The sequence below is a fragment of the Colius striatus genome, chromosome 18 (assembly GCF_028858725.1).
Source record: "Colius striatus isolate bColStr4 chromosome 18, bColStr4.1.hap1, whole genome shotgun sequence".
NCBI lineage: Eukaryota > Metazoa > Chordata > Aves > Coliiformes > Coliidae > Colius > Colius striatus.
The window spans coordinates 834421-970356 of record NC_084776.1 but is presented as its reverse complement, the minus strand read 5'-3'; the positions used below and the strand labels follow the sequence as shown (position 1 = coordinate 970356).

At 54.2% G+C, this 135936-nt stretch overlaps 8 protein-coding genes across 26 annotated transcripts in view; 3 read left to right on the top strand and 5 right to left on the bottom strand.

Moving 5' to 3' along the window:
• The window catches only part of NPTX1 (neuronal pentraxin 1), a 3756-nt gene extending 1863 nt beyond the window's left edge, over nucleotides 1–1893 (top strand). Inside the window, exon 5 of the mRNA XM_062010732.1 lies at nucleotides 1–1893. This exon is cut by the window's left edge and continues 44 nt beyond it. Coding sequence (XP_061866716.1) covers nucleotides 1–178 — 178 coding nt within the window. The 3' untranslated portion in view covers nucleotides 179–1893.
• A 12445-nt stretch (nucleotides 1894–14338) lies between these two features.
• ENDOV (endonuclease V) lies at nucleotides 14339–24627 on the bottom strand. The gene is given in 9 exon segments (XM_010205769.2): nucleotides 14339–15345; nucleotides 16404–16480; nucleotides 21354–21482; nucleotides 22095–22163; nucleotides 22275–22387; nucleotides 22467–22506; nucleotides 22935–23069; nucleotides 23781–23952; nucleotides 24572–24627. Coding segments are annotated over 9 exon segments (984 nt in total). The 3' UTR covers nucleotides 14339–15152.
• Nucleotides 24628–24748: 121 nt separating this feature from the next.
• Nucleotides 24749–73759, bottom strand: RNF213 (ring finger protein 213). Of its 6 annotated transcripts, none has more exons than XM_062010859.1 (67): nucleotides 73677–73759; nucleotides 71429–71559; nucleotides 70358–70674; nucleotides 69145–69825; nucleotides 68503–68696; nucleotides 67691–67849; nucleotides 67262–67455; nucleotides 66807–67078; nucleotides 65472–65752; nucleotides 64336–64524; nucleotides 63652–63850; nucleotides 62948–63000; nucleotides 62580–62730; nucleotides 61963–62115; nucleotides 61213–61311; nucleotides 60300–60422; nucleotides 59723–59903; nucleotides 59004–59177; nucleotides 58566–58724; nucleotides 57688–58280; nucleotides 57247–57412; nucleotides 56444–56661; nucleotides 55766–55906; nucleotides 55401–55562; nucleotides 53855–54995; nucleotides 53042–53235; nucleotides 52527–52679; nucleotides 48424–52014; nucleotides 47516–47652; nucleotides 47098–47193; nucleotides 46564–46682; nucleotides 45932–46054; nucleotides 45412–45482; nucleotides 44558–44705; nucleotides 44084–44219; nucleotides 43465–43653; nucleotides 42890–43029; nucleotides 42294–42448; nucleotides 41779–41985; nucleotides 41211–41392; nucleotides 40393–40513; nucleotides 40184–40284; nucleotides 39774–39953; nucleotides 39103–39269; nucleotides 38907–39009; nucleotides 38264–38378; nucleotides 37231–37441; nucleotides 36071–36261; nucleotides 35650–35778; nucleotides 34765–34875; nucleotides 34278–34520; nucleotides 33586–33667; nucleotides 32945–32979; nucleotides 32505–32599; nucleotides 31646–31805; nucleotides 31149–31329; nucleotides 30449–30543; nucleotides 29587–29838; nucleotides 29151–29283; nucleotides 28428–28511; nucleotides 27888–28068; nucleotides 27564–27765; nucleotides 27339–27416; nucleotides 26851–27048; nucleotides 25978–26067; nucleotides 25687–25865; nucleotides 24749–25451 (listed from the first exon to the last, which is right to left on the bottom strand). In XM_062010859.1, the coding sequence occupies exons 2-67, from the start codon at nucleotides 71529–71531 to the stop codon at nucleotides 25298–25300; spliced, it is 15615 nt and encodes a 5204-aa protein (XP_061866843.1). In that variant the 5' UTR covers nucleotides 71532–71559; nucleotides 73677–73759; the 3' UTR covers nucleotides 24749–25297. The 6 variants fall into 6 exon arrangements, with proteins under 6 accessions (XP_061866843.1, XP_061866842.1, XP_061866845.1 ...); XM_062010858.1 differs by lacking the exon at nucleotides 73677–73759 and adding an exon at nucleotides 72479–72570; XM_062010861.1 differs by lacking the exon at nucleotides 71429–71559 and having other exon boundaries at nucleotides 73677–73735.
• A 28-nt stretch (nucleotides 73760–73787) lies between these two features.
• On the bottom strand, nucleotides 73788–82182 carry SLC26A11 (solute carrier family 26 member 11). Of its 7 annotated transcripts, none has more exons than XM_062010869.1 (16): nucleotides 81938–82182; nucleotides 81501–81693; nucleotides 81231–81316; nucleotides 80344–80423; nucleotides 79400–79542; nucleotides 78975–79150; nucleotides 78775–78847; nucleotides 78375–78425; nucleotides 77966–78026; nucleotides 77611–77666; nucleotides 77375–77515; nucleotides 77142–77269; nucleotides 76636–76735; nucleotides 76256–76392; nucleotides 75866–75938; nucleotides 73788–73838 (listed from the first exon to the last, which is right to left on the bottom strand). In XM_062010869.1, the coding sequence occupies exons 1-16, from the start codon at nucleotides 82115–82117 to the stop codon at nucleotides 73828–73830; spliced, it is 1689 nt and encodes a 562-aa protein (XP_061866853.1). In that variant the 5' UTR covers nucleotides 82118–82182; the 3' UTR covers nucleotides 73788–73827. The 7 variants fall into 7 exon arrangements, with proteins under 7 accessions (XP_061866853.1, XP_061866849.1, XP_061866850.1 ...); XM_062010865.1 differs by lacking the exon at nucleotides 73788–73838 and adding an exon at nucleotides 74216–75127 and having other exon boundaries at nucleotides 81938–82180; XM_062010866.1 differs by lacking the exon at nucleotides 73788–73838 and adding an exon at nucleotides 74216–75127 and having other exon boundaries at nucleotides 76256–76389; nucleotides 81938–82179.
• Nucleotides 82183–82467: 285 nt separating this feature from the next.
• SGSH (N-sulfoglucosamine sulfohydrolase) lies at nucleotides 82468–86155 on the top strand. The gene is made up of 8 exons (XM_062010873.1): nucleotides 82468–82693; nucleotides 82945–83105; nucleotides 83313–83418; nucleotides 83954–84104; nucleotides 84372–84528; nucleotides 84715–84796; nucleotides 84881–85084; nucleotides 85426–86155. The coding sequence occupies exons 1-8, from the start codon at nucleotides 82612–82614 to the stop codon at nucleotides 85983–85985; spliced, it is 1503 nt and encodes a 500-aa protein (XP_061866857.1). The 5' UTR covers nucleotides 82468–82611; the 3' UTR covers nucleotides 85986–86155.
• Nucleotides 86156–86584: 429 nt separating this feature from the next.
• GAA (alpha glucosidase) lies at nucleotides 86585–93217 on the bottom strand. The gene is made up of 19 exons (XM_062011165.1): nucleotides 92852–93217; nucleotides 92628–92773; nucleotides 91994–92159; nucleotides 91532–91628; nucleotides 91329–91448; nucleotides 91062–91180; nucleotides 90825–90956; nucleotides 90612–90722; nucleotides 90347–90460; nucleotides 90145–90229; nucleotides 89933–90050; nucleotides 89421–89554; nucleotides 89148–89299; nucleotides 88805–88953; nucleotides 88579–88720; nucleotides 88283–88381; nucleotides 87941–88105; nucleotides 87390–87542; nucleotides 86585–87002 (listed from the first exon to the last, which is right to left on the bottom strand). Exons 1-19 carry the CDS (start codon nucleotides 93215–93217, stop codon nucleotides 86943–86945), a joined length of 2628 nt encoding a protein of 875 aa, XP_061867149.1. The 3' UTR covers nucleotides 86585–86942.
• A 274-nt stretch (nucleotides 93218–93491) lies between these two features.
• On the bottom strand, nucleotides 93492–105179 carry CCDC40 (coiled-coil domain 40 molecular ruler complex subunit). Of its 2 annotated transcripts, none has more exons than XM_062010884.1 (18): nucleotides 105058–105179; nucleotides 103477–103639; nucleotides 103141–103322; nucleotides 102543–102626; nucleotides 102235–102454; nucleotides 101422–101579; nucleotides 100482–100604; nucleotides 100007–100128; nucleotides 99044–99287; nucleotides 98754–98936; nucleotides 98239–98484; nucleotides 97342–97555; nucleotides 96643–96812; nucleotides 96428–96519; nucleotides 95760–95880; nucleotides 94925–95113; nucleotides 94528–94686; nucleotides 93492–93814 (listed from the first exon to the last, which is right to left on the bottom strand). In XM_062010884.1, the coding sequence occupies exons 1-18, from the start codon at nucleotides 105154–105156 to the stop codon at nucleotides 93569–93571; spliced, it is 3015 nt and encodes a 1004-aa protein (XP_061866868.1). In that variant the 5' UTR covers nucleotides 105157–105179; the 3' UTR covers nucleotides 93492–93568. The 2 variants fall into 2 exon arrangements, with proteins under 2 accessions (XP_061866868.1, XP_061866869.1); XM_062010885.1 differs by lacking the exon at nucleotides 105058–105179 and adding an exon at nucleotides 104016–104079.
• A 333-nt stretch (nucleotides 105180–105512) lies between these two features.
• Nucleotides 105513–134443, top strand: TBC1D16 (TBC1 domain family member 16). Of its 7 annotated transcripts, XM_062010928.1 has the most exons (14): nucleotides 105750–105887; nucleotides 110429–110581; nucleotides 112262–112497; nucleotides 113528–113942; nucleotides 114108–114158; nucleotides 127016–127213; nucleotides 128025–128172; nucleotides 129177–129344; nucleotides 130036–130184; nucleotides 130941–131075; nucleotides 131437–131623; nucleotides 132459–132638; nucleotides 133081–133227; nucleotides 133627–134443. In XM_062010928.1, exons 3-14 carry the CDS (start codon nucleotides 112320–112322, stop codon nucleotides 133870–133872), a joined length of 2202 nt encoding a protein of 733 aa, XP_061866912.1. In that variant the 5' UTR covers nucleotides 105750–105887; nucleotides 110429–110581; nucleotides 112262–112319; the 3' UTR covers nucleotides 133873–134443. The 7 variants fall into 7 exon arrangements, with proteins under 7 accessions (XP_061866910.1, XP_061866912.1, XP_061866911.1 ...); XM_062010927.1 differs by having other exon boundaries at nucleotides 113528–114158; nucleotides 129180–129344; XM_062010921.1 differs by having other exon boundaries at nucleotides 113528–114158.
• The last annotated feature ends 1493 nt before the right edge of the window (nucleotides 134444–135936 follow it).

Below are 135936 nucleotides of genomic sequence, written 5' to 3'. Positions count from 1 at the left end.
GGAGCTGGCCCACTTCAACGTGTGGGACCGGCGGCTGAGCCTCGGGGAGGTGTACAGCCTGGCCACCTGCAGCACCAAGGCGCTCGCGGGCAACGTCATCGCCTGGGCCGAGGCCAACATCGACATCTACGGTGGGGCTACCAAGTGGACTTTCGAGGCCTGTCGCCAGCTCAACTAGAGCCAGGGACAAGCCGCACAAACCCCCTCATCGGGTTCTTTTTCTTTCTCCTCCTTTTTTTTTTGTGCGCAAAACCAACCGAGAGCGAAGCCGCCCGTCCCGTCCCGTCCCGTCCCCAGGAGCGGGGCTGCCCCGGCAGGGGGCTCCCCCCGGCCCCGCCACCCTCCGGTTTCCGTCTTGCCAACGTCCTTCAACGCCTGCGTGCCTTGGCCTGGCGCGGCTGCGCCCCCTCCCTGCCGCCCCCCGACTTCCCCGGGCCCGGCCCCCGCTTTGCTGCCGCCTCCCTGCACGGGGGGGGGGGTCCCGCTGTCCCCGGGCACCGGCGCCTTAAAGGGCTGCGGGCCCCGGAAGGGACCCCCCACATGGGCTCCTCTTCACCCCCCAGCCTGAAGCCCCCCCGGGAGGGCGAACGCCCCCAGAGCCGGGGAGGGTCGCAAACTGCAAACATCGGCCCCTCCTCGGTTGTTTTCCCTCCCGGGGATACGGCAGCGACCGGGACTCTGAGGAGGGGACAGACCCCCCCGTTTCCCACCCTCGGGTAACCCGGGAGCCCCCCTTTGCCCCCTTCCCCGGCCGGCGCCGCTCCCCAGCAGCACAGCCATAGCCCCGGGCTGCGGCGGGCACCGCGACGGCCCCGCGCCGGCCTCGCTCCCCGACCTGCCGCACTCAGGTACGTGTCCCGCTCCCCTGCCCCCGCCTCCTGCAGCCCCCCGAGGCCTCCTCCACGCCGTAGCTGGTGAAAAAGAGCCTTTACCCTCCCCGGGAAGTTTAGCTCCCACTGAAGAGTCTGAAGCCTTTCTGCTTTTGATAACACTGTTGTTTCTCTTACTGTAAAGGGAATTTATTACCAATTGAAAAAAAAAAGGGTATTTTTATGAAGATAAAAAAATATATATAGAATCAAGCAGTGCTCCCTGAGGAAAGAAAAACAAAGTACTTTCAGATTCTGCAGGAAAAAAAAGAGATAAAGAAGCGTATTTTGAGATACTAGATGCATTTTGTATGGTTTCCTTTTCTAAACTCCTGGTTTGTACTACAGATTGCAGAAATCACCCCCAGCCCCCCCCCTCCCTCCCCCCAACTGACCCCCGAGGGCTGCCCTGAGGATGAGGCAGAGAATTCACCCAGGGCTCCAGAGCATCCCCCTCCCACCGCCTCCAACGCCGTGGCAGAGCCGTGCCGGGAGCTGCGGGGAGCCGGGACGGGCGCAGCCCCGGCCGGGAGCGCAGAGCTGCGGGGAGCCAGCGCCCAGAGCAGCACAGGCACCGACCCCCTTCCCCCCCGCCCGAGGTCCCTCCCTCCCAACCGTGGCTCAGGGCAGCGTCTTTTAAACTGTGCTCTTTTTAAGAAGCCAACCGCGGCGAGTTAACGCCGGCTCCTCCCCAGAGCCCGTCCCCAGCAGCGGAGCAACAAGCACAAGGCGCCGGGCAGCTGCCCCCTGCCCCGGCTGAGCCGCAGCCCCACGCGCGCCGCGTTTGCCAAAAACAACAGCGAAGGGTGTGATGTCGACACGGTGTACATAGTGTATCATAGGGGTGAGAGTCACCTTCTCTTGGTTTGTCATTCTTTCGCTAACCAAAGCTGTACATGGTCCCTGTCCCCTGCTGTCCGTCCCCTCGGGGTTTGGAATGGGTTCCGCTGTCCCGCATCCGCAGGTCTGAAATGCACTGTTTCTACTCATGCTTTTGCCATTTTACTGCCGAGATTACATGAATTGTTGACTTTATTTTTACACAATAAAGAGTGAAGAAAGACAGTGGCTTCTCTGCAGTGTATTGGGTTCCCTGTGCAGCCAGGGAGCCAACCTCTCCACCAGGCAGGAGTTAGAGCCAGGATCCCAGCCTCCACCCTGCCCGCTTCTCCTGCAGCGTTACGCCACATCTTTCCCTGGTTTATGCAACACCAGCATGTAAAATGACTTATTGCTTTTCCCCCAAGATGCAGCCTGGCAGCTCAGCTCCCTCAGGAGGGCAAGGACAGGGACAGTGCCACCAGCAGCCCCCACAGCCTGATGCCAGTCAGCTCTCTGCAGCCAACAGCCACCGAGCAGAAAGAACCCCGTGGCTCCTGCTCCCTGCAGGCAGGAGCTGCACCTGGAGCATCTCACCGAGCCTTTGGGGAGCCAGGCTGGGCTCTGAGAGACATTCAGCCTTCAGGGAGCTGGGCTGGGCCCTGACAGAGTTCCTGGAAGGCATCACTCCAGAGGGCAGATCTGAGCCCTGGGGCGATGCTCAGGCACGTGGCTCTGTGGGCATGGTGGCAGAAGCCACAGGGGCTCAGGAGGCAGCTTACACCATTCCTAAGGAGTTACTGCACATTCCCACTTGTTACACATTTGCTGCAGAACAGACCTGCCAGATAAATTGCCTTTAGCCTCAAAGATACAAGTAGGAAACCCATTATTTACTCCTTATAACCAGCCAGAAACAATTCACACACACACACACCTGTAACTGCCCCCATCCCACTGCAGCCAGGTCCAGTTCAGAACCTCTGCCTTGGGCACCACACAGCCCTTGGTGGCACCAGTACTTCCTTTGCCCAGTCACTATCCAGCTGCCAGAGAACAGCCATCCTGGGGCTTGTCTCCTTCACCCTGCACCAGCCACTCTACACAGCCTCTTTGCCTTGGGAGGGTTTGTTCCTCTCACCACCCCACCTCCTTTTCAGAATGCCTCAAGTTGTAACCACTGCAACACAGCCAACAGCAGCCAGGGTGACAGAGAGAGGGAGGATGTGCCTCAAACCAAACTGAAGGGCCGAGGTCTGGGGCCCTGGTCTGTTCTCCAGTGCTGCAGCCACTGACAGCAGCAGAATTACAAGCGCTGGGTCCCCCTGGCAGGGGACAGACAGCATCAGCGATCCTCTGGGGCCACGAGGTAAAATGAGCCATGAAAACTGATTTAGGACAATTTACAGAGCTCTACAGGGGCCTGGCTGAGCATGTAAGATGCCACTCGCTCCTTGGCCACTTCTGCAGGTGACCAGAGAGAGGGTGCAGTGGGCTGCCCAGGGAGCCCCTGCCGCGGCCGGCGGGTGGGCAGGATGAGGCCAGCACAGGCACAGCAGCACACGCAGGGCAGCGACGCCAGAGGATGCAGAACGGGCACTGATGAGAATGGTACAACCTTGGCCTCCCTCTCCCTGATTCCCCAGATGCCCCCCAGGGTGTAGAAGGGATTTAGATCAGCATCCTGACAGCCTCAGAGAGGCACCCAGCAAGAAATTCCCACCACACTCCCCCTGCCCCCTGGCTGCGCTTCCCCCCAGCCCTTGGAGCAGAGCTCAGCCCTCCCTGGCGATGCAGATACCATCCCCTTCCCCCCTGCCCCCGAAAAGCAGCTGCTCCAAGGACAGGCTGTTTGGTTTCATGTCACTGGGAACAGCCTACATCTTTCCAAGGGGAGTGCTATTTTTACCCAGGAAACGGGTGGCAGCTCCTGTATCGTCCTTGGCCGCTGCCAGCCCCTCCAGCCCTGCCCTGCCCCTGGCACAGGGGCCTCCCCACTGCCCTCACCCACCCAGGGGAAACCATCCCCTCAGCTGGAGGCTCAAGCTGTGCTGCCATTTAAACTGCAGTAAGAAGTGACCCTAACAGGCATTTTCATTGTGCTTTTTTCCTGCTGGTAGCTGGAGGATGGCACTGAGCTTACAGTGGGGCTGCCTCGCTCCCTGAGGTGGGCAGCCAGGGCACTGCAGGGCCAGAGAGGGTGGGGGGCTGAAGGTGAGAGCAAAGAGAGATGTGGGTGACGGCTGAGAGGGCTGGAGCTGGAGGAGCTAAGATTCCTGCACCCAGAGAGGGGCAACAAACCTCCCCAGGACTGCTGGGGGACCCTGCAGCTGCCTCACAGCCCCACAACAACCTGTGGGTGTGGGACCCACCACGTGTAGTGTCCTGCACAGAGCCACACGGGCAGCAAGAGGGGCTGAACAGCCCCAGGGCCAACCCTGCCCATCCCTCCCCCCTTTGCCTGTCCCTCCTGCCACTGCTCAGGGTCTCAGCGCTGCCCAGGGGGAGGGAGGGAGGATCCTGCCAGAGGGGCTGAGCAGCACAGACCCATGGATAGGACACAGATCCTGGCACCTCACCCTGCAACCACAAGCTGCTGCTTTGGGCTGAAAGCAGTTCAGTGGCCCTGGCTCAGCCTCTGTGAGCGCAGGGGTGAGGGAGAGCCTTCCCTGCACCAGCGCTGAGAGCACTAAATCCAGGAGGCTTTTAGCGCAGCGGAGCAGATGGAGATCTTGGGCTGCGTGAGGACAGGCCCCACGACTCAGGAGATGGCTCAGAAATACCGACGGGGGCGAGGGAGAGTTCTTAAGGGCAGGATACAGCTGGGATTTACAGCTCTGATCCGACTTCTCGCTGGCCACTCACACACAGGAGAAACCACTCTGCACAGAGGCATTTTGCACCCCGCCGCCCATCCTTGTCTGCCCACTCCTCAGGCACAGGCCAACTCCACCAAAGGCTCTCAAGAGCTGAGAGGAGGTGATGGGCAAGAGGAAAACCCAAATAGTCCGTGTTTGATAGCAAAACACCCGGGAAAGCCAGAGAGACGGCACGTCCCGGGGTGGCCTCTGCAGCATCCCTGCTCTGCCCGGGGACACACACACCCCCTGCCCCGGGGCGCAGCGGCCGCCTGCAGGCAAAGCTGCAGCACCGCGGCCAGGAACATCCCACGGCATCATTATTATGCAGTGCCAAAGGCACGCCAGGCACTTAATAACACGCAGTTAGATTAATTAGTAGCGAGCGAGTGCCGCTGCAGGCCCGGCCCGCGCCGGCGGCTCCCGCAGCCCCGCATTCATATGCATGAGACGGGGAGCGGCGCCCCCGGGGGCTGCGGGGGGCTCGGCTCCCAGCCTCGCACGGCTGCCTCGGGCAAGTGATAGAAACGATGGCACATGTCTATAGAAAACACTCTTTGTCTCCATTTCCCAGCAATGAGCGATGTGGGGGGGTAAGAGGCGTCCCTCCCCAGTACAGTCCCTGGAGGGGCTTCGGAGAGCCGGCCCATCCTTCCCATGGCCAGGAAGCCCCGGGGGCTCCGGCAGCAGCTCCGACCTGCTCGTAAGCACCCTGAGCAGGGGGGCTCGGAGCTCGGCTGGCTCCCGGCTGCGGGGGCTGCCCCGGGAGCCGAGCCCCGAGCTGCGCGGCAGGAGCAAGAGCGGCGGGGGGCAGAGCCGAGCACGGAGCCTCGGGGCACCCGGCAGCACCGGGACGACTCCCCGACTGCATCGGTCCCCCTTTCCCCAGGTCGCCTCACGGTGACCGGGCAGGAGGAGCAGCAGAGCCACGGAGCCACAGAGCAGCCGGGGCTGCGGGTGGCACAGCCAAGCCCTGCCACTGCTGCGGGAGCGCCGGGACCGGCTGGGGCACCGCAGGCAGCTGGACGCGACCCCGGGCACGAAGTCAAGGCCGACAGACCGTTCCGGTCACAGGCATGAGTCACGGCTGCGACACAGCGTCCCTCAAATGCCACTCGGGAGCCTTTGCTGGCAGAGCACCGTCTCCCCACACCTCCGCACCGCGGCCGCGGCGCTGCCCGGGCATCCTTTCCAGGCACAGCCAAGGAAGGGGCTTCCTCGAGCCTTTCCAGGCACAGCCAAGGAAGGGGCTTCCTCGAGCCTTTCCAGGCACAGCCAAGGAAGGGGCTTCCTCAAGCCTTTCATCCCCCAGGAAACCCGGCCAGACCTTGCCAGGGCTCTGCTGAAGCAGAGTCAGAGATGTCAGAAGCAGAGCACAGCCCCGGCCCATCCTTCCCACACCACGGGGCTGGAGGAATGTGAAATCTGTTTAGCAGAGACAAGCCTCTGCCCAGACATCCTCTGCTTCCAGCACCTCGCAGGGACTGTTCCTACAGCACAAGTAACGAGTCTGTAAGAGCACAACAGCCCCAGATCCCTGAGCTAACCACAGCTGCCAGCCACGGCAGCTCAGCCCCCAGCCAGGCTGCAAATCCTCCCTGAGGTCTCCAAATGCCCAGGCTGGGAGCTCCTGCCACAGCTGGGGTCTCACCCCCAACCCCTCAGGACTGCAGCCCATCCCCACGGCCACCCCTCCCCCAGTGGCACTGGAAGCGCAAACACCGTTCCACACTGCTCAGCCAGTCACACCGGGAGCAGCAGCAGCCGGGAGCAGCGGGTGCCTGACAAGCACCAGCCCTTCGCAGCCTCCTCGCAGGGAAAACTGGGTCAGTAGAGGCAGGGGAGAACAACAGGAGCTCTCTCTGCTCCCCGGGGCTTTGGGGGGAAGGGAGCAAGTGAGTTGTGGGGAAAGGCTCCCTCTGGCAACCCACATTCTGCAGTTTGCATCCATGCCAAGGAGATGTCACCACCCCCAGTACCACACGGGTGCTTCCCATTCTCCTGCCTCCTCCACGGCCTCCCGGGCAGCTCAGGTGTGCTGGGGCTGTCCCCAGTAGCTCCCTGGCAGCACACGCTGGGGACTGAACCATCCCCATCCAACAGCGACCAACCAAGCTGTGGGTGCTGCCAACCCTACCGCACCCACCCAGGGTCTCACAGGTTCACCCCCCAGCCAGTCTCTCTGCAGCCTTTCAGCTACTTAAATGGTGTATTTACCCTTCAGTCCCGTTGGCTGAGGACAAGAGAATGTCCTTGTCCCCTCAGCCACAGCACTGGCCTGCAGCAGGAGGAGAGGAGCTGTGTGGAGGGATGAGCTGCAGGCAGCCCCCAGCCCAGGGAAGGATCAGTCCTTCACAGCAGCAGCTCCCTGCCAGCCCTGCTGCATCCCACCCCAGGGGGGAGGCTGAAAGCAATTGTGGAAGAATCTCCATAATTCTGGCTCTTTCCAAGCTGCTGCCTCCCTGCTGCCAGCTGCAGGAGAGCTCTGCTCTCTGGGGTACCACGAATGTTCCCCCCTTAAGCATCACTTTTGGCCACGTGTGTCACAGCCCGCAGGGCTGAGCAGCCCCACAGCAGCAGTAGCCACACACTCACTTGAAATGGCACTTTGCACCTCTCTACTGACTGTTGCAGAGCACAGTTTGCTTTTTGCACCCCAAAGCTTTCTCTGAAGCAACCCTTCCCCTGCCAGGGCTGGCTCCAGGCATCCCCCAGCAGCAGGGAGACCCCACCCCCAGCTCTGGGGGCCGCTGGGGAAGTGGGGCTGTCCCCCCCAGCTCATCTGCTCAGAATATTTTTGCAACCTTTTCCCAGGCTCCTCCTCCCGTGATTTTCCCAGCTGCTGCTGAACACAACCTTGACAGATCTGAGCTGATTCCCTCCACCCTTTCCACCCATCCCCATGGATGACAGAGGGGCTGAGATCTCAGTGGGAGCTCTCTCTCCACCAAGGAGTTTGGGGGGGCTGCTCCTCTGCCCGGGGGTCCCAGCCTCATCCCAGGGGCACAGAGGGGAACAGCAACTAATTTCCCACCGGAGGGTCCCCGACTAAGCACTGCTCCATCATGGGAGAGGCTGCCAGTGAGCACAGAGCAGAAGGAAGAATCTATCTTCCAAAGCTGATTAAAAATAGATGCAGCATCTCGCTAATTATGCTGTGCAATTAGCATTTGTTTTCTGTTTAGCAGAAATCTGCAGGGAGCAAAGCTGAGCTGGACCTCAAGTATTTTGTTGGCCCCAGCTTGGGCACAGGAGGCTCATCTCATGGAGAGATGGGCTGCAGCAGGGTCACAGCCCACTCTGTGCTGCCCCAGTGCCCCCAACCCCAGGGGGTGCAAGTCCCTGTGTGCCCAGGGCTGGGGGTACTAGGGCAGCCCAGCCCGGGGGTCCCCACACACCCCTTCCCACACTTAGCTCCCTGTCAGCCCATCTGCACCCAAGCTGTAAGCAACAGATGACAAGATCCACAGCGATGCTGGAAATTAGGTCAGCGATAGCCTGCAGCAGATTCGGAACATTTATCATCCTGGCAGGGCTCTTATGCAAGTCCCAGACAGCCCAGGGCAGCCCCACGCCAGCAGCCGCCCCCGGCCCGGCCCGTGGAGGGCACAGGGGGGCTGTGGAGGCCCGGACCCCCGCTCCCAGGCCGGGGGGAAGGGATGCCCAAGCCCCATCACGCCGCCAACTCGGTGCTTGCGACAGCCAGGGACCCGCAGCTCCCCCGGGCAGCCGCACGCCCAGCCGGGATGGGGGAGGGGACACAAACCACCAACGGGATGCAGTTTGGCTCATTTTTTCCCTCCCGAGGGAATAAATTCCCTCCTGACTGTGCCCGGCCCCAGCTCACAGCAGCTTGTCTCTCCAGCCCCCCTCCCACGACGGCCAGACACCGGGTGGGCTTCTTGCACCAACGTCCAGCAGCAGGAGAGCTCTCCCAGCCCTTCCTCGCTGTGCCGGGCCCCCTGCTGCAGGTCCTCAGCCCGATGCTGCAGCCTCAGCCCATCCTTGCCACAGGCTCCATCCAGGACCCTTCCCCAGGGCACACGCTCCCGCTGCAGCTCTGTCCTTTCCCCAACTGCTCACGGGGCACAGGGAGCAGCTTTTGCACCCGCGGCCGCTTCCCCCGGTCCAGCCCTGCGAGCGCACAGCCCAAGCGCAGCCCGGCAGATGCCGGCGAGGGACGCAGGAACCAGCGGCGGAGGCGGTTTGCAGCACAATGAAATTCATCTGCTTCAGTGGGAAGGGGAGAGGAGGCTCCGGCCGGCTGCGGGGACGGGGACTCTGCTCAGGAGAGGCTGCGAGGTTTATCTGCAGGGGCTGGGGCTTCGAGGCTGGCTGCTCAGAGCTATCAGCCACCAGCAACAACCACAGCACGTTAACTGGGTACCAGTTGACTGCAAACAAAGAGAACCCGGGTGATATTTACCCACCAGATTAACTGATATCCAAGTAATTTGTCGGAGCAACCCCGCTCCACACCAGCTGGATTTCCCAAACCCTCCCAGCCCTGCTCACTACAAACAAGGGCTGTGTGTTGATCAGAGAGCTTTAATCACATCGCTCCCCGCCGCGGTTCTGAGCGAGTTAAAGCTCCCAGATTCATCACAGGCTCTCAGATCCTAAACACTCTCTCAAGAATCCGTTTGATATCTTTTTAGCGGGCACCACTGCCCCTTGTGAGGAAGGACATTCCTCTTCCAAGCGACGGCACAGGAGCAGCGCTGCCTCGCAGCACCACCTCTCCTCCCTTTCATCCCCTTCCCGCGTGTCAGCTCATCGCGCAGCCCTCCCTCCACACATCCTGCTTCAGCACATCCCCATCAGCACACGAACGGGAGCTGCTTCCACACAGGAGAGGCAGCTCCAGTCAAAACATCAGGCGGGAGACGCCCGTGTGCGCCCCGGCACAGCCACCCACGGCCGCGGGGCGCTCCCCGGGGCTCCGGGGCAGGAGCTTCACAGGAGGGCTCAATAAATATAACATTAAAAAGCAATAAATAAATCAATTCACAAGCTCGTGAGCAGCAGCAGCGGGGTGTGAGCAGCTGGGGGGCTGCAGGCAGAGCACAACAAGCCAAGCAGCCAATCCAAGCAAACCGAGGAAAAGCACGTTCCTAAGGAAACATTCTGCATCCAGCCCTTGAGTTGGGAACTGACCCAAGAATTAATTACAGGCTGGTTTCCTGGCTTTTATTTTGTGTTTTTAAGGCTGATCAGGCCTCCAGAACGGTGACTGAGGTGCTCTGAGCGTGCTCCTGCAGGACACAGGGCTCAGGGCTGCTCCGGCAGCCGGCTCTGCTTCACTTGCTTTGCCCTCCATCCTCCTCCTGGAGCCAGGGTGCCACAGGAGGAGGGTCACTGCCCAGGCTGCTCAGCAACAACGGCTCCTTGGCCCCCAGTAAACGCAGTCAGCAGCTCAAGAGATGGAGCAGGCACCTTCCTGCACCCCAGCTCCTGGCCCTGGCGTTCTCCCACGCCGGGCAGCCGGGATCTGCCTGCGCGAGGCTGTGCCTCTGCCCACCGGGACACACAGCCCCTGCTGCCTGCAGATACTCTTGGAGGACAGGAGGTACCACAAAGAAATTGGGTCTTTTCTCTCAACTGGCCAAGAGCTGAGGCATACCCTGCCTCCCACCCCCTCCCTCCCAGCTCCCCCTCCCCAGTGCCTCTTGGGGACACGGCCCCAGCTCTGCCCAGGCTCAGCTCCAGCCTCTGAAAAGCAGAGACCTACGTGTGTGCCTTTTGGGCTGAGGCCTCTGCAAGCTGCTCCATCACCCTAACGACACAGCTCATCATTATCTCATTTGCTATTAATTTGGATGTCAAGAGAAACTCTGCTCATTTGCTTTTAATTAATATGGCCTTAAAATAAAGCCAGGGGGCTGGCAGGACTCCAGCAAGAGGTGCCTGCCTCAGATTAGAGGATCGCCCAAGACCGAGAAAGGGCAGAGTGGCTGGTGTGGAGAACTGTTTATAGGACAAAAGGAGACAATGGCAAGGGGACAGCAATGCTTCCCAACCCCACCAGTGCCCTCTGCACACACAGGCTGTCTGCTACCACTAGAAAAGCCTGTCTGCAGCCAGAGATTGGGGTCCAAAGCTGAGGAACAGCCTTCCCTGCTCCAAGCAGAGCAGGGACAGAGCCAAGGCACACAGCTGCCTCAACCAGCTCTGCACGAGCCAAACGCACTGGAAATGTGATGGGGGAAGGAAGCTCAGCTGCAGCTCTGCAGCTCTGCAGACAATGGCCTGACCCAGCAGCCTCCACATGCACCTCGTCTGGGGAAGGAATTGCCCCTCCTCCACCTGACCAGCACAAGAAGGGAAGAGGAATGAGACCTGGGGGCAGGGAGGGGGGGAATCCCAACAAAACCACTTTTGCTGTTCTCAGCATGAGTGTCCCAAAATACAAAGCCTGAGTCACCAGAGCTCAGTCCTTGCATCCAAACTGCACAGGCAGCACTGAGCCTACCACGAGCTCCAGACACGGAGGTGGGAATTCATCTCACCCAGCTTTAGACATCTGTGACTGAGTTACTCATCCAGACTCCCTCTATAATGAGAGAAGAAACAGACTTGCATCCTAAAGCATCTTCTCTCCCATAGCAAATGTCCCCAGATAAGCAGCACACAGGCAGGGATCTTCCTTCCTGACCTCCAGGTGTCTACAGAAACCATACAGGAGGCAGATTCAGAGAATCTGTGGCAGAACAAACCATTTGTTATGTGTCTGACACAAATCCTCCATCTCCCTTCATATCCTCCAAGGGCAAACAAGGCTGTCAAAGGAGCTCTCAGGCCATACAAGCTCTCAGGAAGCAGGTGAGAAGCTCCTGCCTGGAAGAGGCCAACAATACAAGGCTCAGCAGGGGAGTGGGTTTGTTTCCTTATGCCAGCCCAGGTTTGCACAGGGAAGCTCTTAAGCAGCCTGTGCTCTGCCTCTAACTGTGCAGGGCAGAGTTCTGCAGAAGCCAAGTCTGCAGGGAGGAGGGCTCGGGTTTAAGGAAGCCAGCACAGGCTGTGTGTGCTGGTGAGCCTGAGGCAGGGCAGCCAGAAGAGGCCCCAGCCTGTGCAGCTCAGCAGGGCCAGTGACTTCCCACCCATGAAGCCAAGAACTGGCTCCTGCTCTAATTCCCAGCGTGCTGGGGGCAGGGGCTGGCTGCAGGGCTGTGCTGAGCCCCAGCCTCACACAGCCCTCACCTGGCTGTCGAGGCTCAGAGCCACCTGGCCACGTGCCCACAGGGATGCCACACAGAGGCTGCACAGCTCAGGCAGGTGTGTGAAGCTTCCTTCTCCCCCAGCCCCACTGCAGCAGGAATCGTTCTGCAGAGCTGAGTGACACATCTCTTACGGCCAGCACAGCAGGGAGTCAGGAAATCCAGACCCACACAGCTTATCCCCACAGCCCAGGAGCCCGGGGCAGAGCCGGCGGATGCCAGCGCTGCCATCCAGCTCCACCTGGCCACACGGGCTAAATAAGGCACCAGAGGTGGTACTTCACTTTAATCACAGGTAGTCAGCCTTAATCCACCCTCCAGGCACGCAGCAGAGGGGCAAGGCTTGAGTTACAGCACACTATTTGACTGGTGAGAAGCTAAAGAACAATCTCAACCACCTTCTTTTTACAGAGCCCCCATCACAGGCTCAAGAGACGATTCAGTCTCCTTTCTCTCCTCTCCCTCCCCCTTGGTTTACTCTGCCCTGTTCTGGAGCAGTTTCCAAGCAATGTGACCTGGTCAGAGGCTCTTCAACAGTCACAGCCAGGAACGTGACACACAAAAGTTCCCTTGGTGACAACAAGAGGTGGGGATTTGTAACAAGTCAGCAATAAGTTGCTGGGAACAGGACAACAAATATTTAACACCATGAAAAGTTGATTTCCAGCAGACAGAGGGTTAAAAAGAAAGATGTGTCTGAGTTTAGCTGGAAGGACACTGGGCTCCAGTCTCCCAGCTTCCATTAGGCAGAGGTTTCATGCTTTACAAAGCGATTTTCCCTCCCCTCGTTTATAAGCCCATTAGATACAGACCAACTTAATCCCTTATTGTGCTCAGAGAGCCCCAGGCACACACCAAACACGGAGATTAGCCCTTTGCCTCCCAGCCTCCGGGTCCCCAGACACAGCATCACCCAGCTGGGTGAACACACACCCCGGCAGGATGGGACCACAGCTCCCACAGCTCTGCAGAGGGGCTGCGAGGCCCCAGGCCAGGGCAACCCGTCCTCCCCCTACACCCTGCAGAGGGGGCTGTAATGCCAAGCCATGGGAGCTCAGGAGTTCAGCTGCACTCAGCAGTGCAGAGAGGGTCTGTCTGAGCAAAGGGACGCAGCAGCAGGGCCTGAGGGGAGCAGTGCCCAGAGATGCTTTTTCAGACTCCTTTTTACACTCTTTTCCCCTGATCCCTGCAGCCAGGCAGGCTGCAGTGCACAGGCTCCACACACACCAAACAGCCTGCTGGCAGGAGGCAACCGCCAGCTGCAGCCCCACAACCATGTGAGCCTCATGTTCCTGTTGAGAAACCGGGCTCAAGGCTGCCCAGCTCACACCTTCCACTGCAGAGCCTCCCCTGACCCACACCCCCCAACCCTCTCGTGGTCAAACACCAGCCAGAAGCACACAACATCACCCATAGATCAGAAGAGCTTAAAACTGGGGGCACTTACCTGCTCCAGCTGCACAGCCAGGTCAGGAGGAGCCCCAGTCCCCTCTGCTGAGGAAAGCCCTTTCCTCACAGGACAATCCCCCAGCATGAGCTGCTCTCCCAGAGCCTCCTCACACAGCTGGGCCAAATGAGGCAAACCTGCAGCAGGAAGGGCCTAAGCAACTCCCACAAAGTGATGGATTTCTCTGCTGTCCTGCCTGTGGGCTGTAAGAAACAGCCAGCCCCTGGCCATAGAGGCACTTTCACCTGAATTCGTGCCAGGCTTTAGAAGACCCTGTTCCTGTGTTTTGGGGAAGTTCCTGCTTCAGCTGTGGTTGGAATGAGAACTGGATGAACTGTTTGCTGCTGACAGTGGCCTCGTGGCTCTTGGGAAATGCTGGGAAAGCTTCTGGACCAGTTCTTCCCAGTAAGAAGTGCTCACTTAATGCCCTTGCCCCCACCAGTACAGGGGGTCCTGTGGGTTCAAACAGGAATAGAGAGTGTGTTCAGAGCTGAAGGCACCAGCCAGGGGCTGAGGTGAGGGGTGCAGGAGGTGGTCTCAGCGGGTGTGGGGGGTTCCAACCAACCCCTGCCCACCAGCCCCTGCATGCCCATCCCTGCCAAAGGCAGCATCAGACACACCAAAGGCTTCCCCTGCCCTGCGGGGCAGCCCCTCTGATCCCACTCACATCACTGGGATCAAAGGAGCAGCTTCCACTGCCATTTTTTCATTCCCAGTCTCTGTCCACCCACATAACAAACTCCCATGTGAAAATGGCTTTGAGGCTTCCCAGGAGGCTGCAGCCTCCTTCTCGGGGCTCCAAAACTGCAGCTGCTTCTGGCTTGTTCAAAACAGATCAATCAGTGAGGGGGTTTTGGGAAGCACCTTGGCAGCACCTCTGCCCCTCTTCAACACTCCCAAGGAACAGCCCTCCAAAGCTCCCCAGACATGCCTGGTAGAGCCAGTTCACTGCTTCCTCACATTTCCCCCCAGGTTTCAGGCTGTAGCACTGAAGGAGGAACCAGCTCCAACTCTCATCTACCTGGTACCACAGAGACACAGGGAAGAAGCCCCACATGCTCTCTACCAGAACAGCACCGAGACTCAGGTGGCAGCGAGAAAAAGGAGCAACGAAAGGTGTTGGGTAAACATATGCAAAAGTACCTGGCAGCATTGAAACCAGAGCACAGGGCCCTGACTCCAAGCAGCCCTCTCCAAGCCCAGGACAACATCCTGACTGATTTGTGTCTCAGGACCTCCCTCCCCAGTCCTTGGTGGGGAATTCCTTCCCCTGAGATGATCTTTCCTTCAGGTAGAGCTGGTCTGCACCACGAATGCCCTGGGAGCCACTGCACAGAGCGAGACAGGAACAGCAACACAGTCTGGTACAGTGTCCTTCCACCCAAACTGGGCTCCAGCAGCCACACAGAGCAAGTGCCCACTGGGACCAGCAACCCCACAGCACTGTGTGTCCAGCGCAGACATGACTCACTGAGGCTGGGCTGCTGCCGTCTGTCCCAGAGGCACACAGCAGCCACAGACACTCAACAGACAGAGAGCTCCTCAGGTAACAGCACAGGCCTCTAAGCCTCTTCCAAACTCCACAGCAGGCTGTTGGTTTCATCCTCTCCCTCTGAGTCACACACACACCTGGAACAGCATCCTCTGTCTGGCGGGCCCAGGCGGGGCTGCGGCTGCGCTGGCTCCTGCTCCCACCGTGAGCACACGGGCTGTGGGTCCAAAGGCGAGGAGAAGGGCAGTCTCTGTGCCACACAGGTGCTGTGGGAGCCAAAGGCCAGCTCTGCAGTTTGTTTAGAAGTGCCTCAGCATCTCTTTGTAAATCACCTCCTAAAACTGCCTGAGTACTCAAGGAAGTTGCAGCAAACTTACAAGTGCCCCTTCACTTACAGAAACTTTGCTTTACAGTGCTCAAAAAACAACTATAAGAAACGTGTCCTAAACGTTATCCTGGAAGAGGAGCTGCTGGGCCATGGGCCAGAGCAGTGTAGTGGCTGCTGGTCCTGTCTGATGTGGCCTTGTGCTGCTCTCCCTGCACCCAGCAGGACCACAGGCTGGTGGAGGGGAGGATCCAGTGAAGAGGAGCCCGGTAGTTTCTTCTGGCATCAGACTAACCATCCAGCTCAGCCTCCTTTCTTCTGTTAGGGAAAAAGACCAACAAACTGTCAGACTTCAGAAGTAGAAACGAAGCAGAACAAATAACTGTGTCACTTGGTGGATAAGGGGCTGAGACAGACAGGTTTTGAGATACATGGTCATAACTGGAATGAGTTTGGGTTTTCTGTTGCAGACCTCCAGACTAGCTACCCTTTGTGTGAGCATCAGCATCTCCCACAGCAGGGAGGTGTGAGAGGCGCTGGAGATGAAGCTCCAGCACAAGCAGGGCCACCCAGGCTGGGACTGCACAGGGCTGCCCCAAGGCCTGGCCACACTGAGTGACTGCAAATGAACAGAAAGACCCTTCTTCTGGTTGTATGAGCTAAAACATAGAGGAACTGAGCAGAGCCTGATGGGTTGCAGTATCTGAGGGTCCTAAGGGATCTGTGAGAGCTGCCTCAGCGTAAGGAACCCCTGACAGCCACCTTGGCATCCTTCACTCCTCTGGTCTGTCGGGACCCTCAGAGCAGGGTGAACTTTGGGTCCTGGCAGACTCATTCAGTCCCAGCAGCTCTTCAGCCAGGGCTACCTGCTGTCTGTCCAGCCTGGCACTGGTGTGGGCCTGAGGGAACCCAGTAACACTCATGGACTCTGCTGCAGAGGCAACGCAGCCACAGCACAAGGAGCTCCTACACCTCAGTGGATGTGCTATGGATTTACAGAGAGAGCAGCCCCTGGCCTACGTTATCTAAGGCAGTGTGGCCCTCCCCTGCTTTCTGGGGGCAGAGAGCAGCTCCCTGTGGGTTATTTCTGCTCAGCCCATGTCACACCTGTGGGCGTGAGCGCTTTGCTTATCGCCAGAAACAGCCCAAATCCCCAGCGACCTTCCCCGGCCTCGGACACGGTACTCCGCAGAGGAAACGTGTGAAGGAGCATGGCTACAACCACCAGAAATCACCCTTTACGGAGCCAGCATATGTCCTGCTGTCACTTGAGCTCACCTTGTTACCCTGTCTGTCCCTTTAATGCCATTACTGAAGATCATTACATGAGCAGATGCCCCTGGAGAGGCAGCTCCTCGGGCTGCCCACACACTCACCTCTCTGGCTCAGAAGACGCGACCTCCAGAGGTGACCACAGCTGCTTCCGAATGTACTCCCTCGATCTGATGTCAGCCTGGAATTCAGGAGCAAAATGAGTGAAAATGGCCTCCTCAGCCTGGCTGGTGCCTCCTCTTTGTCACCCCAGGGTGTCCCTGCACACCTCGATGTCAGCGCATCACAAAGCTCTTGTAGGACTGTGCTGCCAAGAGGAACCTGTGTGTTTCCACCCTTGTTTGGTTTCTGTGCCTCACTGAAAGCTGCTTGGGAGGATCAAGACTTAAAATGAAGAAATGGAGGGCCTTGGACAGAACAGCCCTACAGCAGCACAGTCCATTTCAGAAGCAGAAATGACAGTTGCTGAGCTCTCACTGTCTGCCCCTTTACCTCTCAGGGCAGTAGGGAAGTGGGACGGGCACAGACAAGCTGTGTCCCAGGACTGTGTGCAAGCAGGCACAGGTCACAACACTCCAAGATCAGCCATGGTCTTTCCAGCTGTGGCACTGTGATGTTCCCAAAGAATGAGCTTTTCTGGGAACTCATCAGCAGAGAGATGGATCTCTGCGCTCCACAGGACTCTGGAAATTGAGAGAGGGAACAAGGCCATGGAGAGGGCTGTGGAGAGTCAGGGGACATGGCAACCTGGCAGGTGAATTCTCCAGAGGACACAGGATGGGATGGAAACAGAGAAGCTGCAATTGTCCCTTCTTGTACCCATCCCTTTCCTTCCTCTGCTGGTGCAGCAACAGATGGAGAAACACACGACTTGTCTGCTGCTTATCCTTTCCCTAGGCAATAGCTTGGCTCATCCTGCCGTGTGCCTGCTGGACTGGCTGTGTGATGGCAATGATGCAGATAAGCAGGTGAAAACATCCCCTAAAAGCAAAGGGGGACAAGGCACGAGCACATCCTTGGCTCTACAGCTTCTTGGCAGCAGCTGCAAGTAACTGACATACCTTTCACATGGTCCTGCCTCATGAGGTTCAAGGCACAGCTAAGGCCAGGTCACATCCAGGCTCTGGTCAGTACCAGAGCACAGTCAGCACCAAAATCAAAAGGAGTAATATTCAGATTGTACCAAATTCGTGGTTTACTGTCCTCCTCATTTGAAATTAAGCTTGGAGCCACCAGCAAGCCTCATCAAACCCATTCTCAGGCAAGTGTCCTGCTCCTCCCTTCCCCTCTGATACACTCTCCTGTGACATGAGCCCTCCTGAGCTCACCAGGAGAACTTGTCTCAGCAATGCAGGACAGCACATGGGCAGAGTGGGACAAGGAGAACACCAAGGGAAACCTCAAGAGCTGTAAGAAAGTATTGCTGGACATTTAGTGGATGTTCTTGCCCCCAAGAAGTGTTACTGTTCAGCTTTCCAGTGCTGCACCATAATAGCAGAGGACTCTCAGATGCTACCTCAAGCACACAGGTCCTGGGCACCTTTGGTATCTGCCAGTTGATTTTTACATTCCCTCAAAGTTTTCTTCTTTTTCAGAAACTTCTTTTCTCAAACACACTGCTACACCATGACATTTCAGAGCAGCTGCTATGCCCCACCTCAAAAGCAGAGTATTTCTCCTCACTTAAAAGGCAATAAGTGACCTTCCCAGCTGGAGCAGCTTCACAGCAGCTGATGATGCTAATAAAGTGGGTTAACGCAGCCCCAGGGGCTGTCCTTGAAGCACTTGCTACTCTCACAGTTGTTCTACTTCTGAGGAGCCTCTCCTGAAGCTCCAGAAGCTCCCCAGCACCCCTGCAGCCCCCTGGCAAGCTCTGTGGTGGAGGCTCTGCTCACTGCTGGAAACAGCTCCACAACTGCTTAACAATTTTGCAAGCCTGAGAAAGAAAAAAGAGTTACATAAGGGGTGGTTTGTTTGGGAGATTTTTTTCCCCCCTTCTCTCTATAATTGGACAGTTTCATAACTGAACTGACAAATAACTTCGATCACTCTTCAGGGTAAGAGATTACGTGATGTATTTTATAACCAGGGAAGGAGGCTGTTCCACAGAGTCCCTGCTGGGAGCCCACAGGAGCAAGAGTCACATCCACAAACTATTTTTCCAGGGTAGAAAAACCCAAACTACATTCTGCTGATAACATAAGCTAAATGCATGATTAGGTGGCAAGTTACTGGGCAGCCTCACTCCTCACACACTGCTGAGAGACAGCTTAACCCAGGGCATTAACCAAGGGGCTAATCAATAAGATGGATAACTGTCCCGTAATAATCCTCACAGAGTGTTGCTATTTTCAGAGGGGACTAGTGCTGGCATTAGGGTGTGGAACTGTTGCCTGTCTTCTGAGGGGCAGGGGGTATCCCTGGGTAAGTGGCAAGCTTGCAGTGAGGACACATCTGAAGGGACTTGGAGTTTTGGGATATCAGCTACTGCTTTCCCTGATGGGCAGCAGGAGCTATTCACGTGGTGCAGAGGGATGACGGGTTTCTTCTCAGCTCTCCTAAGGGAAGTGTTGAATATTTCACAGGAAGCAACTCACAGAAATTCCCAGCTCTGGGCAGGCCTACTTCTGTCCTTCTTGGTGGGCTGGAGCAACATCAGGCTGCCCCATCAGCTGCACCCTGAGCCAGCAGGAACCAGCTGGGCAAGGTGCCAGCTGGAGCTAAAAGGATCATGGAGTGAGCTGGAGGCTGATGTGCAGCCAGCCAGGAACCCGAAACAGCCAGAGCAGAGGAATCGGTCCCAGTGCCATCCCCATCAGCTGGAGAGTGCTAAAAGTTTCTGTTTCCCCTGTGCTGTGCATGGGGATCCTGGGTGTGAGCAGGCTTGGAGTGTGGGCAAGCACTGGAGAAGGGTTTTGACCTGGGCCAGAAGCAGTTGCTCTCAGAGGAGCTTGGTGTTGTTCCAGTGCCACTCAGTTTGAATGCTCTGCTTATTATTCTGGGATGACAGCTCCTGCCTACCTCAGTCCCCATCTGGGCAGCTCCAAATGACCAAATCTCTGCAGAAGAACCTCAAAACCTCACAAGCTGGCTAGGCAGAGAGACCACCCCCATAGAAGCAAAATTCTGCCAGGTCAGCCTCACACATGGACCAAAGGCCAAGCGGGGTGGAAATCCTGATTGTAGGTGGTAATGAACTTCCCTCTGCTTGCTCTGAAAGATCACTGCTCTCAGCTGCATCACAGCCACACTTTGGCAGTACAACCATACTGTAGGCTGAAGGCAAATCAAACAGTTTCTGATCACTGCCTCGATAGTGCTGCATGGCCAGGAAGCACAGCACACCCTGTGCAGGCTGTGCCTCGAGGAAGGCAGAAGGTTTAAGCTCCCACAAGAGCCACCCAGCACTACCCATGCTGCCATCCTCACACAAGCCATAAACACAGCCTTGAGGCACAGGCAGCTGAGTTCTCTTCAGAGCACTGTACTTCCAGGGCTACTAGAACTTACAAAGGGAGTTAATGATCCAGAAGTCTTTCACAACACTGGGAAAGCCAAAGCACATCACCCATCAGGTCTGCAAGCTTGTTCTGGGAACACACTACAGCAAAAAGGCCAAGGCAGCCATCCACAGCAGGATTCTCCACAGCCTCTCACCTCCTAATTCCAGGTGCTCAAGAGCTGAGGCTTCCAGCACTGCCCTGTGTCAAGATCTGTGACAGTTATCACACAAGATCTGTGACAGCTACAATACAGAGAAACTCAGACAGGGAAAGGTTTAAGTGTCCTTATCTCCTGCCATCCCTCTACCTCTACAGTAAACACACTCCCTTTGTTGTCACTTTCCTTACAGAGATTTTTTAGTCTCTTTGTAAGGAAAGTAACAACAATTTATTCCATCACTTTATATAAAGGTCACAAAGAACTGGAAGAGTTTCAGAACACAGACAAACACTGGAGATAGTCAGAAATGAAACGAGGGGGGTGAAAAGCTCCAAGACACCCGTTTGTTTCCACGGGGAATGCTTTTCCCCTTTCCTCTGAAGACGCCCAACTGCAGAGCTCTGCGGAGGCATTGTCCCTTGCAGGAAGAGATTACATAAGGAGATCCATCAGCCTACTCCCGTCTGGCAGTAGTAGTTTCTGAGATCAGAAACTCTCCTTCTGTTCTGGACACTTCAAGGCTTGTTTTTCTCTAATGTGTTAAGATTTTTGTCTGGCTTATAACTATAACTCAAGGCTCTGTTTTCAGCAAGCACTGCAGTGGCAACGAGGAGCTCCTGTGTGCAGGGGCTGCATGCCAGCCCTCGGCAGGATCCCCTCCGTGCTGCTCAGAGGAGCTGCAGAGCAGATGTGGGCAGACATTGGACTGCACAGTGGGGCAGCAGCTCCAGGGCAACCTTATGGCCATGGGCCCTGCTCCCGGGCTGTCACTGGGTCTGGCCTGCCCGAGCCACCCACAACACTGTCACCCTGAGAGAGGGGAAGTGTTTCTCAGGCTTTACAGTCCCAGAGGCTTTACACTTCTCCAGATCCTTTCCTCAAACCCTGCTGCGATTTAATCAGCCTGAAGCTGAGCCTCGGTGGCAGCTGCGGCTCGCTGAGGGCGATCCAGTGCTGTCACCTACCGGCTGCTGCCCCCAGAGCTGCAGCTCCTTGCAGAGTGCAGTAGCAAGGAAAAGCCCGGAGGAGCAGCACTGCGGTCTGTGCTCGGCCCAAAGAGCCCTGGAACACTGCACTTTCAGCTCCTCTCTACTAACATCTGCATCACTAAAGTTGCCTGCAGAGAGGAACCAAGCCATCAGTCAGGCTGTGTCTGCAGTAAGGGCTGTGTGTGCTCCGGGCACTGCGTCAGGACAGCGAGCAGGGAAGAGGGGAGGATCAGTGAACCACCACACAAACCACCCTGCAACAGGCCGGGGCGAGCAGGCCCATCAGCAGGGCGCCAGCTGCAGAGCTGCCCATTGCAGAGGTGTGGCAAACTGAGGCTCTGAAGCATGGCCATGGGCTTGGCACCCCCAGCCCCCTCCTCGCCCCAGCCCCCCGTGCTGTACCTGGCGGATGGGCTCCGGGATGCGGTACCTGCAGCAGGACCTGACCAGCCCCACGGCTGTCTGCAGGCACACCCGGTGACCCACGGACACGTACAGGGGCTTGGAGCTCTTGTTGTGGCTGCGCAGCACCTGGCATTCAGAAACAACAAAGGTCACATCCCTAAGAGGTGATTTTAACAAATGCAGAGGGGCAGATGAATTATAAGGTAGCTACTTGTCCTTAGAAAGTGGGATGGTGACTCTGTATATGGCAACTCTCAGCCTGCTTGAACCTCTTCTCACAGGGACTGTTTGTCCTTTCGGGCCCCTGTGACCCCCAAACGCCCCACCCTGCCCTGGGAAGCAGAGAGACTTGCTAACACTAACTCACTTGCTAACAACAGACTATGGTGAAACAACACCAGAGTCAGGAAGTTTCTTGCATGTGCCCGTTTGCCCCACTGCCATCTACGTCCTGGTGAGCTGCTACAGAACTGGCACCTCTTCTTGACCATGCGTCACACACAGGGATGTTGGAGCATGGCCCTCAGAGGCCACAGCTATGGACATGAATCCGAGCTGTCCACCCCTACAAATGCCTGAGCTCACAGAAAAGGGGAAGCAGTGTCACTGGTCCCCTGCTGACACCATTGTCCTGAACTAACATTGCTGAGACTGTCCTACTATCAGAACAACATCCTCCAGTGCTCTCAGCTACATAAAGCTGATGGCCAAGTGAGCAGGAAATTCCCCACAGCTTACCATGCCCAGGACTCTCCCTGAGGTGCCTGTGAGTGGGAAAGTATCTCCTCCCTTCTGCAAGGAACGAATCTAGGGACAAACATACAGAGGGAGTTGGTTAGGAAGTACTTGTATGCATGCAGCTACCCCAGGTCTCTTGGGATATGAAAGAGTGGAAATGGATTCCCAGCCTGGCCTAACCTGCTCTTTGTGCAGCTCATCCTTAGCCAAACCATCCACCTGGAGGAGGTTCTTGGCCACTCCAATGCACGGGAGATCCGTCAAGACTCCGAGGTGACAGGCCACTCCAAATCCTGCCAACAACGAGTCAGTGTAACCGCAGGGCACCAGAGACCTGGAATCTCAAGCAGCAGCACAGGGATAGAGTCCTACCTCTGGGATGGAGCAGGCCATTGCCATCCACAAGAAGCACCTGAAAAGGCCACAAAAGAAATGCTATTTCCTGTGCACTGCACTCCACTCAACCAGGCAAACAGAGGTACTGCCCCTCTGAGTAAAGACAATTCTTTGTCCTTTTACTTCTGTCTGTAAAGGTTTTCCTGCAATGCTGCCCACATCTGACTAAATGAGCAGCACCAGCTCGGGGTGGTTGGCAGCACTCTTCACTGCTGCCACACACAGCATGGGGCTCCTGCTGCCAAGGGAAGCCTGACTGTCCCCAACTTCACATCCCTGGCCCCTGAGGAAAGGGCAACAGATACTTCAGTGCAACTAGACACAGCACTTTCTGCCCTGGCAGTGGAAGAGCCAGCCAGCGTGGTCTCAGGAGAGGGAGGAACACCTTGAAGCAGTACTCTGCTCTCACGATGTCTCAACTCGGGACAAAGAAATACGTCACACCTGAGGTTTGAGTCTGGGCTGCTCCTGCTGAAGTCTCTGAACAGCTTCCACCAGGAAAGGGACCTCACGGAAGGCCAAGAACCCGGCCACGTACGGGGCGCTCACGGCCACCATCCGGCAGTCCTCATACAGCACCTGGGAGCAGTGGGACAGGCAGAGACAATGGCCTCCAGGACTCTGCTGCTTGGTTACTGCCCGTTTCAGAGGCATCTCCTCTGGTTTATGTCCCCTAATCTCATCTTCTTAAAAGTACTCTGCTTCACTGGGTTGTGCCAGTGTCATGGTCTTTGCCAGTTTGTTAGAGAAGGGGATGGACAGCAGCCTTCTGACAGGGCTGGACATCACCTACCACACCACAAGAGTGAAGCCCTTGAAACAGAATTAGGAGAGCTACTCAAATACACAGTGAGGGACCTCCAAGTTCCCCCAGGGAGAGGATTACCAAAGCTTGACTCTCGCTCTGTGTGCACAGGCCAGAAGAAACTGTCCAAGGCAGGACAAAAACCCAGTGGTGTAGAGCCAGTCAAGAATGAAGGCAGGATTTGAAATCCAGGTCATAAAAATCCCAGCGACCAGCATCCAGCTTTATTCCTCTGCTTGTTATGGGTTTTAGGGTGAAAGATAATGTTTTTAATCATTTTGAAAGCTAGGAATGAGACCCAAAAGTCTTTCTCAACTCCAGTAAAACTGTGGGATGTGCAGTTCTCGTGGTTGTGATGAAGCTTTTATATGTTACATCCCATATTATTGGGTGATAATAGCCTTTGTGATAAGTTTTCTCTAACACTCTCATGTTATTGCACACCGGGACACAACCCTGGGAGTGAAGTTGCTCCCTTGCCTTACCTCAAGAGCCGGGTAGCTGAGGATGACCAGGGAAGCACAGGCTCTGCTGTCATCTCCTTTGATATAGGATAAGTCCACACCTCCCACTCTCTCCAGTCCTGCAAAGCTCGGATCTTTCTGCCACTCCTCAGTGTCCTGCTCCACCACGCTGGCTTGCAGCTGGGCCTGCTCTCTGGCGACAGACCGCACAGCCCCGTGAAGCGCCTGCCCCTTCCCCACAGCTCCAGGCCCCGCCACACCAGCCCCTCCCCACGCAGGCCCGTGGCAGGGGGAGCCCCCAGACCCTGCCACGCGAGCAGAGCAGCTCCTCGTTCATGGGCACAGGGGAACCCTCCTGCTGCCTCCATGAGGGGAACGGGCAGACACGACTCGCCCCGCTTTGCGCTCGTCCTCCTGAGGGCTGCGGGTGCGCGGGGGCAGGCGGCACACGGGCTCCAAGGGAACGGGACAGGGTCCCGAGGGCAGGTGGAGAGAAGGTGGAGAGGAGGATGAGAGCCGGCGGGCACTGCATGCCATGGCTGGCCCATCCCCTCACAGGCTGCCACAGTTACGGCCTTGCACGCCGTGGCGGGTCCATCGCCTCACGAATTGCTATGGCGGGCCCATTGCCTCACGGATGGCCGTGGTTACCAGCCCACGGGTTGCCATGGCGGGCCCATCACCTCACGGATCACCGTGGTGGGCCCATCGCCTCACGGGTCGCCGTGGTTACCGCCCCACGGGTCGCCATGGCGGGCCCACCGCCTCACGGGTCGCCGTGGTTACCGCCCCGTCCGCGCGTGCGCCGTTACCGTTCCCAGCGGCGGAGGGTGGCGGCCGGGGGCGCCTCAGCCGCCCGCCCCGCCATGGCGCCGACACGGAAGCGCCCGTCAGCCGCGGCGCTGCCCGCGCCGGCCCCTCCCCGCCGGGAACGCGAGCCCCGAGCGGCCGTTCCGAGCACGGCGGAGGCGGCGAGAGGCAGAGGCAGCTTGACTGGGCTTTATTGAACAGCGGCGGGCCGGGGGGAGGCCGGGAGAGGGGCCCTGCCCCGGGGAACAGCGGGGAGCCGAGGCCGCGGCTCAGGCAGCGAAGGAGCAGCGCCCGGCCCCGGGCAGCGGCACTGCCTCCTCCCCGGGCAAAGGGAGCCAAGGCTGCGGCTCTGGGACCAGCTCGTGTCAAAAGAAAAGCACGCTGAAAAAATCCAACCCCAAACCCCCCAGGAAAGCGCCTTTCCCAGCACGGGAGGAGGCGGCTTTGTTAAAAAAATCCTTCATCTTCATCCCAGGGCGGGTGGGATTTTCCATTCTACGTTGAAGAGCCGGCTGGCTGCAGGCCGCCCCCTGCCCTGGCCTGCCCCGGCGGCAGGAACGCGGCTCAGGGCCCCACAACACGCCTGCCACGCACTCTAGTGAAAAACAGATCACGGCAGTACGCAAAACCCACCCCAACCCCACACGGATGTTTGTGCTCCTAAAACTGCCCGTGCATGAGGAAGCTCAGAGGGAGAGGTGGTCCCGGACAGAGGGGTGGTCCCGGTCCTAGCGGTCCCTGCGCTCTCTTTTGAACTGAGCCGTTGCTTTCCAGGTCTCAGTAGCGTGAGAGAGAAGGATCTCCTCTGGGAACAGCTCCTGTAGCTCTGTAGCTATCTCAGACTGTTTCTCATCGAGGTAGGGAATGAGCACTTCCTTCAGACTGGAAAACAGCAGGAGCAGTATTAGATGGTGTACAGCAAACTACAAATGCCACAACAGTTTGGGAGCCATCCCCCTTGGTCCTGTCACTACATGTCCTTGTAAAAGTCCCTCTAGCTTTATCAACGCCTTTGGGCACTGTAAGGCTGCTCTAAGGTCACCCCAGAACCTTCTCTTCAGCCCCATCTCTCTCAGCCTGCAACAACTCTGTGTTGCTGGGGGCTGTGTTAACTTACCTCCATGTGGGTCTGAGTTCATCCACAGCTTTGACACGTCCAAGCTTCAGGACAATCATTTCATGGAGCTCCTGCAGAAAGGTTTCCAGCCTTGAGTGGACAAGGTAGGTGTTGAGGAGCTTGGCAATCTCTGGACTGAGCTCAGCTTTGTAGACTGCACTGACATCTACAAAAGGATCCTACAAATGCAGCAAGGGGGAAAAAAACAACCAACCATAGACATTTGAGCAACTTTCATTAGAGAACTTCATTTAGAGGCAGTTAGGCACTGGAGGCACCGGTGTCCCTTACCCTTCTGAGGCGCAGCAGCTGCTCAGATTTGTGGGTAGACAGAAGCTGCCACAGGGCTATGTTGTGCTTTAGGTGGCATCGTCTAAGGGCCTGAAAGAAAAACATCCACGGAGTGAACCTGAGTGTAAGGGGTGTTTTAGGAACCTGTCCATGCCCTGCCCATGCAGGAGCACAAGCAGAGAGCGCTCATTGAGGCCTTTTAACCCAGGTGCAGCAGCTCATCTGCAACAGGCTTCTCTCTCCCTCATCCTCATTTTGCCTTCAATAATCAATCTTTTTGGTTCATGAAAGGCAGTGGGGAAGTGACAGGGCTATTTCACACGTGCTTGTCATAACAGTGTCTTTGCCTCTCTCTCAGTGAAAGGCTCTTTTCATGCATCATTAGGAGATAAAACCTTCCCCTGTCACCAATTCTGAGAGGTGAAGGCATATTTTCAATCCTGCTCAGCACCAGACAAGCCACTGTCAGTGCAAGCTGACTCATCATTGAAAGTTCTCCCTTTTCTCAGTTTTAGCATTGCAACTAATTATGCTGACACTCAACTGGGAATTCTCCTTCCTGGTGCTGACAGAGGAGCTTGGATGTGCAGAGAAGAGCTGGATCTTCTGCTCATCCTACACCTCACCTTTCTGTAGGGTTTTGCAAGAAGCCACTGGGCATCACAAGCTGTTAACTGCTCCCACTTTGCAAACTGGGTGCAGGGGATGTGAACATTTTTTCCCCTAATTGTTGGATATGATGAGGAGGGAATTCTAGCACACACCTTTTCAAGCTGAACTTTTGCTGGGCTTTGAGATCAGAGTGGCTGGATTTAGTACAAACCTGTGCAGATTTTATCCTGTAAGAATGAGAGGTTTGCTCTCAGGACTCACCTGCAGTACAAGAGGGTTTGTCTGATCACCCATCTGCAGGATGTTTTCTATGTAGTCAGTCAGAAGCATTTCAGCATTCTCTCCAGCCATAGCCAGGAATCCCAAGGTGATTTCAGTGACAGACAGAGCATCACAGACATCACTGTAGGACTGTAGTTCCCCACTGATCATGTTCATCACAGAACTGGGGAGCGCACTCTGAAAACCATCAAGTCAAACCATGAGTTTGGAGCCACTCCTCACTGCTGCCCAGGTTGCAGAAGGCACAGACCATGGCAGAGCCCCAGATGTGAACTGAAAATGCTGGACTGTGTCCCTTTCCTTCATACATCCCGACTGACAGAAGGCAGCCTGTTGGCACATACTCGAGGCACGCCAAGAGATCGGCAGAGAAATCATCAGATGAACAGGACAAGTGACAGAAGACAAACCTAACACTTCTTGGGATGTCACATGCCTGCCTTGTTTCCTCCCATGCAGAGACCCACCTGATCCACCTTATCCCTGACATCGTTAAACAGTTGCTCGTAGTTCCGATCCTCTCTGTACACCAGCGTAGGTATTCCCTGTCAGGAGACAAACCCACGGCCATGGAGCTTTGGCACCAGTGCTTACCCTGCTGCAGTGCATGCCTGGCAGCAGCAAACACTGCAGGGCTCCAGCATCAGCCAGGCAGCTGTCTGCAGAAAACACAGCAAGCTGCCTTGTCCTACCTTTAGGGTGATGAGTGGTTTCCCCTGCAGGAACTTGCTGATGACTTGCTGCTGGATCCTCTCCAGATCAAAGTCCTGCAATGTCTCCCCTCCCTTCTCCATGCTGTACTGGCAGTTGGACAAGATCAGAGGAATCAGGTCTCTCTCAACCTCATAACTGATCAAGTGCAGGTCAGCCACTTCTGACAGGCTGATCATGTACCTGCAGAAGGAAAACGGTCTCCATTTAGAGCGAGGAGCCTTTATGAAGCAGGGAAAGCTGATTGTGTGGCAGCAGGTAATAGAGCAGAACCCCCCAAATGCCAGGCTGCAATAGCAACATACCTATCATCTTCCTTGATGTGTTTGTTCACGGAGTGGATAAAGTCGTTGTGCAGACTAATGAGATAACTGGCCAAGGCTGTGGAGCAGAGGCCCAGCCCCTGCCGACGTGGCAGAAGGATCTCAAGCTTGCTGTCCAGAGTCAGATCAGCATCACAGTAACCTTTAGGAAGCTTAATTTCCCCTGAAATAAAAGGCAGAGAAGGATGCTTGAGATGGCCCAGAGCCAGCCCACGATGGACAAGCCTCTCCTGAGCTGACCCAGGTCAGGATAGAAAGGCAGCACCCTTTCCATTATGTATCAGCACTGAAGGGAGCAAGTTCAGGTCAGAATATTACACAAGAGGGAAACAAATTCTCCCATTTGCATCTAGGTCTTCTTAAGCCTTTAGTGGCCAAGGTCAGTTTCGAAGATACACAGAATCATCACTGATGGGAGGAACCTGAACTGTGGGAGGGCAGTAGTAGAGGAGCATTGTCTGACAGCTGCAAGCTCTTGCTTCCATCACTCTCAAAACACTGCTGGAGAAGAAGGGCACTCACCATTGGTGTCCAGCGAGCTTCTCAGCTTGTTCCAGACAGACAGAAACACATCCACTCTCCTCTGCAACAGGTCCCTCATCACATCTGAGGAATAACAGAAAAACCCTTGAAACACCTTTTGCTGGCAACACTCATAAAAGAACTTCCAGAGCACATCATCAGCTGTAGGCAGCTGCTCAAACAGACCAAAAGAGACCAAACAGACCTTAAACAGTTTTGAAACATTATGGAGTCATTTGTTCTGTTTGTTTCTATTCTTCCCTTATTGCCCACCCCTGGCCCAGGATACACAGCTGGATGGCTCCTTGGCCTGATTCTGCAGAAGTGCTTTTCCACAAGCACTAAAACCAAGTAGCTGTATCTAAATACAACTGAAAGTGTCTGTGTGCTGCTCGTGAATGGAAGGGAAGGATGTCTAGTCCACCTTAGGCAGCCCCTACTTTAGGGCAGAGCTTAGAAATTCAAGGTAAACCCCTGAATGTAGCAGTGGGTATCTTCCCTGCCTCTGAGCAGAGTCCTCACCCTTTGTGAACAATCTTTATAGTCACCTGATGACATTTCTGACCCTGACTCGAGGGTTAAAGTCTCAAATTGGTTTGGATGGGAGTGAAAAGGAAATAGGAGTGCTTAAAGATTGCAAACTCAAGGAAAGCTTTTGCCTTCCTTTTCAACTACCCAGTGGCATTTGTTTCACTAACTACAGTTTTGGCAGAGTCTTCTCACCCGAGAGGGGCTCACTGAGGAATTCTCTGATGGAGCAGTGCTTGCCATCAGTCGTGTTCTGAAATCGCTTCACCAAGTCTCTCTGCAGAGCCAGAATCTCTGGCAAGAATTTCACCAGCCTCAGTTCTGCTTCCTGGAAGAGGGAAGGAGCCTGTGAGTAAGGTTGTTCTGGGACAAACCAGTTTTGAACACTTTTATGGAATTACTTTTTAAATGCTTAAAATGACCAATGTTTTACATTTGTCTGAAGATTACAGAAAGTTCAGAGAATGACAACACTGGATCCTCAAACAGCAGTTTTGTCCCAGACAATGGGCTCTGGGCACACCATTGGACCAGAGGATCTCCAGTCCCTCAGTCCCTCTCCAGCCTCAACCAGTCTGACTCTGAACTGAGCTCTGAACGCTGCAGTCTCTCATCCCCCTGTCAGACCCACCTTCTGCAGGAACTTCCAGAGGAGAGGGACAGTGTCCATGGCATTCTTTTGCTGGACCACGTGGCCCAGGTTCTCCACTGAAATCCTCTTCCGGCAGCTCCACATCTTGGAATGATGGATGTGACTGTCCTTTGGCAGGTGGGGCAGGAACATGGCTGGGTCACCATACACCATCTTCACTAGTGGATTGGAAAAAATTCTCTCATCCTCCTGTATTTGTCTGTTTAACAGCAGAATTTTTTTATCCAAGTCCTGCATTAAAAAACAAAGTAATGAGAACTGGCAACGTGCTGCCAGGGCTGAACCTCCTCTGGAGGCTGTTTCCCTAATAGCTGGGTGAGCAATTGACACACAAATATGTCAGAGAAGGAGGTGAACTTGCTAGGGAAGGCATGTAAAACACACACTGCAAGGCATGTAAAACACACACTGCAAGGCATGTAAAACACACACTGCAAGGCAGCTCTCTATGCAATAGTTATTCTTTGTTCCTCAGCCTGTGCAACTCACAGCTCTTCCATTCTGGAGGTGCTGTATATGGGGGAAAAGAGGCAGACAGGATTCATTTGGGGAGCCCTATGCTCACTTGGACAGATAGCTTCAACTGAGCTAAGCCATTTCTGCTTTTCAGCTACACAAAATCATCATAGCACAACTCTAGTCTCAGCTACTCATTTCCACAGGTAGAATAAAGTTGGCTGACCCTTACAAGTTAAAGCTAACCTGCAGTTGTCAGAGAGGGCTTGGCTTTAAGGAATAGCTAGGTGAAAAGTACAGCACAGATATTAGAGCAGGTCAGATTTCCAAATCAGTGGATTTTGAACTGCTCAGCTACTGAAATTTTATACAGCAAGTTTCTCACCTCCAGTTCAGGAACAATAACTGTTTTTGCAACAACTTCCTCCCATTTGTTCCTGTTCTCCTTGGTGGAGAGCACATCATCAAACTGGACTGGGCCTGCAACAGGAGCATTTAATCTCTTACATTTGCACTACTTCAGTTAAAAGAGGTTTTAACCCAGAGAGGACAAACACATTCTCCAAGGTCAGATCAATGACAGACCAAAGTACACAGCTTGGAAAAGAACAGCTTGGAATACTGATTTGTGCTGTCACACACCAAGTGTGGCTGTTACATGTAAAGCCCTCTATGATGCAGTGACTCGTGTCAACTTGAACTCCAGATCCTACCATGAATTATACCCTGCCATCCCTCTTCTACCAAATAGCTTCTTGGTTGCCATTTGGAGGGCATTGTAGTACTAGGTTATATAGAGCATGAGCTACTGTGCTTTGAGTGGTACCTCTGCTTGTGAGCTCAAACCTCCCAACAATTCCCTCTCAGAGTTATGCACCAAACCTCACAAACCCCCTCTACTCAGACAAAAGAGAAGAGCCAAAAATTCTTCACTCCCTACAGGGAGAAACAAGCCTCAAGCTTGTGAGTCTTCCTCACCAGCTCAGCTTTGGCCTGTTGGAAACAGTCTGTTAGCAAAGACACTAAAGAGCTGCCGCCCTTAAGATGCTGCACTGCCTGCAGATGTGGCAAGTAGTGTTCCTTACACTGGCCTGGCTGCTGCTGGGCATCCTCAAGGAGGCTGATGAGGACAAGATGAAGGATGTTGACAGTGTCATCCACACTCTTCCCCAAAATTTTTGTCAGGTGTGCCAAGTCCTTCTGAATGTGCCGCTGCAGGAAACTCACGGGGTTGGGCACTGGTGGCTTGATAATCTTTTGCAATGACTGAAGAGCAACAAAAGGCAAGAATGAGCATAGCCAATACATCCAGTTCAAGCACGAGGTGTGCAGAGCTACAGACATAACAAAGTCAGCTCCATCCTACAGGATTCCTACCACTTGAACAAATGACGTGTGACTGTGCCTGTGGGCAAGTGCATGTGGGAGCCAAAATCACTCCTGGGCAAGAAAGGAAGGGAACGTGGGTCTTCCATCTTGAAAGACTCCCCTGGTTACTTGGCAAGATGATGAAAAGGACCAGCATGATACAGAGGTTTCACTACATTTTGTGTGGCCACTAGGAAGTAGTGTTGGAAGATACCTGAGGGTCTTTTGTGGCTCCCAGCAACATCGTCAGATGCGTGAGCAAGCGAATGAGGATGAAGACGAGTGGGGACAGGGCTCGATCACACACTCCCATTGTGTTCCTGTTCTGTGCATCTCCAAGAATGTGGCCAGTCTGAGTCCTGTCTTCATGACTCCTGTAGGAAAGTGTGCACAATATATAGCATTTGTTTGCCTTGACAAGAAACACACAAGAGATGCCTTTGACACCCCGTAATGTCATTTTGACACACAAGTTCTTTAAGTGGCATAAAAGCACTACAGGGGAGTGAAGCCTTCTGGTAAGTTTTGTACACAAATACGCCCATTTTTTGGTTTTGATGGCAGATTGCTCTTCCTTCCTTGGACATTTCTTTCTGTTTCCTATGAGAGAGAATGTCCAGTCTTGTAGGGCAACATCAGCCACCTCCACGCTGGGCAGGCGAGAAGCCACTGCTGCTAGAATGAATCACAGAATCATAGAAGGGCTGTTAAGTGCTAATCCAGAGAACCAAGGAGCACAAGTCACGGTTACCAGAGCTCTGGCAGGAGCTCATCAGTCACACTGATCCATTTAACAAAGTGTTGCCTGTTACTACATGTTGGCAAAGAACCACATGACCTGTATCAGCCTGGACCAGCGGGCAGATGAAAATCCCCAAACCAGCAGCCTGACAAGATCTTATGTTAAGGAGTTTTTGCAATCAGAATGATACCAGCAGACCTAAGAGCTGAGCCTCTTCCCCCTCAGAGGCCAATGTCCAAGCTAATGGGAAATCCCACGTGGCTGGGCACCTTTCACGTGAGGCAGGAACAGCCTCATTCAGTGCTGAGAAGGTTGATGACTCAAAGCCTACCTGAATTCCTGAAAGCCATGTAGTGGTTTGTGCTGCTTCCCTCCAATTTGGGCACCACAGTCAACACACTGGCTCGTTTCCATGGGGCGGCCACACTAGTTAAAATCAAAATGAGAACACTGAATTCCAGAGTAAGAACCTCTCCAGCAGAGAAAGAAAATGAAACTAAACCACCAAGCTGTTAACTGGCTAATTAAGAAACTGCTCTGAGCTGGGAAAAGACTTCTGCCTCTTGTTTCCAGGATTTATGGTATAAGCTGTGTTACAGCTATTCCAAATTCATTTCTAAACTCTATATTATTAATCATTTTACCATTGTAATGTACTAGAGTTTAGAAACAAACCACTGTGCAACAGAACTCAAAACCAGTAATCAAACTAAACCAGTTCATTGCTGAAAACACTGTCTGCTTAAAAACCCCCCAGCCCCCAGTTCTTACCTCTCCTACAGTGCAGGGGTGGCCATTTGGACATGCTGTCAAGAGAGAGAAACAATCAGGAGTGTATTACAAGACAGACATTTATAAAGCCCCTGTTATTTCCTTCCATAGGACCATCATCTTGGAGCAAGAAATATGCTTTAAGGTCTAACCCAAAGCACTGACTACACCAAAGCTCAAAGGAGTAGAAGGCTCATGTAGGAATCCAAGGAATTTTTCAGTGCTTCTCTCCTTGAGAAACAAGGAATGGAAGCCTGAGAGATCCTGCTCCCAAGCACCAAGTGGGCTGCCAAGTATGAATGTTTCAACCCCTACATTCCCACTCTGAAGTAAGATACTACTTTGGAATGCAAAGAACTCAGAGTTGGCCAGGAAGGTGGCCAAGTGCTCCTCTTTGGCTCAGACCACTTCAACTCTGCCAGAAGTAACAGAACAGGTCATTCTGCACTCTCAAACCTTGTAAACAGCTTAAAAGTGAACAGAAGCTCAATGCACTTTGGTGCATTACCCACAAATCTTCATTTACAAAGGATAACTCATGCTGAGAAGAGGAGAGTGTCTGTCCTCACACTTGGAACAGTCTCATTCAAAACCTAAGGATCACCCTTCAGCTTCTTTCAGAGCCTCTCAGGAGCACTTACTGTACCAGCGCAGAGTGGCCATCCCCTCCCAGGCCCTCGCCTGAGCCACCATATCCTCTGGCATTGTGGGCAGAAAAGAGTGCTATGGAGGAAAAAAGGGGACAAATGAACATATGAAGCAGTTCCTTCCTGTAGCTCACTTGTTGTTTGTTCATGGTGGGGATGGCAGCTGAAAGCAGAGGTCATGCACGTGATGCACATGCACCTTTTCAAGCTCTGCCTTTGAAAACCCACTCAAGAGCTGTTCACTCTCTGGGCATTTTGGGTCCCTCTGGGGGTGACCTGATGGACCCTGGTTTGTACCAGCATGGTTCCTGACACCTTGGACAGACAGGAGAGCAGCAGATCCCTGCACATTGACTCAGCCTAGGGCTCCATGGCTCATTCTAGGTCATGCAAGTCTCCCCAGTGTGACCTGCCAACTGCTTTCAGACTTGTTTACTCAAATACCAGCAAAAGCATTTGCCTGATACTGCTCAGGATGCAGTGGGACCTTGAAAAGGTACCAGTCCAGAGCTTGTTGTTGTGCTAATAAACCCCAACATCCCTGAAATAATCACACATTGGTAATGCACAGCTAAACAGTAACTTGATGCTTTTGATCCTAAGAAATGTGAGGTTAGAGAGGATCCAGCACCTACAGGAAAGAACTAGCAACATGCTAAACTGCCATCTGAGTTAAATGCCTTTACCTCCATGGTATGTGGATGGAATGCCAGATTCCTCAGGGGCTGCAGGATGGGGTTCTGCCCACAGAGCAGGACAGCAGCAGCGTGAACAGCCATTTCAATTAGTGCTCCACTGTGGCTGAAGCTTTGAGGGTCCACTGTCAGAGATGGCAGTGTGTTTGTCACAAGACAAGTTGCAAAGTGCTGCAGGTCTGGAGAATTCAGGACTTGGGAGTTCTGGATGAACTCAGCCATAGCATCTGTTTGCTGAAAGCACATATTTAAAAGAAGTAAAAATCAGCATGATCTTGCCCACCAAAGGGAAAAGGACAGTCAGCTGCTTCCCATGCTGCATTGCCTCTGCTTTGAAAACATCCCCAGTCTGCTCAGATGAGGACATAACTGTATCTGGGGCAGGAGAACAAAAGGCTCTTCCAGCAATGATTCAAATCTCATTCATCATTATCAATGCAGCATGTTTGTCACAAGCTTCCAAAGGGAAGGGTCTTACCTGCTGTTTGGGATGAAGACTTGAATCACTGGCTCCATACAGGGCAGTGACCTCTCTGAAAACAGCCAGGAGCAGATGGACAGATTGTACAGCTGAGGAGCTGCTAGATGCCTAGAAAAGAAGAACTGATGGTATGGCAGAGAACAGGCTAGAGCTGTCACAGCTAAAGTTAGTGGATGCACAGGCTTCAGCAGGCCTGGAAAGGTAAAGCTCTCCCCATAAGGGAAGGAGGATAGCACAGAAATGGCTGCTCAAGCCATAAATGAGTAATCTGACAGCACTCAAGCTGATTGAGGGTTTTACATCAGAAACCTCTCAAGTAATTATTCTTCTAAGGTGCAGTTGGAAGTGTGATCTCAGCAGGCAGCAAGCTGTGCAGCCTGCCTGCAAACCAACACGGCAGGGAGCAGAAAAGCCACAGCCAGGAGCTAATAGATGGCACTGAGACACTCAAAGAGGCAGTGCTTGCAAACCCTTTCCTGACCATTTTCATCCACAAAACACACATTGCAAAAAGGCTGCAAGGACACAGAAATCACCTGTTTGACTTTCGCATGGCAAGACAAGGACAGGCAGACATGGGCAGGCAGGGAGGGGGCATAAAGCTGCTTTGGTGACCTGCCTCCTCTCCTGCCAGCTGGCTACAAGGTGCCTGTATTGCTTACTGCAAAACAAGGGGAGAAGAGCAAGGATGGGGCAAATAGGGAAATAACCTCAGAGTTACATAAGGTAGCACACAGGTGAGAAAGAAAAGCAAACACACATCTGTCTGCCAGCATGAGCCATGGTAACCTCCAGCAAAGGCAAGCCAGGCATCTCCACTAGAAGAGACACTGTCAATACAAACACACAGAACAGGACTGTGGTGAGGAGGACATGCCCTACCTTCTCTGCCTTTAGAAGATCCTCAGTCTCACACTGGATCATGGCTTTCCCCACAGCATCACGCAGGGCTCGGTAATCCTCGCCACACACCAGGTAACGGTCGATGTGCTTTGACTGGCTGTTCTGTAGCTGCAAGAGAAAAGCCAGTGGTGAGCACTGGGAACATTAACCAGCCCTTGGATGAGGCAGAATCTCCTCTTCCTCCCAAGAACTGTGGTATTTCAGCCTTTGCAAAGAGACAGCAGGCAGGCAGGGCAACCCAAGGGGCTTCTCACTGCCACAGGCTCCGTTCAGTAGTGAGTGAGGGCAAGGCATCTCCACAACCACTTCCACTGTGCAGCAGTAGAAACACCCCAAAGCAGCACAAACTGAAGACTAAGAGGAGAGCAGAGCCCTCTCCAAGGAGACAGCTCTTCTTTACCTGTTGCAGAATCTCCACTGGGAACACCCAGTTAAAGTCTGCCTCTGCCACCAGCTTCTGAGCAAACTCCATCCCATGCTGGCTGGCAACTCTCCGCACCAGGTAAACACGGTGCCAGTCGTTCTTGCTGAGGCTACAGAAGTCCCTCACATTTGCCAGGTAATGCTGCTTCTCCTCTGCCTGCTCTTGTTCTGGAGAGGAAACCAGAAAAAAAAGAGAGGTGAAATCACATCCTACCTTGTGAAACCTTTCTGTGAGCACTGGCTGTGGCACCAAGCCCCTTTCACTTGCACTAATTACACAGGAGAACTTCAGCAGCTGAGGAAGAGAGGGCTCTCATCTGGAGTGTTTCCTCAGCTGGATTCCAGACAATGATTCATTTCCTTGACAGAGGATGACATACTCTTCCATTTCCTTCCCTCAAGGACAAGTTTTCCCATTAACTGGTAGTTCATTCTCAAGAGTTCTTCCATCTGGCTCAATAATGGCTCTCCATTGTCTCAACTGCCAAGCTGAGGATTCTCCCTCAGAACACTCTGTGCTGGGATGCACTTTGCCAGCCTGACATCCTCCATGCAAGGGCTGGACAAAGTCCCTTGCAATGACTTACATTACCACACTCTGATGCTTTAGGAACTGTAAGTGTCTGAGACTCTCCACATACTGTTCTCTGTTGGGTCAGCAAGTCACCTCAAACCTTCTTTTACTGTTTTTTTTGAAGTATCTCTTCATCCCTGGGAGCTGCACAGAGCTCTCACTCACACAGAGCAGCCAGGGACCTGCAGCATCCTTTCTGCTTTATTCCTTTATTCATTAAAGTTCAATTTATCTGGCTCTAAATAAAATTTCATTGTCAGCATCTGGAGGATAAAACAAATCACCTTCCAAAGGTGCAATTGCTGTGTAACTACACCCTAGGGGTCACTGGTACAGCCTTACTGCTAGTTATAGAGCAGTTGTAATACACAGTGAAGAGGACAGATGATGATTGACACTCCCAGCGACAGAGCAGAGATGGAAGCTGATGCTCTCGCTCCTGGACATGCACCAAAACACATTCCAGCACAGCACAGGTGCAGTGGCTGCCTCCAACCCTTCTCCCATGATGACTTTGCTCTGTACACAGCACTTCCATTTGAGAGCAGAGCAATTAGACTTACCTCTGGGCTGATGCAAGTCAAAGAGCAGCTCTGCAGCCTTACTCAGGCACAGGCGGACCTTGGCCACAGCCTGCAGGTACTCCACAGAGGACTCCTGGGGAGTCTCTTGATCGTTCTTTGGCAGATAGTTCTCTGGAAAGACTCTGTCTCTAGGCAGATAGTTGACATGCTCATATCCAAGGCCATCCTCAGACTTTTCACACATGGAATCCTAAAGATGGGTGAGTGCCAGAAGGACCTACATCAGCTGCCCCGGGCTTTGGTGCTTTCTATCTCCAATGCAGTAAGCACATGATCCTGTCACACCTCATAGCACCCTCCACCCCAATCCCCAATGGCATTAGCTCCTCCCTCTCATCCTAAACCTCTGCCACATTACCAAACACCTTCAGCAATGTCCCCAAGCTCTCTCCTGCATTGCCCAATCCTGTGGCTGAGCAAGAGCCCTGCACATGCTGAAGTACACACCACGTGCTCCAAGGCACCAAGCTCTCCTGTCTTCCCTTCAGCAACAGCACAAGTTTCAATCTTATCTACAAAGTCACCATTTTAATGAAAACTACAAGAAATGGAACCTCTACCCTGCTGTCAAGCTTGTTCAAAGTTGCCCAAAGCATTAAAAAGTTACACAAGGAGAGGAAAGGGAACAATCCCAACAGCATAACAACCTACAGCTCTTCACAGACTTGTGTGTGAGTAAGAAAGTAGTCCAGCAGTGGACTGCTGCAGCTGGAAACCCCCCTGCTTGCTGCACTGCTGTGTTGCAGCCTCACAACACTCAGACACCTCTCCAAGGTGCCCTAGAGAATGAAGGATTTGTGTAATGCTGCAAATACATACAAGCCCTGCCACAGAAAGCAAGGCCAGGTTCTGAGCAGGTGGTTTGATATAAAGCTCCTTTTGGGCTCTCTAGCTCGGCAGCTAGTTGTGTGCACAAGAAACTTGCCTAACATTGCAGACACATTTCTACTCTTGGCTTCTTTACTCCTGCAACAGTTTTACTGCCTTGCTCTTATCTACCCAGCACCCTTACCTCCAAGCAGTTGACAAAGAGCAAGTAGAGCTCTTTCTTATCATTTTTCTCCAGGATCTTGTTGTGCTCGACCCGGGACAGGTAGTGCTGCACATCATTTTTCACTTCATTGAAGCTATAGGAGAGAGAAACACAACCCTTCTCATAACTGCAATGCTGATGGCTACTACTGGTGCTCTGAATCATGATGGAACTACAAGTGATGGCTGTGCATCAGGTGGGGTCACTCTGGATCTCTCCAGAAGATGGAAAAGCAACTGGGGCATCTTTTGCCAGGTGTCACCTGGCTTCACAGCCTGGGATAGGCTTCTATCACCAGCACTTCTATCACCCCATGAAGTGGCTGAGGATGCTCATCTAGAGCACATCGAGTCAGCTGTCTTTAGGTTACCTAAGCCATCCCTGTCCAGCACAGCTTTAGGCTGAGAACAGCAGGTAAGCCTTGGCACAGAGCGGTCAGATACCTCAGCACAAGCTACAGGCAACCCAGCCAAGCTGTTTAACACACAGGCACTGTAAGGATTCCTGTTCAATGGAGAGTACAGAAGTGAGGAGAACAAGCAGACTGGTTTGATGAGGTCATGAAAAGCAAAGCTGAACTACTCCCTCGTGTAACATCTATCAGCTGCCTGACTGTGCTCACCTGTACTTCAAGAGGAGCTTCAGCATTACGGAGCGGATGATGGGAGTTTCATCCACTTCATCGTTAAATGGGGACAGAAACTTTGTGTAGATGGCAGGGTGACCTGCAGAGACCAGAAAAAGACAAGTCTGGCAGATGAGAGGGTGGCAAGAGAATCAGCTCCATGAGGCTCAGCACCAGGATGAAGGGAGCTCACCTGAACCATTCCTCGAGAGGCTTCTGTGAACAAAGAGCAGATTAAGGAGCTCTTGGATCACCTCTGCCTCAGGGGGCTCATTGTCCTTGAAGCACATGGTGGTGACCACATCTATGAAGAAATTATTGCACCTCTGGCGGAACAGGGCGTTTCTTGCTATGGCGTCTCTGGGGGAAGGGCAAAGGGCATCAGGACAACGTTCAAACACAGAACTGCTGAAAGAGTGGACGAGGCACAGCAGACACAGCAAAAGTCACCACGGTGAGACACCTTCCCAGCTTTCCAAAGGGCTGCATTTGTGCACTTCAGTAGTGTTGTCAGCACAGGCTGGATCCCATTGGCAACTCAGATCACAAGAGGCAAGGTGACGCCAGGCAGATTTACTGAGAGGATTTGCTAAGCTATTGCAAAGCAATGCAAGGTGACAGGCAGCTCCCTGCACTGGCACTGCTTTAGTTACAGGGCTCTGTACCTGCAGTTTCCTTACAGGGACCAAGGCAACTTCCTTTTTTCTTTTGAAACAAAACACAGGAGGCAGACAGGACCTGCAGCAGCTCCAGGAAGAGCAGAGCAGAGCTCCCCCCACACGTTCTGCTCCTGTTGGCCACTTGAGTAGCAAATCAGAATTCCCCCCCTGCAGTGTTTTCACCTTGGGGAGGGTGGATGGGTACCTGAGCTCCACAGAGACATTGCAATCATCATTCTCCACAGCAACTCTGCAGTATGGACAATGCATCTGTGCTGGTACAAGCCACATTCTGATGCACTTCTGGCAGAACACGTGGCAGCAGGGCAGGCAGACCGGGTCCTTTGGCTCGTGTAGGCAGATTGGACATGACTTCAGACCATATCTGTAATTCAGAAACAGCAATGAAGGATGTTCATCTGCAACTTGACCAAGAGGAGACAACTTAAGTCCCCTTGGCTAACTGCATAGCTTCAGGATGCAAGATGGAAGTTATTGCTCTTCCTTTGGCTTTCATTACATCGTATGCAGCAGCACTTGATACCCAGAAACACACTGGTGACACAGGCAATGCTCCTACTGGACCATGAGACTCATCTCAACATCATTCTCTACCTGCAGAGCCTGTTGCTGACTTCTTCCTTGCACTGGCACAGTACTTTCATTACTGAAACAAAAGTTGGATGAGTCTTCATGTCTGAATCATCCTGAAAACACTGCAGAGGAAAAGGACAAAGTGAAATGACTCAGCTCTAATATGCGAGAAAAAATCCCCTGATCAGCAGAAGCAGACAGGGGAGAGGTGAAAGCCCATCTCTGCTTACCTCTGCAAGAAGCAAAGTGTATTTTTTGACTAAACTCTCCAATTCTGGCATCAGAGTGTCGATGCCAAACAACACGTGTTCTACAAACAGAGACATGGAGAAAACCCGGTTCCAGTAGACTCTGGGAAAGGCAAAAGTACAATCCTGAGCTGAGAGCATGAACAGAACTTGCAGTATCAGGCCATCCTGATGATCTCACTGCTTTTCATGCCAGCATTTGTGCACTTCCCATGCAACATTTTGCTTTGTCCTTCAGCCACCAGCCCTGGCTTTGTGTCAAGGACAAAACACATAACAGCACTAGCACAGCAGAGGAGCCTGTCCTGGCACAGCACAGCTGGGACCACTGCAAAGGCTTCTTACACCTCTAAAGGCCCTCACAATTAGCTACACATCCTTCACTTCAGTTAAACTAAACAAGGTCTGTAAGAAACTGGGGTAGCTCTGGGCTTGTCTTTCAAAAGACAAGACTCCATCTCAGATGCTGTGAAGTTGCCCATCTCACAGTCTTTATCACAGGGGATGAAGTGAGGAGACACTGCTGGTTAACAGGACCCCAAGGAGACTGTTAAACAATCCCTGAACCCAGCTGGAATGCACTGGATGACATGGTCAGAGTGAGAACCTATGTGAGATGAGGAAAAAACCCATGGCTCCTGATGCTTGGTATGTAATTGAGCCCGGAAAGGTTTGCAAAGGCTTTGCCTGAGAAAAGCAGCACCAGAGCAGCTCTCTGTCTAGTAACAGTCTCATAATAAAGTACTAATATCCTTATTAACAGTAGGGCAAAAGACTGTGAGCAGATCTGTGGTACATACCTGAGTGCTTTTAGCAGCTGATGGCACTGAATCCCACTCCTCTGTGAATCCTTCTCTTTACAGATGAATTCAATGGGCATCCGAAGGTTCTTCACTTTCTGCAGCCAGACCTCTGGGTGCATGGTCTGCACTTGGCTCTCCAGCTCTTCAGCACACACGATTGCAGCCAACACATCCAAAACCTGGCACACACAGGTGTGAGTGGGACACTGCAGTTGGACTCTAGAGCGCTTTTTGAACCTCAGGCTCTGAATCTGGTTTGCTACAGCATATGTTCTACTGCATGTGTTCCACTTGATTATCTTAAGCTCTGGAATTCTCATGCTCATGGCTCAGATCATTAGCACATCCTATTAACTGATGCAAAAGCGGGGCAAACTGGCTTAAAACCTGCTAGTAACAATGGTAACAGAGCAGATTATCCCCCACACTGAGCCTCTGGACTGAGCTTGTGCTTCCCACTCTACTGTTCCTGAAGTCTAAGGGAGACAGGACACAAGCTCATCCAGTGAAGACAGAGCTCTCTGCTAGGGCTGAGGATCACAAAACACCTGGGTAGTGACTCTACCATCTCTGAAGGTGGCATTTCATAGCCTCCCTGGTGAAGGTGGCCAACCACAGCAGGGTGTACAGCCAGGATCCTCGACAGGTTCTGCAGGCGGCTCTTGAACCGGTCGTAGCTCAGGTGGACCCACGGCAGAGACGGCAGCGTCTCCTCCCTGGCAGCCGTGGCCTTCCATTCCTCTATGCAGGAGAAGAAGGCCACTTGCAGGCACTGCAAGTTCAGAAAAGAGTGTTACAAGTCAAAAATAACCCCAACAACTTTTATCATTAGCTTTTGTACTGGAAATCCTGGCAAAAATTCTCAGCCTGAACCGGTGTGTCAGGAGTTACAGGGGCTGCTATGGAACAGCTTTCTGAGCGACTGCAGCAGCCACTCCGTGTCAAATGCATCTGCTCTGGGGCTACCCTGCTATTACTGTGTCAGGGAGGGAACTGTGTCTGAGAAGGCAAGACTGATACACATGCACCATGCTCTTCCCTTTGTCCAAAGGGTTTCCAGCTCTTGCTCCAGCCACTGACCTTCAGCTCCTCTGGGGAGGATGCACCAACGGTCAAGACAATGAAGTCCACAGCGTAGCTCTGGAAGAGCATCTGCCTGTCTTCCTCATTCAGGGCAGAGATAAATTTCCCCAGTGCAGTTTTCTGGAAGATATCCACAAACTTCTCAGCCTGGTCTGGAAAAGGAGAACACAGAGAAAAGCTGAAAGGAAGGAGGAGGCTGGGTGTGACACGGCTTCCATCCCAAAGAGGCTGACACCTAATTAATCACTGATGCATGCAGCACTCCCCTCATGCAGAGCACTAACAAGGGACTTGAGGCCAGGCCCTCTCAGCCCAGGCACCAGTGCTCTGTTTGTGGAACCTCCCCCTGCAATGGGCTCTTGGCATTTCCACAGCATTTTGAATACAAAGGCACAGAACATGGGAGAAAGACTGAGAGTGTGGGGCACGAAGAAGAGCTAGTTGCACAAAGCTCTGCTGGCTCATATGAGCACAGAGGGGTTGAAGATGACTCCAGGGTGACAGAAAGGCAGAGGAATGGTAGTGACAAAGCACAGCTTATGGGGCAGGTGGATGGAGATGCTCTGTGCCACAAGCTCGAGCCAGTGTCTCACCTTCAGTGTTTTGGATGTATTGAGCTTTCAACCACATCTCATCCAAGTACTCCTTTATCCTCCAGCTGAAGGGCACCTTATTCCCAGCATCAGCAGGCACCATCATGTTGTTCTGCACCAGAATTATCTCTGGCTGGGAGCTAGGAGATTAAAAGGTCATTGATGCACTGGGCTTTTGTCTGGGAAAGACATTCAGACGAGAGGCAGGGAGCTGCAGAAAGCAAGAAATTAGTCCCAGAAGGATATGGTGGCAGAGGAAAGAACTGAAGGACTCAGTGCAGTCCATTCTGCCAACTGGGTAGCGTGAGGACTCACTCAGTAGGTGTTCCACAGCAAAAAGGCTGCCATGGCAGGATGTGTGGGCTTGGGGGCTAGGTAAGAAATGTGAGCATGCCAAGAGCTGGAGAGCAAAGCCCAGGAGTTCTGGGGTTAAAGGTAGAAAGAACAGACCTCAAGCCCCCGAGACCTGGCCTGCTGCCCTCAGCACAGCACAGGGGAGCGAGCAGCAGTGGCAGTCCAAGGGCAGCCTGGCCTGGGTGCTGCCAGCCAGGGCCTCCTGCTGCTCCAGGGCTCACCTGCTCTTCCCCACACCGTAAGGGACAGTCAGAAGTTTTGTGTCACTGAAGATGAACATCCAGAGCTTTGTCACCCACTCAGCTGGAGGCCTGGCCAGCAGCTCCAGATTGCCATTTCTGTCTATGGCAGCAATCAGGAGAGCCAGGAACGGAGTGATCACCTTCTGCACTCGCTTCCACAAGGCATGCCTTTGGGGCAGAAAGACACCAAGAAACCCAGGGGGAAGGTGAACAACATCAGCAAATCAGGAGGTGGCTGTCCTGAACTACTTCTGACAAGTGCATGTGAGAAAATCCTCACCTTGCACTTAAGGGGGAAAACCACCAGCAGCAGAGCCCTACACTTCTCTCACTGGTGGCTCACCTGTAGTTCCACTGCTCCACTCAAACACTTGTGTGTTCATGCACTCCCGCCCCAGCACAGCCCATACAGCTGCAAGCCACCCTCCCTCAGGAGCCAGGAGAGGACAAAACTGCCCTCAGAGAGTTTCCAGCACAGACTGGAGACTGACACTGCAGATACTCAGATTACACAAAACTGCTGCCTCTGCTGCCCACTTGCCATTGTCAGACTTTCCCTGCAAGCCTGCAGGTTACAAGATATTGCTGCTGGCCTCACCTGAAGGTGCCTGCCTCCTGGAGAGCACTGAGGTTGGAAGCCTCCCGAAGCACCCAGTTTTTGGGGTGAAAGGATCTTTCTTCTTGCTTCTTCAGAAGGCTGGCGAGACGATCCTTCGTTACCTTCAGGAAAGAGGCTGGAAAACAACAGGGAACTTGCATTTTCTCTTCTGTTTTCATTAGATCCAAACCCCAAAGCCACACCATTTTACAACTGTTTCAATAATTAGCCAACCAGGAAAAAAAAACCCCAGTCACCAGAGCCTGCACAGCCAGAGACAAAAACCCACAACCTGAATCAAGGAAAAGCCCTACAGCCATCAGAGGAACAGACACACACACTCCTGGGAGGCTGCCAGGGAGACCACACCTTGCCTACACCACAGCAATGCCCACTGGCCTTTGGGTCCCCAGGGAATTAACTCAGATGTTTTGGTGGTCCCCATAGTGCTGCATGCAGCCAGGCAGCACATACCTTTCAAGCCATCCTCTCTGGACAGAAGGCCGAGGAGAATCTCAATTCGCTTCCTGCTTCGGCTGAGATCTTGATTTTGGTCCCAGAGCATCCCAACAGCACTTTGTACACAGGTCCTCAGGAGCACAGTGGTGTTCAGGATTTCACCCTGCCCAGGAACAGCACAGAAATGAGGGCATTACTGCCCCCAGCATCACCATCCCACCTCCCAGGCTGCCTCTCCTCTCAGGCTGCTTAACTAAGTTCTTTTGTTATCAAGTACATGAAGCAACTTCTGTGGCCCTGGCAAACTGGCAACACAGTGTTGGTACTAAGATGAGACTCCTATAGAGGGAAAATTCAGCAGTTCAGGGAAAAAGGGGGAAAGAGTAAACATGGGTAGGGAAAACAAGCCCTCCCTGAGAGGTGCTTAAGCATGAGAGAGGTAAAAGCCACCTGCAATCAACCTCACGAGCCAGCCTCACCGTGCCTGCAGCACAGCAAAGCCCACACCAGCTTCCAACACCCCCCTCCATCAGAAGGCACTGACAGATGGAGTGGCAGGCTCTGAATCACAGTTCTCAGCTTCAGGGTGTGGAAACACAACAGAAGCTTTTAAAAGCGATTTTCAATAATTAGGAGTATGAAGTAACTCAGGAATTAACTGAAGGGTCCTTAGGAGTGGGTTCCTCCTTTGGTGAAGCTCATTTTGACTGGCCAGTGGGGGGAGGAATTTGTGCCTGATCATTAACACTCATGATGCAAACAACATTCCTCATTTCAGTGGGGATGCAAAAGGTGTGTTTCTCCTCCAGGTGCCAAAGAGCAGAGCCACATTGACAGCTGAGAAGCAAACAAATGTATTCTGAACTGACCTCACGGTGCACTGGTGTTCCAACCTCCATCTCGTTTTCCTCCTGTTCTCCAGTCACAGGCAAAGCTGCAGCTGAGGTGGAGAATTTGTATCAGAAAGCAGCAGTACACCTCTGCACCAGTCAGGGGTGAGTTTCTTCAGCAACTTCAGCCCAGAGCATAGAACATCTGTCAGAGATCCACTATCACCTGCATGAGCAGCTGCAATCCCCCCTCTCTAAACACAGCTGCTGGGGCTGCCAAGCTTCGTGCAGCAAGAGCTCAGGGTGCTGAGCAGTGCAAATACAACACTTTTGCCACAAGAAAAACTACCAAATGGACTTACCCCCTGAGCCCAGGTTGCAGTAATGAACTCAATACAAACACAAGTTGGTAGCCCTGTCATCACCCCCCCAAAAAACCCACAGAGGCTGAGCAGGGAAGATCATGATGCGTTGACAGGATCAGCTCCACCAGCACTGGCCGTGGGACCACATCTCCCCTTCTCCCCACTGGCACACCAACAGGCAGCATGCAGCTCACCTTTGGTGTCACCTGAATCCTCACAGAACATCTGGCTGATGGAGAGGTTCTGCAGGACAGTCATATCAGAGATCATGTCCCTGGATCTGCGGAGATCATCGATGTGCACCGACTGCCACAGTCCTACAGACAGAAACCCATCGTTTGGTGCCTGCAGCACGCTCTTCTGCATGAGCTTCCCAAGAGTTACCTCCCAGCACCTGTGTGCTTGCACTTCGTATCTGCAATTCACTTACTCTTGACGTGGAAAGGGGAAGGAACAACTGACTCTGTGCTGATGCACGTTACCCTGACTGATGGGGCTGGGAGGCTCGTGGAACACCCTACTCACAGTGGGAACCTTGCTGCTGAAGGCAGAATATGTACACAGGAGCCTCCTGCACTTAGCATTGCATCTGTCTGCTGCTCTCCAGCAGAGCAGGAAGAGGACTTGCCAGTGGGCAAGGCAAGAGACTCTCCCAAGGAGACCAGGGGCAGCCCTTGTGAGTAAGGGAAGCAGCTCTGACAACCCCCAGGCCACACTGGTTCCAGATTTTAAGCATTAAAAAGGAAGGTGAACAAGGGGGATGTTGCTCTGATGTGTTTGCCTGAAGCCAGTTGAAGAGTGGAGAGCAGCAGACGGCCAGACCCACCTCCATGGAAGCCCACGTAGGACGTTTCCCTTTCCACTCGGGAGAGCTTCATGATGAAGTAAACAAAGACAGAGGCTTCTCCCAGGTCCACCTTGTTGATTTCATTAACAACAGTGTATCTGCAACAGAGGGGGAATGCTGTTGGCAGATCAAAAGACAGAAGTTCACAGCCACAAGCCTTTGCACTGCAAGAGGGCACTTTCTTTCCTCAGCCAGCCCAACTTGCCTCTTCCCCCCAGCCGGCTGCTGCCTCCAGCAACACCCCTGACCCTCAAAACCCTCCAGGACTTGTGCAGACAATGGCAAGGAGTCACATTCCCGAGGGGATGCTCTGGTAATCTGACCCAGCTTAGTCTGTTTTGAGCTTGGGCTATGAATTGCTATTCATAACACCATCAGTGCTTCCGGATTCTCTCCGCTACAGAATAAACACGAGATTACACACTCCTGACCCTGAAATCCCCAAACCAGCCCCAACCAAACAGTGGTGAGGAGCAGGACAGCCAGCTGGGAACCACTTCACACTTGACTTACTTGGCTGAGGCAATGAGCTGGGCACTTTGAGAGCCATCTTCAAAGTCTGTCTGAATAATAAGGACTTTATTTCCTGATGTGGCATCAAGGAAATCTCTGAAGAGTGAAAGGGGATTTAAAAGAAGTCACCAAGTGTAAAAACAAAACATTAAAGACTGGAGAAGCAGTCACTCCACATTAGCTTTGCTGCTGCAGGCAGCAGAGATTAAAACACCCACCCTGTAGTAATGGTGTAACTTGAAAAACCCCATCTCAGCATGCTGGAGCCAACAAAGTCTGCACCACGCCAGCCCCTTGTTCAGCACAGCACGGCCTCTTGCCTCCCTTTCCCATCTGCCTTACTCCAAATGCTCTGCCCACACACCTTCCACCCAGCTGGCAGCCAGTGCAAAGCAGCATCATGCCAACCCAGACTCACCGGATGCTCTTCAGGAAGGAGTACTCTGTGTCAAACTGCTGCAGGAACAGGATCCGAGGCCTCTGTGCTTTACCCTGCACCTCCCTCTCCAGGCAAGCAGCGTCAGCACTGGTGAGCAGCCTCGAGAAGGTGGTCACCTGGGAGTGCAAGATGTGCTGAGGGGGTCAGTAGGTGCATCCATGCTCCCGCAAGCTGCCAGCAAGCTGCAGAGCTGCACTGCACCCCAAACAGCCATTTATTTGGTCTGCCAGTCGCAAAGGGCCAACGAGGGCTGTTCCACCAGCCCAGGGTCACTGCTGGGTAGCCAGATGCAGTGACTGGTGCTGCCAGAGATGGGGCAGTGGGGCAGCTAAACCTTTGAGAAGCTTCCCATGAACCCCTGTCCTGTGCACTCCTGCAGCACTCAGGCAGCAGCAAGTCCAGCCCCAACAGAAAGCACCTTGTCTCCATGTGAGGCAGGAGAGGGAGGAATTCCCCAGTCAATCTCAGCTGAAGTTCTTTAGCTTTAGTGCTAGACCAAACTAAACCAGAGGCATTCCCATTAAAGGCCCATGAGATCTGACTTAAGACAGGTTAAAACCTTTAACACCAGAGGCAGACACAAAGAAATGAGGGTTCAACCTTTTCTGCAGCCAGTATCCAGTTGTGCTGGCTGGGTACACGAAGTCAGAGCTACTTGCAAAGTAGAGAGCTGCATCGGTTAAAACCCTTTTTGTTGTCAGGGAGCATCGAATCCTGCTTCACACACAGCAGAGGTATTGCAACAGCACACCTGCAGAAACTCCCAGCCCTGCACATCAGAGCACTCTGCAGCAAGGCTGCTCCCAACTTTGCTCGGGTGCAGCCCACCCTGCAGCCTCAACTGCAAACCTCAGTGCAGGCTTAGGAGGGTTCTGTGAGACACTCACCTCTGTAAAGATGGTTTGGCAGCTGGGCCCAGCGTGGACGTGAGCTCGGAGGAAGTCTGCGAACGCCGTGTGCTGCTGCTGCCTGAAGTAGGTATTGGCCAGAGAATTCGCCATGAAGAAAACCATCGAGTTGCAGAGGCGGATGACAGAGTCCGGGGTGGCACAGCTCAGCAGAGCCAGCTGGGCCTCTCTCTTCACTCTGGGCACGAGCTCATGGGGAGCACACAGGGGCTTCAGCCTTTCCGTGGTCTGCAGGACCACCGAGGCGCAGGTGTTGGCGTGGTAGCCCACGAACACGTCCGAGGGGCTGTACCTCTGCTTGCTGACGAAGGGCTCTTCTGCATTGGCCGCAGTGAACTCGTGCACCCACCTCTTCAGCTCTTCCACGGTTTCCCTTTGGCCCTTGTCCAGGACAGTACCGATGTCCAGGTAGTGCTTCTCCAGCCTGTTGATGAGCGGGATGGGGAAGTGCTTGTGCACCACCTCCTTCTCCTCGATGACGATCAGACGGAACTTGGGGTGCACTCGGCACTTCACCCGGTGGGTGCCCAGTCCCAGATCCACGTACTTCTGGTCAGCAAGGTACACGTAGTACTGGTTGAGGGCATCGTAGAGGCTTTCATAGAGGTTTTGCAAGTTGAGGAGCACGACCATTTGGCCAGTCTCCATGCAGACCTTCACGCGGTTGATGTTCCTGCATATCTGGGTGTACTCTTGGTCCTTGGGGAAGCTGGAGCCAAAGATAATCTCTGGCTGGTGCCGGGCGGTGAAGAAAGCTTGCTGCAGGATCTGCAGCGCCGCGTAGTTCTCAGTCAAAACCAGCAGGTACCTGCAGTCGCCATCCTCGCCGCTGCTGTAGATGTTCTGCCGCACCAGGTCAATCCTGCTGATGTCGTGGGCTCGTATCTCTCCTCTTTCCGGCAGCTGTGAGGTGAATATTCCCAAGGCATCGACGTCATCTTTGCCACCAAAGTTACGAAGAACAACTGCAGCGATGTCTTGGGGCGTTGGCTCGCTCCTGGAGCTCTTGGCTGAGGCAAAGAACATCTTTATGAGGCTGTAGTAGTCCCGGAGACCAAAGAACTCCCTGTCCTGGGCCTGGCAAATGTTCTCATACGCGTCTGCGAAGTGGCAGAAGTAGCGTTCGACCTTCTGCAGAGCCCCTCGCGAGGAGCAGCAGATGCCCCTGGCGCTCTCGATGAGCTCCTCCCTGCTGGGGTCACCCCGCGACACGAAGATGCCGCGGTTCATTTTAGCGGGGTCCAGAGCCCAGTTGGAAATCCCGATGAAGCCGACCTTCTTGTGAGGGAGAGGGACGTCGTCTATGCAGCCATCTTCCAAAAGTGGATGCAAAGTCTTCAAGGGCATTTTGGGAGAGTCTTCTGCCAGCCCAATCTCATCCAAAACCACCACTGAGACATACTCCTTCAAGTTCTTCCCTTTCTGGAAGCGAGCACATTGCTTGAAAGTGCCTATGATTCCCTCTGGAGTGGAGAGAGGGCTGCACTGAAAAGACACTAAATGGATCTGCTTCAGTCTCTTGAAGAGGTTTGAATGAGCAGCTTGGCCCTGCATAGCATTGGCCACAATGGTTTTCGCAAGGGATTTGGAGCTCCCAGGCTTCCCAACGAGAAAAAGAGGGATTTTCAGCTCGATGCAGATGACCATCATAAAGACGTTTTCCTTCAAGGCCAAGTTCCTTGCTATGGTATCTCGCAGGTGCACACCACTCAGGAACAGGTCCTGCATCAGCGAGATTTCTTCCAAAATCTTTTTCTGGGTGTTGTAGGGTTCTGGAAGGACCTGGCTGATCACACTCCTATAGACCTCCTTCTTTTCCAAGGACGCGTGATAGCAGACCCCAACCGCCAGCACTAGGGACCAGATGACGCTGTTTCTCTCCTCAGTGCTCTCTGGAGCTCTCTTCTCAGCAAGGAACTTGTGCAGCTCCCTCAGCAGCAGTTTGCTGTGCTTGTGAAACCACTTGAAAACTTCCATGCAGCGCTCCACGTCCCGCAGGCTGACGAAGCAGCACTCGTCCCCCCTCTGCCTCATGTACTGCTGGGAAGCAAAGAGCACCTCTGTAATGACCTGTGCCTCAGGCTGCCTCAGCGACACGTGCTCAGCCACCCTCTGCACTATCTGCTGGATGTACATTTTCTCGGTGAAGTTGTTGAGCTGCCCGAAGTCCCACACGAGGGGGATCATGCTGGGCGGGAGCGCGTGCACGCGGTACACGAGCTGCCTCAGGGGAATGGATCCCAGCTTCTCCTTCGTCTCATCTGCCGCGACGCGGTAGCCCAAGCCAGCCAGCTCCAGGCGCTGGATCATCCCTGGGGTGTGCTTACGGTAAGGGTTGCAGGCTGCGATGATCTGCAGGCCGGAGCAGGGGTCCAGGGGCTTCCCCCGCACCGTGCGGTCACACAGCACCTCCTTGATGCTGCTGATGGCCTCCGTCGTGTTGGCTTCGTCGAAGAAGAGGACGGTGTCCAACCCGTGCTCCTTCTTAATGGTTTTGGCAAGGGCTTCTGCCTCCTGGACCCTGGCATAAATCATCTCTGCAGTGGTACCTCCATGGACTTTTACAAGCCTCATGTTCTCCACCTCCACGTGGCTCCTGCGTAACCTGCACAGGAACTTGATCAGCCGGGTCTTCCCGCAGCCCGTCTCGCCCATGATGACCACGGGGATGTTGCACCTGAAGCGCATCTCAATAGCCAAGATCTTCAGCACGTTGTCCATCGTGAGCTCGTACGTCTCGTCGGGGTCTATCACCCAAGGGATCCCCAAAACCATGCACAGCCTCTCCAGCTTCTCGTGGCGGGGCAACTGGTCAAATGCAACGTTGAAGGGAACTCGCTGGAGCATCAAGCCCCTGTAGAGCTGGGAAGTCATCACACTCCTCTTGATCACGGCGCCATTCAGAGGGCTGACGGCGTCCACGCCGCCGGCGCCCGGCTGGAAGTGGAAGCCGATGAAGGTCATGGACACGCGGTCCGAGTTGAAGAACAGGTAGGGGTGAGGCTCGGCCTCCCACCTCTTGCGGACGCGGAACGGGAGGAGATCCTCTTCTGCCACGTCCTCCAGGCTGCAGGGCTGCCTTCCAGAGCTCTGGTCAGAGATGTTTAGGGAGGGGGTCGCAAAGTCCCTCGCCATTAGAATCATGAAGCCGACGACAAAGCCTCTGAAGCCCTGCAAGGTGTCCTGGACAAAGGCAGGGTTGCAGAAGACAGAAGCCTCGCAGTCTCTCAGCTGGACGTTGAGGAACCAGGTGAAGTTGCGGAGCTCTGACCAGGAGGGATCCGTGATCCCGCAGTGCAGCAGGAACTGCTGCAGGCACTCTGCTGGGCTCCCTTCCACTGACAGCTCTTCGTAACAGAACGTGTCCAGGTTGTGCCCCTGGTCAAACCTCTTCAGGTACTGGAAAGGCCTCTGGAAAGCCTCACTGCAAAACTCCTCCATGTCCATTCCTGGGTCTGAAGCATCCCCACACTGCTTCCCAAGTGTCTCCATTTCTAGCACTTCCTTGGGGGACTTGCACATTACTTTAGGGAACACATCCAGGAAATTGTACCTCTGGCTTGCTGACATCTGGAGTAGAGAAAGAGGAACTCTGTCATCACAAAGCTGCAGCCCTAACCCTCCTCAGTTTGTTTAACCTGTTCCCAACAGCATTCTTGCCCCCAGCTCCTTCTTGGTGCTACCTCCAGGAAAACTCAACCCAAGAAACTGTTGTTGTTTATCCCAGTCACCTCTACACTCTGTTCTAGAGCTGCATAGAGACAGGCTGGTCCTTTCAAACACACCAAGGAACACGAGGATGATTAGGTTCCATGTTATGTTCCCCATAAATGTTCCAGTGAGGCCAGCAAGGCTGAGTGACAGGCCTTCAGAAACTCCCAGCCCAAGGAAACCACAACATGTATGATTTACTGTCTGGTTTCAACATGCCTTTGCACAAGACCAGGGGCACCCCTGTGGAGCAGAGATGCACAGCACACCCTGATCCCAACAGGGAATCCCTGTGCCATGTTTACAGTGATGGTCCCTGCATGCAAAGTGACTGAGAGACACAAAGGAATCAAGTGTTGCCATGTACAAACCTGCCTTGCTGCTCTGTTTGGCACTGGCAGCACCTCAAGGATCTCAATGATGTACAAATGGCACTGCTGTCGTAGCCACATATTGCCATTATTATCTGTCAGATGCTGCAAAACCAACAGCTTGAACAGGAACTCTGGGATTCCTCTTCGTACCTACCACAGGGGGAGACAAAGGCATTTCCTCTTTACTCATGAGAACTTCACAGAGTCACAGACCAGAAGAGGGTGGGAAGGATCTGGGGAGATCATCTCATTGAACTCAAAGCAGGCTCAGCTCCAGCAGGTTGCCCAAGGCCACCTCCAGTCAGGTTTGTGGTATCTCCCCCACTGGAGACTCCAGAGCTGTTCTGGGCAACCTGCTTCAGAGCTCAACCATCCTGATGGAGAAAAGTTCTTTATATTATTTGCTGACACAATCAGAAAACACATCCTAGTGAAATGGCTTCCCAAGAAACACCCCCTGCAAGGATCCACACAGAACTCGGAGAAGGCAGCTGTGGGACGGGGGGACTTACTGAAGAGGTGATGTCAAAATGGAATATCATGGGCTTTGTCTGGTGATCTCTCTTCAGAAAAGGCAGAAGAGATTTCAGCACTTCATCTTCATCCACTTCTGGTTCAATTAGCCTGATGGTTTGCAGAAGTTCTGTACAGCCAGGCTGCTCTTCTTGCAGTCTCTCATGCAGCCTCTTCACATACAGAGACTTCCCTGTCATCACCAAAGAACACCAAAGAATTAAAGCCACCAATACTGAATTCATCATATTAAGGTCATGACAGAAAGAAGGAATCCAAGTGTTTGAGTACCCTGTCCCTGTGTAATGCTTGAATGTTTGAAAGCCATTCCAGCAGATGAAAGCCTCAGTCTGGCCAGAGCAGCTGCAGTCTGGCATCAAAAAGAGCCACATTCTGTTTGCTTCTCAGCCTGCCAAGTAGTTTTACCTACTGTCCTCCAGCTTTCTGCATTAAGAGACAACCAACAATCATCTCCTATGCAAGAAAAACAAGCAGACTTTATACCTCTTCTCCCATCTCCCACACAGGTGTATTTTAACCTCCAGAAGTCAGATTCTTCTCACCCAGCATTAACTACCTAGCTTATGTCAACGACCTGAGCCAGTGGGAAGAGCCAGATGTCAGATTAGCAAGATGAACCACCTCTAGGGATGCTTGTCTCAGGACAAGACAAGCTGTCCCTAGAGCTTTCACCTCACTCCACTGACTGCAGCCTGAACCATTCTCTTTGACTTGGACACAAGAGCCAGCAAGGTGAACCCCACTCTGGTTTCTAACACCCAGCAGCCCCCACTTTGCATGGGACACCTTACCTACACCAGCTCTTTGGGAGGCCACGATCCCAACACACATATTGTCCTTGAACACGGAGGCAGCTGAGCGTGAAGGCTGAGCCACTCTGTAGTGGTGCTGCAGGTACTGCTGGATTTCAGCCAGTGGCCTCTGGGGTATCATGTGCACTTTGTACTGGCTGAAGGCAGAAGGGATGTAGCTGTGCTCCCTCTCGCAGCTGCACAGGATGACGAGGCGGTAGGTGCTGTGGCAGTGCTGCAGGCGCTGGAACAGCTCCTCTGCTCTGCAGCTCACGTCGTAGCTCAGCTCCTCTGCGTACAGCATGCTGTAAACTCTCTGTCCTGTGCTGCAGGGGATGAGGCACCTCCTGAGGAACAGCCCCACCTGCTCTGCAGTGGTCTGAGGAGTGCACAGCAGAACTTCATCAAAAGTGGGAAGGGGCTGGTTGGGGCTGTTCATGTAAATGGCCAGAGCAGCTGTGAGCAGCTCGGAGCGAGGGCAGGTGATGAGGTTGGGCTGCCCGACACACAGCAGGTCGCGGGGGAAGGCTCGTGTGACCCGCCGCCCGTCCCAGCGGGCCAGGCGCTCCAGCCAGCTCCCCAGCGTGTCCATGTCCAGGCAGCCCGGCAGGAAGGAGCCCATGTCGCTCATGTAGCACCCCCAGATGCGCTGCAGCTGTGCACTCAGGGTCTGCTCTCCAGCCAGCAGCACCTGCAGGTCAGCAACAGCCCTCCTCGAGCTGGAAGGCGCCTTGCTCTCGGAGGCTCTCAGGACATCCTCCTCAGTGCAGTTGTGTTTTAGGAAGGAAAGCATCATGAGGGCAGCCTGGCTGGGCCTGCCCTGCCCCAGTTCCCTGCACAGATACACCAGCTGCTCAGCAGTGTAGTAGTTCAGGTAGAAGTGCTCGAACCGTTTTGCACACATGAAGCTTTTCCAGCTCTCCAGGAAGCCCTCCATGGTCTTGCAGAGGTCTGGGAGCACAGCTGCCATTTCTCCCTGCCCTTCCAGCACTGGGATCAGGCCCAAAGAGAAGTCTATAAGAACACACGGTTCTCTTTTGGGTGAACAATACACATGGGCAAGCCAGGAGCGGAAAAGCATGTTCCCAGCTGAATAAAGGTCTATAAAGGCCTGTGCCAGTCTCTGGATGTTGGAAAAGACCTGTGTGAGGACAGAGGGGAAAAAATAACCAAGCTGATTTAGCCAGGTGAGTCCCAGCTGTGAAGCCACAGGAAAGACTCTCCATGAAACCCACTGGTCCCGCTCCAGCTGTGTCAGGCCTCGTGAAGCAACAGAAGACTCTGTGTAGCTCTAACAGCAGCATCCCCAAGAAGCCAGTAAGGAATCCCCAGCTTGCCACAAAAGCACAGCAACCCTCCCAGGCCAGGAGCATCCCCAGTGCAGCCAGGGGATGAGGGCACCAGTCCACCGTCCAGCCTTAGCTCAACCTTAAGAGAGAACTAAAGAAGGAGGAACACCCATCTGCCTGCACCATTCACCCCCAGCAGCTCAGCTGTATCCAACCCCAGCCTCACCATCAGTAACCCACTGGGTTTGAAATCTGACCTCAGAGAACTTCTCCACCTCCAGGGCTTGCTCTCCCTTTGCTGACATGAGCATCAGTTTGTTCTGCAGTTCCCGCAGCTCTGCCAGCGAGTATTTCCGTGACGCCTCATCACCCTCTGAGCTCCCCAGGAGGGTGAAGTGCAGGACATTGTCCAGAGAAATCTGCCAGAGTGCAAGTTGTTAGCAGTGCACTGAGGCTCCACTCTTGAGGCAGTGCTATGCCCAGCAAGGGGAGCATTTAGGAGCCAGCAGCCCCCAAAAAGGACCAGTGCAGAGTGGGCGAAGAGCTACAGCACATTTCTGACAGTCATCAGCACAGCAGCAGTGCTGTCTGCAGGAGGGGAGAGAAAGCCAAGCAGCCTCACCTTTTGGCCATCAGCTGGTGCTTTGAGAACATAGATTCCTCTGCTGTTGATGGCAGCTGCCAGTGACAGGGAGGACAGCTCCACAGACCCGTGGCTCTCCTTCACTGTCTTCAGCCACTCCAAGTGCAGAGCTGAGGCATGCTGTGGGGAGAGAGGACACAGCACTGCCCTAATGCCTCTGGCTTGGCACTTCCAGAACTACATCTGTGTTCAGGACAAACAGCTTTGGCTGGCATAAGAGGGAAGGAAGAAAGGAATGACTGCTGGCCATAGCCTGATCTTTCTGCATAGCTGTTCTTTACCAGCACCATTGGAGGCCAAACAGAGCCCATGGTGCTTCAATGCCTCTTGCTGTAGAAGGATGCCCTGCTGCAAAGAAGACAGAATTCCCAGCCACCTGCCTTCCCTCTTTTGCATCACCATTCAAACCCTTGCAAGAGCAAAGCTACACCATGTCACACTCAAAGCCTCAGCAGGGCTCTGGGAAAACCCCATGCTACACCAGTTACAGTTGCTGCAGGGAATGTTTGTGCCACAGAAGCATATTGTCCTTCCAATAAGAGCTGCTGTGACATCCCCCCACAAGTGCAGTTTGTCCTGTGCAGTCCCTCTCCCAGCCATCCTTGAAAGGCAGAAGCACGAGAGGCTGCAGAGCAGACCAGCTCCAGCAGGACTCACCAGTTTCTCAGGAAGGCTCTTGTCACTGTCCAGGGCTCGCCACAGCTTCGACAGGCAGCACAAGAAGTGCTCAAAGCCTGAGTCCTGCCTGAGCTCATAGAGCAGAGAGGAGTAGCCATGCACAGCATCGTGGAAACAGGCCACACGGCCCACGTCCATGTCGTTCTCCCCAGCAGAGATGGACGCCAAGTCTACAAATACCTTCAGCTCATTCATATCTTAAATGAGAGAAAGCAGTGAGTGAACAACAAAGGAGGCAGATTTAATGCCATTGCAGATGCAGAAAGCCTCCCTCTGAACATCATCTGCCGTGTGGCTTCCCTCCACCCCTCCTGCAGCGCCTCTCCTGGCTGATCCATCCACATTCATGACACCCTTGGCCCTGCTTTTCCCCACATTGCCACCAGCAGCAGCTTCACAGCCAGGACAAGGGAGTGCAAAGGGAGTGTCTCTGTGCATGGAAGCGTGGCAGAGACACAGCTCAGCAGACACTGCCATCCTCTTAAACACAGGACTTCTGCTCTCCTGAATAAGCAGCCTGAACTGAAGAGTAGCAGCTTTTGCAGCCCCTCAGAGCGAGCCCAGCTCTTGGGCAGGGCAGCCACTGTGTGCTGCAGGAGGCTCCAGAGGCACAGGCATGTTTCAAGGGACTACTGCCCCTAAGAGAGGCGTGTGACGATCGATACCAGAAGCTGTGAAGGCATGAAGCAGATGGGTCTGGGATATGGCATTCCTTCTACCCCCACACAAGCTGGCATCCCTTCTAGTGCTGTCTGTCTGGTTCCTGGGTGAGCTGTACATACCTTTCAGTGCCTCTCTGACCCAGGAAACAAACTCCTTCTGCTGGGCCAGCTCCCTCAGACACTCACGCCGCTTCACAGTGATCCCCTGCAGCTTTCTCTTGGCATGCATAAGCTCAGGGCTGATGGAATCCAGCTTTTGGGTCTTGTATGATTCGAGCTTTTCTGTCTACAAGGCAAGTGGTGGAAACAAACATTCAGTCTGGAAATGGGAAACAGAACCTGTTCTCCAGCGGGGAAAAGAAAGCTGTGTGCAAAGGCACAGGCCAGAAAGGGCAATGACACAGAGGTTACACAAAGGCACTTTGGTCTGATGCTGAATTTCTACCTCAAGTAAGCATTTTGGGACAGGCAATGGCTCTTGACAGACTGAGACAGACCTGTGGGAAGGTTCCGATTCACCCAACCCCCTGGCAGTGTGGAGGTGAAGAAGTGGATACTCACTATGTCCAGCAAGTTTTCCAGGATACTGAAGTCACCAGCGAGGTTTAAGCTCTCTTTGACACTGGCAATGATCTTTGCAGCCTCAAAAGCTAAATGCAATTCATGGTACTGCTGGATCTGCTGAAACCGCTGCTCGACCCAGTCTCTGTCCTGCCCAGGCCTGAGCTCACACATGACATTCAGTTCAGTTTTGATGTCTTCAGGGTGATTGGTGAATTCCTTAAAGATTCTGTCAACTGCAGAAAGTTTGAGACTCCCAGACCTGAGATCATCATACAACGTTCCATAGCTCACAAAGCAAGGGCTGATTAGACTGCTGAAAACATTATCAAGGTCCAGTGCAGGAACAACATTGTCTCCCTCCTGCTCCTCTGAGCTCCCACAGCACTCTCCTGCCTCCTGTGCTGCCTCCTCCCAGAACTGCTGGAAGATCAGGCTGTCCTTCAGACAGTGCATTTTCAGGGCAAACTCCTTCAGATTGGGGCTCATGCTGTAGTAGGTCTGGATGGGTCTCTTTCCCACACTCACAACTGTTTTCAGTCTTTTTGAGCCAAGATCTTCCAAATGTTGAGATTCCACTTCGCCTACATCCACTTTAAAAGAGACAGACAGACAGGTCAGCTCAGAGGTCCCACCTGCATTCAGCTTTACTTCATCTAACCCACCAAACAACTGGGCAAGGGGCCTCCTACAAACACCATTTGATGCAGGAGCACTCACTCAGTTACTCACATGCTGCAGGTTTACTTTACACTTCCTTCCCACCCCTCCTCATCCTTGCTGAACTTTAAAACAAAACCTGGTTACAAAGCCACATTTCCACCAAAAACCATATTTTCTGGAGTTGCCTCTTTCAAGTTGCTCCCGCAGAACACTACCTCTCACAGATGCCTGCACCCTTCTGCACATGCTCAGAAAGGTTCCTATTGCTTTCTGCTCTCTTCTGAGCAGTGTCACTTCTTCCAGCCTCCTCTGCAGCAATTCCTTCAGCTCTCTCTGGAGTGGTTCTTTTTCTTCATGCAACAGCTGCTGGTGCTCTGAAAGAAAAGCCCTCTGTAATCACAAAGGGAGCCTTTTCCCCCTCCCTGCACCCATAACTCAGGTTTGGATTTACAGTCACCAACACCACAGTGAGATGCAGACAGCACAGCTGGGAGCCCCATATAAAGGCCAATGACAAGGGCAGCACTGCTAACTGCTGAAGGGCCCAATTAGCATCACTAATCTCTGAGGCAGGTTAACAGAGCAGGCCATCCATCACAATGGCCACTACACATGTCTAAGCTAAAAACATCCCCTTTGCACAGTGCTCTTACTTATCTGCCAGATACAGATGAACTGCTGCTCATGCTGGAAAACCTCTTCCAGATGTTTCACAAGGACACATCCCTTCTGGATGTCATCGATGACACTCACAAACACAGAGTCTGCTGTGGCCATCACATTCTTTGCTTCATCTGTAAGTTCTTTCAGGAGCTTTGTGTTTGTTCCTGTTCCAGAAACAAAGCATGCAAAACCTAGATCAGCCCTGCTCCAGGAGAACCAGGCAGAATCAACAACTCAATGCCACGCAGAGTGCTTCCATCTCCCATCCTAATCTCTCATCACACCCCCCTCCAAAACAGAGCAGAAACAGCCAGGATCTCAGGAGAGCATTCAGAAGCCTTCCCATGGAGAGCCCACACCCCAAACCTGTGGAGAAAACACAAGCCATTTTGACCCATTCATATGACCATTCCTATTGCATTTCTGTGTTGCAGCAACTCAACAGAACTGCTCAGAGAAAGGAGGTTTTTCTTCTACAAATCCTCTTTATCTACAAGCCCAGTACAAATCCTGCAGTGGCTGCAGAGGAATACTGGCTTCCCCTCCCTTAGCCTCTCCAAAACCAGGCTGAACACCTTGAGCTTTGAGATGGGGAATAAAACAAAGGCAGGATAGTTTTTGTACGTGGATTTTCTGCTTTGCAAAGTGGGATCAGTGAGGCAAAGAGCAGCTTTTTATAGACTCCTACAAACACAGCTAACAGATTTACCACTGAAGCTGAAGATCTGCTTGATGTCAGGCCACGTGAGCAAGTGGTGCAAAATCCCACCAAAATCACTCTTGGACTGCCCAGTCCCAGCAGGCCACGACTTCACAATGATAGTGGATACAAGCTGGCTGAAATGGCCCATGTTGTAGGAAGAGATCTTCTCCAGGAGATTGCTCTGAGTCTGCACAGCACATAGGGAAGGAATGAGCCAGTGTTTCGGATCCCACTGTGTCCATCTCTGGGGGTCAGCTGCTGATCCCCACAACTCTCGTCTCTGCTGCTGAGGCATATTCCAAAGAAAACCATTTGATGTGAGTGACCCCAGAGGCCAGGATGCCAAAAGCACCACGAGCACCTTCACAGACCCTGTGTGAGTGGATCCCCCATTTCCTGACTTCTCATCAATGGGGTTTTTTGGTGGTTTAACAAACTTGCACAACCCACAGCAACTCACCCAGTGAGAGCAGCGTGCAGCCCTCCTCCCACACCACCACACATCCCTGCACCATGCAACAGCATTTCTGTGCAACAGGAAACTGCACTGTTCCTTTTTCTACCTTGAAGGAAAATACACCACCTGGCAAGCTGCAGTTACAGCCTCTGTGGCACAATTACAGAAACACCAGGCGATGGACGAGTCAAGCTGGGTAAACTGGTGGTGACGACAGCAGTAGGCCAAGATCTGGTGAACTGGAAGCTCCTATAGGGCAAAAGGAAGATTTCTTATCAGCTTAAAGCCTCCAAGGTGTTTCTTCTGAAAGCATGAAGGGCTGCTGCTCTGCAGACAATAAAAGGCACTAAGCTGAAGCTTTCAGCTTCCTCCTGGAGCCAAGCACCAGCCCATCTGTCAGGGTCTGGAGGAGAGATGAAACACAAACACTTGGGAAACCTGTTGGATTGTTTCAGTCTAAAATGTGTGATTATTCAACAAGCATCTCTCCAAGCTAAGCTTGCACCAGGAGATGTCTGTTTCCTGATTGTACCATAGAGAGCCATGGCTTAAAGAATTCTGCAGCTGACACAGAAAGGAGATACACAAGCTCAACTCAGAAAGGACCTGCCCAGTGGGTGCATTTGGGAGCCTGAACAACACAACTTCTGCATAATGAATGAAAAGAGACAAGCACCAACTTTGCTTCTGTAAGTCCTTGGGTGCTTACTTGACACACACTGTCTCTTAGAACTACAAAGGGTGGTAATTGCTGAAAATGTGCAATTTCCTTTAACGTATCAGGACATCAGTCACTGCTAGAAACAGCAGCACTGCAGTCAGGCTGACTGGAGTCTAACACCAAGAACAGCACATTTTCATGTCCAGCTCTGGAGCCCCCAGGACAAGGTTTGTAACAGCAATGGCAATTTTTATGACCAAAGCCACAGTGTTTTCCATGCCAATTCAGGCTCTGGAAGCTTTTCTCTAAGCACAGCAGAAGACTGTTGCTCTGGACCTGGCCCAGCAGCACACAGTGACTGCCTCCAGTCCTCCTCACCTCCTGAATTCTTCTCTCCAGATCTGCAAGTAAAGTCTTCTTCCACCTCGCAGTGAACTGCTCATCTGGGAAGCTGATCTTCACAAATTCATTCCAGGCCTGCAGATGGGAAGCAAACAAGGCCAGAACTGCTGAGACTGAACATTCAAATACAGAAACTAAAGGAACGATGCAGAGAAGTGGCCTCACACTCCTCAGACAGCCTGCAGCTCTTTCAGATGTTCCCATCCAGAAGGAAGCATCCCCCGAGCTGCAAGAGGCAGCTTTTGAGTCCAAACAGTGTCAAAATGTCCCAGCTGCTGAAGGACACCTTTGGATGAACCACTTCCACCTTGATGCTGGAAACTGACTTGCTCTGCTGCCAGCCTTCCTTGGGCCAAACTGTAAAAGCTGCTCTGTGCTGTGCCTGTTGGAAGGCTGAAAAGGGCTGAAGGACAGCCAGGGTGAGCGAGACAGCAGCTTCAGCTCACAAGGGGCAGCTCCTCAGCCCAGCAATGCCTCTTAGAACAGCCCAGAAAAAGGAGAACTAGGATGAGCTGAGCAGCATCAATTATAGTCCTTTGCTTTTCAGCACAATAGTGTTTAGAACCAACACAGCTTCTCAGCTTGCAGCCTTGCTGCCTGTCCTCATCTCAGTCCTCACTCTGCCACGGCAGCTACAACTCCCAGCAAAGAGCCATTAGACTCAAGACTATTCAGTTAAGCTACAGCCAAACACCTTTTTGTTTATGTAACTAGAAGATGACAAACCCGAAGTTCCCAGGGAAAAGAGAACGTCACACAGTCCAGGTGTTCTTTCAGTAACTTCTGGTTTAAAACATTCCTGAACCAGGTCCGAGCGTGTCTCAGAGCTTCACTGAATACATCTCCCACTGCATCTTCCTGCACAGCAGCTCCTGGAACCTGGCACACACAAAGGACACAACAAATGGCAACAGCTCAGGCAGGAGAGCAGTGTACAACTGATTTAAATATTTAATGCATCCAAAGCACAAAATGCCCAGCAGAGACCCACCACGACTTGAGCACAGCGTGGAGGGAGGCTGGGAAAACACAAGCAGTTCTTGCTTAAGAACAGCTATTCCAGGAGGTAAAGACAATGTATGTGTCAGGGGAAAACAACCCCAAACATAAACCAAAGCCCCATGCCAGACAACCTGGGCATTTGCCGTTATTTTCAGTGAGAAGAATCAAAGTCATCAAATTATATCATCACTTCTTGAAAGCACCACAAAGGTGGGTGATTTACAGTACTGAGCTTTCCAAATCGAGACCAGGGATGACAAAACCCAGCCTCTCGTGCCATTCCTGTAACACTGCTAGATATCTCGTTCATATCAGCTCCCAGATGGTTCTGTGCTACTCACTGCTGGGGGCTGAAGCTCAGCAATCTTGGAAATGACTGTGGCAGAAGTGACAGGGTCCATGAACCACAGCCCCTTTGCAGACTTGCAGACCACCTGGTGCAGCTGAAGGCAACATGTCAAGCAGAACTTCCAAGAGTGAGCATCCAGAGCTCTGAAGGGCAGGAAGGAAGAGAAAGAAGTTACTTTGTGCTCAGAGGAAGAAACCCAAACCAACCAAAACACCCACCACCAAGTTCAACAGCGTGTGGCAAGTAGCCACCCCTCAGATGGACCCTACAAAACATTGCTGACAGAACCAGGGGGCTCCTTTATTCAATGCACACACTCCAGCTACAAACAACCCAAACCCAAAAGCACACTCCAGTTACCTGGCCTGTCTCTCATCCATGGCACACAGCAGTGTCTCCAGAAGCCTGGTTACCTGAGAAAGATTGAAATGTTAAACTGTGGAAGAAACGTTACAGTCTGGTTTCTCCCCAGCTGAGAGGATGCAGGGACAGAGACCAGTACTTCTCCTACAATGCCTCCTACAACACTTCTACCCATACACTACAAAACTGCACAGCTCACTGGATGGCAGGGTAAACATAAGGGTGGCTATTTCTGTACAAACAAAACCTGCATCTCTTACAATCTAGGGAGTTCAAGTTTATCATTGCCTGCTTGTGTTATTACTCATTACATTACTGTTATTAAAATGTATTGTTACTTGTGCAGCTCTTGCTGTGCTCATACAAACACAACTGTTTGCAGAACTGGCAGGAGAAATACCTCAAAGGAAAGCAGCACCTTGCCCAAAGCCCCAGAGATCTCAGGATATTTGCCATCAGTGACTAAGAGCAAACCCAGAGAGAACTCTGTCAGGCACAGTTTGTGCTGCAGATACACCCTCTCATCTCCTCTCAGGAGTTTCCTACTTCAAAGCAACTCTATTGGCTTTTAGCTGACTGTGAAGCTCTTTGTGCTCTGACCTACCACGCTCCCTTCAGTGACAGTCAGCCCTGCTACAGGCACACTACAGCCCAGCTTCAGCCTTCATCCCTTAGCTGGGTAAAGCTGCCAGAAGACAAACCTTAGGACTGTTGCACAGAGGGACAATGTTCTCAAGTCTGTAAGAAACACCTCGAAGAGTAACTAACAAATCATGGGAGAAGTGTTCTATGAATTCAGGCAGGCTCTCCAGGGGCACAACAGAGATCCAGGACTTGACCAGAGTCTCATCAAATTCCATCAAGTATTTCTTCTCTTTCATTAGCTGCAGTAGAGTCTCCCTGGAGACAAGACAAACCAAAGCCTTCAAGGTTGAGGTACAGAAGGATAAGAGCTGCTTCAGCCCATGGAGGACTCTTATTCTCACTCCTGTGCTTTTTGCATTTGCATCTGAAGATCAGTGGAAGACTCCAAGCCCCAGAGATCACAGAGCAGAGGCACAAAGAACATTATCTCCACATCTCACTGAGATTCCACACGACACACATCATGAACTGCTTGATCTCACACCAGGCAGCCCCAAGCATGCAACCTGCTCCAAGGCCTGCAGAACTAAGGGCTGTTTGTGTCTGAAAGGTAATTTACTGCCCAGCTTTGCCATACACCATCATCTCTGAGCAATCAATGTATCTGTGCTGCTGTGTCCCAAATATCATCAACACTCCACAACTCTTATCTCTAAAAACAAGGGGAAAAAAAATCATGTGGCCACCACCAACTCCTGTGTCATGGCACTGGATATAACCAGTACTTCTGGAAAACTCACTTTTCTTGCTGCTTCCTTGTTGCAGCAAATGAAAGCCCTTCCAGCCCTGCCCAGACATCTTCTTCCATCAGCTTGTGGTCACACTGCACAGGAGGATCAAAGAAATGCAGAAGAGGAAGAATCCACACCCAGTGGTCCACTTGGTTATCAATGCACCTCTGGCACAAGCTTTTCAGGGAAGTTTTCAAACTGAAAAAGCAACACCAAAACACACACAGTAAAAGACTTTTACAGGACTCAATAATGTCTGGGGCAGGGGAGGGAGCTACATCTCAATCTGTACCTTCACATAACTTCTGGTCATTATTTTAGCTCAATCTTGTCTTCATTGAAGAGTACAGATGGCAAAAGTTTAAGACTCAAAGCTGCAATCTGACCTAAATCTCTCTGTATAAACCCTACTAATGGAACACTAAGAAGTGCCAATAGTTTAGCTAAAGTTTCCACATGAGCCCCCCCCAGGTCTCAGCCAGGGCTCAGGTGACACAGACACCCAGAGCCAGGCATTCCAGGGACAGTTCTCAGCCTCCTTGGCTGGGCTGAAAGACTACAGAGGTCTCCAAAAGGAAAGAACCACTGTTGTCGTTGTGCCAGTGAAGAACAAGAAACTCAAGTGCCAGATAAGCAGTTAGAGAACAGTCCTATAAACAGACACTCAGAGGAAAAGTCAACAAAACCCATGGGTAATGATGCACAGCAGAGGAGACAAGGATCCAAACAGTGAGCACGAGCAGCAAGTGGGTAAGAAGCCAGACAGTGCCTGACAGAAGAGGGTGAAAAATAAGAGCTTTAGATGTAAATTCAAGACAATAGTTTTAACTCCATCTGCTACCCTGGCAACAGCCACAAGGTGCAACAAAGGAAATCCTGTTGGGTCAAAAGTAAAACAAGGTTCAGATCAAGAAAGGTATGTGACTGTAAGAAGGGCTGGGAGAGGCTCTGCACTCTTCATCCCTGGAGCTTTCCAGAACTCGACTGCGACCTTCCCTGGACACCAGCCCTGCTTTGAGCAGGAGCCTGGAACAGGGACCTCCACAGATATCTTCAAATCAGGTTTTTTCTGATCCTCTGACACTAGACAGATGAATTCCTTATCACAGGGTGCTACACTTGCAGCAAACCCAGCTGTTAGTTACCATGCAAGTCCTCCAGGAACTGCTGCAAAAGCCTCTTTGATGTGCCGAATCTCATCCAGTATGGCTGGCTGTGACACCTGATCCAAGCACAAGAGGCTGCACAGGTCAGCCAGATCACTCTGGAGTGGCTGCAGCCAGAAGGACTCAACTACTGTGAGAATGGTGAACCCCAGGGTCAGTTTGCTCTTTATCACTTTGTCCTCCTGTGAGGCTTGTGTGCCTCTGACTGCAAAGAAAGGAAGAGCGATCTTCTTCAGGTATTTCAGGAGCAGAACATTCACCTGGGATAAAGAAGGAACAAAACAAACCAATCACAACGTTGGTCCCCCAACAAGTCTCTTTCTCCTGTAGTTACAGAGAGGTCACTTGACAGCCCTGTGAATCCCACAGTGGCACTGGGAGCTGGGCACACGTGGGATCGGCTCCCAGCAGAGCACCAGCCTGGCACTCCAGTACCTGTAACTGGGATGCTGCCCCTGTCCTTGCCACCAGCTCCTACCACTCAGCTACAGCTGCACTCTCCCACCCCCAGCAGAGCTGGGGAGTCTGAAGGGACTGGGGCAGATCTTGGGAGGGGAACTGGTGCGATGTGCAGCTGTACACAAGGTCACCATCAGAGCTCATAAGGGAACTCCAGCTCCCCAGGGCACTCGGGCTTAGTCGGGAGTCAAGAGAAAGATTTCTGTCCTTCAACCACCTCCAGGGGTCCTGATACCAAAAGGACCCTTCAGAAAGGCAGCAGCAAGCTGCAAGGCGGCAGGCGCTGCAGAGCTGGGCAGGTAATGCCATCTTGTGGCCTCTCCCACATCACCAGGAGGAGGGAGGCTGCAGGGAGTTACAGACACAGCCCTGACACCAGCCCCAGACCCCCCAAAAGACAAGGTGACATTTCCACCACATCTCACAATTATGCCAGATGAGAATTTAAGACTCCAGAAGCCTTTGTCTGCATCCCTGCTGAGAAATGGACCAGGAGGAGCTCGGCTCACATAAAAGACAGGTTTGGGGTCAGACAAGCACAGAGAGGATGGTGACAGAGTGACTGGCAGCAAAACTAAAGGGCCAGGCTTAGGAAACTAATAACCAGACACAAAACCCACACAAGCAAGAAGCCACCCCATCACAGCTCTGCTGCTGACCAATCTGGCAGCACCTGACTGCAAAGGTGTGACTGAAGCTCAAGGCAGATGGTGGCCAAGAGGATCCCGACTGGTTCTGTCACACCTGAGCTTTGACTGGAAAAGGAAAATTAACCCAAGGTCAAGCACAAAATTAAAGTTTTGTGTTTGGTAACTGACTGTCTGCTTTCAGTGTCTGCCACAGGAGCCAGGGTACCTGCAGCGTGCCAAAGTTCAACTCTGTCCATGGCGTTTTCTTGCCGTCGTGCACCAGCGGCTCCACTGTAACAGCGTAAAACTGCCTCAGCTGGAAGAGGAAGTTTCTCAGGTTGCCAGGACTCCAGGTTTCGAGAATGCTGAAGATATTTTCCAACATAACGTTTGCAGCTATTATCTTCCCTTCCACCACGTCTTTGGTTTTATCACGAGGAATCATCCTCCAAATTATAGACGGCTCCACACACACGATGTCATCGTACTGGTGCCACTCTGCAACGGGCAGCGCGGGTCAGAGGGGGAAAGCCATCACTTCACAACAAAACACATACTTGCACACGCTTTTGCTCTTTCAGTTGTCCACAGAAACACCCCCACTGACCCATTAAGCTGCCAGCTTCAGACAGCGCTGCCTAACAAGTCCCTCTGAAGCTGGGCACAGCCAGCAGGGCTCACCTCCATTGTTCAGCAAGCTGCTTCTTATCAGTAAGCAGCGATTCACGTAGCTCCCCAGCACTGGACGCTTGTAGATATATTCATACATCCCTTGGCCACAGGAAACCCAGTATTTGTAAGGAATGCATCTATCTATGTGTTCTTTTGCCAGTGTTGCAGTGCCTTGGATGAGGAATCCGTGTTCTCCCAGATGCCTGGGAAACAAACCACAGAGGATGTGTGAGCTGATCTACAGACTTCATTTTTCACTAGGAATGGTGATCATTCTTTCCAGATGGAAGTTTTAGTTACCTCCACTACAAAACCCCTTTGTAGCAATACCCACCTACAGACACACAGCTAGTCACACACTACATGAGGTAGCACATTGTGTCCTGTTCCCCAGAGGCAAAACACTCCCGTGTCCCAGAGACCCCAGAGGGCACTTACTTGGTGCAGTTCATCTCACAAATATTGTCCTCCCAGTCTGCATAGGGAGAGATGCCCTCAGCCCTGATGAACACTTTATGCACCTCAGGGTTCAGTTTGAAGTCTTTGGATAGAATTGCATGGAAATAGACCATGACACCATCGCTTCGGCTCACGGGGCTGCACAGAGGGATTAGAGGGAAGAGAGAAAGAATCTCAACTGCTGCAAAATCATTACAAGCAACAAATAAGACTTGAGTCACTAGCTTACTGGTTGCAAGACTTATAAGCTCTGTCAGCAGCTTGTTCAAAGTGATGCTACCCAGCAGGCTTGGTGTAAAGCCTTGTGCAAAGGGAAAAAGGGTTCTAAAAGGCAGCATGAAACGCTCCAGCCATCTGCATCTGGGTCACTCCCCTGGCAAGCCAGGACAAACACCTCATCCAGCAGGCACATGAAATGGCTTCATCCCTTTTCCAGCTCACACACATTAAGCAAACCAAGTTACACTCATCAAAACAGCTCCTCACATCATTAAGAAGTTACACAGGTGAAGCTCATTTTGCTTGTAAGAGTAAGAACACAGCAGTCTCCAAGTACCAAGTGAGCCACGTTACCCCGTCCATGACCTGTGCTGTGCCTCACAGGTAAATGTTGGCTCTTTTGCATGAACAGTTTAGCTCAATTTTAAGACAATTCTGTTTCCCCATACCCAATATACATGCAGACCCAACCTCAGCCCTTCAATCCCCTGCCTCAGCGCAGCGTTCTCTAGCCCTCCACACACCAAACTCTGCACATGAAGAGTGCTGGGGAGCAGCAGGGGTGCTCTCACCTTTCTTTAATTATATTCACATTTCTGGTTCTGGTTTCTGGTTTCTGGTTGTTTTGCTGCTTCTTGTCCTTGGAACTGCCTGCTACAACTGAAGCATAATCCTTTCTAGCAACCTCAGGTCCTTTGCTCTGATTTGCCCTCTCAGTGATTTTCTCACTTGGGGTCGTCTTCTTTTTCTCCTTTTGGTCTTCATTCTGCAGTGAGAAGACAGACAATGCCCAGTGAAACAGGAGGCTCTGGAAGTACAATGTCCTCAGACATACCCAACATCTCTTCAGGCAGCTGGAGACACCCAGAAATCACAGCACAGCATTCACACTCATCCCCCACTGAGGGAAGCTACTGCTTAAGGGATATATTGCATGGATTGCAAGAGAACTCCAATCTACCAACACTGTCAAGGACTCGGGTCAATAAGCCACAGGTTCCCAGGGGGGTAACTGAGCAGCTGCTCGGTGAGAGAGCTGTGCTGGAACTAACACACAGGAGAGCAAAACTCGAGAGAAGCACTTCCTAGTGCTCCTGCTTTCTCCCCATACCCCCAGCCTTGTGGCCTTCAGCTTTACTGACAGCACAAGCAAGTCATGAAAGGAAACTCTGCCCAACTCAGCCAAAGAGCAGGGTGTTTCCTCACACATTTACCTTGGAAGCAGAACTGTTTGTTTTCTGCCTGGTGTCTTCTTTATCCTTCCCAGCCTGAGATCCTTTGACCACAGCTGGAGCCTTTGTGCCTTGACTTTGATGTTCAGCAGGTGGAGTCGTTGCAGGCTTACTTGTAGGTGCTTTCTTGCCAGGAGACATCCCTGAGGAAACACTTGCTCTCTCTCCTGTTGAGGCCAAGTTCTTGCTGCTGCCTGAGGACTGGGGATCTGGTCTGGTTCCTCGAAGCTGGCCAGCAGCTGGGGCACGGACACCCCCTTCCACATTACTCCTGACCATTCCTTCACTCTGTGTGGTACTTCCACCCCCCACCTTCTCCTTTGAGGCTGCAGAGCTGGGAGATGGGGCAGCCACATTATCCCCATTGCTCTGCTTTGGTGGGGCCATCACATCTGTGCTCCTGTGACAGCCTTTTGCAGATGCTTCCAGACTTCCAGCTTCCTTTCCCAAGTGACTCAACACCTTGTCACTTTCACGTGCACCTCCACTGTCACCAGCGAGTACATCAGCACCCACTTTGGCTCCTTCACTGACAGAGGTTTGGATCTCTTTTGGAGTAACAGGCAATTCTGTGGTTTGAGCTGGTGCTGCCCTTGGAGGAGGCAGAGAGTCCTGCTCCCCAGAGCTGGAAGGATCCTTCTTTGCTTTATTACTCTTCTTTTTCTATTTAAAGAAAAAAAAAAGGAACACAGTGTCCCCTTGGTTATTGCTGAAGGTAAGTTCTTTGCCACCTCCTCCACTTCAGCCAGTACTAACATCTCCCTGCTACACTGGGCTAATGGAGAAGAATCAGGAAGAGTAGGGACAAGACCAGTTACCACCTTCTATAGTAGGTGAAGCACAAACATCACTTGACAATTCTGTAGTTTTAATACTCAGCGACTTTCTCAGCAGGAACGTCGAGCAAGGCTGAGCATGATGCTCACTAACAAGCTCAGACCAATTACTAAGCTGAACTCTCTCCTGTCCCTCTCAATGCAGCAAAGGTGCTGTTTGAGGAGCTGTACCCCTCAGCACATTGGCTGTCACCCCACACGACACCCAGTGTAAACAAATTCATCTACACTCTGCCCAGGAACACAGGCAGCAGCAGCCAGATGCAGGCCAAAGGGGCTCCTGGTGGTGCAGCACAGCCTCGTTGCTGTGAGAGAGCAACAAGTTACCAGCTGCTCCTGCTCCTCAGCACGGGCCTTACCTTCTTCTGAGAGGAACCACCAGCCTTGCGCCGAGGTGCAGCCTCTGAGCTGTCACTTGGAGCTGTTACACCCTCCAGCAGCGACGCTCCCTCCTCCTGCTGCTGCCTTTCAGTGGAGGAAGGAGGCTCATCTGCACTGCCTCCAGGTGTGGCCCCTGAGGTACTGATCAGAGCTCTCACATTCTCCACCACTGATCCTCCTTCTGCCTCCTTTGTTTCCGTGGTGGAAGGAGACACAGCAGCAGCTTCTGCCTTCACCTCTCCTCCAGGCTCTGCTCCCGCATCAGGGACTGGAGTGAGCATCACCTCTCTTCCTTCTGCAGTGGAGGCAAGCTTCATAGTTAGAGAGTCACAAAACCCCCTCAGTTCTCAGCTGGTGGTGAGCAAGCAGGGCCTGCTGCTGAGATGACTTGGATGCCTTTTGTACAGCATCCAGCAGCTGGAGATGCTGGGTTTGTTACCAGATTGCAGAGGGATTTGCTAACAATTGACCTTGTCAGGACTACAGCAGGCTGGTTCTGATTCAGTGTATTCTTCGAGCATCCTATTTCTCCATATCAACAAAACAAAAGCAATTCTGGTGGCCCAGATCATTCTCTCTCTTAGAAAGCAAAGAATTAGGAAATATTTCCCCCAGTATAACTACACTCACTGTGTGCTTGCTTCTGGTACTGTTCATAAAGGCAGAACTAGTGTGCTGTCAAACTCAGGGAGGGAACTGTGAACCTAACAGTAAGCAGAAGATAGGAAACTCTGGTTTGAGAGGGACTAGACTGGTCTCTGTGTCACAGTATTCCCTACAAACAGCACCAGTTCCTTGGCAAAACAGGAACTAGTTCTGTGCTGGAGCTCTGAGCACGGAGAACACGTGTAGGAGGTGCCAGCAACTGACTCTCGTCACTTTCCATCCCTCACCAGCCACTGTAAAGTGAGGAAAACTCCACCTATGGCCCGTGATTCAAGTTTCTGATGAGAGCAGCATGTAATGACCAGGCTGGAGCACAGCAACACGAGCACCTGCGCTCACCCCTGGTCCCCTGGCAGCCCTCCCTCACCCCACGCTGCTCCTACCTGCATCCTTGTCCCCGGTGCCAGGAACTGGCCGTGCCCCACACTTGCTGCAGGAACCGGGAGAATCATCCCCAGAAACACCGTGACACACGGGGCACTTCATGTTTCCCAGCCACAAAGCGTGGTCAGCACTTTCGGAGGCACAAGGGGGAAGAGAAAAGGAAGGAGCAGAGAGAGAGGCGAGTGTTACTGTGCGGCGTTGGTCACCCGCCCGGCTCCGGCTCTGCTGGGCACGAACACACGGTGACATCGCAGCACACGGCCCTCAGCAGGGGAGCCCGAGCCCTGGGGGGACCCGCAGCCGCCTGGGACGCCGAACAGCTACAACCCAGCGCTGTGCCCGGCGCCGAGCCCTGGGACAACCGAACCCAGGCGCGAACGCAGCGGGGCACGACCAGGGCGGCGGGGCCGGGGTCGAGCCGTACCCGGCCACTCGGGCGGCCCCAGGGGCAGGCCTGGCTCCCCGGCAGCGCGGGGCCCTGCGGGGGCTGCGGCCGCCGAGCAGCCCCGACCCGCGGCTCCGGCTCCAGCCCCGCTCCCGGCTCCGCTCCCGCGGGCGGCGGCCGCAGCCGCGACCCCACCGAGCCGCGGGGAGGGGCCGGCCAGGGGGCGGAGCCTGTATGCAAATCAGGCGCCGCTCCTTTCCCGCGATAGGCGGCAGGGTCGAAGCTCCCCGGGTAAATATGCAAATGACCCGTGCGGATGGACCAATGGCGTGGCGAAGGTCCGGAAGAATGCAAATGAGGCCCGTTATGTGAGCGCCGGCGGGGGGGGCGGGGCTGCCGGCGGCTCCCAGCGCGCGCGGGGCTCCGGGGGGCTCCGGGGGGCTCCGGGGGGGTCGGTACGGCCGGTGCGGTCACCGACCGCGGTCACCGACCCTGCGGCGCCCGACCCTGCGGCGTCCCGGGCGCACGGCGGCCAGGGAGCGACTGCGCGGGGGATGGACGGACGCACTGGGGCGGTTGGAGTGAGAACCTTCTGCGCCATCCGCAGCCCGCCCGCAAGCCCGCGCCCGGTGCCCCCGCACAGCCCCCGCACATCGCAACTCACCCCCGGCCCGGGCCTGGGCACTGCTCGCCTGGCCGACCTGTCTCTTCCCGCCCGACAAAGTTTCGCTTTTCCGCCGAGCCGCCCCAAGTTTCGTTTCTGGGACGTCACCGGCGATGCCGCCCCCCGCACGGCCCCGCCCCGCACGGCCCGGCCCCATCCGCACCGACACCGGGCGGCTCTGGCTGTCCCGCGTCCTGCCCCATCCGCACCGACACCGGGCGGCTCTCCCCGCGTCCCGCCCCGCACGGCCCGGCCCCATCCGCACCGACACCGGGCGGCTCTGGCTGTCCCGCGTCCCGCCCCATCCGCACCGACACCGGGCGGCTCTCCCCGCGTCCCGCCCCGCACGGCCCGATCCCGCCGACACCGGCACCGGGCGGCTCTGGCTCTCCCGGCGTCCCGCCCCACCGACGCCGGCACCGGGCGGCTGTCCCTACATCCCGCCCCGCCGGAGCCGCTGCTGGAGCCGGGCGGGGGTCCCCCCTCGCCCCCGCGGTGTCTGGAGCCGGCAGCGGTACCCGAGGCGGGTCGGGCCCCTGGGCATCCCCCGGGCACCGGAGGAACCCGGCGGGAGGGAGCGGGCGCTCTGCTCTCCCCGAGATGCCCAAACCTCGCCTGGTACTGCTACACCAAAAGCTTTCCGAGGGGCCTTTCAGTGATCTGGTGGCCAGTTCCAGCCCAGGGCTGGTTGCCCACTGAGGCTCAGTCCCTCTTCCTTCCGAGCCCAGATTCGGCAGCTCCCTGATCTCTGTGCTCAGCTTTGGGCTGGTGAGGTGCAGAGGTACCAACCCCCCACCACTGCCTGGTGGGAAACGTCCCTCAGGCCACAATCCATTGATTGCTTCTTGCTCCCGTCAGACCTCTGAGCTGCTGCGGTAACACAGGCAGCAAATGGGCACAAACAGGCTGCTGGGGCTGGAGCAGGGCTGGCCATGGGGTTTCACCCTTCTCTTAAATGCACGTGGCTCCCAGATCCAACAGATAAAACTGTGGCCATCTGTTACCCCATCCCTGGGTCCAACCAGGGCCGAGATGAAGACAGGCTTTCAGCAGACCCGATCTCCACTGGTGCTCACACACTCATTTGCACAGACATGTCCAAGTGTACACACTATTTACCCGTGAACAGCCCTTTTTACTTCTTACCCCTCTCTTCTCCCACTCGTGCTCCTCCCAGCATCCCCAGGCAGGGGGTTACCTGAGTCCTGTCCTGATGCCGTCTCGCTGAGCTCCTCTCCGGGTGCGTGGAGCAGCTTCCCGAGCAGCACAACCTCAGGCAGCCCCAGGCTGCAGCCAGAGGCCACACAACATGCAGACAAACAAGTGGAATCTGCTCTGTCTCTGCATGGTCACTCCTTGTCTGGGGACAGACAGATGGACAGGAAGAGAGGGCACATGTTCCCTTCCAGTTCTGCAAGTGCTTATCTGCTGCCCAGCACTGCCCTGCTCCAGAATCAAACCCTCCTCCAGGCTCCAGCACCGGGATCTGTGGGTCCTGGAAGTTTTGTGGCCGCCAGGCAGCTTTGCTGACCCAGTAAAACCTGCAAAAGCCTTGGAAGGAGGAGCCGTGCTGGGCGGTTCCTTCAGGCCGGGAACACAAAGCAGCTTCAGCTTAGTTTCAGTTTCTTTTCCTCCTTCTTCACAGCAGTGCCCAGAAATTAATTTCTCCTTCCCACACAAAGTGCAAATGCTTTCCCTGAAGGAAGGCAAAGACCACACTGACTCTTTTCCAATCACTGCTTTATTATACCCTCCATAAAAGGGTGTCAGACAAGGGTAGATTACAGAAGCTGCTCCCTCCTGAAACCTGTCCCCACCAACCTGATAGCACCATTGCTTTTTGCACCCATTTCCCAGCAAGGCGAGCACCAGCTGGTGTCAGGGTGCCCATCTCCTCGGATGCCAGGCAGGAGAGAGGTGGGGGGGCTGCACCCAGCGTTTGAGGGATCAGCAAGGAGCAAGATCACTGATGATTTTCATCTCCCAGCAGCCTGAGGTTGAGATCTGCAGCACACCCTTGGGCTCACAGGGCAGTGCCAGCATCCTTCCAACACCCATTGCCAAGAGGTTTGGAATGTCCCAGGATAAGAAAAGTCTCCAGAATTAAAACAGGTGATTTAAAAAGCCCAGCTCTGAGGATGGGGAAGGCACAGAGGAGGGATGGCTCCTTCCCAATGACCATCTTACCCCACTAATCCTTTTCACAGCTCACCTCTCCTCAGCCTGCAGAGGTGGTGAGGTGCCAGAGCTCCAGTGGGGCTGGGGAGCCCGTGTGGGACCAGCCAGACCCCTGCTCCCAGCGCGGGGCTGTGCTGGTGCTGCTCTGCCAGGGGCTATGGGGACAGACCCTGACAGACAACCCCCAGCTGCCTGAGCAGCAGGGCAGGGGCCAGCAGCTCCTGGGGAGGGGGTTGGTCGGATGTCACGGGGGTTGCAGCCCCTGCTCTGCGCGGCACACAACATGGCACAATGTGGCACAATGTGGCACACAGCGCTGGAGGTGAGGAGCTGGCGAGGCCAAGCTGCTCTCAGGGCTCCCAGGCGGCTCCTGGGCTCACTGGAGGAGCCCCGAGGGCAGCAGCGAGCTCTGGCTGCTGCTGCTGAAGGTGGCTGCCTCGCTGCTCCCCGGCTCTGCTCCTCCACACCACTCTGAGCCAGGAAGGGACAGAAGCAAGACAGAGAGTTAAGCCAAGGCTCCTGCTTTCAGCTGGGATAAGAGTTGATTTTCTTCCCACTAGTTAGTCCAGTGCTGTGCTGTGGGTTTAGGAAGAGTCTGTTGATAACACAGGGGTGTTTTAGTTGTTGCCAAGCAGTGCTTACGCTAAGCCAAGGACTCTTCAACTTCTCACACCCCCTTGCCAAGCGAGGCCATGGGGCACAAGAAGCTGGAGGGGACACAGCCAGGGCACAGCTGACCTGAGCTGGCCAAGGGGATGTTCCAGCACACAGGACATCACACTGAACAAAACTGGCTGGGCAAGGGTCAGCAGGTCGTGAGTGATGCATGTGGATCACTTGGCTTGTACAGTCCATGATCGTTATTATTGTATCCCCTTCCTTTTCTGTCCTGTTAAACTGCCTTTATCTCAAACCACCAGTTTTGCCTTTTTTTCCCCTGATTCTCTTCTCCATCACGCTGAGGGGAGTGAGGGAAGGGCTGTGTGGTGTTTGGATGGGTGAAACCACAACAGCTCACCACGAATCCCCAGGGCCAGGCTGACTCTGCTCTCTGGCAGGGCTCCTGCTTGCCTTCCCCACAGCCCACACACTGCAGCTTTGGACCTTGACAAAGGTCAGATTCTCAGGTTCACCTTTCAGAGCCCCACTCAGCAGCAGCCTGGGGGATCCCAGCCCTGGGAGAGCACCCGGGGCAGCCCAGAGCCTCACCTGCCTCCTCCCGGCTGGGGAAATGCTGGAACCCTTCTAAGTCTGCAGACAGCAGGACTTGGAGAACAGGGTCCTGAGGGCAGAGAAACGTGGGCTGAGGGAGCCTGCTGCTGCTGTGAGCGCCTTAGCCAGCCCAGGGCAGAGCCCTTCACTCAGCCCTTCCCTCAGCCCCACATCCTGCAGCTGGGATCTGACGCTGCAGCCTCCACCTCCTCGAGATGAAGGCACTTGAGATGGTGAAGGTGCTACCAAGCAGAGGAGCAGCAGCACCTTCTCAGCAGGTGCCAGCAACCAGTGCAGATCGTGCAGGGAAGGCAGCTGGGCTGAGCCCATCAGCGTGGGGAGAGGCAGAAGGGCCAGGACGGCCCAGCCAGGGCTGCAGCCACGTACCTGGAGGCTGCAGAAGGCCAGGGAGATGCCGTGTGTGCGCAGCTCCCGCAGCAGCTCCGCCAGCCCCACCACCACCGTGTAATCGATGCTGCTGACGTGGCGACAGTCCAGGATGATGCAGCGTGGTGCAGATGCTGCTGGAGGAAGAGCACAGGCCTGTGTCCCCAACTGGGGAAACGGGCTGGACACAGCCCTGAGAGCCATAGGGGTGACAGCCACGGGAGAGCAGCAGCAGGCAGGGGCTATGACACAGGGAAGCTGTGCTGGCCTCGCTTGCACCCACAGCTTGCAGGTGTGGTCAGTGCTTGACCCCCCCCCAGCAGTGACCCAGGTGGGCACTGGGAGCACTGGGAGCACTGGGAGCACTGGGAGCACTGTACCTGCCAGAGCGTGGCTGCAGATCATGTCCCGGAGGCTCTCGATGGCAGGGAAGTGCAGGCTGCTCCCCGGCTGCACGAGCAGCACGTCCCCTTCCCACACCTGCACAACACCCCAGAGGAGGAGGATGAGTCACGAGAGGCCCAGGGCTGTGACCTTCCTCAGGAAGGGACAACTGTCCATGGGACAAAACACAGCACAGCCCTGGCTGGAGAGGGACACATGGGAGCCCCTATTCCTCATGGGAACCCCCCTCCTGCACACATCCCAGCATCAGCAGGATCAGGGACAGTGATGCCTCCCTCTCCTGCCCTCAGCTCCTGGGATACTCCTTTCCTTGACAAGGGTCCTCGTGCTGTGCTGATGGCAGGCTCAGGACATAGGAGAGGGCGGGAGCAGGACAGCAGCATCCTGCACCCCAGCACCCCACTGCCCTCAGGAGCCCTTCCCCAGCTCCCTAGCGAGCCCAGCTGGCCCCACCAGATCCAAGGGGAAGTGTGAAACCCACCTTTACTGGGGGCCTGGCAATGGAGTAGAGGAGGAGAACCCCCGAGACCACCACCCCGGCCACGATGCCATACTGCACCTCCCAGAAGCAGAGCAGGAACGTCACACACAGCGGCACCAGGTCCAGCCCTACAAAACACACGCCTCAGGCTCAGCTGCACCTTGTCCTCGTGCCAGGGGCCCTCCAGGACGTGCTGCACAGGGTGCCCGACTGCCCCCGAGCCGTGGCCTCACTCTTAACCCGCCAGAGCCTGCTGAAGATGCCGGCGTCGAACATGGGCCCCACGGCCGCGATGATGACGGCGGCCAGCGCCGCCTTGGGGATGTAGTAGAAGAGGGAGGTGAGATACGCCAGCGAGAGCAGCACCAGGGCACCTGCAGGACAGGGGCAGCACCTCAGCCACGGGGCCCTGCCAGCCGAGGTGCCCAGGGGGTGCTGGCGCTGGGCACGGGCGCTGCGGAGCTGTGACCTGTGACGAGCCCTCCCGCCGGGGTGCAGACGCCCGACTGCGCGTTCACCGCTGTCCTGGAACACGAACCACACGCTGTGTCAGGCTGTGCTGGGGCTGCCTGGGGCCTCAGCTTCCCCCCACTGCTGCCCAGAGATCCCACTCACAGAAACCACCCGCCTCCTCAGACCCCAGCAGAGAGAAACAGCTCCCGGGGGATTGCGGAGCGGGGAGGTGGGCGGCTGGGGGCAAAGCAGGAGCTCAGGGACCCAGTGGGATCTGCACAACCACCCACTCACCCATGATCTCACAGAGCCCCCTCGCCACACAGCCCCAGCAAGAGTCCTGGGACTCTGCTCCCCCTCCTGCTACCCACCGGCCAAAGCTGCCCGTGATGGGATACGACGAGACAAAGGAGCCCAGGATGTTGGCAAAGCCTGCGGGGGGCAAGGAGAGGGGCTGGGGAGGCAACAGGTATGGGAGACACCACCCAGGGCTTTGAGATGGGTCTGTGCCTCTGTTACCTCCCCCATCCCCAGGCTGGTACCTGGGGCTGGACCAGAGCCCATCCAGCCATGTGAGCTGGGCTCAGGCTGCTCTGGATACCGCTGAACTGTGAGAAAGGTCTGGGGTTGGGGGAGCATGCACAGTAAGAAAGGCAGAGTTCCAAGCAGAGCTAGGACTGCCAAGATGGGGGTCTCTGGTAGCCCAGGGGCTGTGGGACATGCAGTGGCACTTGGGCTGGACCCCCACTCCCTGTCCCCCTGCTCTGATCAGCCACTTACCCATAGCCAGCAGCTCCTGGTTGGGGTCAATCCTGTAATTGTTCTGTGCAGCTGAAAGGAGATCAGGGGCATCACTCCGAGCTTCCCACTGGCACAACCCACCACACACATGGAGCAGGGCTGGCAGCACCTGGGACAGCCACGGGCCCCATCCTGGCACCCCTGGGCACAGGAGCACCCCAAGACAGCGCTCGGCTCCTGTGCACAATGCAGAGCCATCCCAGCCCACACCCCAGCCAGGCACAGGGGAGCTGCCAGACCAGGAGAGGGGGGTCAGCAGCACCCCACGGGACCCCTCCTGCCATCTCATGCTATGAACTAGGCTTGGCTTAGTGGGAACAGCACCCTCCCCAGCACCCACCTCCCTGCAGAGACCCCCCCACAGCGAGCACAGCCATACCAAAAGCCTTGGCAATGGCGACAGTCTCCAGCAGGCCCATGAGCGGGACCACAGCCAGCCCGACCCCCATGTCCTGCGAGGGAAGGACACGGTGAGCGCTGCCACCGAGGGACGAGGGTCCCCTCGCAGCAGAGCCCCCTCCCCTCCTGCTGTGCTGGCAGCCAGCAAAGGCAGGAGCGAGGAGCCAGCCCCACACCCACCTGCACCATGGCCAGGAAGGGGACGGTGCGGTTGGCGGCTGTGCTGGAGAAGCGCGGCAGCCGCAGCGCAGGGAGGCCCCGGGGGATGCTGCCCGTCAGCGTCAGCGCCTGCCAGCCCATCGCCTGGAAGGAGTAAGCCACCAGGCCGGCAAACAGGACCACGAGGGCATTGCGTGCTGCAGAGGAGAGAGCAACCATGCAAACCTGCCTGGAGGGCAGCAGTGGGGAACCCGGGCTGCTGGGGTCTGCCAAGCCCTACAAACGGGCAACCGCGGTGGCTTTGTCCTCCCTGACCCACCTCCGGGTCTCAGCTCCCGCTGACCTGAGCTTTACCACTCTGGGGCCGTCTCACCCCTGCCCCAAAGAGAAGAGACTGCAGGAGGGATGGCCACGGGAGGGGAGAGGGCAGGGGAAGGCCAACGCACCCGTGGCAGAGGTCCAGACGATCAGGTAGCTGATCCTGGCAGCCAGCGGCTCGGCACGGGCAGCTGGGCGCAGGCGGCTCTTCATGGCCCGGAGCCCCAGCAGCGCGGCCAGGCAGGCCAGCCCCAGGATGGCATCCCCAGCCCTGCAACAGCCACGTCAGTCACAGCCCAAACACGCTGCAAGGCACTGGGAGAGGCACCCCAAAGGCCCATGGGAGGGGGAGCGTGTGCCTGGGCACGTGCTGCGGCTCTGCAGGGAGGTGCAGAGCTCACAGGGATGCTGACAGCACCTCTGTGCCACCAGCAAAATGTGTCACCTCCCTGGGGGCAGCAGGACAGGGAGCAGGGGGTGTCCCCCAGTCAGCAGCACAACGCTAATGGATTTATGGGCTCTTCACAAAGAGGGAAGGAGGTCCCCTGCGACAGGCAGGATCCATGGGGCAGGATCTGCATCCTCCTCCTGCTGCTGCTCCTCACAGCTGGGCAGGGAGGTCTTGTGACAGCCCCAGTGAAGCTGACCCTGCCTGAGACCCTGGGCTGTGTGTGAAACACAGGCTAAAGCACAGACCCTGAGCCATGGCTGCAGCTAACAGGCACGGGGATGCCTGAGCTCCCTTGCAGACTGTCAAAAACTGGAGTAGGACTTGAGACACAGTCCCCAGGACGTGCCTTTGGGCTGGCAAAATCCTTGTGTATAAAGTGGGGAGCAGAATATGGGACAAGCAAGTTCCACCCTTTCCCTTTACCAGCTTGGGAGCCGGTGCTGTGTGCTCCCATCCTCAAATGTCCAGCTCAAATAGCAATGGCTGAGAACTTGTGTCACAGCACTGGACAGGGACTGAGAAATCAGTCCAAGGTGTGACCAAAGCAGCAGCAGCAGCGCCTCAGACCCTGTAGCTGCAGGGGTGGAGCAGGACAGGGACGATGATCAGGATGATGCTGACCTGGTCTCCCCGATCCTCCGCAGCGTCTCATACACCTGCAGGTAGAACTGCCGAGGGATCCCCTGCAGCCCCAGGATGTTCTGTGCAGGAAGACAAAGCCTGGTGAAAGCCTGGCACAACCTGAGCTGCCAGGTGCCACAGAGGGGCTGCCAGGAGCCCCGAGGCTCAGCCCTGCAGGAGCCCTGGCACACATGGCCCTTTCCCTGCGGCTCTGTGCAGACAGGGCTGAGATGCCTCCGCTCCATCCTGCACACACAACTGCGCAGCTCCTGGGAAGAGGCTCAGTTCGGGGCCCCAGCCCAGCCCATCCATGCAGCCCTTCTCCCCCCAGCACCGTGCCAGAAGCAGCAGCCAAGGCCCAGCACTGAGGCAGCAGCCCCGCTGCGACCGCAGCCATTAGCCAACAGCAGCCCGCTGGTTCCTCACGCGCCTGACACCACCTCCAGAGCCTCTGATTTTGGTTAACCACAGAGGAAGCATCACAGCCCCAGAAGACCCAGAGGGCCTGAGGCACCAGAGCATTGAGAGACCAGCAGAGCTGCAAATCAGCCTGATAATGACCCAGCACCTGATAATGAATCACCCAGCTCCCGATAATCACCCCACACCTCCCACAAGTGACCGAATCAAACGTCCCAGGTTTACTGACGTCCTGGATGCCACCCGCTGGTCACAGGCACAGGTGCATCCAGCTTGGTCTGCTCAGAGTAGAGCACTTGGGGACTGAGCAGAACCACTGGCAGAGGAGACCTGTGCTCCCGTTGGGGCTCTGTCCTCTTGCACTGAGCAACTACCCAGCCCAGAGCTACGACACAGCCCATCTCCAGAGCAAGGCCAGCTCCAGGAGAGCGTGGGCCAGGCATCTGGAGCAGAACAGCAGACCCTACCTTGACCTGGTTGAAGCTAATGGTGATGGAAGCAGCTGACGTAAATCCTTTAATGACTGGGTAGGAGATGAAGTCCAGGAGGAAACCTGCACAGGACGAGCGGCACTAAGGTGCTGCTGGGTTCAACGGGGAGCAGCAGGGGTTTGCACACACACAGAGCTGTCACAAGCATCAGCAGGACAACCCATGTCTCAAAGAGGACAGGGAGGAGGGAGAAACAGCTGCGGGATGCACTGACAAACACCACCACGCAGGGCAGGAGCATCTCACCAAGGTGCAGCAGCCCCATGGCCAGCTGGATGCAGCCGGAGAGGAAGGCGAGCAGGATGGCATAGACAGGCTCGTGGAAGGCGTAGGAAGAGACAAGCAGGGACATGATGGCTGTGGGGCCCAACGTCACGTCCTTGGCGGTGCCCAGGAAGCAGTAGACAAAGCAGCCCATGAAGGAAGAATAGAGGCCGTACTGCAGGCGACAAGGCGAGCGTTGGCATGGGGCCGGCAGGTGCCAGGGACCGGGCTGGCACCGAGTCCCTGCAGCGCCCGCGCTCAGCCCCGAGCTGACACACGGCGTCTGAAAGAGCTGACCCGGCAAAAAGGGTGACAACAGCACGGGGCCAGCCCCCGGCCCTGCCCTGCCCGCCACGCCGCCGCACGGGCCAGGACACGGGCAGCGGGGTCGCCCACGGCCACCGGCCACTGCCACCCACCTGCAGAGGTAACCCGGCCAGCTCGGCGTACGCCAGCGCCTGCGGCACCACGGTGAGCCCCACGCTGAGGCCGGCGAGCAGGTCGAGCCGCAAACAGCGCAGCGAGTAGCGCGGCAGCCAGCGCAGGACGGGCAGCAGCCGCCGCGGCTCCGCGCACCCGCACCGGCCCCGCGCCGGCATGGCCCCGCACGCACGGACACACGGACACACCCCGTGGGCCCCGCACACACGGACACACGCACGGACACACGGACGCACGGACACAGGGGGACACGGACACACACGGACACACGCACACACCCCGCGGGCCCCGCACACACGGACACACGCACGGACACACGCACGGACACACGGACACACGCACACACCCCGCGGGCCCCGCACACACGGACACACGCACGCACGGACGCACGGACACGCACGTACACACACAGACGCACGGGGACACGGACACACGGACACACACGGACGCACGCACGGACACGCACGTACACACACAGACGCACGGACACACGGACACACGCACGGACACACGCACACACCCCGCGGGCCCCGCAGCTCCCGCCCGGGCCGGATCCGAGCCGCCGGGGCTGCCTCATGTGACCGGGGCAGAGGAGGAGCCGGGGCGGCCGGAGGAGCTGCGGGAGGAGCGGCCGAGCCCCGCCGCCGCCGCCATGCGGCCCTGGGCGCTGCCGCTGCTGCTGGGCGCCATCGGGACCGGCGGGACCCCGGCGCGGAACGTGCTGCTGCTGCTGGGTGAGTGCGCTCACCGTCCCGCTGGACACCGGAGCCGGCCGCGCTCCGTGCCCGCCGCCCCAGCCCCGCAGCGGCCCCGCACCGGGCTGTCGGCGGCTCGGGGTGTCCGGTGGGCACAGGAGGGACGGGCCCGGGGGTCTCGCTGCATCACCTTCTGCGGGGACGGCCCCCTGGGCTTTGCCCCCCCGCCCGGCACGGTCAGGGACACGGGGTCGGTGCTGCGGGGCTCATCCCGCACCTCTCCCCCGCAGCCGACGACGGCGGCTTTGAGAGCGGCGCCTACAACAACTCTGCCATCCGGACACCGCACCTGGACGCGCTGGCCCGGCGCAGTGTGACCTTCCAGAACGCCTTCAGCTCCGTCAGCAGCTGCTCCCCGAGCCGGGCCAGCATCCTCACCGGCTTACCGCAGGTGGGGGCACCCTCGGAGGCTGCCAGACCACCGTGGGCACCCGAACATGGGGGCTTATACAGCATGGTCACAGGAGCTGGCAGCCCTCCATGCCCACACACCCCTTCTCTCCTCTGCCCCTCGGAGCTGCTTCCTCTGCAGCAGGACTTGCTTTGGGGCCAGGCTGGTGGGCATCATCCAACCCTTGCTGTCTTTGCCCCCTTGCAGCACCAGAATGGGATGTATGGGCTGCACCAGGACGTGCATCACTTCAACTCCTTCGATGGCGTGCAGAGTCTGCCCCGGCTGCTCAGCCAAGCACGTGTGAGGACAGGTAGGGAGCTCAGGGCAAGTGGCATGGGCAGGGAAACCCCCTGCTCTGGGCACCCAACCCCTTGAGAGGCATGAGATGTTGAGAGCAAACCCTCCTGCAAGCTACTGAGCACAGGCTGGATCCATGCCCACACCCCATGCTCTCATTTTGCATCCCCCCACTGCTGCTCCTGTGCCATCCTGCTCGCACTTCACTTCCACTTCTGTTCCCCATCCCTGTCCTTCCTGGGTCCTGGGTTTGCACAAGGCTTGTGCTCCATCCAGACTTCCAGACGGGTCACTCAGCTGCTCCAGCACTTGCCCATGCCTGGGCCCTGGGCTACTGTGGTCCCCACGTGGGTCTTGTTTTCTGACCAGATGTCGAAATGTCTCTACAACTGGCAGAAATGACCAGGGAAGCCACTGGCGTCTTCCACACAGCAGCATTTGCAGAGCACAGCCCGTTCTGGAGCAGATGAGGATCATCAATGCCCAGGGAGGGGATGGCAGCAGCATCCCCTATCCCGCTGCTCCCAGCACACTCTGCCTTCCTGCAGGCATCATTGGGAAGAAGCACGTTGGGCCTGAGGCTGTCTACCCCTTTGACTTCGCCTACACAGAGGAGAACAGTTCAGTCTTGCAGGTTGGGAGAAACATCACCCGAATCAAGGAGCTCGTCCGGCGGTTCCTGCAGAGCCAGGATGAGAGGTGAGCCAGACCCACGTCCCTGGGGCAGGCTGCGAGGGGGCACGGGGAGCAGAGGGAAACCGGCCTTGCTCATGGCCTGTCTCTGTCCCAGCTGGTCACAAGTAGGAAAGACACAAGTAGGTGTCTCTGGATCATCCCATATCCAGGAGCCCAGATTAAGTGGCAGTCCTCTTACTGACCCCCAGCTCACCCCGACACAGCACAGGGGGGGTCTCAGGGGGCGTGAGCTGCCCTTTGCTGCAGCACTTGCACTCTCACCATCTCCAGACCTTTCTTCCTGTACGTCGCCTTCCACGACCCCCACCGCTGCGGCCACTCCCAGCCCCAGTTCGGGGCCTTCTGTGAGAAGTTTGGCAACGGAGAGAGCGGGATGGGCTGGATCCCTGACTGGAAGCCACAGCTGTACCACCCAGAGCAAGTGCAGGTGGGAGCCTGTGGGGCTGCATGGGACCATGGGGGGCTGCGTGGGGCTGTTTGGGGGCTGCACGTGGCAGAGTGCGGCACCTGGGTCACTGTCATCATTATGGGTGAGAACCGGCAGAGGTGGTGGCGGAGGCCAGCGCCTCCTTCCCCGTGGTGCCCATGGGCCACTTCCCCTTTCTGTGTTCAGGTCCCTGGCTTTGTCCCAGACACACCGGCTGCCCGGGCAGACCTGGCAGCTCAGTACACAACCATCGGGCGCATGGACCAAGGTAGGAGTCCGGGGGTCTGGCTGGTGCCCCTAACCCGCTCCCCTTCAGCTCTGCCCCCCCTCAGCTCTGTCCCCCCGTCCACAGGGATCGGGCTGGTGCTGGAGGAGCTGCGCCACGCTGCCTTCCTCAACAGCACCCTGGTCATCTTCACCTCTGACAATGGCATCCCCTTCCCCGGTGGCAGGACCAACCTCTACCGCTCAGGCACCGCCGAGCCGCTGCTCATCTCCTCCCCCGAGCACCCTGAGCGCTGGGGGCACGTCAGCCAGGCCTTTGCCTCCCTCCTAGGTAAGAGCCTGTGTCCCCCAGGAGGGAGCAGAGCAGTGCAGAGCTGTGCCCAGGGGCCGTGAGCTGCTCTGAACCCTCCCCATGCCACAAGCCAGGGTCCTGTCCCGGAGGACATCCTGCAGCCCTCAGCTGTGGCACCGCCGGCCCTGGGAAGGGAGAGGAGGGATGGCAGAGCAGCAGAGTCCCCGCAGGAACGGCATCCCAGGGCTCAGCTCTGCAGCTTGTCCCAGCACTGCCCACAGCCCACATGGCAGTGGGCCCCAGGGACCTTTCTGCCCCTCTCCAGGCTGTTTCCTCCCATGGGCACCAGCCCGTGCTCTCACCTTTCTCTTCCCCTGCAGATGTGACGCCGACCATTCTGGACTGGTTCTCCATCCCCTACCCTTCGTACAGCATCCTGGGCGGGAGGCGGGTGCAGCTCACCGGGAAGTCTCTGCTGCCAGCGCTGGAGTCGGAGCAGCCCTGGGCCACGGCCTTCAGCAGCCAGAGCCACCACGAGGTGACCATGTACTACCCCATGAGAGCCATCCAGCACCAGCAGTTCCGCCTCGTTCACAACCTCAACTACAAGATGCCCTTCCCCATCGACCAGGACTTCTACGTCTCGCCCACCTTCCAAGACCTGCTGAACCGCACCAGGGCCGGGCAGCCGACGCACTGGGACAAGACCCTGCACCAGTACTACTACAGGGCTCGCTGGGAGCTGTTCGACTGCAGCCGCGACCCAGCCGAGAGGCAGAACCTGGCGCCCGACCCCAGCTACGGCCCCGTCCTGCAGCGGCTCCGCACGCGGCTGCTGCAGTGGCAGCGGGACACGGCTGACCCCTGGCTCTGTGCCCCCGACGCCGTCCTGGAGGAGAAGCTGAGCCCCCAGTGCCAGCCGCTGCACAACGAGCTGTGAGCATCCCTCTGCCTGGCACAGGGCACGAGGGGAGCTGAGCAGGGTCCCTGGGTGACCTCTGCATGGCAAACAGCGCCTGGCCCTGGAGCGCTAGGGGACCTTTGTGCCTTCCTTTTCATCCAGAGGAGCTGTAGGACCAAGCTGCTGCTCAATAAAGCCTCTGGAGGACAGGTCTGCAGTTTCAGCAGGAGCTGAGCGTGGCCCTGGCAGCTCCCAGTGCCCGTGTGGCACTGCCCACCAGCCCTGGGGAGAAGGGGCCAGCGGGTACCAGCCAGGGACACAGGTTAATTTAACAGGACACATGCAGTGCCCAGAGCCCCTGAGGTGCAGGTGCCGGGGTGATGGGTCCCTGGGCTCTGAGCCAGGGGGTGGCACAGGCCACGGGGCTCTGCGGCACGGCCAGGGCTGTGGGAACAACGGGGGTCCCCAGTGCTCTGGGAAATGGGGTGATGCTTCTGAGGGGCACAGACAGTCCCAGTGGAGGCCCCTGGGCAGGGCTGGGGGTCCCAGATGGGGCAGGGAGGGCTAAGCCAAGCTCAGCAGCACATTTCAGAGAAGCAGAGATATAGCCTGGGGCTGCTCACAGCAAACAGCAACTTTATTCACCTGCTCCCTCATCCCCTGCAAGGATCCCCCTCCCCAAAACCACAGCCAGGACACCCCCCTGCAGACCTTTCACCGGTTACCAGTAGCAGTTCAGCAGAACCTGTGAGCACCTTTCCTGTCTCACAAGGCACATGAGTGGTTTTTCCCCTCATTTTGGAGTTGAGGGTTTTCCTGTCCCCAGGGGTTGTGCAAGCCCCCCCACCAAGGCCAGTGCACACACCTGCAGCGAGCTCCTGTCAGCCTGAAGGGAAGCCAAGGCCCAGGAGCTGCATTTGGGAAGAGCAGCAGCAGCTCTGGGTTTATGAAGGACGGGAGGGATTCAGCCCCAGGGCCGTGGGGAGCAGCGTGGCCTCAGGACCAAGTGATCACAAACTGCTCCCACATGGGCAGCGACACAGGGACTGTCAGCATCTGAGGGGGAGAAGGAAGGGTCAGCACGGTGGGAACCAGCTGGGTGGGGGTCAGAGCTGAAGGAGTGTCCTGCCCTGCTGGGGTGCACACAGGGGTGCAGCCCAGCACAGCCTCAGTCCCACAGCCCCAGGAGCAGTCATGACACAGCTGTCAGAGCTCCTGCCCTGTCACTGTGCATCCTCCATCTCCCCATCCTCTCCCTGTTGCGTGGTCTAATCCTGCCCTGGCCCCAGGGCAGTGCCTCAGCCCATACTGGGCAGCCCTTTACACTCCTTGGTGCCAAACCCTGCCAGTCCCTCTGCTCAGCCCTGGGTCCCTTCCCAGCCAGCTGCCCAGCAGCTCCCCTGACCACCCCCAGCACCTCCCACGTCAGGGCCGGGCACTCACCTGCCTGTCGCTGCGGTAGGAGAAGTCGCTCACAATGGCACCGTTGGCCAGGACTTGCCGGGGAGGGCTGGTGATGCCCAGCACCGTCACAGACTCCAGCAGGACCCCATCCAGGTGGGCACTGGCCCGCAGGAGCTGGCTGAGCACAGCACCCTGCAGGGACAGGGGACTGTCACCCCGGGTCCCAGACACCCCACACGTGCCCAGGGCTGCTCGACGTGCCCTCATCCCCACGGCCGCAGGGTGCTGAGCCCAGGGGACAGGCTCTGCCACTGCTGGAGAGCAGAACAGAGAGCATCTGGGGGTGCCAGAGGAGAGCAGCCACCTCCCTGGCACAGCCTCCTGAGTGGTACATCTCCATGGGACCCCACCAGCACACAGTGCTGCAGCCGCTCAGCCTGGCACTTCCAGCACCACACAGCTTGGCTGCACCAGGGCACGGTGCTGCAGGGGCAGCAGGACCTGTGCTGGGCAGCAAACACCCGTGCCAGGGTGCCCTGTGCCAGGCTGCCCCGTGCCAGGCTGCCCCGTGCCAGCTGCCCCTCGCTCACCGGCGTGGCCAGGAACAGGATCTCTGTGTAGTCGCCCCTCTCAAAGCTCTGCCAGCTCTCCCCATCGTCCCAGAACAGGTCTCCCCTGGCGAAGCCGTCCGGTGTCAGTGCCACCACCAAGGCCATGCCCTTCCTGCGGGACTCCGTGGTGCTGAGGGCAGGCTCCTGGGGCACAGGATTGGGCACCGCTCCGAGCGCTGCTGGAATCGCCCCCCTGAGCCCCAGAGGCTCAGGCTCCCACGAGCAGTGCCAGTGCCAGGGCTGCAGCCCTCGGCCAGGGGCTGACCAGGCCAGTCCCCATCAGCACCATGACACCGTCACCACAGCACCCAGGGCCCTCACCTGCAGCGGCAGGATGTGTCCCGCACGGACGTGGACGTTGATGGTGTCCAGGGGCGCTGGCAGGAGGATCCACTGCCCTTTGCTGTGGATGGTGGAGCCCTAAACACCAAGGGAAAGAGGCTGGAGCAGGCGCAGGGTGCTGTGTGCCCACAGGGGTCCCAGCCCAGCGCTGCGGCTGTCCAGCGGCCACAAGCCAAGGCAAGGCCTGAGCACAGCCCCGGGGGGCTGGGACCCACAGTGGGGGGCTGGGACCCACTGCACTGGCACCCAAGAGCCCTGCACACGGCAGCACCCACCCCTGCCAGGCTGTACCACGTCCCTGCCGGGAAGTAGCCGCTGACTTTGGTCTTTCCTGCCTCCAGCACGGGTGTGATGAGCAGCCCCCCGCCCCACATGAGCTGGCGGTCCACAGCCCACGTGTTGGGGTCCTTGGGGAACCTGGGGACGGAGGGTGAGGGGCAGCGCAGAGCCAGGGAGGCCCCTCGTCCCCCCTGGCCGAGCCTGGCCGTGGGCAGCACTCACTCGAGGAAGAGGGGCCGCGCCACCGTGTCCCCGGCGGAGTGAGCCCGGTGGAACAGGGTGTAGAGGAAGGGCAGGAGCGAGTAGCGCAGGCGCAGGACGTTCCTCATGGCAGCCTGGGCAGCCGGGCTGAAGGCGTACGGCTCCTGGGGCTGCGGGGTGGAGGCTCAGGGGATGCTCAGACCACGTGGGGAGGAACAGCGCGTGCCCTTGGGGGACACGGGACAGACTCCCCCTGGCACAAGCCGGGCACTGACAGCACAGAGCCCCACAGGCAGGGCAGCCCCTCACACAGCCTCAGAGCACCCACCCAGCTGCCCCCTGCCCAAGGGCTCCCGGGGCTCACCCGGGCACCGTGGTCGTTGTGGTTCCTCATGAAGGGGTAGAAGGCGCCCAGCTGCGTCCAGCGCACACACAGCTCCTCGGTCGTGTCGCCCGCGAAGCCGCAGACGTCGGCACCCACCAGCGGCACCCCGAACAGGTTGAAGAGCAGCACCTCTGCGGGGGGCAGCGGGGGTCTGTGGCACCGGGGGTATGGAGCCCACAGGGAAGCCTCTGGCTGCGGGGGAAGCACAGGGGGGACGTGGGGGCAGTGCAGCTCCAAAACCCCGCAGCCTACCTGGCAGGGAGTAGTAGAGCTGCTGCCAGTCGCTGCCGACATCCCCCGTCCAGTGCCCCGCGTAGCGCCCGTGCCCAGAGAACGTGGAGCGTGAGATGATGAAGGGACGTTTGCCCCGGATCCTCAGCAGGGCCCTGTGGCACGACGGGCCCCACTCAGCACTGCCCGGCCCGGCAGGGGCTCGGCAGCTCCCGCACAGCACAGAGCTGGCCCGTGCCAGGGCAGCTGCCCAGGGCCGTTGTGCCCATGAGGTGGGTGACGGGACGGTGCTCTGGACACGAGGCACCAGCCCCGGAGCTGGCACGGCCGCACTGCACCAGCTCCAGCCCCATCCTGCGCCGGGCTGGCAGCAGCAGGCAGAGCACTGGATTGCAAACCCAACCCACCCAATGGCCCCGTGCCCAAACTGCCCACACTGCAGAGCAGGGAGGGTGTCCCAGCTCTGGCATCCCCTGGGATGTGCATCAGCCTCTCCAGGACAGCAGGAGCTGTGGCACGAGCCTCAGGCTTACTCGTGGGAGGCGATGGCCTGGGTCAGCCCGTACAGGCTGTGCAGGTTGTAGTGGGAGGACAGGTACTGCTGGCTGGAGGCACAGATGGTCCCTGCTTGGAGGCGTCCTCCAAACACCCCTGCACAGGAGAGGTGGTGGCGAGGGGCAGCTCAGAGCCCGCTCAGCCGGGACCAGAGCGTCCCCTGGCCAGAGCCTCGTACCCATCCCTGTACCTGGCACATAGGGGGGCTGCTCCAGGCTGTTGCTGGGGCAGCCGTCCTGAGAGCCCTCCACAAAGTTTGATGGCTCGTTCATGTCCTGAGGAGGCAAGAAAAGTGGAGGGAACGGCTGGGATGTCCTCACTGCCACATCAGGGCCCGGCAGAAGGGCAGGAGCCAGGCAGCCACAGGCAGCAGCTCTGCTGGGGCCACTCACAATCCACATGCCATCGAAGGGCACTTGGTCATGGAAGCCCTTCACCATGTCGTGCCACCACTCGTGAGTCTCTGGGTTGGTGAAGTCCGGGAAGGCTGTTGGGCCTGGCCAGACCTGTGGGAGAGAGGCAGCAACAGACAAACCCCCACAGCCCTTGGCCCCACTGCACCCCTCAGCCCTGCCTGACACCCCATTTTCCTCCAGCTCTCAGGGCCCCACTCAAGCCCCCTCCCCAGGGACTGGGGCTGCTCCCCCCCCGACTCACCTTCCCGATCAGGGGCTGCCCGGTGGCATTCCGGATGAACACCCCTCGCTTCAGCCCCTCGTCGTAGGGCCTGTAGGTGCCAGGGGGTCCCGAGCTGCTGATCCCGGGATCCTGGCAGGGCACAAAGCCTGGCATCACCAGGGAGGGCAGGGAACAGCTCCATCACCACCCTCAGGGCCATCCCAGTCCCACCCATGCCGGGGTGTCACTCACCACGATCATGATGTACCTCAGCCCGCGGCGGTGGAAGTCCTGCACCATCTCTGGGTAGTCCTTAAACCTCTCCTTGTTGAAGGTGAAATCCCTCTTGGCATCTGCGTAATCCAGGTCGTTCCACTGCACGTCCTGTGGGCAGCAGCAGCGGTGCCGGGGGAGGAGCGGGGACCCCCACCCCACAGAGGCTCCGTCAGCCCCCCACCGCAGAGGCTTCAGGGAGCAGCCGAGACCTACCAGGGGCATGCGGGCTGCCGTCATGTTGGCCACGGCCTGCCGGGTGATGTCGGTGGAGGAGTAGCCCCAGCGGCAGAGGTGGAAGCCCAGGCCCCAGTATGGGGGCATGAAGGGGAACCCTGGAAGGCAGGAGGGTGGGTGCTGGCCAGGTGAGCACAGGGACCCTACAGCCCCACTCTGCCACGCTGGCCTCACCATGCTGCTCAGAGCACCCCGGCACAGCCACCCCCCGAGTGCCCGTGGCCCCCGGCCGCAGCTCAGCCCTACCAACGACGTCCAGGTACTGCCGCACCACGCTCTTGGGGTCGGGGCCCAGGAAGATGTAGAAGTCCAAGATCCCGCCCGTCGTGCGCCAGGTCAGGGCTGGCATGGGCTGCAGGAGCACGTCTGGGGAAGCACAAGTGCCAGAGGAACAAGTTGAGGATGGAGACAGGGGTCAAGCCCGTGCCCAACACCTCCGTGGGACTCACCCATCGCGTTGCTGTTCAGCAGAAAGACACCGTGGGCTGAACCATCGTCCTCCATCCCCAGGTAGAAAGGGTGGGAGCCGTAGAGGTTGACCTGGGGCTGGAGCAGAGCACAGCACAGTGCTGGCGATGCTCTGCCAGAGAGCTCAGCACAGCACCCACCCACTCGCCCCTCACCTCTGCCTCGGAGCACCCTCATGGCTCAGGGTGCAAACCCATGGCCTGCAGCCCCAAACACTGCCCGAGCTGGCAGAGCCCTGCCCCGAGCCCCAGCCCTGGACCACGACAGGGAAAGTGGCTTCAGAGCAGCACTGAGCTGCAGGGACACAAAGCCTGAGCTGGGGACAATGGTCCCATGGGCTTGTCTGAGGCTGAGGCCAAGCCCCAGAACTCAACCAGCACAGACACCTTTCCCCAGACCTGGACACATAAGAGGTGCAAGCACAGATGAGCCCTGCTCCGTACCATGGGTGCCATGTCCCTGTTCCAGAGGGTGACTCTGGTCCACAGCGTGTCAAGGACCAGCGGTGTCAGGTGCTCCCCCAGCCCAGAAATGAACTGGGAGGGCAAGGAGGTGGAGATCTGCAGGAACTGGTCTGCGAAGAACAGGGGTGCGACGGTGGTGTTCAGCCTGACAGAGAAAGGGAGCCTCTGGCAAACTGCCCTGGCAGTGCCCAGCGGCCGGGGAGGAGGGAGGCACCAAAGCGGAGGACCACAAGCTCTGGGGAGGGACACGGATGCTCATCACCACATGAAATACAACCGAGTTTCATCAGAGCTGTGGGATTCCTGCTTCCCTTTCCAGCCACCTGACTGCAGAAGGGGTCAAAGCAAAGCCCCCACAGCCACTGCCACCCCGCAGCCTCTGCCACCCCGCAGCCACTGCCACCCCGCAGCCACTGCCACCCCGCAGCCTCTGCCACCCCGCAGCCTCTGCCACCCCGCAGCCACTGTCACCCCGCAGCCTCTGCCACCCCGCAGCTGTCACCAGCGTCCCCTGACACATCCCTGCTGGGGCCCCTGCGCGGCTGCCGCGGCTCCCGGAGCGCATCCCGCGGGGCAGGGCAGGGGAACCCCCACCGGCGGGACGGGCACTTACAGCACCTGGCCGCCGCGCTGCCGGTACACGACGAGGCCGAAGGGGTCCCGGTTGACCTGCAGCCCGTAGAGCGGCTCGACGGCCCGGCCGCCCGTCCGCGGCGTGGCCACGGGCACCTCGTAGCGGCGCCGCGCCGCGTCCCGCAGCTGCGGGGCACAGGCGGGGGGTCAGCGCGGAGGGGGCCGGGGGCCGGCGCCGGGAGAGGGGCCGAGCCGCCCGCGCACCGTGAAGCGCAGGCGGGTGGGGGTCTCCAGCGCCAGGTCCAGCCGCAGGCAGCCCACGTCCCCCGGCAGGAAGCTGGCGGCGACGCGGCGGAGCAGGGCGCTGTAGCCGCCGCTCGTCGCCGTCAGGTTCTCCGCCCGGTAGCTGCGGTAGCCGCGGGGGAAGAAGCACCAGGGCGGGCCGGGGCCGGGGCCGGCGGGCGCGTAGCAGCAGCCCCGCGCCTCGCAGCCCGCCCGGCCCAGCAGCCGCTCGGGGCCGCAGTCGAAGCGGAACCCCGGCGGCACCTGGCACTCGGCGGCCCCGGGGCCGTGCGCCGCGGCGGGCACCAGCAGCGCCAGCAGCGCGGCAGCGACCCCCGGCCCCGGCATGGCCCCGCCGGCCCCGCGGCGCCGCCGCACGTCACACCGGGCTGCGGGGCGGGACCGGCCCCGGCCGGGCGCCTTCCCCTTCCCGGGACCGCCCCCCGCCCCCGGCCGTGGCGTGCTGCGCGCTGCAGCCGGAGCAGGAGGCGCCGGGGAGCGAGGCCGGCCGGGGCGGGAGCTGAGAGCCCCCGGCAGCGCCTGGGCGGGGAGAGGGGAAAGACAAAAAGAAACAAAGACAAGAACGTGCCGCAGCTTTAATAACCGTTACACTCAACGCGTGTTTATTTTGTAATGTTTCTTTATTTACAACGCCTGCAGCAGAACGTGTGTGGGGAGGGGGTTTGGTCCGTGCTCGTGTCAGGGGCCCTGCGAGCCCAGCCTGGCCTCCAGGCAGTGCCTGAGCCACTGCAGAGCCCCGCGGTGCTGGGGCTGCTCCTGCTGGATGCGGTGCACAATGGCACACACGGCACAGAGCCGGGCCCACAGTTGCTGCTGCTTCTTGCCCTGCGTCTCCTCGCTGCGGCAGAGGGGCAGGTACCTGCCCTCCTTCAGCGCCTGCAGGTGCTTCTGGCGGGTCTGGTGGGCCACAATGTCCAGCAGGTTCTGAGGAGGAAAGGCATTGACAGCTGACTGAGCACTGAAAGGAACTGCGAAAGGGACAGAACTCATGTCACAGGTACTGCAACCATCACACTTTGCAAGGGAAGGGCTGCTTAAGGACAGTGCCATGGAAACAGCCAAGCAGTAGCCCCACTCTGAGTGTAGGGGTACAGTCATAGAACCGTTTAGGTTAACAAGACATTTATCATCAAGTCCAACTGTAAACCTACCACTGTCAAGTCCACCACAAACCCATGGCCCTCAGTGCCACATCTACACATCAATATTCCATCAATCAGAGAGATAGCCACACCCTGCCAGGACAGAGTTTCACCAACTTGAAAGTGTCACAGGAGCTCATCTGAGACCTTGAGCCAGCTCCCCAATCTGTTACACACTTATGAGCAGCCAGCTAGTGCTCACAGAGAGCTGCTCTTACTATTTCCAAGGCACAAACTATGTTGGACTCAATAAATTTAAAGGTCTTTTCCAACCTAAACTAGTCTCTGATGTCCTTCAGGTGAGTGCTGCCTCACTAAGGGTACAACTGCAGCATCGATTCAGGACCACTACGGGCCCTCCAAACTCCCCATTTTAGTGTTGCTAAAATCCCAGAGGGAGCACAGCCAGGATGGGTGAGACAGAGAAGGGGAGCTGGCAATGGAAGCAAGAGCAGGTTGTGTTTGGCTTCCCTCTGAGGGAGCAGCAGTGCTCACCCATTGTTTCACGTTCCCAAGAGCTTCGATGTCTGACAGGAGGCTGTCAGCCTCAGCCTGCAGCCTCAGCAACTGGTGCTGCTGTTGGGACAGGGTGGCACTGAGGGCTGTGTGGCTGCTCTCCAGCTCCAGGGTGGTTGTTTTGCAGTCTCGAACGTTCTAGTAAATGGGAGAGAAGGAAATGACAGACTCTGGTTCTTCCGTGCCGCTGCATTCCCGGTCATCTTCCCACAGCTCCTTTACTGGGGTTGTTTTGGATGTTTCTCAGGGAGTTTCCCCAGCCCCCCCCCTGTGCAGTGCTGTACGTGTGCAGGGTCTGTACCCACACCCCCTGTGTCGGTGCCAAGCGTGTGCTGCTGCTCATTACAACTCTTGCAGCCCCATGCTGCTTGTTCACCTTCTGGCTTTCACTGATCCTCTTCACCAGCTCCTGTTTCTTGTGCTGGAAGTTGCTCCTGCTGATGTGTTTCTTATCAGCTCTGTTCTGAGCCTCTGCTCGGAGCACTATCACCTCTCGACGAGAAACGGACGCCTCCATGTCCCGGATCAGCCTCTCCTGCTGCCTCCTCAGCTGCCCGTAGCGGAGCTGCCGTTTGTCAAGACACAAACCCAGCACATGGTTACGAGTGGCACCTGGCTGAAGTCTTCTGTGTGGCACATCCCGTCAACATAAACCAGACGCTTGTGACACGTGGGTGCTGGCAAGCCAAATTTGCTCTAAATCCAAACCAGGTTTGCCCTGAGTGGATCTGGAAGGCAGAGGGTTGTAATCTTCCAAATGGCTCACTGGAACTCATTAGCAACAGCAAAAGCAGAGGAGCAGAAGCATCCCAAGAATGGAAGGGCAGAGCTGCTTTGCCAGAAGACAGCAGGCTTCCCTAACCAGTGATTGAGATGGTGCAATGGTTCATAATCCACATTTCTTTGCTTATAAATTGGGTCACAGGACAAAGAACAAGTCACAGACACTGCCTGGTAAGCAGATCTCTCAGGTGTGTGTGGATGCTGCTGCAGCCTGGCCCATGGCACACACGAGGAACACACACAGTGCACAGGCTGGATGTGGTTACCTCAGTCTGGCTACAGGGTGGTAGGATTCCCAGCACTGTATGGACATGGAGATCCTACTTCTCAGGCCTGTTTCTCATCTCCTGTCCTGTGTCTCCACAACTCCAAAGCTGCATTTGCTGTGTGCAGCTTCCCCTCCTCAGCCCCCTTCCCCAGCAGCTCACCTGCATCCTGTGAATCTCTGTTCTCATGGCTCGGATCTCGCCTTGTCCCGCCTCAGACTCCACCACTGCACACATCTCTCTTGTCAGCTGAATCTTCTTCTCCCAGAGCATGATTTGATGCCTTCAGTGACAGAAAGGGAAAGCAGTGCCCTGGATGGTGCCTGTGCACCCCTGGCAGCACACTCACTCCCCAGATCATTCTGAACTCAAGGCAGAAACAGAGGACTTGCAAAAGTGACACATAAAAGGGCAGCACCAGAGCAGTGTGGAATCAGATGGCAAGCTCCACAACTTAGAATATGGCAAGACAAAGGTAAAAACAGCATGGCCAGACTGACAGGGACCCCAGTGAAATACCCAGGGCAACAAGTTCACCCCATGACACTGGCAGAGGAGGTGGCACACAGGGCCCTCCCATACAGACCTTGGCAACACCCAGCACAAGCATGCTGGGTGTTAAAGCCAGCATCCCCTCAGCTCTTGCTGGATCCAGAGATGGCTAAAGCACTGTTCAGCTCCTGTGTTTCAAAGAGTCATTTCTCCTTTCCTTGTATCCAAGGAGGACAGAAGCACATTTGCTGGTGCAGTTTGGTGACCAGAGAGGAAAGGTAATGACACAGATACACAAGTTCAAAGACTGTGGCACAAAGCAAGTGTCTGGTACCTACTCTGCTTCCACCAAGCTGTTGAGGAGTCTCTCCTTCTCCTCAGTCAACTGACTGTGCCTCTCCTGCATCTCAAGTGATTCTTTTTCTGCTGCCTAGAGTAGGGAAGCATAAAGCAATGCAACATTGTCAGACTGAGAAAGATTTACAGGCCCAGCGTTTGCCTCTGAGCTGCATGAGAGGCTGGGACCTGGAAAAGGGATGTCAGGCCTCTGTACCTTGAGAGAGCACACAAACTCCTTCTCTGTGATGATGTTGCTAAACTGTAGCTCCTCGAAGCTGTTGCTGTTCTTTTTGATCAACACATTTAACTTGACCAAGTCATTTGACATGTTCCTCATGTGACATTCAAGGTCTTTCTGTTCTTTCATTTCCTGCTGAATTTCATCTACAGGTGAACAGAAAATAAAAGTCATCAGATTCCCAGGAGCACTGGGCTGAGCACAGGCAAGGTGTGAGGAACTGCTGTCAGACCAGACCCCCTGCATGCAGAGCCACCTGTCCCACATGCCAGCCAAAACATCCTCCCATGAGCCCAAAAGTCAAACAAGGATTTGGAGGGGACTGCTGGGGAGCTCTTTTCGTTGATTTTGGCCAAGAAAAGTAGGGACACTTCTCATGATGGGGACATTTACCTTCCAACTACTTGCCAACTGATTTGTGTGACGTGTGTGGCCACTCAGGGTTCCACTGTCTCAGTTAAGATAGTTATAGGAAATAAGGACATGCAAAGCAGCAGAAGGTGCCTGGCTCTTACCCCCATGTACTGAGGCCATTGGCATCACAGCTCCCACACAGACAGGAGCACTGGGGCACCCTTTGGTGAAGGTCTGGCACCACCTCATCTGCCAGCCTCCACTCCTTCTTCCCTGCATTCCTGGAAGGGCATTTTCAGGGAGGGCTGGGGAACGACTCACTTTCAGTTCGCATTTTCTTCTGCTGCAGGATTGTGAATTGTTTCTTCAACATGTCCAAGGAGGCCACTTGTTCCTCCCGGTCGTGTGTCAACTTAACCATGTCCTTCTGCAGACTCAGCCAGTACTTCTGGAGAGTCATCACCTCTGAATTACATTCTTCTATCTGCTTGGTCAGCCTGTTGATCTCAATTTCCAGTGGTCCCAATTCTTGCCCCTGTAGGAGGGCGAGTTTTGGGATTAATCAGGCAGAAGCTGCTGGAACACTTGTTTACAGAATCAATGCAGCTGCTGAGATGCCTTCTAAATATTTCAGTTCTACTGTTATTGTCTCAGTTGCACACTTTCTGCATCCATTTCCCAAGAGATGGATGGGACTAAGCATTCCTGACCTCACAGGAATAAATGTGACAGGAGCTCGAAGGGCTCTCAGGCTCTGTGGTGACAGGGCCTCCTCAGCTCTTACAACAGGTGCCTGTGGACACTCAAAGTCTGAGGCATATAGTCCAATATACAATCATTTTCACACTGGTATCTGTAAGGCGTTATGGATCACAGCACCAGGGACAGCCCTGGGTGTGGTCTGAACGAGGGCCAACCATCAAGCAACTTCAACCAATCTGCCTGCCCTGTTCTCCCCTCCTCAGTCTCTGCAGATTGTATAATCAGATGCTATTTACTCCCAGAGTGTTGATGTTGTTCAACATTTTCATCAGGTGCAGACAACTCCCTGCAGAAAGGTGTGCTGGGCACACCCTCATTTCACAATTCCCTAATGCCAGATGTTAGCTAGTGCAAGTACTACCCAGCACTTACATAGTTCTGTTATCAAGGGCATCTGTGGTCACTACAAAGAATAAAATCAAGTTTGGGGTTGAAACATAAACCTGTTGTACATACCCCCTGCTGAGAAAGGAGCATCTCCAGCCTCTTGCTGTACTGCCTGATGACCTTCCGCTTGTTCTCAATCAGGACACTCCACTTTGCAATCTCACTTTCTCTGTGGCTCATCAGATCCTGGACAGTTTTTATCTCCTTGTCCAGCTCACAAAGTGATTTTTGGAGATTTGTCAGCCTGCAGTTGGTATGAGTCACGTTCAGAACAACCTTGGCCATATCATTCTCAACCTTGGAAATATGCAGCTCCTAGGAATAGCGACAGACAGAACACAAATTACTGTCACCACCAGAGACCCATTTGTGAAGTAGAGAAAGAATCATGTTACATGTCAGGCAGTTCTGGCCAAACTCTCACAGGCATCAGAATCCTGTAAGAAGATCACCAGAAGAACCAAATAGGGGCCACAAACTCAGCAGACTTGAAAACCAGAGTGAAGCTGCTGACCAAACCCACTTGAGAAACACTGCTCTGGGCAGTCTCTCCCCTGCCCTCCCCAGTGGAAGAGACACTGTACCAGATCTGCTTTTCTGCTCTGAAGTTTTGCAGCTAGTTGTGAGAAGTGCTTTGTGGCCTTGATGGACATCATCTTATCCTGAAGCTTTGCCATGATTTCATTCTCCATCTGCTCTTTGGCATTAGTTGTTTTGTCTATATCCTTATTGATGGCCAGCAACTCTTTCAGATGAGCAGCCTGATCCTAAAGAGTAGGGAAGACAGAGGCAGGATCACTACAGCTGTTTGGGGAGGGGTATTAAACAGTTGTGGCAAATTCAAAAGCATTCTTCTTCCATGGGCTCTTCTCACCATCTTGGTGCTGCTCAGGGCCTGCTCTGTCTCATGGAGAACACGAGCATAGGTGGCACATTCAACCTTCAAGGCCTCCTGCCTTGAAAGGCACTGGACAACCAGCTTCTTTGTCCTGCTGGCATCGTTCTGTGAACGGCTCAGGATGGTGACAAGCAACTCATTCTTCTCCTCCTCTTTCCTGATCGACTTCTGACAGCCACAGATGTCTGTTTCCAGGGACCTGAGGTCATGTCTGTACTTGCTGGAGAGGCAATGGAGATGAAAAATCATCACATGCTGAACAGTCATCTACAAATTCCCCTTTTCAAACACACTATTGCAGCAACAAGTGAATGAGAAGGAAGATCTTTGTAAAGGCTGGTGTGCTGTCACAGTGCAGAGTCATCAGAAGATGGATGGAGACATTAAGATTTAAAAGGAAATGTATGTAGGAAAATTCCTTCTTTCTTTCTTTCAGCCCTATCCCCACCCTGCCATTCTTACCAAGATGCCACTGCATAAAAGTATAGTTTCCTCTCAGAGAGTCAGGCAAGTTTTAAGACTCCAGACCAAATAATCACTTCCTTTGGCAACAACGGGAAGGTTTTCCTGAGTATTTCTAAAGGCACCACAAAACCCTAACCAAAAGTGATAGATAAATCCTTCCTGATGTCTGTCTCTTTGGACTGAGAGATGTTGCAAAGTGAAGGAACTCTTTTAAAGGAATAAAATACAAATAGAAAAACTCTCAGCAGCTTTGGAACCCCCACAGATCCCACGGGAGAGACGTGTTTTGGATAAATAAAACAGTTACAAAGAACTGTGCTTCTGATCCTTTGTGCTTTGGAGCAGAAAACCTGTTGTGCCTGACATACCCTGCACATCCAGTAGTGAACTTGACAGAAGACATATTGGCATTTTAGAATCCCTCCTGTCCAAATTATTTGAGGTCTCTCCCTAGGCTGTTGTCAAACACCATACCTCAGCAACTCTTGTGTGGCAACATAGGCCTCATCTCTTTGCTTCGTTCCAGCCAAGCTACTGTTCCAGTAGTTCATCAATCGCTTTTTCTCCATGTTAACAGCATGCACCTCCATACAAGCCTGGGGAAGAGGAGTGGGTAAACAGGATCTATTACACTGCAATATTATTTTCCTGGCTGTAATATACTGGGCAGGAACAGCTTCAACTGACACATGTCTGGTTTATTGTCACACCAGACCACAAAGCATAGGTCTGCAAGGAAAAAGTGGTGAGAAGGTGGAGAAGTGATTTACAGGCAATGCTTAAAGTCAGAGGGAAAACAAACAAAAAAGGGAGAAGTCTTCATTGCTCTAAAGAGGAAGGAACCACACAGCTCTGGCCTAGACTGTGCACACCACGTGAGCACGAGCCAAAGGGGTCAGTCCTTCCAGAGGGAAAGGTTAACCAGAAGTGAAAAAAATCACCCTCCTACCTCATTTACTGCATGACGAGTTGTCTTTGTGTCCTCTGCCTGGGCCACAAACTGAGCTTCAAGCAGAGCAATCTGCTCCTGCAGCTCGAAGGCTTTCCTTGTCAAGCGGTCAAGCAGAAGATCCTAAAGAGTCAGGGCCAAACGGCGCAGGATGAGCAACACCATCTCAGTCTTAAGCAACTATGTCCTACAAGGATAACACAGGCTACAAAAGGAATGAAACTGGTAACTGGGTTAGACTGAGTTCCTGCTGAAATTTTCCCATGGATATACAAGTGACTCATGACTGCAGCAGTGACAACTTCCAGGGGAATTAAACCTTCTCTGCTGGTTTTTTAATGACTCCATTTGTAGTAGGAAATTGGTATTTCAGTAGTGAAGCAGCACCTTGTTCCTGTCAGCATGGATTTTACTGTGCCACCTCTCCAGCAGCTGGGAATCTTACTCATTTATGGCTTTAAATCTTTTATTAGGGAGGGGAAAGTCTAGATGCAGTCGATTTGAGCTGTTAGCATGCAATCCTGCATTAACCATCAGTGTGTGTCCTGCAGCAAGCAGGAGGCAGCAGAGGGAGCTCCAGCACACACTGGCCCCGGCTGGTTTCAAACTTCACTTCTCATTGTGAAACTCACTGTCACTCAGAATCATTCTCAAGACTTTGACATATGATACTTCATTATCCTTCTGTCCCCACACTCCCTTTGCTTGAGTGAAGAGTGATTTGCTATTGCAAGGCTTGTCCAAAGCCTTTGGGCGGTATATGCCTCTATCCTCACAGTGGCCTGTGGGTTTGGGGGGTTTTGGAGAAAAATATCCTCACACATCTTTCATGATTCAGTCACTACAGCCTTCCTGCTGACAAAGCAGCACCTTCTCCAACACCCACCACTAACTGTCATCTTTATTTATTCTATATAAAGAAGCCAGTTTTACTTGATACCTGTTTCTTCTTTTCCACCTCAGCCTGGGCTTTCTCTGCCTCTGCCTTCTTTGTTGATTGCTTCATTAGTAGAATATTATGATGCATATCTTGGTCCATATTCTGCATGTAGAAGAGGTGCAAGGCCAAGTTTTCAACCTGGGTCTGCATTGCAGAAACTGGAAACAGGAGGAAAAATATTTACAGAGAAGTATGTTTGCAGGACACACCTTAAACACAGATAAAAGAAATATAGAAGCACTCAAAGCAAAACCCCAACACACAGAGAGCAGGTAAATCAGCCTCCCCCTGAAAGGAGAATCTAGATCTGCTTTGGAACACAGCTACAAATCTTGGTAAGCAGTTCCTTGATCTTCAGCATACAGAATCCCAGGAAATCAAAGAAGGGACCCCAAGAGATTGTGAATGAGTCGAGTCCATTTATTTGGTAGGAACAGGCTGCCACAGCGATGCTGCTCTCATGTTCCTGGCTGCCCCTAAGGACCTATGACCCCTGCAATCCCACTTCACCCTTACAAAGACTCAGGCAAACAAAATAGGCCGATGGGATTGTTCCTGCTGCTAAGAACAGAACTCCCTACTTGCCAGGGAACGGCTTTAATTGCATTCCTAAAGACCTAAAGAAGTGTGATGGAGCAACATGGTCTTGGAAACAACAGGAATTGTGTGGCCACCAGGAATAGCTGGGATACTTTTCAGTGAGTGCATCATTCCTGGTGCATCTTACTGTATTTTCCAAGGCCTGACATACCCAAACCCATTTCTCCACGTAGTACAGGAATTAGGAAACACTGCAAGGCGTGTGACAGGCACCTCTCTTGCGTTCATCATCTGTGCTGTGGCACATTTCCTTGTAGGTCAGCCTGAGGCCCTGCAGTTCCTCCTCCAGCTGCCACCGCGCTGTGGCTGCCTCGGAACAGCGGCCGTGGCTCCTCTGCAGCTCCTGCTGCAGCCTGGCCAGCTGCTGCTGAGCTCCATAAAGAGTCACCCCCTGCTCTTCTCTCTGTCCTTTGCTCCTCTTTGTTGCTGTCCTCTGCAAATACAAGAGGAGATCACCTATCTCCCCTCAGCTTGTACAGGGGCTGCCTGCTGTGGGAAGGCAAAGAAGGAATGCTGGATACCAGTTCCTGAAGCTCTAGGTTCACTTTTTCTATCTGCTTAGTAAGGTAATTCTTCAGGGCAGACTGGAATCTCCTCATCAGAGGCTGTAAAGAAATAGGATATTGATAAGTGTTAACATATTTGTGTAAATAAATGATGAAGAAACCTTACTGCCACTCCCACAATTAAATGAAACATTTTCTTTCCTGGCACAGACACTTGCATTTGTATTTCAGCTGCAGTCACTGCAGCAAGGGAGGAGAAATTTACAGTGAGTATTTCTTGACATCAGAAAGCAACCACTGAGAATATCTGAAAGCCTGAAACTTATCAAAAAACCTACATCTGAGCACCCATCCACTCCCTCTTGCTGTGAGTACTTCTCTCTCAGGAAGAGCATCAGATGTACTCACTGCATTGCTTGCTTTGCACCTGCACCTCTGGGGCTAATCTCGAGGGAGCAGACACATTTGGGAGTCAGTACCTTGGCAAAAGCCATTTTTAAACACATAGTTTCAGCACAGAGCTGAGCCACTGCTTCCAATGCACCTCACAAATACACTTTACACAAATACAAATACCAAGTCTGCAAAGAAGGAAGATTTGAGCCCTTCTCACATGTTCTGGATCCAGGACAACCAGTGCTGTTTCCTCCACATTTTTTTCACTTCTTCCACTTATTTTCTGCTCCTCAGCTCCACCCTGCTGGCATTCCTTCTCCCTTCTTTGGTCACTAGTAAGCTGACCCAATTGCTCAAAGGTGGACTTGGGAGAGAGACAAATCAGTTCTTCAGTGTCACCTGGACCCCATCCCCCCAAAAAAGATAAAGAAAAGGGCTTAGGTTTTGTTCTGTCTCCAGCTGGATTAACAATAAACAGAAAGGGAGAAAACTAGAAACTGTGTTTGATAGATGGCATTGAGTATGGTGTTGTGAATACGGGAGCCAGTGATACCTGACCCTGTGCTCAGTGCTGCTGACGGTGTGGGCAGCTGCAGAGGAGCTCCTGGAGGAAGGGAAGGGTGTCCTTGGTCTGTTGCTGCCTGCCCCATGTCACCCAATTCAGCCAGAGAGCTGTCTACTTCCACCTCATTCAAGAAAGCCTTGGGAGGTTTTCCCTGAAAGATAAAATCCATCAGCTGAAGCAGCTTTCATTCTAACTCTGCTTGCCCCTAAAAATCTGCTTATTTTCATCATCACAAGACATAAACAATGCGACAAAGAATCAAGAAGAGGGCTTTGTTCCAAAATCAGCACCCAGATATACTGGCAAAGCTGTGTCACTCCTGATAAAACACTCTTTACACATAGAGCACAACTCCAGTTTTGCCAGAGCTTTTGTACACTTTGTGCTTGACCAAGGAGCTTCTCTCTGTTTCAGTTCTGATTGGGTTTGTGTTTGCAGCAATAAAACTGCACCAGGAGCACGTGAAGTTACAAATACTGGTCATGCATTCTGTGAATAAGATTCTATATACTATTATAGTGTCTCACTTCTGCAGAACCAAAGAGCTCTGTAGCTCCACAGCCTCCTCCTTCTGCTGGGGGAAACATCTCTTCTTGGTCCTGAAGAGGAACAGGCTTTTCCTCTTCATTTTCATTCCTGCTCTCTGCCTCCATTCCCTACCACACAGCAGAGGGGGAAAGCAGAACAGCAGCATTACCACGGGTTGTGTGCTTTGTTTCATGTTAATGCTGCAGCATGGTAGCAACAGCTGCTTGTCACAGGGTGCAGAAGCTCAGTTTAGAAGGCTAATCTCATTCACAAAAAGGGTCATCCAGCTATCAATAAGACACTAGAGATCCTGGCCAAAATTCTACACAACACTAAATTTCACACATTTCCAGCTCTCATCTGTTTTTTTAAATGTCCTCAGAGATGTACTAAGGCCTGACAGCTTGCACCACATGGAGACAAACTGTTCTCTGATTTCTTTTAAAAAAGACACTATTCTGTTACACACCATCATCTGCCAAGTTCAAATATTGTGAGGTACCAAAGGAGAGAAAAAGAAGTTACCACCAAGGAACCTCCAAAAAAGAGCCAGAGTACAGGCTCCTATGAAATGTAACGCCCACAGCAGATATGTGCTGTGAAAGAACTTCAGGGTGCTGCAGACACACAGGATAGGAACTAAAGTTACTTTTTAGTCGAATTACAGAATCGTTTCAGCTGGAAGAGACCTTTAAGGTCATGAGTCCAGCCTTTGTCCCAGCTATCAACCACTAGACCATTTCCCTGACTGCACCATCCACTTGTCTATTAAACCCCTCCAGGGACGGTGACTCCAGCACCTCCCTGGGCAGCCCGTTCCAAGGCCTGACAACCCTTTCAGGAAAGAAACTCCTCCTCGGATCCAGCCTGAACCTCCCCTGGCGCAACTTGAGGCCGTTTCTTCTTGCTCTACGCAGGGCAAGGCTGCAATAACCGCCCGCTTGTTTCACTTCTTCCTACGCAAACTGCTTTCACGAGGACTCGTCTCCATTGGGGACAAACGGGAAGGCGCTGCCCTGGGACCGCGTCAAAGGGAATCACCTCCATGGCAAGAGGCGACGGACCTCTGACCACATCCCGCCCAGCGGGGCCCAGTTCCCCCTCAGACCCCTCTGCTGAGGCACCGCCGGGCTCCTCCATGGCGCTTGGGCTGGGGCCGGCCAGTGCCTGCAACCACAGCGTCCTGCAGAAGGGAAAGCGAGAGACGCGCGGATCCCGCCGCTCCCGGGCCGCTCCTGGGCCGCTCCTGGGCCGTTCCTGGGCCGCCCCTGGGCCGCGGGACCGGGCTCCGGGACGGCTCCGGTGGGGCCAGGCCGCGGCGCAGCGCGTGCTCACCCGCCGCCCGTTGCCAGGCGACGCGTCAACAGCCGGTCACGTGAGCGCCGAGGGCCGCACCACCTCAGCCCTCGAGGTGGGGGGGGACTCCCGGGCCGCACCACCTCAGCCCGTGAGCGGGGGTCGTGGGGGGGTGTGGGGGGGAGCCGGGGCCGCACGAGCTCGGGCCGCTGTGCCGCAGCCCGCCGGCTCCCGGCCGCCATGGCCGCGCCAGCCCCGCTGCGGGCCCGCAGGTAACGGCGGCGACGGCCGGAGCCCGGGCGGGGGTGTGCCGGGGCGCGCGAACCGCTCTCCGCCCTTCCTCCGCGGAGGCGGCCGCGCCTGAGGCGGCTGCGGGGCAGCCCCGGGTCACGCCGGCGGCGGGCGGGGCCGCGGGGCGGGGACACCCCCGCCGGGCCGGGCCGGGCCGCGCCGTGCCGAGCCCGCTGGTAGCGGCCCCCGCGCGGGGCCCGGTGTGGGAGCGGTGTGTGGGAGCCCGCCCGAGGCCGCTCCGCTCCGTCCAGTCGCCAGAACTTTCCCCGAGTTCGCCTTTGCCGGTAAAAGCGCCGGAGCCGCGCGGGGCGTCGCGTCGAGCGGCGTGTAACGGCCACCGGGGCGGCGGGGCCGGGCCGGGACCGGGCTCCAGGCGTTGCGGCCGCCCCTGCCCACCCGCGGCCCCGGCCCGGCCGCTCTTCACGCGGGACGCTGTCACACGGGTTCGTTCCTCGGGAGCGGGTACCCGCGTGTCCCGCCCGGCAGCCTGCAGACGCATCCATGTTTCCATCCCTCTCTTTGTCTTCCCGTTCCGCACTTTGTCGGCGCCGGAGCCCCCGCGGCCGTCGGGGCTGACAGAAAGAGGAAAACGAAGCAGTTCTCAAACTTTACCGTTCACTGTTTTGGGGTGGCCCCGTGCTGCTCAGAATGGGGTTGTGATTCCCTTACTTTTGGTGAGGTGGTCTCGTCTCAAATTACCCCAGCATCTACCTCTTCATTTGCTGAGGTCTGTTATCAGTGGAGACGTGAAGATGGATGGTCGGGATCCTTGGCCATTATTTGATGCACGGCCTTCGGGTGCTCCAGGGCAGGGGTTACCGCTTGATCTATTGCTCACTGCGCTGCTGATGCTCTGTGAAATAACTCTGCTTCTTCCTCCCAGAGATCTGCCTGTCTCTTTTGTTCTCGGACTAGTAGCTTGTCATTCGAAGGTATTCTGTTCTTAGTTGCCACTCTGAATAGGAAGTAGTAAAAATGGAAGATCTTTTAAGAAAAATAGTGGGAATGTTTAGACCAGGACAGCTCAAGGGAAGGACTCCAACTGGCTGCTTCTTTTGTTGAAGCCTCCTTTAGGTTTGTAGGCTTAGAGAGGCTCATTCTCGTTCTGTCGATACCTCACCTAAAAGCAGAGAAGTCTCTCAAAGCTGCTTCTCTGGATTTGCTGAATATCTGGGTTTATTCAGTGTGTCTGGCTGCGTGGTTGGTGTGAAACTGGAGAGCTGGGATGGCACAAGGCGTCGCTTTCTCCTGTCTGTGACGGGGTGGAGAGCAAGGAGGATGCTTCATGGTCTTGAAGACACATGGTCTGACTTTGTAATTAGTTCATCAATTCAGCTGTGGAACTGTGTTGCTGAGATTTTTTAGCTGCTGATCTGTAGGGATTTGGCACTATGGGCGTTATCAGGCCATGGCCACAGGACGTTGGAAACAAAAAGCCATAAAAGTGTTGCCTGCTGCACAAGCGCTGTGGTTAAGTAATAAGAAACAATGTTTAATCTTTGGATGGAGGGACATATGGCACAAATAATCTCTCAGCACTAAAGCGTGTGTTGTGGTTTGACTTTCAGCGCTGGAGGGGGGGTAAGATTTTGTTTGCTTTTTTATGCCTAAGCAGGTGTGGCTGGGAGCAGCAGGCAGGCTCTGACGGTAGCAATTCCTTTCCCTTTTTATCTCTGAGTCACCAACTCGCAGTATTTAGTCCACTGTCTCTTTTTTACCTTCTCAGCTGTGATGCATCTGAGCGAAATCTGTTCCCCTGAAGTGACTGGAATTGGAGTTGTGTGAGTGTCAGGATTTCAGTCCTTGCTGGTGGCTGCTGTTCCCTTTCCTTTGCTCTGCACTCTGTGCCACTGCTGCACCAGCAGGTCAGCAATGAAAGACTTTTTGGTGACCTACATAATTCCCCCCATGAAATGGGCTGACTTCAGAATGGCTCCCTATGGTAAACTTTTTTCTTTGATTTGGCTAGGTCATCTTAAATAGCTCCAACTAATAGCTGCTAGTTTTGAAAGCTTTATTTTTTTCCCCTAATGTAAAGGTATTGCAATAGAAAGGGAAGGCCTTTATGAGGGCTCTCATGTACACGTGGAGAAGTGCAGATCAAGTCAGGGACTAGCTGAGAGTTGTACAGAAAATCCAGTCAGAGGACTATAGAGAAGCTGCGAGTCCTGACTCCCAGCCTCCTGTACTCTGTCTCTGGTCACGCTGCTCTCACATGTGCTCTAACCTGTGCTCCAGCTACCAGAGATGGGAAGCCAGAGCTTGCTTTTCCCAAGAGGAAGAAGAGGCAAAGACTTCTGCAGTGTTTGAGACCTCCCTGGTACAGGGAAATATGTAATTTTGAATATAAAGTTTTAAGTTACTAAGGGCCAAAAAAGAAAAATAACAATAAAAAGGCAAGCCTGTTGTATTCTTCCGACTGAAGCATTTGGTGCCTGTGTTTGACAGCTCGTGTTCCTCCTCCATGCCCAGACATGCAGTAGGTCTCGTGTTTCAATCCAGGAGTCTCGTAGCTCTGCTTATTTTGCTTGTGAAGCTGTTAAACTCTTGCACAGCCAGTTTGCCCTTGGAGTTGCAAGACCCGTGGCCTGGCATGAAGCGTTCAGCAGCGTGACTTGTTGGCTGCAGCCAAACTGAAAGCGAGGGCTGGCGTGTGCCCCTGGAGGCTAAACTTAGTTGTGAGAGAAGCTTTGCTGCCCTGTATGCCTGTGAGCTCAGCATGTGCTCAAAGGGCCAGGAGCAATGAGCTGGAGCCCGTGGCAGCCCGTGACAGAGCCCTGCATTGCCCTCCTGCGCCGGGATACAGGAATCCTGTGCAACCGGAGGCAGCAGCATTTGGTCCCGCAGCGTCTGCCAAGGTGAGGGTGGGATCTGCCAAGCCAAACAGGATCTGGTTGTTGATGGGTTTGTGAGAAAGGGGAAGGGCATTGCTCCGGGAGGCGAGCAGCCGGTGTTATTGAGATGCTGCTGGCTGGAACTGGTCAGGCTCTTGTGAAGGGGCTCCTGGGGTGATTTCAGGAGTTGACTCCCCAGCACGTTTCTGAGGTCGTGTGTAGCTGAGAAGTGCTGGCATTGACTGGGAGAGCAGCCAGGGACTTGTAGCTGTAGCAAAGATTTTTAGTGACGACAGTTGATGTGTGGGAGAAGAAAATGTATGTGTGCTTAATAAACATTGGCATTCAGCAAGAGCTTATCAGCTAATTCAGTGCTTCAGCTTCTGGAGAGCTGGGTTGTTTCTGCCACATTGAAAAGAATCCCTTCAGATCAGGGGATGCATAGAAAATTAATATGAAAATTCTCTTTTTTTTTTTGAATGGTGCTAATTTAATGCTGAGTTAGCTGTAGGATGGCTTCGGCCTGTCCTCCCAAGCCTACACAAGAGACAGCAGCAGTATCTGCTTCTCCTTATGCCCCAGGCCCCGGGGACTCTGTGTGCAGAAGTTGTCTCACCCAGAAGAGGGCTCAGAATAGAGTGAATCCTGCAGATCTGGTCCCTTTGTTATTTGCTGGTTTGTGTTGTATGAACCCCTGTCTCTTGGGAAGGAGAGGCCCATTCACAAGCTGTGTTGCAGAAACTTTTGAGGTTGTATGAAAGGCCTGGATGACCTCCAGAGGTTCAGTCCATCATCAGGCCCTACCTGGGGCCAGCTGCCTACCGATTTCTGTGGCCCATCTTTGAAACCCTCCAGTGATGGAAGTGGCCTCATCACATTGCCCTGTTCAGGTTCTCTAAGAAGTACTAAACTGGATATTCCTTGCCACAGTTCAATTGCCCTACTAATCCTGTCCTCAGTGGGCAGCTCTTCCTTTTTTGGCAGTGACAGTTCATGTGTGTGAAGACTTTTAATACATTTCCTTTTCTATAGTCTTCCCTTGGCGAGTCACTTTGTCACTCTCCCTGAAACAGTGCTTTGACTTGCATCTGTTTAATGCAGCAACAAAAGCTACACAGAATTCCCTTGCCTGTGGCAACGAGAAAAGGACTGATGGGAGACCTCCTAATGATATTTATATGGCTAATTGTTTGCAGCATCATGGTGGACTCTCTGTGAGTTCTGATGCATAGCTTCTCTGCAAGACAAATACAACAAGACTAACTATCTAGTTTGGCCAGACACTGTGTTCGTCACCTCCTGTCTTATTTCTGTTTCATGTCCCCCACCTGCAGGGTGTGTGTGCGTTCAGGCAGTGCTGAGGCAGCAGGTGCTCTGCAGGAGCAGAGCAATATTTGCCTTTAAGTTCCTCCTGCTTTCCGAGGAGTAGCTTTTGATCTTTTACCTGTTGCTTGGTTCTTTCTCTGCTAAATAGAAGCTAATTAAAAGCTGTCTCTGTTGGCAGAGAAGTCCTGCACCCTCTGCCTGGATTCCTGAGAGCCCCTGGAGAGCCGCAGTGGGACTTCACACAAGCTCTTGTTTAATACGTGCATCTCCATCTGCTGTCCTTAGTAGGGAATGCTGACTCGTGTTTGCTGAGGAAGCATTGCCTGGTCAACAGCCCCAGCCACCTGGTCCCACCTTCCTCCTTCACATATGCAGGTTTTGCACTTTTAGAGTTTGATAGAAAAACAAAGCTAAAGGTCTGGATATCCAGGCTGGTTTCAGTGTTGACAGCAGCAGGGAACAGCTGCTCTGACTGTGCTGCCTAGGAAATGCTGTGGTAGCAGATGACCCTCCTCAGAGGTACTGGAGGCTTGGGGCCTGTGGTGCTGCACAGGTTGCTCCACCTCGCTGCTTCACACTCCACAATGCTGTGTTGAAATAGCGTGTTGTAATTTGGTGGTGGGAAGGAGGTATTGCAGCAGAGCTTACCCTCTCTGTTCTTGCAGGGTGCAATGAGAAGAAAGGTGACTTGCTCTTTAAATGTGGCCAAGGCAAGTGACTTTCTCCCAGATGTAACCCAGAGCCTGAGACAGTAGTGTGTGTTTTGGTGATCTGGACAAGCATATGGCTCCACTGGTGTTTGGGACTGAGGCATGAAGGTAGGTAGGTGTTGTGTTTGGTGCTAGAAGGAAATGTGTGTGATGGACTTGCAAAGTAATTCTTATCCTACACACTTGCTGGGCACTGTCCTTGGCAGGGCTGAGGCTTCTCTGTCAAGTTCCAGCAGACAGAAATGCAGAAGCTGCTTGTGCTGTGATTCAAGCTGACAAATCTAGTGATTGCCAGTAAAGCCAATAGTTTGTCCTTTGAAGACTCTGCCAGCCACTTTGCAGTCTCATTTACCGTCTTCTGTATGTACAAGCCTGTCAGAATCAGAACAGCTCTTTTCCTTCCCTGCAAGTTTCACTCTGCTCTTTGAGAAATGCTGGTTCCTCTTTGCCCTTTCTGCCTTCTCCCTTCCACGTTTATCCGGAGATACCATTAAAATGTGTGTAAAGAAGTGGGAGCTATTCAGTGTGTGACAATACTTATGTTAGATTCCTAAGTGTTCTTTGCATACAGTGTCCCTGATAGTACAGGGCCAGGGCCTCTCTGCTTTGCTTATTTCTGGCTACCCTGTTGGGTGCTCTGCAGACCAAGCTGTGGGACTTGCCACAATGAACACAGGGAGCTGGTCTCTCTGGACCTGGCAGCTGGTAGTGTGGTGTGTGCTGAGTCAGAATGGCCTGTTCATGAGCAAGTAAGGCCATGTAAATACAAAGGAACAAAAGCAGGTATTTCCTTTCCTTGTGTACTTTTGGCAGAACAGAAGTTGCTGATCCTCTTCTTCCCGCCTGCTTCCCAGCTGGGGACAGCAGCAGCAGGTAGAGTCTGCTCTGCCTTGAATTCTGTTGGGCTGCCTGTGGGATTGCTTTGTCCAAGAACTGCCTGCTGTTTCACCAGTCTTTGTCTTGATATGCATGGTGAATAGTTTACAGCTTGGGTGACCCCTCAGCATTGACTCTAGAGCCCCTCACCAGCAGCCCCGATGAGGAGCACATCTCTTTCACCCACGGAGCTGACTTGGTGGTTAGTTGGGGATCGTACTCCACAGCTACGTACTGACAGATCAAATGTTTGCCAGGGGTTGATATGTCATTCTATTGGAGTCTGCCCTCTCTGTTGAACATGGGTCTCTTGCCACCTATCTCTGGAAGAGTTCTGTTTAACCATCATTACTCAAAAAACGAAACAAAGCCCCAACCCAAACACCTCCAACGCTCAGTGGGATTGTGCCTAAAATTGGTAAGCACAAGATGAGCTTGATCTGATTCATGTTCTTTCCGAGATCAGTGCTTACCGTGGATGAAGCAGCAGCCCTTTGTTTAATGTCATGCTCTGAGCAGTTTTTCTGTGCTGAAAGAATCCTCCAGGGTCTACTCTGACTCTTTGACATCCCCAGGACAGTGATACATTGGGCAGCTCTGCATCCCTGAGCTATTCCCTTAATGGGCAATTTTCAGTGACAATCATTACTTTTCTGTTTCCTCCCCATGGTAACTATTAAATTCTGGAGGTTTGCTGTCCTCATATTTCTTTGTTGCAGAGAAAAACGTCCCAGGATTCTGTACTTCAGCATCTTTGAAATGCAGAGGTGATCTCGCAGATCCAGAGCATTTGGAGGCTCTTGCTTGAGTGGTGGGATTGATGCAGCCATTGATGAGAGATCTCTCCCTTCTCAAACAGTGGTGCTATGCTGTTGTATGTGTGTAACATTATTCTTTCCACCTTCTTGACAGATCTTCTGAATTTGGCTCCTGATTAGAGCTTACAGATGATGGAAACATTTCCTTGGCGATGTCTCTGGGGCGACTCCTTCGACGTGCCTCTTCAAAAGCTTCTGACCTCCTGACCTTGAATCCTGGTGGTGGCAGCAGTTCATCTCCTGTACTGGATGGAGAGATCATCTACTCCAAGAACAATGTCTGTGTCCACCCGCCTGAGCTGCTACAAGGCATCGGGGAGCATCATCCAGGTGATAGGGTGTTGCAGACACAGCTCGCTCTTTTTCTCTCCCCTGGGGTGTGTGTTTGGATCAAATTTGGCATCTTGGTCTCTAAAGAATGAGGAGATGCCTGTGGGGGGACAGGGCAAGGCACCCTTATGGAAGACTAAGGAAAGGCATCCACAGGCTGATCCATCAGCTCTTCTTCTAGTAGGAAAATTGATGGTATTTCTTGTTTCTCTTCTTGTCTAGCAGGGATTTACCTGTTTTAGTAGGTCCTTTTGCATTGCCAGAAGATGGACAGTCCTCATTTGAGGACAGTAACTTGTGTTGCTCTTTCAAATCTGCGTGTTGTTCAGGAAAGCCAGGTCTCATCTTGTAACTGTCGTTGTTAAGAGTGGCCTCAGCAACCACTGGCAGAGGGAAAAGAAAGAAAACCTGATTGTGGCTACATGCTCTGGAGTAAATGAAGATAAATACTACCCTGTGCCTTTATTCTCATCTGTAACTGCACTCTTTCATGTTTTCATCAAAGAGAGCCGTGGCTACTGGCTTAGCTTCACAAAGCTCATTATTCCGAGCACACTGACCCACTCTTCCCTTTCTCTATGTGTGACTTTTTTTCCTATTGGCTTTCCATGGGAATTGTAGCCCTTTAGCTACACTAAGGTAAATAATCTTGAGAAAGAAATGTTTGGCTGGCACTTGCAATTGTTTCCTGAACAAACTGCAGGAGTTTTTCATGTGGCAACACATTTCAGAATTCACTCCGTCCCTGAAGCTTAAGTGTTTGTGTGTCACTTCTGTGTCCTGTTAGGCCAGAGGGAATTTAGGCTGTTCAAAAAGCCATATGCAGGCTTGAAATGATTTGTAAACACTGAATCATGTTGAGGGCTCCACAATTCACTCGGCAGAACTCTGCCCTGGTAAATAGGAGGGTTTGTTTTGCCCGTGTGGGATGGTGGTGAAGTGGGGGAACACGCGAACAGCCAATTTCAGGCTCATGCAGTTTTCCAACAACAAACGCATCATAACCGATTGTTCCTTTGCTCTCCTGAAGGCTACCTGTGCTTGTACATGGAGAAGGATGAGCTGCTGGGGACCACGCTGATCCTCGCCTGGGTGCCGAACTCCCGCATCCAGAGGCAGGATGAGGAAGCCCTGCGCTACATCACCCCTGAGAGCTCCCCTGTGCGCAAGGCTCCCCGCAAGCGCGGCCGCCACACTCAGGGCTGCGGCACTGTCCGTCAGGCTTCCCCCACCGAGCAGAGAGGGGTGGTGATCCTGGAAGGAGAAGACATCCTGACTGTGTCTCAGCTTGTGAAGGATGTGGCTCGCATCAGCTCCCCCTCCTCGGAAGGGGAGAAGCTGTCGCAGTGCTGCCCCGTGGCAGACGGCCCCCTCCGCTCCCCCCAGCCCGCCCGCAGCGACTCAGGGATCCTATCGACAATCAGCTCTCAGGAGGAGCAGAACAGGTCGGAGCTGTCGGTGGAGGGGATGGAGGAAGGTCTGGACTGCAGGCCAGAGCCAGGGGAGGATGAGGGCTCCTTGGAGCTGTCTGCTGATGATGTGAGCAGAGACAGTACTTTTGACTCTGATTCTGATGCCTTCTCTTCCCCCTTCTGCCTCTCTCCCATTAGTGAAGCCCTTGGGAAAAGCAGTAGCTCAGTGTTTCTGGAAAATGAAAGCAGGTGAGTGCATCCTTTTCTCCAGTTTCTGGGCAGATAGCTGGGGTGCTGGCTGCTGAGCTTGGAGATGCTGAAGGAACTTGAGAAGCCTCACAGAAGCATTAAGCTGAATATGCTGTCTTGCTTCAGACACCTGTGCAATTTACAGGAAATTGTTTGCTGGCCAGTTGTGTTTCTGCTCAGTGAACCCTGGCCCTGAACATTCCAGCCTATATATGTACAGCCTTTCAGAGGAACTATCTTAAACCCTGGAAGCTGAGTTACTAAGTTAAAAAGGTCCTTTGTTGATGTAATTAGCTGTGATGAGGAGATGTGCTAGTTACCTCTCGTGGAGAGCCACATCAAAGTGTCTGTCTGACTTCCTCCAAGACGTGGGTGCCTCTCTGCAGGGCACCATGTTGACACCAAGTCTGCATGTATGAGCTTGTTTGGCTGCTGTTCAGAACGTGGTCCCACTTAAGACATATAAATATTCATTCTTACATGTCTAACCTGGATATTTTAGTCAGCACTGGCAATGTGAATGTCAATGCTTCTCAGTGGCATCTGCAGTAAACTGCATGGGGGAAGGAGGGCACTTTGGCAAAGGAGTAACAGCAGGGTTCCCGTGTAACATACTGTGGTGGTATCAGTGTTTCTGGCTCTGCTGGTGCTCTGTGCAGTGGATTGTCATTTCCAGCCTGGGGAGGATGGGTGTGCAGTGCTCATGAAGCTCCACGTGACTGATTTGAAGGATATAGCTCAACTTTGAAACTACACCTGAGATTAGGAAAACAAGTTCTCCTTTGTGCATGTCAGAGATGTGCAGTCTGCAGAAAGGCTTGACATGGGAGGAGCTTTTGCCTCTACTTTCTGGGCTGATCTCTAGCCCAGAGAATGCCAGTAAAGACAAGGTTTATGAAGGAAGTGTTCTGATTGATTGAACTGTCTCTGGATAGTTTAAAACACTTCAGTGCAGTGATCTCAGACTTTGTATCAGCTTTGCATTTGGTATGTGTTCTAGCAGTATGCTTCTAATTAACCACCAGCCCACAGTTTTCTGGCTTGAGCTCTGTGGCAGCTGGGTGGGCAGTGGTTTGAGCAACACCTTGGCCCATCCCATCCCATCCCATCCCATCCCATCCCATCCCACCGCAGCTCTCCTCAGGCTGCACAGGGGCATTACAAAGCATTTGCAGAGTACCCAGGACGGGCCTTTGGTTTCCAGGTTGAGTTGAACGATGTCACTTTGATAGTGACTTGTTTAGCTCTCTGAATAGAATGCCTGACAGCGTTTTTTGACAAGTATTCATAGTGATGTATAAGACTGGAAACTGCATAAATATCACAAAAGACATCTTGGAAAACAATGCACAGAGAGGCCTTTGAGTGGTTAAACATCATTCCTAATAATTGACTTTATTTGTTGGTTCCTAGGCTTTTTGTCCCTTTCTGATTGTTTTGTGGCACTGGGGCTACTGCTTGGGGCTTGAAACTTCATTTGCATATGTCATGTTGGCTTAAAAATTTCTTGGCCTTGGCTTAAACACCAGAAACCCCCCAAACCCGCTGCAGCCAAAGCCTCCCTCTGCTTAAGGTGGGTAATTCTTTCTCCCTGGAAGCAGCACTGACAGTCTGTGTGTGTGACAAGTCCCTGTCACTCTAAAGGAAAGTTTGAGGGGGGCTTATTTGTTTTGTTTTGTTTTTAAAAGTATAATTGCAGTGCTCCTGTGAGTATTTCTGAGCTCCAACAGTAAGATTCTTAAAGGAAAAACGTTTCTGCCTTTCAGTGTGTGGGGTGGAGGGAAGCTGTGGCCTCAGTTCTGGCCCAGTTCACCCACACTCCCTGAGTAAGGGGTTGTTACCCCGCTGCAGTGGTTAGAAGCAGGAGCAGGGAGGGCCTCATTCAGCACAGCTTCAAGACAACTGCTGAAGAGCAGGAGGCTGAACCCAGCCTGGGCTGCAGGGCCGTGTGCCGTGCAGCAGCCGCCGCTGCACAGGGGGCACCCGGCAGCACATGGGCAGCCTTGTGGCTTAACTGTTTTGCAACACTTGGTCTCTGAGCTGCTGCCAGTGTCAGGGAAGGAAGGAAGCAAAGTTTATTGCATCTTCTCTACCTTGTGTGTGAACTGATGCAGCGTGTTGCCAGCGGGCACAGCCCCGACCCCAGCCCGGCTCCCACGAGCCCTCTGCAGGCTTTACTCACTGCCTCCCAGCCTCCTGACAGCTCCAGCACACAGAACCTGCTCCTGCTACGCTTTTCTTTCTTTTTCTGTTTTTAACTCCTCTGGCACCAGTCTGGAAGCCTCAGACAGTGTATGCAGCACTCATAACTTACAGCAGATTAATAAAACAGACCTTTCATTGTCTGGGACTTCAGACTTGAAAAGCTTTTGTCCAATGTGTCCATTCGTTAATGCCAATTTGTTCTTCCCCAAAGAGCCCCGTTGCATGATATCTGCAGGACCTTACAAACTGTTTGAGTTGGAGATTTTGTGTAGAGTACTTTGCAGAAGTTTTGTCAAAAAGGATTCTCTGATTTCCTGTGTTCATCTCAGTATTTGAGGGGGGGGGGTTGTTTCAGAAGTCACTACAAGCGTGAGAACAGCTTCCTTGTTTCTTAAGGGTTGGGTTTTTTTCTGCTGGCTGCTTCCCATATGTGCCAGAATTGGAGTGTGAACAAAGTTTGTGCTGCTGGCAGATTGTTTCAACCCTTTTCCCTCCCTACCCCCCGGTCACTACCTCCTCCCAGCAAAGAGGAACGAATGTTTCTGGTTATTTCCCTCTGCACTGGGGAGTTGTTATAAAGATAACTCTGCTCTTCCCCGTGAGTGTTTCAGAAGCTGAAGCGAGGCATTGCCTGGCTGATCCTGTCCAGCCATCTTTCCCTGCAATTAGATACTATCAGAAATAGAAAAAATGTGACACTGGGGAAGAATGAGAACGATCAGCTGAGATGAGGGCTCAGCAAGCTGCTTGCCAAAACACCCCTATGACAAGGAGTCACAAGTCCCGTGTGCCTCATCGAGCATCCTCTGAGAAGCCAGCCTGTCCTCCTGGGCAGAAAGGAGCCAACAGGGATGTACCAGTGTGTGCAGAAGAGGGACAGCAAGGAAGAGGGAGGTAGGCTTGGAAGCCTTTGAGTTGCACAACGAGTCAAGTCATTTCTAAGTCGACAGCTCGTCTTGTAGAACATAAGGAAATAAAAACGTATCCATTGTTTTGGAGGGTTTTTTTCCCCTCTGTGCTTCACAGTTTGAGAGGCTGCCAGGGATCCCATGCAGCGATCGATGCTTTCCTCCCATTTACACAGCTCCTCAGGCTAGCAGCTATGGGAGTGTCCCATCACCACTCTACACATTTTTGCTTCTCTTTTCAGACGAGCCTGGCATCTCTTCTGTGGAGAGCACTCATCTCTGGTGGAAAGGTGGCTCTGCTCTCTTGGGTTTTCTGTTAACTGTGGAGGCCCCTTTCTGCCCACAGTAGGTGGGTCCTGCAGGGTGTTAGCTAAGGTGGGAAATGCCTGTATTGATAGCAGCTTTGGCATTGGCTGAATCTCTGCAGGAAAGGAGGGACATTGGAAACAAAATCATTCTGTTTCTCCCCTGTCACTGTTGTTTGCTGTCTGTCAGGAAGCATTTGCCTTGTGGTCTGAAGGGCACTCAATCAGGACAACCATACTCTAAGCTTTAGTTTGCTGCTGCCCTGCTAAATTACTCAGCTTCCATTTTCCCCATCAGTAAAGTGAAACTAAAAGCCTTTTGTTACATCCTGGCAACCAAATAGTGTGACACCTCTATAATGTCTTTCAACCAATGCTTCTCAAGTTATTTTAACTGACCATGACATCAGATCTATACCAATCGTTTGCTAAAGCACTTAGTGCTCTGTAAGTGGGGATGGTTTAGTGTTGGGGTTTTGTGCCATGCCACAGTGATTCCCTGGTTAACAGGAGTTTTCCTTAGCAGAGGGAGGTGGGGCTGCTGGAGGCTTCTCACTGTGGCACTGCTGCTGTTACCTGATGAGCACCAGACAAAAATGCTGAAGAGCAGATACTGGCCTTGATTCCTTCAGTAACTTCAGGGTGGGATGTTGGTCGATACAGTCAGCGTGTGGACCTGGGGCCTTGGAGGTGCAGTTGTACGAACGGAGCTTGGGGCAACATCTGGCTCTGCGAAGTGCCCTGCAGGTGGTGGCAGAAACAGCAGCTCACGCTTCTGCAGCACCTGCTGCAAAGGACAAGCAGCAGCCAGGTGACCAGTGTGGTCAGGGAAGGAAAGTGTGCTGAAGGAAAGGTCTTTCATAAGGTGATAACTTTGGCAGCCAGTAATAAAAATAAGGAAACATTTTCATAATGGACCTGGAAGATGGTGCAGTTCTTGCATCCTTCAGCGGACATGGCTTCGCAGAACTGCTACAGACAGTCAGGGCAACGTACACAACACAAGGAAAAACTCCCTTGGCCTCGTGGTTGATGCAATTTTTACAGATGTGTTGCACATCCTGTTGTGAAGCCTCTTCCCAGGGAGCTAATCAGCAAATTACCGTCTCACGAGGGAGCGGAGGCGCAGCGCTCTGGAGGGTGGCAGCAGCTGCAGGAGCGGGTGGTAACACAGCGTATGCTGTTGCATCATGTTGTTTTGGCAGCTCACCTGAAAGGCTCGGTGCTGTTCAGACCTCTGTAGAATAAACAGGAGGCAAAATTATAGGGGAAATGAGCTGAAATTGTTGTGACCTGGCAGGAGCTCTGGAGTCGTCGGGAGGCTGGGAACTCTTCACTGTTGTAACAGAAGTGATTGTATTCTTAGAACCAGGAGACTTGGACACACAATTTCAAATCTCCTGTGACTTCTTGCAGCATCTTGTGTCACGTTATCTCACTTTTAATGATTTCAGCCTTGGGGATGAGTGTGTGGAGTGTCTCACTGCTTCTGGTTCAGGCTCCAGTTCCCCAGAGCCTTGCCTGAACTAGTGTGATTTATGATGCAAGACACCGAAACACCTAATTGTAGTGGTACACAGACCCATGGCCAGGGAAACAATATCCCCATGTCCTTTATCTGTCAGAGGACAGTCCTTTGTCCCTCCTCTCTGAGTTGTGGGGACAAACTTCACCTACAGCAGTACTTCCAGGTGGTCAGCACGGAGCCAGGTCCTGGGAAGAGGAGCTGGCCTTAGCCATTTGCCATTGGCAAGGCCGTGTAATCAATTAATGCTGTTAGCTGCTGCGAAGCTGCGAGGGTTGGACAGATCCAAGAGCTGGTGGAGGCATACGGCTCGATCTCGCTTTGTATAAATATTTGAACAGCAAGAACATTAATTATAGCAGGTTTGTTTTTTCCCTCCGTTGGTTCGCTGCCAGATTTCTGTGTAAGAAAGTAGTGACAGCAAACTGGAGATGGGGAATCGCAGCTAGCGGGACCCTGAAGCTGTTTGTTTGGGAATTCAGGGGAGGAATAAGCACTGACACGGGCGGGTGATGCCCGAGAGAGGCGTCCCACGGCCACGCAGCCGGGAGCCGTGGCAGAACAGAGCTCAACCGCTTCGCCTCCCTTCCCCCCGGGTTTCTGGGGCGCCAGGCGTCGTTGGGCTTTGCTTACGAGGAGCGGGAAGCGATCGCGGAGCCGTGGCCGTGGGCGTGGGGCCGGGCGATGGGCGCGGCGCGGCCGCCAGGGGGCGGGCGAGACCCAGCGGCGGGACCCGGCGCTCCTCGGCCCCGGCGGAGCCGCCCCCGCGGTCACCCGCGAGGCCCGGCCACTCCCGGCCCCGCTGCCCGAGCCCCGCTGCTCCCCCGGCCCCGCTGCCCGAGCCCCGCTGCTCCCCCGGCCCCGCTGCCCGAGCCCCGCTGCTCCCCCGGCCCGGCTCCCGCGGGGCTGCCCGGCCGCAGCGGGCCGGCGCTGGGGAGCGCTTGGCCCCAGCGCTGCGGCCGCCGCCGTCCCCTCTGCCGCTGTGGCAGCGCGACAGAACCGTCTGCAGAATCCGACAGCGCGGGCACGTCCCGGAGAAACGCGACCCGCCGGGGAGCACAGGGCTCCTCGCCCCGCGTGGGGCTGCGTGGAAGGGCTGCGCTGCAGGCCGGCCCGAGGCGACAGCGAGGCGCAGCGGGGTCTGCTTTCTCCGGGAGGCATCGCAATAAAGTGCCTTTTCCCAGGATATTCTTGCATTCCTTCTGTTCCTTATTTATACTCTCGTAACGCCCAGAAATCCTAATTGAGAGTGGAGATAAATGGGGCTGGCAGGTGTCCACAGCTTTGTGGGGGAAGAATTGTGTTAACTGGATCAAAATAAAGAGCACGTCCCCTCTAAGAAGTACAACAGTATATGCAAATAAATCTGCACAGTCTCTGTCTTCTTGGCTCGGTCCTCGCAATTATAACAGCGTTAAGCATTTGCAGTAACTCTGAAACATGCTTTTAGTCATCTCTCCTTTTTCCTCTCCCTTTTCTGCTACTTGAAGAAAGCTTTCCCCTTGGGAGCTCCGCATTGTATTGTGGAAGCAGTGACATTCTCTCTGGGTGGTGCTGGCTCTGCTCGTACTGGGGCAGCAGCAGGGCAGAGTCTGGGGAGTCGCTTAACTTGTCTGTCAGTAAAAAGTCCCCCTGAAATTCCCAGTTCATTGCTTAGAGCCAAGAATTCAAGAACAAAGGTAATCTTCAGGGCTTTCAAGGCAGCAGGGTTTTGAAGGCTTGATTATAATTAGCATAATTAGTGTAGAATTTTGTTTTTGCATGGATAGGGCTGGAAGGGGAAAAAAAGCCAAATAATCCATTGATTTCAAATATAAAATAAACACTAGTAAGAAAGGTCCCTTCTCCAGGCTGGAATAGGCTGAAAAGCAAACATTCCTTTTTGGGCTTTGCTGAGAAATCACTTTTTCCATCTGAGGAATATTTTAAGTGTTGCATTTCGATTGATTTATTAATGAGCTGAAGCCCAGGCATGAGCTGCCCCTTCTCTGTCTGGGCTGTACAAATCTGCCATGCCGCTCCTGGAATATTTTCCTCCCTTGAAATGAAGGTAACATTTGCATCATGGAGCTGCACACGCTCGGCTCTAAATGATCTGTTCTGTTTGACTTCTCGGCAGCTATGTGTATTTTATTCATAAGCACTGAGCTGCTAATTCTGCCCCCGCCACCTCCCTGCAACAAGAAGTGGAAGAGAAAAACCTTGCCAGGGTTTTACCTGAGTAGCCTCCACCTGCCTGGAAGTCTCATCTGTGAACAGATGCCTTGGCTTTAACTGAAGGCACATGTGTATCACATTCCGGGCTTTCTTTGGGTAAAAAAGATTAACACACATATTAATTCACTACAAACTTCTGGTATTTTTCCCCCTTCTCATTTACATTCAAAATCATTAGCTCAAGAATTCTCAGTTTATTTTGTTTTGCTTTTGGTTTAATTCACTACAGCTGGGGAGAAGCCTTTGGAGGTGAGCAGGGCTGGCTTTCTAATGCCCCCTCCCGCTGGCAGAAATGGCTGGGCTTCCCTTCAGGCCACGAGGACCTGGAGGAACAAAACAGGAGCACAAAGGCCCTGGTGCAGTGAGGCTCCTCGCTCAGCTGCTGCCCTCTGGGGCAGCGTGGGGCAGGAGGGCAGCACCCAGCGCCGCTGCGGACGAGGCTCATCCCGGGCTGCCGGGCGCTGTGCTGCACAGCTTGGCTTTTCTCCACCAAGATTTGGGATGAGGAAGCGCTGTCAGAAGTGGGCACTGCCTGTTCTACCTGCGCAGGGTGGTTGTGTCTGCTGTGGGAAGACAGGCAGGGCGCTGTGTGAGTGGATTGCGAGAGCCCCGTAAAGCATAACAAATTGTTTTGATCTTTATTTCTCAAGGACAAACCAATTATACCTATCAGAAAGCAAAGCTGCATAATCGGGTTTCCTTGCATCCCTCCTTTCGCTGTGTTAAAATGTTTTATCTGCCAGGCTTGTGTTCGCAGAGCTGATGCTAATTCAGAGCCCCAGCCCTGATGGTGAACTTGCTGTTACAGCCCAAGGTCAGAGCCTGAGTGTAGGAGCCGGTGCCCTCCCTGCCGTGTGTGCTGGTGAGGTGGCCGGCATGTAGGCAGCAACCACAGCCCACCTTCTGCTCTGTTCCTGCCGGGCAGAGGGAGGGGTTCCAGCGCTTTTAAGATGGAAACAGCTTGTTCTTTGAGTATCATTAATGACATTAACAATACGAGTGACTAACAATAGTGCGCTGCCGCTCAGAAGCGCTGTTGAATCTGCTTCCTGGTGGGCGAGCATGAAAGGATACAATTATTTTTCATAACCTTTTATTTTCCCTTTACAGCAAGCTAAGCAAAGCAAGTTTGTCAGAGGCAGAGTGCTCCTAATTTGGTCTCCAGTGACCTCTGCAGCTGTGATTGGCAGTCCAGTGTCGGGAAGGACCTTGTGCCTGTGAGATAGAAACGAGCAGAACAAATGCCGTAGGACAGCTTGGGTTCCCTGGAGGACACGGGCTAAAAAAGGTGAAAGAAGTGCAATTACAGGAGGTTTTCAGCACAGAAAGTTAATTAGCTACTAAATAGCATTTAGTGCAGTTCAACGTGAGGAAATTTATGTTTTGGAAGCAAACAGATCAATGGGAAGCCTGTGAAGGAGCTTTTGGAAAGTCCGTGTTGACATTCGTGTACTTTGTACCGTAACATCCGGGGCAATTTTTCACAGGTTTCCCCAACAAATAGGAAGAAACGTTAGATGTGTTTCCACACGTGTGCAGACGTGTCTGTGTGTCTCCAAGTGCTTATCTGGAGCATATCTGTGTGCTTCCACATGGAGACATTTGGACACTTCATTTCAGAAACTCCAGTTAGGTTTCCATCCAGACTAACACCTTTTCCCCTATTCACTGAGGTCAGTGTAAATCAATTCTGTTCCGCTCTCAGAGGGAAAGGAGCTTCAAGTTCCAAGTATTTTCAGCCAAAGGTTGAATTTAGCACAATTCTTAACCTAGTTCCTCGTCTGTGCTGCTCAGACGCGAGTAGCCGGCGTGGCTGCAGCGTTCCACTGTCGACATCAGGCTCTGCGTGGCCGTGCTGCTCTGGAAGCTGGTGCCATCCCGGGGTGTCCTGCCAGTCCTCCTGCAGCAGCCAGCAGAAATACTTCCACCTTTGTTTTTTTAATCCCAAAGTACCAATCTGATTCCTTTTGCACATCTTTTATCTGTCGCTGAAGTCAGCACATTTCCCAGTTCATTATATATGTACATTGTCAAGGACACTTCTCTTCACCAGAACAATAGATTTGGGTTCCAGCTGCCTGATATTACCTCACTTTGTACAGTCACTGAACTCAATTTTTAGACATTTCAGGATAGCTTTGAACTTCTGCTGGTGGATTGTTTATTTGAAGCCATCTTAGACATTTTAGGCAGCTGGTTGCTGCCGTGAGCTGCTTCACCTTGCTGGAGAGGAGTGGAACCTGGAAGGTCAATGCCTGTGGGGAATAGTGGAGAAACAGAGAAATGCTAACCCCTGGGGAGGAAAAGGGGCATGTAATTCCCATTACATGGATGCTCATACATTATGATGATACTCATTGTCTGCAAATGATGCTTCACAAGCCAGTGTGCAGGAATAGCTGGGGCTGTCAGGAGAGCTGTTGTTAGCGAAGGCATGCTGTAGCACAATGGTGATGGAGAGCCAGCTGAGCAGGGTTTGGCTCTTGCAAGAGGCTGTCTGGGAGCCGGGTGGTGCGTGCTGGCAGCTGAGGTAACTGCCACATCATGGCTGTAATCTTCAGCCCCTTTCCCTCTTATAATTACATTTGTCACATCATGTTGTAAAATGAGTTATTAGATCTTCATTGCTGAAATAGTCTTCCCATGTAATAGGTGCAGGTCTCTGCCCTGGCTCTGTAACAGAAATAATGGGTGGTTTTATCTCTGTCTATGCTGTAGGTGTGTACAGGTGCTTTGAACACTGAGTTAGGTCCCATTTCTACACTGTGGCATGTGGAAAGTCTCGCTGGCAGAGCGGCTGACCTCTCTGCATCGGGCGGGCGAGGAGTGTGGGTGGGAGGAGGCCAGTGCTGCCTTGCACAAGCGTTTGCTTTCTTTGGGGGTGGAAAAGCTCGAGGAATGTAGGTATGGCTAATTGCTGTAGTTGGTCATTGAGTGGAGAAAATACATCACCACCTGGTCCTGCTCACCAGCAAGAGTGAGATGCACTTTGAGACAAAAGAGCAATGGAACTTCAGTAAAGGGAGAAGGCTGAAGTGGAATCATGAATATGTCTGTGTGTTTCCTGCCTCAGGTTTTGCTAATCCTCCTTATTTTTTTCCCCTGTCCCTTTTATTCCTGCAGACCATTGCACTTGTTCTCTTGTTTTGCTGAGCAGTGCAGTAAACTAGCTGGCACTCTGTTTTTCCTGGATGCCACAACCCAAAGTCTCTCTGGAATGTTCCTCCAGCTATTTGCCTTGCAGTGCTTCAGCTCCCTGCTTCTGCAGGGCACTTTGGGATAAATTCCTCATCTAACAGATACAATCATCTTGACTCTTCCCTCGTATCTGTGTCTCGTGTGCCTGGTTAGAGGACTCCCTAAAATCCACTGCATTAAAATTGATCGTATTTACGTACAGAATGATCTCAAGGGCAGCTGGCAGTAGCATTCTGTACTGAGGAGCTGCCTGATTCCCCAGGATCAAAGCAACCCTGCCCAGCTCCACTGGTAGCTGCCATTGTCTCTCTGCCACTGGTCGCTGGAGCTGATGCTTTTGAAGAATGGTCACGTTGGAACCAGGGGACAAGGATCCTCACAGCCGCCACGTCTTCCAGCCCTTTGTCGTACTGACCAGTCCATCTTTGCAAGAGTTTTAGAGAATTAGTTGCCTTTGCTTAGTCTTTGAGCTGGTTTGAGTCATCTCTTCCAGGAAAATCCCATGTAACCAGCTGTGGCTGTTACGAAGTGTTGCTCCATAAATACCAGCTGCTTATAGCAAGCAGGCCAGCACCAGTGTCTTGTAGCAGGACTCCCATTGCTTTTGCATTAGCATGAGATACTGAGTGTTTTAGAAGGTGTTCTATTTTGCAGCTTTATCAGAAAGTAATGCTGGATTTTTACACAGAGGCCAGTACGATTGTCGTGGAAACAAGTGTTGAGGTGCAGGTGATGGTGTGGAGCTGCACTTGAGTGTGGAAGTAAACAGTGTCTAACCTGGATATAGTGCCGTCCTTCCTCCTTGAGGGGGTTGGGTTGTGTGCTGTGAGCCCTGCTGACACGGTGATACTGCTGTGTCACTTCTAAGATCTCAACCCCCCAATGGCTTGAATGTAAGTCAGGCTTTGATGCTTTCTTCCAGGAAAATGGAGCAGCAGAACTTGGTGAACAGAGCAGCGAAGCCACTCCTTTAGCTGAGAGTAAACCAGACTTGGTCTCATCTGCACAATGCTGCAAAACTGGAAAAGGGGGCTCAGGGATTTATTTCCCATGCGTGTGGGCACTGAGGGTTTGAGTCACACGTTTGAACTGGGCGGCTCGCGGGGGCTCAGTTAAAGACTGAAGCCACAGCCAGGAGGGATGTCCGGGGACCTGTCCATTGGAATGCAATGACCTGCACCATGGGTGGATGCTGCAAATAAGGCTGGTCCCTGTGGAAGAGGCACTGTAGCCAGGCTTGGAAAGCATACTGATGTGGTGTGCTGCAGATGCATGCTGAGTGTGTGATTTTCAGCGTTCAGTGCCTACATTGTTAGATAAGCGGATTAGAAAACATTGCATAAAGTGGCATTGCAGGGGGCTGTCTTTATACCTGCTACTTGCCTTGTTTTGCAAACCCTGATTTCACAGCGGAACCCATTCAGAGCTTGCACTCAGATTGTTCACATGTATTGGCCTTTTTAAGAATCAAGGGGTCACAGTTTCAGATTCACTTAATTCTCAAAGCAGTGATATTTTTCTTCTGGGATCAGGGCTGGTGGCAGGCTTGTGGGGGTTTTTAATTACTTAAAGATCAATATCTGGGGCACAGTGAGCTCCTGGTGTAGTGGGAAACAGTTTGAGTTCTCTTGCTGTACTTTGCAGGGGGTTCAAGAACTCAGGTGTAATGTCCTGCTCCTTAGCTCTCCAAAGTTTGCATTTGAGTGAAGTTTATACACAGGAATGCAGGCAGGTCGGGTCTGACTGCAGAGGCGTGATGAGAAACGAGTTCAGGGGAAGTATCTTTGGATCTTGCTGGTCACTGAAGGTGTTTGCCAGGTGAGATCCCTAGTCAATGCTGCCATCCAGGTGTGTTCATCTCTCCTGTCCCTGGCCAGGCACGGAGCAGCGGAGCTGCATGCTGAGGAGCTTCTCAGCTGTGGGGCAAGAAGCCTCTGCTGAGTGCTGCTGGAGCTGCTGAAGCAGCTGTACTTCTGCAGTTAGATTTCTTCAGTGGCCCAAGGTTTTGCAGCCTAAAGGGTCGTCAGTCCCAGAGGCAGTGTGTTTTGAAGGGTTCCTGCAGCTTAGGGCTGGAGAGCAGGCAAGTGCCAGCTGTGCCAGCAGGATCCCCAGACTGGTCCTTGTGCTGCACCAAAGGAGCAGGGGATGGGCTGTTCCTCGGTAGTCTGGGCTCTCTCCTCATGCTGTGCTGCTTAATTTGGCCTTCTCAGAAGTCAGTGTTCTGGGGAATGGTGTCAGCTCTCCCCATGTCTGTGTGGAATGAGCAACAGAACAAAACTGGGATCGTTTGGGAGGGGATGGCAGGGAATTAATTTAAATGAAAACAATTGAATCTGTTACGTGAGCTGTCAATTATTGACTCCCTAGACCTGCACTGAATTCCAATGTCAGATCTCTGACAAAAGACTTCTAAGGTGGAGCATCTGTGGTTATTGCATGTAACTACAGCCTTCTGTGGCTGATGTCTCGTGGGGCTTTCTTCCTCCCCGCTGTCTGCAGGGACACGTGTGACAATCGCATGACCTTCTCCACCAGCTCTGCCTCCAGCCTCGACACCAGTGCCCAGTTCCAGGACAGTAATGGGCAAACACAGAGCACCAGATGGGATGAGCAGCAGAAAGTATTTGCCCTCGAGCAGGTCTGTGGTGTCTTTAGAGTGGACCTGGGACAAATGAGATCCCTTCGCCTCTTCTTCAGGTAACGTGTTACTGGTGTGTGATGCTGTGTGTGCTCAGGGTCGATGCATGGTGCTCTGCAGGCAGATGCCTTTGCAGTCCTCCTTGGAAGTTTTTCCCTAACAGTTGTCTCCAGAAAATCAGGTGTCAGCCTTCCCAAGGAGAGCCTCTGAATTACAGTTACTGGGCCTAAAGGACTTTTATTCTCTAGTAAATTTCCCTCTTTTTTTCCCTTGTTTTTCCCAAAATGTTTAAAATAACCCGGGGATGTGGAAAATGTCTCTTATCCTTGGTACCTTCTCTCCTGCCTGCCCCTCACCAGGGCTCCTCTACAGCCTTGCTGCTTTTCAAGCCTCTTTGGTGATCCTTCAAATCATTACAGAAGTTATTGAAAGCATTGTAGCTGTCTCTTTCCACCCTCACTCCTGCTGCCATGGCCAATGCTGTGTGCAACCCGGGCCACTCATCCCCAGGAGCTGACTTTATACCCTGCCTTGCTGCTGCTGAGGTAGACTTCTTGGGGTTTGGTTCTCCAGGGAAGACCAAATTTGGTTCCTTCATATGGTGGAAAAGTGCCATTACCAGGCACGAGTGGGGCTTCTTGGGGAACGTGGTCACTGTGGCCGTGACATAGAATATCTCAAGTTGGACCCATGAGAGTCGTCGAGTCCCAGAGCTGTAGAATTACCCTGCACCCTTCTCTGAGGGACGACTTGGTGCTACACTTCTTTGTTAATTTGCTTTCCACTCGTTTCTCTCTCATCTGGTGTGGCCCCTTCCCTGTGTGCCCTTGTCTCCCCGGGTGATGACGGCGGGCCCCGCTCGTCCCGCAGCGATGATGCCTGTACCTGCGGGCAGCTGGTCGTTGCGAGCAGGGAGAGCCAGTACAAGATCTTCCACTTTCACCACGGTGGCCTGGATAAACTGTCAGAGGTGTTTCAGCAGTGGAAGTACTGCACAGAGACCCATCTCAAGGACCAGGTACCTGGGAGGTTCATGGGGCAACGGGGAGGGTTTCCAGCAGACGTTTCACACTTCACAGTCTCAGCCAGAGGAGTATGGTGGAGAAATGAGGCGACGAGTTCGTGTCAGCAGGTCAGGCAGAAAGCTGCAGGGTGTTGGGTGTTGTTTGGGATGCAACGGTGAGTCGGACACGAGGCCTCCCTTGCATGTTATCTTCAGCCATTCCTGTCCTGCCTGTGGAACACGAGGGAAGGTCATGCAGCAGACCGGCGCGGGCAGTTGCTCTGGGCCCGAGCGGCGTGCCCGTGCTGCGGGCGCATGGGGCGGCTGGGGAAGCGGCAGCACACGGCTTTGCAGGATGTTTTGACAAGGCATCTTGCCATATTTTGTTCAATCTACATACAAATGTGATAAGAGCTCTTTAATTATCTGTTTAAGATCCTGTATGTGCTTATTAGAAGCAGTGATTTCGAATCTCCTGTCCTTCCCACGGAGCCCCCTGCTGCTTTCCTTATTACGGTCGCATGGGCTCACTTCTTGCACTGAACAACCTTTGATTTTTAAATTAAATGTCAGCTGCAGTCTTGCACTTGGGATCGTGAGTGCCCTTAGAGAGCCTGGCAGTGCAGTTCCCTGCTTGCCTAACAGCAATCCCTTTGTATATGGCCAATCATATGTAATTTATTGCAGGCATTCCTGGCAGGGTGAAGTTTTGCTGTAAGCAGCATTAATTCAGTTTCAGGTCAGGGAGAAGATTGGGGGAGGAATGGAAACAATTTATTTTTTTGTAAGATGAAGCTGTTTTCTGGTACTGAGATTTTTAATGATTCTAATCACTCTTGCTATTGTGGTGGTTGGAATGTCAGAAACCCCAACCAGCCCTCCCCAAGTGCGCTGCCTCGGTGCTTAATCCTGCACAGACCGTGCAAAAGGGTTTTCCTGCCCTGAGAATTGCTGTGTTTCCTTCACTGCTGCCGTCTCCAGCCTTTTGCTTTGTTTCCCCCACCCCTCGCCCCGTTCAGCAGCTCACTGATGAGAAGACGTGTATGCAGTTCTCCATCCGCCGTCCCAAGCTGCCCTCCTCAGAAACACACCCCGAGGAGAACGCCTACAGGCGCCTGGATGTGTCTGCCTGGCTCCATCACCTCAACGAGGCCGGGCAGGTGGAAGAGGAGTACAAGCTGCAGAAGGTGAGAGGGCTGGTTAGATCCTTCCTCTCCCGACACCGAGTGCGAGTCCTGGGTGGGAGCTGCGAGTTTGCTTCAGTGCTGGGGGCAGGAACTGGGCGTTTGAGAGTATAAAGATTGGTGGATGGTGCTTGGCTGGAGGATGGTGCTTGGCCAGAGGTCTTGCTGCAGAGCAGTCTGCTGCAGGCAGGGTGGGAGGGCATCTCCCTGGGTGAGGAGGGCGAGCTGGCGGGCTCCTGCTGCCGGTGGCAGTGGGTAAAGCAAAGCGTCCGGTGCCAGACGTGTTTGCAAAGTGCAGGGTGAACAAACCAAAGAGAAAAAATGAGATTGCTGTATGAAATACTGCAGGGCTTGCGGGGGAGCACTGGCTCCCAGTCCTGAGGGAGAAGTTTGCAGTGAAATGCAGTGTCTCTAAGGCCGAGGATTAAGCCGTGACATGAGAACTACACGTTAATCGTGGAGCCTCTCCAGGGGGGGTTATTGACATTGAAATGAGCCCGATTTGTGTCTCGTCTGGGAATAGAAGGCCAGCACTTTCCCTCTAAACATGTGCAAATTGCAGGAGCTTGAATCAAGGCGTCACTTGTCAGGAGAGAACTGCAAAGCCACCAAAGCACGGCAGCGGGCAGCTTCGTGTGGCTGTTTTGGGGACTGTTAAAACTGTCCCAGTCATAACCTTTGCTCCTTCTCCCAGGCCATTTTCTTTGGTGGGATTGATATTTCCATCCGTGGGGAGGTGTGGCCCTTCCTGCTGCACTACTACAGCTACGAGTCCACCTCTGAGGAGAGGGAGGCACTGAGGCTGCAGAAGAGGAAAGAATACTTTGAGATCCAGGAGAAAAGGTAACAGATCAGTTTCATGCTCCCTGCTCATCTCTTCTCAGGCCTGACGTCACAGTAGTAACTGCTGGGGAGGTACAGAGTCTGCTTCCTTCTGTTCAGGAGCAGCTGATTGGAGTAGAGAAGTGAGAGGGATGGTGAAGGAGGTGAACCAAGCACAGCTGAGCTCTTGAGGGTCTGGAGCTAATACCATACAGCTCAGACATTCTCTGGGGTCTTGAGACAGGCTCGGCAGTGCCACACAGGGAAGCTTATCTCACAGACAAGGCTGCAAACCAAGGCTTGGTTTAGCTCACATAAGGGGAAAAATGGGATCTTATACTCCTTTGTAAATATATCTGGAAGAAGAAGGGATGTCTAATTCAACAAATGTATCAGTGCAAGGGCAGTGTGTTGTAAGCTGGTTGTGGGTACGTTTAAGCTGCAGAGGGACAGTTTGGAGACAATCTAAACAGAGCAGTGAGTGCTGGTGTGCCACCCACAAGGAGCAGCGGAGAGCAGGGGCTGGCTTGTGGAGTTTGTCACAGAAAACACATCGTGTCATCCTGTGTATAACCCACGAGGCTCCTCGCGGTGATGCCTGAGGCCAGCAGAGCTGCTGTCTGGACAGACCCACCTCTCTGTTTTTCAAGCGATGAGAAAACTCCACAGGAATAGGTTTATTTCTCTGAAAACTCCAGCTGAAATAAAGCTTTTTGTTTCTTGTGGCAATCATATTCCTCTCTTGGCAATGGACTCCTGTTGCTGCTCAATTTTCAGGCTTTCCATGACTCCAGATGAACAGAAGGACTTTTGGTGTAAGGTGCAGTTCACGGTGGATAAAGACGTCGTGAGGACTGACCGCAGCAACCAGTTCTTTCGGGGGGAGGACAACCCAAATGTGGAAACTATGAGGTGAAATGTCTGATTCTGGCATCCCAAACATGTCCTGCTGAACGTACAGAAAACTCAGTAAGCCCCCCTGGCCCAGGTTGCTGCCTTGGGAATGCAGAAGAGCACGGTGCAAATGGTGACTGGTACCGAGGGATGCAAACCCAAGGAGTTCTTCTCTTCTTTCAGTTCTTCTGCACAGGTGCCCAAAGGTTACTGCACATGTCAGTGCAGTTGCAGGTGAATCTTTTAGATGGCAGGAGTGATCTGTTGCTCTTCTGCACTTTGCTCAGTGGGGAGTTGAGGTAGGAGGGAAGGGCTCTCTGTGCCCTCAGCTGTGAGGTGCACTCCCAGACTCTCACCTCTGCATTTGCCTCTTCTCCAGGAGGATCCTGCTGAACTATGCAGTGTTTAACCCAGCGATTGGATACTCCCAGGGCATGTCTGACCTGGTTGCCCCACTCCTGGCAGAGATCCTAGATGAGTCGGATACTTTCTGGTGCTTTGTAGGACTGATGCAGAACACCATCTTCATCAGCTCACCCCGGGACGAGGATATGGAGAAACAGCTGGTGAGGCTGAATGCTCAGCTCTGTCTTGAGCTTCTCATCTCCCCAGTCAAATCAGAAGCAAGCCATGAAGCAGGTCCCTGAGCTGCTGTGTTCCAGTCACACCCCAAAGCCACAAATACCTGATGGATAAAATCCATCCTGGGTGACTGGGGTAAATTATGTCCAAATGAAAAGCCCTAAATATCTTTAATGTCTTCAGTATCTCTCTGTCTGGCAGAGTTTCTTCTCCTGAGGTGATTGTGTTTAAAAATGGGAACTTTTCAGGTTTTCATGTGTATGTCAGTTGTTTTATGGGTAAGATACTGAAAAACCCATTCTAAGCCAGAACATCCTGTCTGGGATGGCACCAGTGTAAGATGGTAAACTGGTGGTAGGAAGCCCATGAGAGGCCACTGGTGAGGTGCAGATAGTGACGTGCAGATCTACGCACTGTCACATGCCTGCACAGTCAGGCTTCCCAAAATCCCTTCCATATTGCCTACTGCAGTGAGATATTGTCAGAGGTGGCTGCATCCTTTCCTTTCTCTAGTTTTCACAGCCCTTTCCCTCAGCCTGAATCTCTCCCCTTCTCTCTTTTCACGTGTAGCTGTGACGGGGTTTTCTTCTCACCCTCCATCTATTCCTTGTGAAGCAGCTGCTGTGGCCTGTGAGCTCTGGCCTTTAACGACAGATCTGAGCGTGCTCCTGGCTGTGCTGTAATCAACAGGCTGTAGGGCTGGAGCTTTTTGTGAGAGAGCTGAGGGCAGCCGTGGGGGAGGCAGCAGGGGGCCGTGCGGGCCGCTGCGCGAGGGTGGCACGAGGCCTCGAGTGCCCCAGCTCACGGCGTCTCTTCCAGATGTACCTGCGGGAGCTGCTGCGCCTCATGCACCCCCGTTTCCACCAGCACCTGTGTGCCCTGGGAGAGGATGGGCTGCAGATGCTGTTCTGTCACCGCTGGATCCTGCTGTGCTTCAAGCGGGAGTTCCCCGAGGCCGAGGCGCTGCGCGTGTGGGAGGCGTGCTGGGCGCACTACCAGGTCAGAGCGCTGAGGGCCACAGCTTAAGCCTCCCTGAGGCTCTTAGCAGCAAAAACACCCTCAATAAGTAGGTGTTAGAGGCTCTGCAACGTGGGAGAGGCTGGTTTCTGCAGCAGGGGGGTGAGCTCTGCCTCTCCTACTCGAGGATGTCCGGGCTTCCAAAGGAGGTTTTTTCAGAAAGCCATGAACATCCTCTTCTGGAGTTGAGGCCTCAGCTGGGAGGTGTCCCCTGCAAAATCACCACTCAGCTCTGAAAGCCGTGCTGTAAACCTTGCTGCCACGCTGGAAGGGAAGAGGCTTTGGCTCAGAGCTCACCAATAACTCACCTTCTGGGTGCCATTAAGCAAAACGTCTGCTAAGGACATGCTTGTGGAGGGTGGGGAGGTGAGGTCAGACCTCTGCCTCCACCTGCTCTGCTCCAGCTCCTGTTTTCTCATTGCAGACTGACTATTTCCACCTCTTTATCTGTGTGGCCATCGTGGTGATCTACGGGGATGATGTGATTGAACAGCAGCTGGCCAACGACCAGATGCTGCTCCATTTCAGCAACCTGGCAATGCACATGAACGGGGAGCTGGTGCTCAGGAAGGTAAATGTCTGTGTGCTGCTGGGGGCTGAGCCTCGGGTCCAAGGCATGAGTTAGAGTGGTGAGAAAACCAGGAACTGATGCTTCATCCCCTGCATCTCCTGTATCCCCCTGCTCCTCCTCACCCTGAAAGGACAGCAGGCTGCTGTTTGCCTGGAAACGAGTTTTGCAGGGGTAAGAGGCAGCTGTAGGAGGTCAGAGGGTGGTGGGAATAACCCCCACACAGGCTCAGGGACGAGGCAGCAGGGTGTTTGTCCTGGTGCTGCAGTCCCAGGTCTGAGCAGCTGCAGCCCCTGTCCCTGGTGCCTCCTCTCACCAGGCAGCCAGGAGGGAGGATGGGACAGGCCACGCTGTCCGTGTCCAGCCGGTGAGCAGCGAGTGACTCTGTCTCTCTCCCTGCAGGCCAGGAGTCTGCTCTATCAGTTCCACCTGCTGCCCCGCATCCCCTGCAGCCTCCACGACCTGTGCAAGCTGTGTGGGACAGGGATGTGGGACAGTGGCTTCATCCCTGCTGTGGAATGCTCTGGCCATCACCCCGAGTCCGAGAGCTGCCCGTACGGGGGACAGGCGCAGCTGTGTGCACCGAGAGCCGGCGGCCAAGGCAGGAGGGGCCTGAAGACACGCGACGTCTTCGCCTTCCGAAAATAGCTGTGGAGGAACAGGGTGGGACAGAGGAAGAGGGAAGGGCAGGAAGGATGTGCATAGGGGAAAATGACCAAGACAAAAATGGAAGGATAGCTTGTCTAGACCCCTCAGAAGACTGAAAGGTGGAGGAGAATGGGCAAGGAATGAAACCCCAGAGCAGGGAAAGCAAAGCCGGAGCGCTGCTGGGGGAGGCAGGACAAGATGCCAACCAGGAACAGTGTCTGCACGTGTTTGGATTTGATTTTGTTAGAAACATGCTTTTTATAGGTCTTAACAAGGACTTTTTATCCTGCCTCTGGGATTGGACTGGTTAGCAACCAGAACTTTGTTACTTGCTGGTGAGAAATGAGAACACTAACGGGAGCCAAGTGCCAGCAGCGGCGCCGGTGGGGCGGGTGGAAGGGGCAGAGCTGTGGCAAGGCCTCTGGCTGAGAGGTCCCTTCACCCCGAGCACACCCCACTCGTGCCCTCTGCTTCAACCCAAACATGCAGCTTCGTGGCCTCTCTCTAAAGCCATAAAGGCCATTTTAATTGTGATCTGCCAAAAATAAAGCTGCAGACCCCTGGGACGGCAGGGATGGTGTCGCCTTGTTGGAGAGGAGGAACCGGTCACCTGAAGGGCTTGTCTCTGGCCTTTTCTGGTTTTATATGGTGTACTGGCCTGGTGTTTTGTTGCTGTTGTACAGAGAATGTACAGCCACAGGTCTGGCAGCGTTTGTGTAGTCGGGGTGTTTCACAGACACCCTTCAAAGTTGACTTCTTTGTGTCATTACAGCAGAGCTGTTTCCTCCTGCTGACAACCACAGGCTTCAGATGCTCCTTTATGGAAGTCTGTTGTTTCCAGTGTGTTTCCCATTGTGTTTCCTTTGGCTCTTCTCAGTTACTGAGTATTTGCTGCCCTGACCTGTCTCTGCCTTAGGCTGGAGCACGTTCACTCCAAGTGCAGCCTCTGCCCCAAAGTGAAAACGAAACTTGCTCCACTGCAGCCATTTTTGCTGAGCTCCATCTCTGGTGAAGGTTTCCTTTGCAGTACTTTTGAAAGGACGCTGTGTTCCTCCTCTTGCCTTCTATAACATTTGCCAACTACAAGTTGGAGCTGGGGCCTTGAGCAGAGCTCACCAAACTCAGTGGCATCCAGAGGTGTCTGAGCCAGCGTTTGTGCCAAACAGAGCCAGGGGAATCGGTTCCTCATGAGAATGAATCACACAGAATCCCAGATGGTTGGGGTTGGAAGGGACCTCTAGAGCTCATCCAGCCCAACAAAACAAAGTAATCACAGGATGATAGAATGGTTTGGGTTGGAGAGGACCTTAAAGATCATCTAGTTCCAACCCAGGCAAGGCTTCTGGCCCCAGCAAAGGATAAAGTAGATCCTACAGACAATGACCCTCATGTGGCTTCTCTCCTGAATCACCTCCCTGTTCATTGAATCAGCTGCAGCTGAGCAGCCAAAAATAGACCCTTGCAAAGGTAAATAGCCAGCTTAAGCCTCTTGAGCCTCAGCCTTGAGCTGACACATCCTTCTGCCTCCTGGTGCCAGGGGAAGGAGGGCAAGACAAGCAGGAAAGGAAGAAAACTGAGCCCTCACTCCTGGCAGAGGCAACACTGGGCTTCATAATCCCAGTGAGGAACCTGATCACCTGCATCTGGAGAGCCAAGGAGCCCAGTGAGGAGACTGGTATGCACTGAGGGGCTCTGAGCACCACAACCAAAGAGCACTGAGGAAACCAGCGAGACCAACACCTGCCAGGATGGAGACTGGGCTGTGCCAGCAGTGCCAGGGCTGCTGTTGGGCGCAGGGGCAGAGGGGAGCACAGCCCTGCACAGTGAGCTGTGGTGGGCATCGATGCACTGGTGCTGTCTGGCCCTGGCATTGCCCACACAGGCAGTCAGGGCCCAACTGCTGCTGGAGTCTCCTGCCCTGGGGAAAGGTGCCTATGTGAGCTGGGTTAGCTCAGGCTCCCTGGCTGGCCACGGGTGTGTTTGGCTGTGCTGCCAGGCTGCTGTGTCCCAGGGACGCTGCCTGTCAGGTGAGAAATTACAGTTCATGAGAACAAAGAGACTCAC

Excerpts from the sequence above, each read along its gene's own strand:
- RNF213 (XM_062010859.1), bottom strand. The coding sequence starts at position 71,531 with ATGAAGTGCCCCGTGTGTCACGGTGTTTCTGGGGATGATTCTCCCGGT. Across the intron at positions 47,194-47,515 it reads TCCTTCCTGAAGAGCATCCG|AGATTTCCTTGATGCCACAT; the intron begins GTGAGTCTGGGT and ends TTCACTCTTCAG. Across the intron at positions 32,980-33,585 it reads GGCCACTCTGCGCTGGTACA|CATGTCCAAATGGCCACCCC; the intron begins GTAAGTGCTCCT and ends CTCTCTTGACAG.
- SLC26A11 (XM_062010865.1), bottom strand. The coding sequence starts at position 82,117 with ATGCCGGCGCGGGGCCGGTGCGGGTGCGCGGAGCCGCGGCGGCTGCTG. Across the intron at positions 77,270-77,374 it reads CAGGCTCTGGCGGGTTAAGA|GGCTGGACCTGGTGCCGCTG; the intron begins GTGAGGCCACGG and ends TGTGTTTTGTAG. Across the intron at positions 76,736-77,141 it reads TTGCCAGGCCCCCAGTAAAG|GTGTGGGAAGGGGACGTGCT; the intron begins GTGGGTTTCACA and ends GGTGTTGTGCAG.
- TBC1D16 (XM_062010926.1), top strand. The coding sequence starts at position 112,320 with ATGTCTCTGGGGCGACTCCTTCGACGTGCCTCTTCAAAAGCTTCTGAC. Across the intron at positions 129,345-130,035 it reads AGGAGTACAAGCTGCAGAAG|GCCATTTTCTTTGGTGGGAT; the intron begins GTGAGAGGGCTG and ends TCCTTCTCCCAG. Across the intron at positions 131,624-132,458 it reads AGGATATGGAGAAACAGCTG|ATGTACCTGCGGGAGCTGCT; the intron begins GTGAGGCTGAAT and ends CGTCTCTTCCAG.
- CCDC40 (XM_062010884.1), bottom strand. The coding sequence starts at position 105,156 with ATGGAGGAGCCCGGCGGTGCCTCAGCAGAGGGGTCTGAGGGGGAACTG. Across the intron at positions 102,627-103,140 it reads TTGTCCTGGATCCAGAACAT|CCTCTGATGAGGAGATTCCA; the intron begins GTGAGAAGGGCT and ends ATTTCTTTACAG. Across the intron at positions 102,455-102,542 it reads ACCTAGAGCTTCAGGAACTG|AGGACAGCAACAAAGAGGAG; the intron begins GTATCCAGCATT and ends TTGTATTTGCAG.
- SGSH (XM_062010873.1), top strand. The coding sequence starts at position 82,612 with ATGCGGCCCTGGGCGCTGCCGCTGCTGCTGGGCGCCATCGGGACCGGC. Across the intron at positions 84,529-84,714 it reads ACCACCCAGAGCAAGTGCAG|GTCCCTGGCTTTGTCCCAGA; the intron begins GTGGGAGCCTGT and ends TTCTGTGTTCAG. Across the intron at positions 84,797-84,880 it reads CATCGGGCGCATGGACCAAG|GGATCGGGCTGGTGCTGGAG; the intron begins GTAGGAGTCCGG and ends CCCCGTCCACAG.
- GAA (XM_062011165.1), bottom strand. The coding sequence starts at position 93,217 with ATGCCGGGGCCGGGGGTCGCTGCCGCGCTGCTGGCGCTGCTGGTGCCC. Across the intron at positions 90,723-90,824 it reads TGAGGTACATCATGATCGTG|GATCCCGGGATCAGCAGCTC; the intron begins GTGAGTGACACC and ends GTGCCCTGCCAG. Across the intron at positions 90,461-90,611 it reads GGCAGCCCCTGATCGGGAAG|GTCTGGCCAGGCCCAACAGC; the intron begins GTGAGTCGGGGG and ends TCTCTCCCACAG.